This window comes from Cupressus sempervirens, chromosome 5 (assembly GCF_028749045.1).
Source record: "Cupressus sempervirens isolate cs-2001-9-10 chromosome 5, ASM2874904v1, whole genome shotgun sequence".
Classification (NCBI taxonomy): domain Eukaryota; kingdom Viridiplantae; phylum Streptophyta; class Pinopsida; order Cupressales; family Cupressaceae; genus Cupressus; species Cupressus sempervirens.
In genome coordinates this window covers 774,982,676-775,126,854 of record NC_143122.1, presented here as the reverse complement: position 1 = coordinate 775,126,854, position 144,179 = coordinate 774,982,676, and the positions used below count along the sequence as shown (strand labels likewise).

The 144,179-nt window shown below is 34.1% G+C and overlaps 2 pseudogenes; both read left to right on the top strand.

Moving 5' to 3' along the window:
* The first annotated feature begins 45,688 nt into the window (after positions 1–45,688).
* Positions 45,689–95,078, top strand: LOC149558234 (plasma membrane ATPase pseudogene; annotated as a pseudogene).
* Positions 95,079–98,448: 3,370 nt separating this feature from the next.
* On the top strand, positions 98,449–114,149 carry LOC149558233 (plasma membrane ATPase pseudogene; annotated as a pseudogene).
* Positions 114,150–144,179: the final 30,030 nt, after the last annotated feature.

Genomic DNA, 144,179 nt, shown 5'->3' with positions numbered 1-144,179 from the left:
ACTGAAGGGGATAGGATGAGGTTGGGGATAGGGTTTACCTAGCCACCCAAAGCTAACAAAGTAGACAAATCGATCCCACGATGAAAGGTGAGAGAGATTTGGCAGTTGGCAACTTTGTACTGGCCCACACTGCAAGTTTCAACATCACCCGAGATGGCGTTGTAAAAAAAAAATGGAGTGTGATATCCAAAAATTGAGAGAGGTTATTGTAGGTCTCTGCAACATGGTCCTGTAGGAACTAGAATTGCATCCATACCTCGCATGAGCTCCGAGATATGCCCCATCAAAGATCGCATCCCTATGGCATTTAGTGACCCTTGGGGACATTCTGGATTGGCATTCTTGAGAATGTTTGAGCACTGAAGGGGATAGGACAAGGTTGGGGATAGGGTTTACCCAGCCACCCAAAGCTAACAGAGAAGACAGTTCGATGCCACGACGAAAGGTGAGAGAGATTTGGCAGTTGGCAACTTTGTATTGGCCCACACTGCAAGTTTCAACATCACCCGAGATGGCATTGTAAAACAAAAATGGAGTGTGATCTCCAAAAAATGAGAGAGGTTATTGTAGGTCTCCACAACACGGTGCTGTAGGAACTAGAATCACATCCATACCTTGCACGAGCTCCGAGATATGCCTCGTCAAAGATTGCAGCCCTATGGCATTTAGTGACCCTTGGGGACATTCTGGATTGGCGTGCCTAAGAACGTTCAACCATTGAAGGGGATTGGATGAGGTTGGGGATAGGGTTTACCTGACCATGTGGAGCTAATGAAGAAGACAGTTCAATCCCACGAGGAAAGGTGAGAGAGATTTGGTAGTTGGCAGCTTTGTACTAGCCGACATTGCAAGTTTCAGCATCACCCGAGATGGCATCGTAAAATGAAAATGGAGTGTGATCTCCAAAAAGAGTGTTTAAAAATGAAAAAACAGCGGGGGGTCCTTTGTATGGTTTGGGAGTTTGACCATTAAAACTAGAAATTGTCCTAGTAGTAAGTGTTGGTAACAGTTTTGAAATTTGATTGTTGAGTGTTGAGAAACCTCAAGTTTGGGATTTTTCTTGTTGGTTTGAATCTATAATAACCATTTCCATATGAAAAGTTGAGTGGTGAAACCATTTAAGAAGTATTTGCATAGTTTTCCCTAAAATTTGAGTGCATAAAAAGGGGTATGTGATTGCTCCCAAAGTGGATTTAGTGTTTTCTCCAAAAAAGAGTTGCATTTTATGTTTGAAGTCATCTAATATAACCAAAGTGAAGGTTTTTGAACCATTTTGGGGTTCTAGAGATGTTGCAAAGTAAGAGTTCTAGAAAGCCCTAGGGTAAAGGGGCTAGAAAGGAGGGTTTTGTAAAAACCATTGTAAAGTTGATCATGAGACCAAAAAAATAGAAGAATCCTTGCATTTGAGTTGTGTCTTAAGAATTTTTTGGGTCATGGGAGTTCCAAAAGTCAAGGGATTGTGAGTTGCTTTGTAAATGGCCTCAAACTAGGCCTAGTTGGCAGACTGAAATAGCCAGTTTTGAGTGATATTTTACAAAACAAGTGTAGTTGGTTTTGGAGTATATTTTAGAGTGAGGAAAAGGGTATTTTAATCACCCAATAGTTTAGGAATTTCTATGGAAAATTTTGGAGAAAACAACAAATTAGTGACTGGCAAGGGCTAGTTGGAACAAGCCTAGAAGAGGCAAAATTGAGAAAGTGTAAGAGATGAGTTGCTGAGAGTGTGCAAGGAGTTGGAACATGTTAGATGAGATATTTTGAGATGATCCAAGATGTTGAGGCCATGATATGATGCCAAGGACGAGTTTTGGTACTTGTATAGGGTGTTCCAACCAAGCTACGAATGCATAGGATAGACCTTGTAAGGTACTTGCAAATTATGGTTCTAATGCCAACAAAATAGAACTCCAAAAAAACTTGGAAATTTACCTTATCTTTAATGTCAAGGACTAAGTTCAATATAAAGGGCCTACATTCATAGAAGGACAAACAAAATCAAAGGTTGAAGAAGTCACTATCCCATTATAATCTCAGCCAAAAGATGAAAAGGTTATGGATTCAAGAATCAAGAAGAAGACTTGTCATGGCACCTATATGGAGCATCTTATCAAATGGAAGGATCAACCAAAATCTGAAGTAACATGGATAGATGAGAGTGATTTTGGAAAGAAAGGTATTCCTATGAAATTCCTTTAGATTTATCCACCATGAGTTCTTTGTCACATAGTCAATTGGTGTGCATAGATCCTAGGGAAGGGGATAGTTGGGAGATATCCTCTTGGGAATAGGGTCAAGAAGAAACCCTATAGGATCAGAAGAAGTCATTGGTTAGTTTGGGCATAGTGGCCTAAACTAGCAGGGTGGGTCTCCTTACATTACTGTTGGTTAGAGAATTCCAATTTTTATTTGTTCAAGGCTAAGAGACATATAAAAAACTACATTTTCAATTATGATATTAGATTAAGCTTGCTAATGCAAGATTCACAACCAGATTGGTTGTAGGAGGTTGTCACAAACCTTGGGTAACCAAATACTTATGGGGATGAAAATGTTTCCCTTTTAATTCCATCCCCACCACATGTTGACCCCAAGGACGTCATCTAATGCTTTGCAAATAGTGGCAACCATGATGAAATAAATAGTTAACAATTTTTTGATACCCAGGCCCAAAATGACTATGATGGAGATGTTGATTTTATACATCACAATAAGAAAAATATCATCACAATAAGAAAATATGAAAAATATTGTTCTAGCTTTAAAAAAATTGGAGACATCAAAACATAAAATATAGATTCTAAACAAATCAAAACATAAAATCTATGATTTAAACTAAATCTCATCACTTACGCATCATAACAATATGGTCCACCTTAGTCATGTGGATAGTCTTGGGGAAGAGGTTGTAACAATGTATTTGGATCCAGTTGATCACTCTTTCTCTCTCTCCCTCTCTTTGTATTCAATCTAATAAGCCAACTGGATCTGCTCAACATTTTAATGTCTCAAGTATTGTCTTATGGTCTGACTCGCGAACTCTCCAAAGATTCTTATTATGTGGTTTTCCACCATATTTTATCAAGATGACATTTGATATGACAACAAGATTTGAATAATGAAGAATCTTCCTCTCTATTTGCCAATCCTCAAATAACCACAAGTTAGGGTTCTTCATAGAATATCGTCTAAGCCAAGTGCCGGTTACAATCACCGCACCGACATGGTACTCTAAACCTTCACCATCTATAACTAAGTGATCCAATTTTTGTTTGGCTTGAACACAATGACACAAATAATAATATGTCCCTTCTTCATTGTCTTCAGGTGCAATAATAGCAAAAAACATGACCTACAGTGACAAATGTACAAAATGCAGTCATTAATTCAGAAAATACTTGCGTAAAAGTTATAAAGTTACATATTGAAATTACAAAGATATATAAATATATATATTACCAGGTTGCACTAGATCAGACAAGTGGTGAAAGTTAATAGACGATTCTATCTATACCATTTCCAGTGCTTGTGGGGGACGATAGGTATCAATTGGGTCCAAAACCCCTATATCCCATTTGTCCACCCATTCAGTCGACTCATAGTCATCCCAATTTTCCTCTACACATGATGGACAATAGCATGCCATTTTTTTTGTGTGGATACTCCATGAACCTGCATTAGAGCTTCTAAAAGAGTACAACTCACTACATCCTGTTAGTGTGCAACAATCCTGATATGGTGCAATGTTAGTATTATCTATCAACCAAAAAAATCTATGAACCATAGAATCACCTTCCTTACCTATACCCATTGTAGCGCTACACCCCTGGACGATGGATTTTGCATCTGTCAATATTGCTCCATCTTTGTACTTTAGTTCTTCACGAGCTAAGGCTCTTTTGATGCATGCACTTGCACCATCATGCTCTCCCTTTCCATGACCAGCCTCTATGAAATTCCACATGTATTGAATTCTACACAACTTGTGCATCCTGCTCAACCAATAGAACATCCGTGCATTCTTGAATTGAGATGCACAATTGTCTGACCAAATAATGTGCTGATGATATGTGATGCCCCTGTTAACCAAATCTCCATAAAATAGTTGAAAACAACCATGTACGAAATCTATAGAATGTGATCGATCATCACTGATGTAAAAATGGTACTCCCTCAAAATATTCCTATCATCCTTTGTACTTGTAGGTGAATGCATGAATGTTATGTGAACAAATATGGAAACCTGTTGAGAAGTATAATACTTTGCTTGCACCTCATTTTGTGGTTGTAGTGTGTAGTTCTCTACGAAATCTACAACTGAAATAATGGTATCCAATGGAAACGTATCCTTGCACAACTTGAATTGCAAATCCAACCATTGAGCTCTATGGGTATGCCTTGCATACTCATAAATAATGTTTTCATGAAAAATCTTCATGAACTCATACACTGGAATCTTTTCAATGACTAAATCACATCTTTAACCATGTTTCCCATCTTTTAGAGCATATGTCACTATCTTAAATTTTCCATAATCTACTATTTCATTTCCAATTGCATGTGTACTATCCATATGTTGACAAGTTGATAAAAGTTGCAAAGAACCACAAAATAAGCACGTACCATCCAAGCATAATGTCTTGTAAAATTGTTGGCCGTCCCTTATCTGACATAAAATGTTGGATATGAATTCCCTTGAAGATCTTGGTGGCTCATTTATGTCACAATCCTACAAAACAAATTGAGAATGCAAAATTACACATATATGCCTAAAAACATCAAAATGGTTAGAAAATTCAATATGTATCCTACAACAAAAAGTTGTGCATGTGTGATTTATCTTCACATAAAAAGGTTTACCCATCTCAAAATATCTTTGACTTATTTGAATTTGAGGATACATACCAATAAATTTTGCGAAAAATTGTGTCTGAGTTGTGTCCAAAAAATGTTTCGCATGTGGCTTGCGATTTTGGCTACCAATCCTCCTTCTTACAACATCTCTTTGATTAGGGGAAACACGTGTGTTATTTTTTCAAAAATATTTGATCAATGATTTCAAGGCTTCACTAATTTCTTTATCCTTTCACGGTAGTCTACCAGTAAATGTCCATAACTCATTTTTTGTTGGATCTTCCAATCTCTCACGCCTTAGCATGGCTCTCCTTAGAGTACCTCTACCAATTTTTAATGTTTTTCTTGTCTTTCTCATGAGTCGAGCTTTCTTCATTTGTCTACTTACTATTTTCGATGTAAGTACTTGTCTTGCGATATTACTATCTTTGGTGCGTGATTTAGAACCCACTTTGTCATAAGCATTCATTAGATTCTTTACAATTTTTTTTTCATTTGAATCATCCATCGTTCTTAGCCCAAGAATCTTCATGATAGGCCTAAATTTTAAATTCCTCATCATTTCAACAAATAATTTGCATTGACCTGTAATATTTAATTCATCAAAAAATAATCTCCACATACGATTAACTTTTCTTTGACAAGTACACTTGCTAATCTTGTCAGGCATTGATTTCAAAATGTTACTATCAATATCAATCAAATATTTTGGTCTTCTAAAATGAATTCTAGAAAGTGTTATAATCTTTTCAATTCTCTCAACATTTTTAACATCAACATAAGGTTGAGTGTATTGTGTACCTTGAACCAAAGATGATGTGTCTTGGCAATAAGATGCAAAAGATAGAATATCACCTACTTCATGTGTTGATGTTGTGCCTTCAACATGACATGATGGAGTGTGTATATCGTCGGATCTACAAATCGGTGTCTCTTCAACATGAGAGGATGATATGACTTCAACATTGGAAGATGGTGTAGCGAACGATATGACTCCAACATTAGAAGATGGTGTAGCTTCACAATTCAATTGTCTTCTTGAGCATAACAGTCTCATTCATTCTCTTTGTTTTTCCAATTCTTCCTCTTTGTTTCTTGGTACTGGTGGTTCTTGATCCTCTTCAAAAGTCAATTCTTCATTATTGCTTTGCAATTTTCTTTTCTCACATAGTAATTTCATTTTATCTCTTTTAATTGCCAAATCTCTCTCCCTATCTTCATTTGTTTGATTTTTTGGTTTCTTCCTTGGCATGATAACAATTTCTACATGTCAAATTATTCAAACAAATTTGAATTACTTAAAATGTGTAAATTACAAATTATTCAAATACATATAAAAATTATAATTATTTGAATGAATACACAATATATATATAAAATGACTTGTCAAATTTCTAACCATTTCGAAATAACATTTCGTTGAAACATACAAATTTCAATGAATTCACTATATATTAAACATGTCAAATTATAATCAAATTTTTATCTATATATCAACAAACAATATTTAAAATAGATTGCTCTAACCTTTTCTATACAAGGAATATTCAAAAAGTCTTCAAATTGTGTATCCAATGATTGAATTTGGTGTTTGCTAACTTCCAAAAGTGTTTGCCACCTTAAAATAGTGTTTGTTAGCTTGAAATAGTGCTTGCCACCTTGAAAGAGTGTTTGCTGTGTTGAAATCGCAATTTCTGTCGGGATAATAGAGTGCAGAACAGAGCAAAAGTAGAGAATGAATGAAATAGGCCCCAAAGCTGTTTTTTGACCGTTTCTAGGTGATTTCACATAGTGCGTACATGCTATAGCGCGTACGCACTATATGAGAACACATCACTTTCCACCCTCCCTACTCTCTCTCTCTCCCTACTCTCTCTCTTCCTACTCTCTCTCCCCTCTCCCATCCCCTACACACTCTCTCTCCCCCCTCTCCTATCCTTTACTCTCTCTCATGTCCCTCTCCCACCGCCTACTCTATCTATCTCTCTCACCCTCTCTCCTCTCCCATCCCCTACTCTTTAGATCTCTCACACACACTCCCATCCTCCCTCTCCCACTTCTTACTCTCTCTCTCTCTGCCACCTCCTACTCTCTCTCTCACTCTTTCCCATCCTTTCACTCTGTCTCTCCCATCTTGTACTCTCTCTTTTGCACCCCCTACTCTCTCACACACTCTGACACTCTCTCTTATCCCCTACTCTCTCTCTTTCACAGACACACACACACACACACACACACACACACACTCCCATCCCCCCTCTCTCTTCTCTCCAATCCCCTACTCTCTAGATTTTTCACACGCACTCCCATCCCTCTCTCTCCTCCTCTCCCACTCCCTCTCCCAGGTCACCTACTATTTCTCTCTCTCAAGTTCTCTCTCTCCCTCTCTACTCTCTCTCTCCCATCCCCTACTCTTACTCTCTCTCTCTCTCTCCCATTCCCAACTCTCTCTCACACTCTCTCCCATCCCCTACTCTCTCTCACACTCTCTCCCATCCTTTCACTCTATCTCTACCATTCCGTACTCTCTCTCTACCCCCCCTACTCTCTCTCACTCTCTCCCATCCTTTCACTCTATCTCTCCCATCCTTTCACTCTGTCTCTCCCATCTCGTACTCTCTCTCTGCCACCCCCTACTCTCTCTCACACTCTCTCCGATCCCCTACTCTCTCTCTTTCATAGAAACACACTCTCTTATCCCCCCACTCTCTTCTCTCTCATCCCCTACTCTCTACATCTATCACGCACACTCCCATCCCCCCTATCTCTCTCCCTCTCCCTCTCCTATCGCCTACTAGATCTCTCTCTCTCAAGTTCTCTCTCTCCCATCCCATCCCTTACTCTCACTCTCTCTCTCTCCCATCCCCTACTCTCTCTCACACTCCCATCCCCTAATCTGACTCTCTCTCTCCCATCTCGTATGATCTCTCTCTGCCACCACCTACTCTCTCTCACACTCTCACACTCTCTCCCATCCCCTACTCTATCTCTCTTACACACATTCCCATTCCCCCTCTCTCTCTCTCCCTCTCCCACTCCCTCTCCCACTGCCTACTTTCTCTCCCCCATCCCCTACTCTCTCTCTCCCCTCTCCCATCCCCTACTCTCTCTCTTTCATAGACACACACTCCCATCCCCCCCTCTCTCTCTCCTCTCCCATCCCCTACTCTCTAGATTTGTCACACACACTCCCATCCCCCCTCTCTCTCCCTCTCCCACTCCCTCTTGCACCACCTACTATCTCTCTCTCTCTCAACTACTCTCTTTCTCTCTCCCATCCCCTACTCTCACTCTCTCTCTTCCATCCCCTACTCTCTCCCATCCCCTACTCTCTCTCTCTCTCTCTCTCTCTCTCACCCATCCTATACAAGCTCTCTCTACCACCCCCTACTCTCTCTCAAATTCTCACACTCTCTCCCATCCCCTACTCTATCTCTCTTATACACATTCCCATTCCCCCCCCCCTCTCTCTCTCACACACACTCCCTCTCCCATTGCCTACTCTCTCCCATCCCCAACTCTATCTCTCTTACACACTTCCATTCCCCCTCTCTCTCTCTCCCTCCCACTCCCTCTCCCATCGTCTACTCTCTCTCTCTCTCTCTCTCTCTCTCTCTCTCTCTCTCTCTCTCTCTCTCTCCCCCTCCCTCTCTCTCCCATCCCCTACTCTCACTCTCTCTCTTTGTCACCCCTACTCTCTCTCTCACTCTCACACTCTCTCCCATACCCTACTTTCTCTCTTACACACACTTCCATCCCCCCTCTCTCTCCCTCTCCCACTCCCTCTGCCATTGCCTAATCTCTTTCTCTTCCATCCACCCTCTCTCTCCCTCTCCCACTCCCTATGCCATTTCCTACTCCCTTTCTATCCCATACCCTACTCTCTCTATCTCTCTCTCCCCTCTCTCATTCCCTACTCTCTCTCTTTCACACACACCCATCCCCCCTCTCTCCTCTCCCATCCTCTACTTTTTCTCTCACTCACTTTCCCTCTCCCACTGCCTACTCTCACTCTCTCTCTCTCTCTCTCTCTCTCTCTCTCTCTCTCTCTCTCTCTCTCCCTCTCCCTCTCTACTCTCTCTCTGCTACCCCCTACCCTCTCTCACATTTTCACACTCTCTCTCTTTCTTTCTTACACACATTTCCATCCCCCTTCTCTCTCTCCCTCTCCCATTCCCAAACCCATTGCCTACTCTCTCTTCCATCCCCTACTCTCTCTCAAGCTAATCTATCTTCCCCCTCTCCCATTCCCTATTCTCTCTCTTTCACACACATGCACTCCCATCCTCCTCTCTCTCGCTCTTCCTCTCCCACTCCGTCTCCCACCACCTACTCTCTCTCTCCCCCATCCCCTACTCTCAATCTCTCTCTCACACTTCCTCTCTCTCCCATCCCCTACCTTCAATCTCTCTCCCCCATCTCGTACTCTCTCTTTGCCACCTCTACTCTCTCTCTCACACTTCCTCTCTCTTGCATCTTGTACTCTCTTTGCCACCCCTACTCTCTCACATTTCCTCTATCTCCCATCCTATACCCTCTCTTCCACCCCTACTCTTTCTCACTTCCTCTCTCCCCTCTCCCATCCCTTACTTTCTCTCTATCTCTCTCACACACACAAATAGCCATTCCCTTGCCCCACCCCCCCTAGCTCTCTCTTGGTTTTGGTTTTCAATTTAGGTCTCAATAGTGCATACGCACTATAGCGCGTGCGCACTACCTCGAATTCACTAGCATTTTATGCGCTGTTCAAAGCTTTGCATTAAAACCAAGCCTAAGGCTTGGTTTTGCCTTGGAGATCCAACCCAAAGGTTTGGAGTTTATAAATAGGTCTGAGACGTGTTTTCCAGCAAACATACAAAAAAGATTGATTTTTCTTGTGTGTTCCCCTTCAAGATTCCTCGTGGTTGGGTATCGATAAGATCAGGTTACATAACATTATAGGTCTCTGTGTTAGCTATCTAACTATATAATTTATTTTTAATTTGAACTATTTTAAGTCTTTCATCTATAATTTCTTTTGAATGTATGTTCATTTTTTGTCAGAAACCACCATGTACTAATTGGGTTGTAGATTTTAGCTCATTCATCAAATTTTGTAACAACTTAGTTTTTTAGAAACTAGACTCCATTCTACACACTTTGAAAAAAAAGGTTTTGATTTTAGATTAGTTTTCAATCATTTCTAGGGGGAGCACACAGATATTTCACATTTTTGGGATGGGTCTAATTTAAAAATTCATTAAAAAAAAAATACACGTTATAAAATTACCCGAAAAGTCTAGGATAAACTACATAGTGTTAGGTAACTTTTGATTGAAGCGATTAAAGAATTTCAAAAAAAAAGTTAAAATTTTAGAGGGGCCACACTTTGTACTATGTTATTTTTTTTGGAATAAACAGTACCACTTTCTGTGGCCCCCTTTTTTGAGGACCTAAAACTAAACCATTTTGAAAAAAAATTAGTAGTTTATAAACTAGATTCAAAGGACTACGACTTTTGTTTTTGTCATATCTTAAAATTTTAAGCGTAACTATCTTCAAATTCTTGTTGAAGTCCAGAATTTGCTGATTTCAGGAAAAAGGTGTCCACTTATAACCTCCTTTTGGCACCACAACTTGGTGCACTTACCCTATAGTTAACTATATTTAATGACATGCCTTAATTAACTATATTTAATCTAACTATAATTAACTATAATTAACAACATTTAATTAATAAAATATAATGTATGTAATATGTAACATAGTTCATATAACATATACATGTAAGAACATATAAAGAGTATGACCTAAAGAATGCATGTTACAATATTTAATTAGTAAAAGTTAATACATGCAAGAACATAGCGATTATATACAAACATAAAGAATGTATCATATAAGAACATATAAAGATTATATGTACATAAATACATAACAACATTAACAATCATATGTAAGAAAACATAAACAATGTACATATAAATACATACAAATACTAAAGGGGTTTTCTTAAGTAGAGGTCAGGTAAAAGTTGGTACTAAGGGGATGTTCTACTAGGTGGTCTTAAGGAGAGGTCCTAATAGATTGTCTTAAGGGGAGGTCCTAAGAGACCTAGTCTTAAATGAGATATCCATGTCGAATTTAAATAAAAATAACAATACATGTCTAATTTTGTATATCTAAGATAAATGATCCAATGTACAAAAATTTATAAAAAAAATATCCTCTGAATATTAACTATGAAAGTATAAGAGCTATACCGGCATAGCTCAACTAGAGCTCCACAATAAGTACATAGGTAAACTAGAGCTCCACAAACAACGTATTGTTAGGATCCTCTCTACTTTTTATTATCTCTAGAAGTTTTTCATGTTCTTAAATAGGCAATTTCCACTTTTGATTTCCACGATGTCCTTTTCTTTGTACTACTTCAAATTGTAATTTGGTTGCTATAACATGGTTACTGTAGTGTAAAACCTTTTCTCCAGGCTTGTATTCAATAAATTCAATACCACTATCAATTACCCTTGTTTGTAGATAATATGTTCCTTCAATAATAACTGATCCAAATGGATATGACTATTGATCAGCATCTATAGTTCCTTCTAGCAACTTGTGTTTTTCTTTTGTGCATCTTAAAAGATAATAGTCCACATTTTTTAAATTATCTGGTAAGGCTTGAACTGCAAAAATATATCCTACATGTATATAAAAATATAGATAAATATAAATTAATTTTTTAAAAAATATACATGTATATTAATTTATATATATGTATATATGCACACAAACCTACCATAACTAAATCAGAAATGCGCTCATAATTAGCTGAATATACAAGATCATGAATGTTAATGTCAATGTCAACATCTTCAAAAGGAAGCTTTCTAACTATCTCCTTCAAATCTCAATGTGAAACATATCCATTCCCAATATTTTCACATGCACTCACTAGGTTGTCCTTAATGCAGTCATCACAAAAACATGTTTTCTCTCTTACTTTAATTACTGGAGGTTTATGGTTTCATGTAGTCATCACTTGATGTAAACTTCTAATTCCAGGAATTTTTTGACAATTGTAAGGATTAGATCAATCTATATCTGTTACAAATACAAAAAATAATTGTCATATTTCAAAGTAAATATTTAATTAAAAACTCAACTTGATTTGAAAAATACATTAAAAATAAATATAACTTAGTTAACCTTTCACCACCCAAAAGTAACACTTATTGTATTCAGTATCTCGAGTAGAAAAATAAACTTTGCACCATTCAATGATTTGATTTGCACTCTCTATCCTATTCCCTATATGTATATACAATATGCATGTATATATAAAATTTAAAATATATGCTACTAGAGTATTAAACATGCACATTTGAAAAATGCCTATATTTACCTGTAAGTTCATGTTGTCAAAGCACACATTTTATACATGCTTCTGCTCCATCATGCTCCCCTTTTCCGTCTCCACTTTCAAAGAAATTCCATAGAAACCTAACATTGGTTCTAGCATGTTGCATTGCTAACCAATTAAATGCTTTTGCAGATTTGAATTGCCCTGTGAACATGAAACATGATAAGTATCTACAATTATCCATGTACATATATCAAATAGAAATAGACATGTCCAAATAAATATAAGTTAAAATAAAGTTAAATAAATGTGTAACTATTTCATGTATACTAACTTGCACATCTATCAGACCAAATCCAGTGCTTTGAAACATTTATTCTAGGATTTCTGAGATCTTCAGAGAACATTGCAAAACAATGAGCCACATAACTCCTGTCATGAACTCTATCATCACCAATATAGAAATGAACCTCTTTGATGATTATGCATTCATTTTCATCCAATCTTTCTATCTGATCCACCTCAAATTGTGCATGTCTATAGGTGACTTGCACAAATATTGCAACTTGTTCAAAATGATAATATTGTCCTTGGAGCTTTGTATAAGGTGTAAATGTATAATTATTAAAAAAATCTACAATTGAAAGTATACAACCAGCTGGAAAAAAAAAAATTGGAATCACAAAATTGTTTAGCTTGCCATCGTGCACCATGACAATGTTGGATATGTGGAGATATCAATGGACAGAACTTGGTCATGAACTCATCATAATTAAATTCACTCTCCTTCAATACAATTTTTTTGGATTCATCTGCTCTATTTATTTGGTATGTCTCATATTCATATCCCATCCATGAAACTGGTGTGGATTCATTAATATTCTCAACTTGCATAATTTCAAAAAATTCGTGTAAATCTCCACAATCTTCACACTAATTTTTGATGCATTGGATTTTGAATTCATCTGAATCTTCTAATTTATTACATAATATGAACCTCACAAATTGTGTTGTACTACTAAGGATGACCAAATTAAGATCAAGTACTGCCATAACTTTTTTAAATGATTGCAAGTGTAGACCAAATTCAACATGATTTTTACAACAACAAGTTTCATGCATCTTATTTATGTGTACAAAGGAAGGATGTAAACTCTCAAACATTCTCTAACATATTTTGACATTTGAAAATTCTTGTTTGAATCCTTCAAATAATTCACTTTAAGTTATATCTATGAAATGTTTTGGATGTTCAATTTTGGCCCCTATTTCTTGATCTTTAATTTTTATAGTATCATGCCTATTGGAGGAAACACGAGAATGTGTGGTCCAAAATTCAATAAATTGTCTTTTTACTTCTTCAGAAATCCTATCTTTTCAAGGAACTCTACAAATATTCACCTAGTTATTCTCAATGTTATCATCTAGCATATTTCTCCTCTTCATGTATCTCTGGATAGTTCTAGATATATATAGTACATTAGAAATTGCATGTACCTATTTTCTATGTGTCAATTTTCTACTAGATATAGTATTCATCAATGCCGTACGTGCATTACTCAAATCACCTCCTCAAGTTGTGTTGTCAATTTCGTTATAAGCATTTTGCAAGTTTTCAACTATTGTTTTATTAATATTATGGGCATGGCTTTTCCTGTTATCAATACCCAACAACTCTAAAATAGGTCTCATATCTTTCCTCCTAAATAACTTGACAAATAATTGTGCCTATCCAAATATACTTTTATCTTTGAAATATTCATACCACATGTTCTAACAATGCTTTCTGATAGTGTTATCATTTATCATATCTTTAGATGGAATTTGGTTAAAAAGTAGTTCTTCATCCAAATCCATCAAATTTTTTATGCTTTCTAATTTGTCTCTATTAATAGAACTTCCAATTTCTTCCTCTTCATTACTTTCATTTTCTTCATGAATCTCATCCTGTTTAGGAATTTCAGTAGGTTGGTTTTGATTATGTTTTGTATGGCCTTTCATTTTGTCATCTCTTTTTCTATCATATTTCCTTGATCTTTTCCTTTTACTACGCATTGAATATTTCAATCTATAGAAACAAAAATAAATAAATTTAGATTTCACTAAATATCAGCGAATGGTTCAATATATAATACATAAAAATAAAAATAATTAGACGAGAAAAAAAGAACCTTCAAAATATTCGATCCTTTGCAATATTGATTAAATCCACAAAACAGTTGTTGAAAATTGCTTCAAAATTAATTGTCTTTTGAAAATTCTCTTCCAATTTTTGTTGTCCCTATATATTTAATTTTTTTAAAAAGTAAAGACAATTTTTTTTTAAATATCAAACAGTGACATTAACCACTAGCGGTTTAATCTACCAATAGGGGTTTCGATTGAAACAATTTTTGTTGGAACAGTTTTGGCCGAAACACTTCTGGCCGAAATAGTCTATGTGGCATCCTATGTGGCAGCCAAACAAGCAAAAATTAGAACTTTTATAAACATCTCACTTTGAAGGCCAATTTGACCTACTAAATTGAATTTTTTTTTAAAACTAAAAATATACTTTTGTAGTTCTCAGAGTCACGATTATGATCATATAATTTTTTTTAATTTTGATTATGAATAATATGTTATAATTTGAAAATATTACAAGTAGGTATCTTAAGATTCAGGAAGATGTCTATTCAAAAATAAGAAAAAAATAGTAAATCATGTTAAAAAATTAAATATTTTTTATGATGCACTAGAGGAGAGAGTCTTCTTCAAGAATATGTAATTTGTTTTAAAAAATATGTAGATTTGATGGAAAAGGTTTGACGGGAGAAAAAAAAATTTAATTTCTGATAACTTTGACTTTGACCAGTTATAACTTTAAAAATATTAGCCAAATCTCAATTTTTCTTTTTCGGTGCACTAGGTATACATGTTAACTCTAACATATTCCAAAATCAAACCAAAATATGAACATTTGCGTATATTTGTTTGATGGGAAAAAAAACTCTATATTTTTAGTATTTTTAAAAAATTTAAAAATATAATTTAAAAATTCAAAAATAAATAAAATTTTCACTCTATTTTTAAAAAAAAATTATATACATAAACTTCATCTAATTTTACACATTTCATTAGTTTAGATCATCTTCAAATTCTAAGCACAAATGCCACTTTTATTTCGTTAAAGTTGAAGACTTTAAATTCTGATATCACTTCTCCTTTATAAAACGTGACACAAGTTTGTGTTTTTACCCCAGTTTTCCCCATTGTATTTAAGACTAAATGGATTTCTATAGTGTTGAGCCAAATTCATGATGGATCATTTTAGTTAGAAATAGGGCCAGTGAAGATCAGAAAGAAAATTGTTCATAGGGTTACTAGATTCCCAACCCTAGATTGGCCTAAGAACCTGAGAAGTGAGAAAAGGGAGGCCATAGAGAAAAACACTAGTGCCAAATGGAACAATAGGGGAATGACCATTGACACCATCACTAAACCCCTACTTGATTTCACTATTAGAGTTATATCTCATAAATTTTATCAATCAAGCAGATTGAATAATGTGCCATGTATAGCAGTAGATGTTACATACAAACTTGTGAAGAAGGACCACACATATTCTCTAGCAAAGCTTATGCTACAACAAATCAATGAAAATTTGGGAGCTTTTGCATATTTTTCTATGTCATGAAAGAATTTCCTTTATTTGGAAACGTAAATTGGCATCCTAACAAGACAATTGTCACACAAGTCAATGAGTTTACTGAGAAAATGGGAGACAATTTTGATGCTCAGATGACGAGCTACTTTGGGACTTCAAGAAGTCCATGAAACAAAGGATGAGGATACCAGCATCACTAGTTGAGCAGCTTGTAAATGACATTTGTTTCTTGGTTGACATAGATTACACCTACATCCAAGCCATGGTACCTAGAGTAAGATGGCTTAGGCCACTTAGATATGAGCTTGATGTAGACCAAGCTTCAGCTGCAATCACTGCTTTACTTGCAAATGAGATAGACAAGGCTGCAAAACCCTTTGGCACTTATGATATTGTTAAATCTAGGGTGGTAAGAGATCTGAAGATAGCCTCTGTAGTGAAGAGGAAGGACAAAATGATAAGAAAGCTCAAGAAAATATTTGGAGCTGATATAGAAGTAGCAAACATTCCAGGGTATGTGTAGGATCATAGTCAACCAAACTATGCTCTTAAGTGGCAATTAAAAGTAAGAAAATCAGGGTTATGTCAACTTGATGCACAATTTTCTACTTGTTATTAGCTCTATATGAAAAAGTTGAGAGAAAAGAATCTCTACGAAATTGAATTTAGTTTCTAAACTATGTAATATCCCATTTTTTTGGAGGAATTAATCAATTAAAAACTATATATTACAAGGGAGCTTTATAAATTAAATAAAAAAAATCTTCTAGAGGTTGCTAGAAGAAGTGGAGAAAAAATTAAAAAGGGAGGCTGACCTATCAAGGAAAAAAGAATAAATAGGCATTGAGGTCTCATTTCCTATCATCGAGATTTATTATTTCTTTTTGCTGATGTGCGTTATGGAGCCTAGGGTTTCTGCAAGTAGTCACAATTAGCCATTAAGAATGAAAACTCTCAATTGGTATGCAATTTTGAGGGTGTGAAAGATCACCTAAATTATTGCAGCTATGGGAATGATATTTCAGTCCTTTCACTTGTGCTTAATTGCTAATTTGGAGTTTTAGTTGGAGTTGCACTTTCATCATATCATCTTTAGCATTTAGTCTGCACCATTTGATCAATCCAATGGCCTATTGGTATGGGTCATTACAGTGGTATCAGAGTGGTTTCCTACCAACCTGATAGGGTTACCCAGCCACCATTTAATTCAATTTACAAAAGAACCAACATAACTGAGAATATGATTGAGAGACATTCTCAAAGCCCATCCAAAAGTGTGTGAGATGATGAGACTTTACAGCAACACGAGAGGCTTCTACAGTCAATAGAGGCGAGTACATAGGCAATGATGGTTATGATGAAACATTTCATTGGGGAAAATAGGAGGAATAGTCATAATAATGATGAAGATGATAGGAGCATAGTAGGATCACAACATAGGACACGGTCTAGAACAACTAACAGACCCACACGTCCTAAATTTAGAGAAGAAACTCTAGCATGCACACCTAATGCTATGGTAATAGATATTGTAGATGAACTTCAACAAGCGAGGAATGAGTGGGATGCATTCACCAGAATATGTATAGGATGGATGGACATTTGAGAAGTACCTAAACTATAGAGCTGCGAGGTAGAAGCAAGTAGATAAACACAATGAGTTGCAACAGGTCACCAACAAGTTGGTATTACCCACATTTGATGGTAGTGGAAAAATGACTGCTTGTGCTTGGATTCATAAGGTTGATACTTTCCTATCTTTGAAGATGATGATAGAATTTGAAGCACTCAAGTATGCCACTTTACACTTAGATGGGGCAGCAAATGATTGGTGGACACATGGCATGATCACATTGCAACATAATCAGGTAACCACTTATTAGGAGTTTGTGGATAGATTGATAGAAAGGTTTGATAAAAAAAATCCTAAAGTTTATTTTCGAGAGTTAGCCCAATTGAGATAGTCAAGAGGCTTAGAACAATTTATTAATGAATTCCAAAAGCTTGCAATGATGGTGCTTGACATTTCAAAAAGGAAGCTAGTCATTTTATTCACAGAAGGATTAACTAAACCACTCAAGGGGTGGGTAAAGGCCTTTGATCCTCCTACATTATAGGAAGCCATGAAGAAAGCCCATAGTATGGAACTTGCAGCTCCAGTAAACTGGTTTAGTTCAAAGAGTTCTTCATTATTTAGAGATAACAAAGGGGAATTCAGCAAGGGTAAAGAGAAGGTTAGTGACTCAAAAGAAAAGCTAGTTGTACCTTGGGATAAGGAAACACTTAATGACCTACATAGGAAGAAGCTATACTTATTTTGCAAAGGTCCCTATAAGTTTGGTCATGATTGTCCTATGAAGCCTAAGGGGAAGGCTAATCGGGTGATGTGGACTTATTACAAAGGTTCAAATTTAGACATCTCAGAGCACCATGATGAGGATCTTGATGAGGCAAAGGGTGAACAAGAGGTAGATAGTGCTAAGAAAAAAGAGGCTCTAGAGATATATTTATAAGAGGCATGTCTATCTAGTATTCAAAGAGAGGGATCTTTCAGATTTTGGGTAGTCTTGGCAGGACAAAAGATTATTACTCTATTGGATATAGGTGCCACGCATAATTTCATTGATGCATGATTTGTGCAGAGGCATGGACTCATTACTGAGGAGTTCAAGGGATTGAGAGTTAAGGTAGCTGATGGATATACTCTTTGTTGTGATAGGATGGTACGAGATCTACCTTTGCGCCTAAACAACTATGAGTTTAAGGCGGGCTATCATGTGGTCAACATGGGTGACATGGACATAGTACTTGGGATGCAATGGCTACATTCTTTGAAGGAGGTTACCCTGAGATTGGAGGATATGGAGATACAATTCATGGTGGATGACAGGACTCATGTGCTGAAGGCTATCTATAATGGTGATGTCAAGACTATCTCATTTAGGCAGTTCGAGAGATTAGCCAAACATAATAATATAGAGTGGGTGGCAATATGTGCTTTGATGCCTACCTAGGAGGGGTAACATAAGATTGAATATCATCTAGATATCCAAAAATTGAGAATCAAGTATGGGAAGGTATTCAGTGAGATTCCACCAGGTAGACCACCAGACAGATGTATTGAGCACATTATCAAGTTGGAGGAAGGTGCTAAGCCTATCATGATCACACCATACTGGCACCCAAAATGTCTCAAAGATGAGATCGACAGGACCATCAACGAGTTGCTATCAATGGGACACATCAGACCAAGTAAGTCACCCTTTGCATCTTCTATTGTTTCGCTAAAAATGAAGGATGGTACTCTACGAATGTGTATTGATTGCAGGGTGTTGAATAAGAGAACTATAAAGAACAAGTATCCCATCCCACGCATTAATGAGCTGATAGACAAATTGCATGGGGCTTGTTATTTCACAAAAAATGATTTGAGATCAGGCTATCACCAGATCAGAGTTCAAGAGTAGGATATTAAAAAACTACTTTTAGATGTCATTACGGGCATTTCAAGTTTGTAGTCATGCCTTTTGGTTTGACTAATGCACTTGCCACTTTTTAGTCCACTATGAACAAGGTCTTCCACCATCAGTTGAGGAAATTTGTGCTAGTATTCTTTGATCATATTTTGATCTATAGCAGGACATTGTAGGAACATTTAGAGCACTTGGAGATAGTATTAAGCATTTTATAGAGCAAGTCCTTATATGCCAAGGAGTCCAAATGTGATTTGGGGATAAAGAATTGTTGTATCTTGGACACATCATTAGTGTGAAAGGAGTGTGAATGGATCCTAAAAAGATCCATGCTATTTTTGATTGGCCACCACTAGAGAACCTTACACAGTTAAGAGGGTTCCTTTGTCTATGTGGATTCTATAATAGGTTTGTTAGTGGCTACTCATGACATGCAGCACCCATGATAGGTTTGCTGAAGAAAGGGGCATTTGTATGGACTTGGGAGGCACATGAGTGTTTTATGAAGTTCAAGGAAATAATGACTACATCCCTAGTATTAGCATTACTTGATTTCACAAAGCCATTTGAGCTTCAATGTGATGCTTCTGGAGAGGGAGTTGGTGCTATACTCATTCAGGACAAGCATCCTATAGCTTATGAGAGTAGGAAACTCAGAGGGGCTGAGAGATCATTCAAAATATACGATAAGAAGATGTTGGCCATCATGCATGCATTGGCCAAATTTAGATAGTATCTTGTGCGCAACAATTTTTTTATTAAAACTAATCATAATAGTTTGAAGCACTTTTTGGGACAGTGGGACCTGAATGATCATCACAAAAAGTGGGTGAGTAAGTTACAGACATATGATTTTGATATCACATATGTTAAGGGTACATAGAATATTGTTGCAGATGCTTTATCCCATAGGCCACACCTCACTTCTATGATTCAGATATCAGAGGATTGGCGACACTTGATTGTAGCAGACTATGCCAAAGATGTGTGGGCCTCTGCTATAGTGGAGGGTACAACAATTGACACCAGATACACTCTCATAGATGATTTGATCATTTACAAGAAAAGGATTTACTTAGTCCCAAGATCGAAAGTGAAGCAGTTGATTTTGAGAGCATTCCATAATTCACCTACAGCAGGCCATCCTGGGTATTTCAAGACTTATAGGTTAGTACGGGAATGGTTCACTTGGAAGGGACTTAAGGCTGATGGTTTTTAGTATGTATGTGAGTGTCATGTTTTCCAGTAGAACAAACAACAACACACTTATCCAATAGGGCTCCTATAGCCACTTCCTATTCTTAACAAGAAGTGGGAGTGCATCTCTATGGATTTTATCACGGGCTTGCCCAGGGCCCAGGGGCATGATTGTATCTATGTGATGGTGGATAGGCTGACAAAATATGCTCACTTCTTCCCTATCACTACTACATACTCATCAACTCAGGTGGCATAGGTCTTCTTTAGGGAGATTTTTAGATTACATAGTTTGCCTCAGAGCATTGTGAGTGATAGGGACAACTGCTTCATGATTCATTTTTGGCAGGAGATATTTTAGTTGTGTGGCACTGAGCTTACACCTAGTACTAGTTATCACCCACAGACTGATGGTCAAACAAAGATTGTAAACAAATGGGTGGAAGGGTATTTGAGGAATTATGTGGTAGATCAACAACGAGCTTGGGTCAGATGGATATATCTCTATGAGTATTGTTACAATACTACATATCATATGACTATACAAATGACACCCTTCATGGCACTTTACAATTATGAGGCACCTAGTTTCTTAGATTTGTTGTTGGGAGACAGTCGAGTACCCTGTACAGGTGAACTATTACAGGAAAGTAAGGATATAGTTGCTACTCTTAGAGACAACATTGCTAGAGCTCAGAACCAACAAAAATAGTATGTAGACAAGAAGAGGACTGAGCGTAGTTTTGAGGTAAATGATATGGTTTACCTCATGTTACATCCATATAAGCAGTCCACTCTCAAGAAGAGTGGTACAGAGAAACTCAAGCCACACTATTGTCGACCATTCAAGATCATCAAACAAGTTGGTGAGGTGGCTTATGAGTTGGAGCTTCCCACAGATATTATAATGCATAATGTGTTTCATGTATCACGCCTCAAAAAGGCATTGGGTCAAAATATGATGCCTTCTACAGTATTACCTCCCTTGGATGATGAGGGGAAATTGATTTTAGTGCCAGAATCCATTCTAGATAGTAGAGAGAAGTAGCTTTGCAGGAGAGTAATCAGAGAGTATCTAGTTAAGTGGAAAGATTTACCTATTGAAGATGCTACTTGGGAGAGAGAAGTGATTTTGCAGCATCCAGCATTAAGATTGCTTGAGGCCAAGCAATTTTAGGAGGGGTGGAGCTGTAATGTCACATTTTTTTGGGAGGAATTAATCAATTAAAAAATATATATTACAAGGTAACTTTATAAATTAAATTAAAAAAATCTTCTAGAGGTTTCTGGAAGAAGCGGAGAAAAAATTAAAAAGGGAGGCCAACCTATCAAGGAGAAAAGAATAAATAGGCATTGAGGGCTCATTGCCCATCATCGAGACTTATTATTTCTTTTTGCTGATGTGCATTGTGGAGCCTAGGGTTTCTGCAAGTAGTCACAATTGGCCATTGAGAATGAAAACTCTCAATTGGTGTGCAATTTTGAGGGTGTGAAAGATCACCTAAATTATTGTAGCTGTGCAAAGGATATTTTGCTCCTTTCACTTGTGCTTAATTACTAGTTTGGAGTTTCAATTGGAGTTGCACTTTCATCATATGATCTTTAGCATTTAGTCTCCACCATTTGATGAATCCAATGGCCTATTGGTATGGGTAATTACAAACTACTAGGACTTATATCAAAGAAATAAAAATTGATTAGTCAAAATTTTGAATTTTAATGCAATATTACAAAAATTTCATAACAAAAATAAGAAGTAGACATATGTTTGACCACTTTAATCAAAATCAAATGATAATATTTTTTAATAATATTCTAGATATAAGTAGTAGACTCATACTTGGATGTGACACATATTTTTGGGTAATTTTATTCTAAATAAATAAATAATTATTAATATTTGACTTTAGTATTTTTTGAATAAAAAACTCTCGTATCTAACCACCTTAACTAATTTAAAACTTTGCAAAATTTAATTTTTCATATTTTTTCCTTATAGTGGAAGAAACATAAAATGTGATGCATCTTTTGGATTTAAAAAATGTTTTAGCATTTGAAAGTTATAGTTGTTTTTCAAGTAGAATGTCAGTCAACACTTTATACATAACTTCATTAGAAAATTAGTAACAATTACTTACTAAAATTATAATTTGACAAACCTTACATTTATGGAAAGGTAAGAACATTCTTAAGAAACTCTTTTCATTTCATCAAATTTTGGCAAAAAAAAGTCATCAGCTACATGTTTGAAGTAAAAATCACATAAAAACAAGCCAAAAACACATTTTTAGCATGTTTTTAAAGTTGACCATATAAGGTTGGTATCAAAAGATGTAGTAGACCTTATAAATATATTAATTATTTTCATTTAGTATCAAGGTGGGTGGGAAAAAGTCGGAATAGATTTTGAAATGGTTTGAGGCATTTCAAAACAATATATTTTTTAGATTGCCACTTTTTGGCACACCATGATCTGGCACATACCATGTGGCAAAAGAAGAAGTAGATGAAGATGAAGATGAGAGTGAACAAGAAGAAGATGAACCAAGGCAAGGGCCATTGGAATTTTTAGAGGGCCTAGGAGAGAACAAAGAAGAAGTTGTTGAGGAAGAAGAAGCCAAGGAAGCACCCACTAAATCGAAAACCACCAAAAAGAAAGCCAAAACTCAGCCTACATCCTAACCCAAGGCAAAGAAGGGGAAAAAGCCCATTATAGTCAAAACAAAGAAGCCTAATACAAGGGCTACCATGAGGGCTAAAACTCAAAAGGAAAAAGATGAAGCCAAAGAGAAGAAGAAAGCCACAACGTAGATTGGTGAAGAACCAAGGAAGAGAAGGAAAGTTGATGCCTAGCTAGAATCAGATGAAGAAAGAATAGAGTCAGATGACAATAGCTAGTTTAGAGTGGTAAGTCATCCCTCCAAGTCTGCCATTGACAAATTATCTATAAATATTAGAAAAGAAAACTTGAATGGTTTAAAGACTATAGACTTTAATAAGCTCAATAAAGAAGATCAAAATAAAATAGAGGAATCAATGTATGCAATGATGGCTGAATACAAACACACACCTCTAGTGCTAGATAGTACAATGCCCAAGGAGCTATATAAGATAGTTGAAGATAAGTGGCATTTTTGTTTACAAATGGAAAAGGAGATAAGAGAATCAACCCTAGCTAGAATTTTGCTAGACCTAACTAAAGGTATAATAGAAAAGGAAAATAAAAGGCATAATAGAAAATTTTCTCCTATATATAGAGCATTTTGCATCCTCCAAAATAAGATAGAGGATGTTGTAAATAAATCCACAAAATTGTGAAAGTCAATATATAAGAAAATTGATGATGTATTTGACAAGGAATATAAGGCAAAGGCCAGCTCAAAGAGAAAAGAAGCAAAAAAGACAACAAAGAAAGTGGAGGAGAAGAAAAGTGAAGAGGAGAAGAAAGGTGAGGAAGGAAGAGTAGAAGAGGAAGTAAATAAGGAGGAAGAAGAAGAGAATACAATTAAAGGAGAGGAAAAGGCATTAGATAAATAGGAAGAACAAAGTGTGCAAGACACACAAATGCCACCTCCTAGCCCTGCTCATGCCACTATCACACCTATAAAGATCATAAAAATAAGGGATGTTATTGACACTTCATGTCAAAACATCAATCCTTTAACTATAGAGGATCTCTCAAAGATCCTTGATCAATCTACACAAAAAGCTCGCCTATGTACAAACCTAGTGTTGATCAGTGTTGATGAGCTAAACAAGGTAGTAGTAGATCCAAATGAAGTCAAGGTGAAAACACAAAAACCACCTTCAACCTTTGATGCTACTAAACTCCTAGTACTTGCACCATCATTTCCACCAAAAGTAGTAAGTGATGCTCTTCAGATGCTGAGTGTAGCAACAAGGGAAGATATATGACAAAAAGAATAGTCAATAGGTTCACCCCCAGGAATTGTTAGTGATAAAGGGAAATTAAAAGAAAAGAAGGAAGAAACAAGAGATGAGGAGAAAGCTACAATATAAACATTGGTTGAATTACAAAAAACTAGTACTCCCACTTAGAATCTTCAAAAGCTGAGCATTGCTATGATATCAATGCAAGTTCAAACACCAGGATCAAGCTCTAGAAAGGTAGCTAGGATACTTCACTATGGAGATCTTGAACTTGATGAAGAGATCATCATTCCCTCCTATGAATCCAACACCCTCACCATAGAAAAGATAAATGAAATACAAGGTGCACTGGATAGGAGAAAGAGACAAGAAGTATTGAGCAGAGAATACAAGTATATGCAAGCATTGAATGAGATAAAGGACATCTTCATGAATGCCTTCAGCTTGCAATCACCAAATGAAACAAGGCCTATAATAGAGAAACTATCAAATATAGTTGACCAAGTGACTAATGTAGACCATGATACAAATGCAAAATTAATGGAATGGTTAGAAAGGAAATTCTAGGGAAAAGTAAAAAATATCAAATGATATAGTTCATTAGCAGAAGTTGAATTGGCTAAGAAACTAAAAAGAGTAAAAATTGTACTTGGGAACACATTCTCATTATACAACAAACTGTGTGATTTTTCCAACTTCACATAAGAGACTAGCCAAAGAATAATAAGCTTGGAAAGAAATCTCAAGATTTCAAGCATGCAACTTCCAACTAATCTAGCTTAGAGTGAGAAGTATTTTGCACAAATGCTTCACACAAAAAGGGAATTAGTTTTATTAATAGTAGAGGAGGCAAACATAAAGCAAAAATTGATGAAAATTTTTTCCTCTATAACCCCACATTTAGAGGTCCTCCACAAGGAGCAAGCATATGCAAAAACAGTCCTAAATAAAGATCCAAATCTTTCTACCCTAGATGGACTTGTACACCTTGCCGCAGAGACTGCCATCTAGCACAAGTCACTAGACATTGCATTGGAGAATTGGGATGTAGCTTTGAAGATACTCCTAGAGGTAAATAGTATATTTTTTGCTAAGTATGGTATTACTCCTTAGAACCCTTTGACATCAATGTCAAAAAGGGGGAGATATATACATTAGGGGGAAATATGTATATATGGGGAGATATATGAAGATATATGGAGAATACTAAATTTTGATAATTATGATTACATTCTTTCATTCATTTTGAGAATCAAGTGGAAATTCTATAGATAGCCAAAAAAGGGGGAGACAAGAAATAAAAAAAAGGGAGGGGGAGATGCAAAATTTTGACAAGCATGTGGAAAATAGATCTGAAATAGGAAACTCATATAGATTAGATACAATATATAGGTATAGGGAACATGAATAGGACAAATTATAGAGAGAATCAGACACATCAACGCAAAATTTTAGTTTCAAGAATGGACTAGGCACAATCAACTTAGGGGGAGTCATAAGGTATATTGTTGCTGAGCAAGAATAAAGAATGTACTCAATCAGATCAGTTCATTAATGCATAGTTAAGTATTTTTGACACTCATCTCAAAGGGGGGGATTGTTGGTCTTAGAATGGTCTTGACATTTGAGTATCAACAAACTTAACCAATTCCACCATATATGCCAAGTACACGATGTATGCCGAGTGATTTATAGTAGTTGCTGAGTCAGAATCTTAATAGGTGCCAAGTCACAATTCATGGTAAGCAACATAGAGTGTAATAGGTGTCAAGAAATCTAGAAATGTAACATGTGTCAAGAAATACAAGAACATTCATGTGCCAAGCACTAGTAATATAATATGTGCCAAGTAACACAGAATCAACATAATAATTTGTGCCCTTACTAACTAAGATGTAAACCATTTATGGAGCTAACATGGAAAGATTTTGAAGGAGAAAAAGGATAAGAATGAATCTTTTATGTTCCCTATGCGATATGCATGTAGCCAATTAGAAAATTGGAGAAGGGATGCAACCAATAAGAAAAATCCAAGGATTTGAATGGGAATTTTAAGTTCATGATTACATTGCAAACCCTAAGTCCACAATGTCTTTATAAGGAGACTTGGACACCATAATGTTGAGGTTGTTGAAGTTATGAATTTTCCAAGAGATTGTTTCAAAACAAAGAAATCAGTAGGGGTGTCAAGGACTTAGTGAAAGGAGTAGCAATTACATATCTAGTTGATCAAAATAGAATAGGGAGCACATTCAGAGATTAGATTAAGCAAGGATTAGAATAGGAAGAGTAGATCTAGTACCTAAACCCAGCTATTGAAAATTACACTCTATCAAGTAAAATGTTCTAATAGTTTCTTACCATTGCATTAGATGATGAAAATCCTATGTTGTTAAGTTAGCTTAACATCTAGGTGGGAAAACCTTTGGAGAAGGTGATGAAAATCCTATTAATTAGGTGGCTTTAACAACCTATTGTAAATCCTTTAATAGGGTGAAACTTCATGTAATGTGTTTGTAAATCCTCTAACTAGGTCACTATTGACACAGTGTAAAGCCTTTAATAGGGTAGACCATTAGAAGTGGTTGAACATATTGCTGCAGTAATTTTTATGGGTGTCATCCCCACCCTAGTTTTACCTTCTTATTCCTAGAGGGTTTTTGGGTTACCAAATCTCTTGTGCCATGTGTTGATGCATGCTTTCATTTCATGTTTTCTTATATGTTTACATGCATGTACTTTACTTTCAGTTATGTGTTAATGAGAGTTCAAAAGGATAAAAACTAGTTACTTCTGATTCACACCCTCCCCCCCCTCCCTCTCAAAACTACTCTTCCCATTTGAAAATTCCAACATATCAAACAAGATCTATCCATCTAGTAGATTTAATAGTGTACCCTATATAGCTATGGACATTGGATACAAAATTGTCAAGAAAGATCATGCATATGATCTAGAAAAGCTAAAATTACAACAACTAATGGTGAACCTTGGAGCAATTAGGAAAACTAAGAGTGTGCAATGAAAATTTGGCTCTTTATTGATTTGTATATTCTTTTATGTGAAAAGCACATTCCCCTCATTTTGTATTGTGGGATGGAAGACCAATAGATCAATAGATATACAAATTACTAAGTATATTGAGCTAGTAGGAGAGAATTTCAAATCTTTGATGACAAGCTATTTGAAGACTTCAAGAAGTCAATGAAGGAAAGACTAGGAATACCAATATCTTTAGTTGAAAAACATTATAATGATGTATGTTTTCTTGTGGATGCTTATTATACATTTGTACAAGCTACATCACCAAGGGTAAGATGGTTGACACCCTCAAGTTATGAAATAAATGTGGATGAATCCTTTGTAGCTATAACAACTCTACTCACAAAAGAGGTAAATAACACTACAAATTTATTTGTAAATTATCAAGTGGAAAAATACAAAATCAGCATGGAAATGAAAATTGCTTCAGTTATCAAGAAAAAGGATAGGTTGGTGAAGAAATTGAAAACTAAATTTTGAGAGAGTGTCAATGAAGAAGAACATGAAGATGAAGATGGAGAGGAAAAAGAAAGTCAAACAAAGGAACCTCTAGAATTGACATAGGGTATGGGAGAGATCAAGAAGAGGAGGAGACTAAAGATGATGAGGAAAAGAAGTTGAGGAAACATCTACTCTTGCCAAGCCAAAGAAGAGGAACGCCAAGGAATAGCATGTCCCAAGCACTAAGAAAATTACCAAACAAGTCAATGAAATCCCACTGCACCTACAACAAGAGCCAACACCCATGCAACTACACCAAAGGCCAAGGAAAGACTAAAAAAGCAAAGAAAGGAGGCCAAGAGAAAAGGAGACCAAAAAGGAAGTATGTTGCACAACCAAATTCTGAAAAGGAGAAAACAAAGTCAGATGACAACAACCAATTTAAGGCGGTTAGTCCCAACCCTCTTTTAGATCTTGAAAATTTATGTGAAAATGTTAAGAATAATGTATATCTATTAGGATTCAATCATGCTGATTTTGATAAATTGGAAAAATTCAAGACAACACCACTAGAATTTTCCAACTTTGTACCTTAGAGTATATATGACATAGTTGAGCAAAAATGGCATTATTATTTGAATCTAGAAATACAAATTAAGGAGACCATACTAGCCCAAGTTATGCTTGAATTAACTAAGGGAAAAATTTCTAAGGAAGTAAAGAAGTATATAGTTAGGTTCACACCTAACTAAATAAAGAGCCTATAGCATTTTATCAAATATTATTGAAGTTGTTGTCAAAAGGTCAACATAGATATGGAAACTCATTTATGGGTTAACCATAGTAAAGAAAGGAGAACCTAAACCTCTTGAGGCCAAGGATGATGATGAAGGAGATGATGGCAAAGATAATACTGTTGGAGGAGGAACAAAAATGGAAGTAAATGACAAGGCAATAGTTGAGCCTAAGTAGCCAGAAGAATAGAGTGTGCATGACACACAATTGCTGACTGTCAGTTCTCCACATGACACAACTAAGACTATGAAAATAGTAACTATCAAGGATGTTTCTAATAAATCAACTCAAAACATCAATACCATTAATGAAAAATATTTGAACAACATATTAGATTAGTCTACATTGCAAGCCAAACTTTGTGGCAATCCTATTTTGGTAAGTATAGATGAACTACAAAAGTCAGTGACTGATATTGCAAGGGAAAATCTAAATCCATAAGAACCACCTTCCATCACTTCTTTAGACACTAATGTACAACCTTTTGTCCAAATTCTAGAAGCTACATCTACCAAGGTTGATACTATTGAGAAGAAGACATCAGAAGAACAAGCCACCACTATAGGACAACAAAAAATAGGTTAGATAGACTTATTTGCACCTACAACATAAGGACAAGGTGCAAGTCAAGTCCTAGTGGTAGAAGAAGGCAAGCCTAAAGAGAGTGAGCTGACACCTAAGGTGAAGGAACAAGTTTCCATTCAAGCTCTAGTAGCTCTACCAACATCTAGCACTCCTTCAACATAAACTCTTTTGAAGCCAAGCATAAAGCTATTGCATTGCAAATTTTAGTGCCAAGCCCAAGTTCATCAAAGGCTAAAAAGGTAATACAATATTGAGATGTAAGTCTTGATGAAGAAATTATTATACCCAAATATTATTACGATACCATGACATTGGAACAAATAGGCATATTACAGTAGACTCTAGAAAGGAAAAAGCATTAAGAAATGCTTAGGAGAGAAAATAGGCAGAAGCAAACACTACAAGACATTAAGGACATCCTTTTAAATCCATTTAGTCTACCAACTCTTGAAGAGACCAAGTCACTATTGGAATAGCTAATAGGTATAGTTGAAAAGGTCATTAAGGAAGACCTTGATACTAACAACAAATTATTAGAATGCTTAGAAAGGAAGTTCCAAAGAAAAGTGAATGAGAAAATATCTAGTGACATAGCACTCACACAAGTTGCATTGACAACTAAGGTTGAGGATGTGAAGAAGGTACTTGAGAACATATTCTCATTGTACAAAAAATTATCTAATCTAACACTCTTCACTCAAGAGACTAGAAGTCACATTCTGAGTCTAGAGAGCCAAATTTCTACATCAGGTGCAAGACTACCAATGAATCCAGCTCAGAGTGAGAAGCATTTTAGGACATCAAGCTTCAATATAGAGTTAGTTAGTTGTATTGATAGTAGATGAGGCTAACATAAGAGCCAAATTGACTAGCATCCAAGTAACTCTCACCCCACATATGGAAATTTTGCATAAGCATCTAGGCTATGTTGTAACTCTACTAGAGAAATACACCAATCATTCTACTTTAGAAGGTCTAGTTCACGTTGTTGCCAAGCTTGCAATACAAATAAAGTCATTTGATGTTACATGTGATAACTAGGATGCAACCCTCAAGATAATATTGGATATCCATAAATTTTTTTGGACAAACACACAATTAGTGTAAGCCCATTGACATTAGTGTCAAAAAGGGGGAGATTTATCATTGGGGGAGATTTATATTTTTGAGGGAGAGAAAGTAGAAAGAAGGAGAATAAAGGGGGAGATATATTTTTGGAGTGCATCTAAGAAGATTTTGATGAAAGAGTATCAATAAAATAGAGCATGAAGTCAAAGTATCAAAATAGACCCATTTACTCAGTAGGATAACAAAATTTTGGTTATGAAACAAACCTATCAACTCAGGGGGAGTTATCAAATTTTTAGGTATTCATGTCACTGCAAATTTTTGAAGTTTTGTATATAAGCTGAGTTAAGGTATGCGATGCTCAAAAGATTAAGGATGATAATGTATACTCAAGTGTTTTTGACACTTATGTCAAAGGGTGAGATTGTTGATCTCAGATTGTTTTTGATAAGTGAGTGTCAACACACTTAAGTTACTTACTTAGTTCATGCTAAACTAGTGATGCATGTCAATAACACCATATAAATATTAGACCATGCCGATTCACAATGAGTGTCAAGCCACTCATGTGCTGAGTCACTCAAGTGCCAAGTAGATAGACCATGTCGAGTGATTTAGGAGTTGAGTAAATAGTGGACATCGAGCAATATAGGTGCCAAGTCACAACAAAAAGATTAGTGTCTACCAAGCATCAGAGACTTCAGATGCTGAGTAAGATAGTTTTGACCTATTTGTTTGTAATGGAACAAACAACTATGTAAACTATTTTTTAGCCAGCTTAAAAATGAATTATGATATTTTGGAGATACAGATGAATCTCTAGTTAGATTTCCTATACAATTACATACAACCAATCAGAAAATGGGAAGGATTAAGTGGAAAAATGGATGAATCTCAGTCATAGATTCAAACCTAACCCTAACCCACCAAAGTCTTCTAAAGTATGATGAAATCCCAAAACTCTCTATGAGCATTTAAGGTATTGAAGGAGTGAAGAAAGAAGTTTGCATGTGCAAATAGAGCACTCATGGTGACTTAGAAGTTATGAAGTGAAACCACATTATAGAATCAATTAGAGTAGAATAGAGGATAGAGAAAAGGATACAAAAAAGAGATATCTAATTGAGAAGAATCAAGAAGACATTGTTCAAAGGTGATTTTTTATTAGGAAAGAAAGTGCCAACCATAACATCTACACCAAGACATTCTAAGAGGTGATTTTAGTCAAATATCTTAATAAAGTAGTCCTAACAGGTTGTATGAAATCCTTTAACAAGGTTCTTACTCCATTGTAAGTTAAATTCCTCTAATAAGGCACACTTTTAATAGGGTGTTGAAATTATCTAACAAGGTGAGACCTAAGAGTCTTTGTAAGTCTTTAATAGGGTAGACCTCTCATAGGGTAGATCATGTTTTATGGTCAAAAAATTGTAACTTTCATTAGATACACTTTATTTATGTAGTAGTGAAGATTTGTGGGTTTCATCCCCACCCCAAGTTTACCTTCTCACTTGGACAGTTTCTAGGTATCATTTCTAGTGTTATGTGTGTGAATTATTGCATGTTTACATGACTTAGATGTATATGCTTTACATGTTATTTTAGTTTACTCATTGAATGCATGAGATAAATATGTGGTGAAAGTTTTATGGGTCCAATTCTAAACTACTAATTCACACACCACCCCCCCCCCCCCCCCCCCCCCGCCCCCCCTCCCCCCCAAGAAATTTACCTTTACCATTGTATTTCCAACATATTCATTTTCAAATGCATTCTTTAAATCCTCAAAGTTCTCAAATGATTCAATCTATCTGTAAGAAATGTTACCCACATCATCCTACTAGAATCATCAACAAGAATCATGAAATACATTTCTGCATAGAATTCTCTATTTTTTGTAGGATCACTCAAATCTATATGTACTATCTCCGATTTTTCTGATTTAGTAAACTTCTTTCTCAGAAAATAACTTTTCTTCTACTTCACAATAACAAATTCCTTGCACACCATGTTAGAAAGATTTATAGTTTTAGAAAAATTTCTAATAGAAAGTGTACTAATTATCTCCACAATATTACCAAAGTTTATGTGATAAAACCTTTCGTGAAATAACTAACTTTTATAAACTTTAGAAAATAAGCATATCAGCTCAACATGATTAAACTAAAATACATTACCTCTTCTTATTGTGCTAGTACCAATCAGCTTACCATATTATCTTTCATAATACATATCTTCTTTGTGAATTATAGCTAATATCCCTTTTCAACTATCTATATAACACTAAAAAGATTCTTTTATAGCTAGCTAAGAAATAAGTCAAATACTCAAGTAATTAATTACAATATAAGTATGTGCTTGGAATAGTAAACTAGAACCCATGCAAATTGTGATATGAAGTGATGTACACTAATAATTAGGTCCACACATGAGTTAGGAGTGAGCTCCTAGCTATGCAAGATGCCACATAATCAATAAAAGATGTTTCAATCAGAACAACACACTACACAAGATGAAAATAAAAAGAAAATATAACTACAAAGAATGAAACAAAACTCAAAAAATATGGAACATAGAACTTTTCACTCTTAGAAAAGGATAAAAGATAGGTCTTTGACATGATAAAAACTACATAGAACATGAAATCAAGAAACAAATACTACTTTTTGAATAAGAAACTAGTACAAGAAATAAGAAATATTTTTGTCTGATGCAAGATTTCTAAAAACAAAACATTCACTTACATCAAACATCTGAGGTTAATAAAGAACTAATTTATGCATAAAGAATAACTTATATTCTATCCAAAATCATAAAGATCCAACTCATCTGGGGTAATCCACAAATTGATATGTTTTAATTTCCTCTAAACTAGGTATGTCCTGTAGTCTTTTCCTTTATTGTGTTTAATTATTTGGCTACTCAAGATCTTCTCAATGATATATATTTTCTTATTAGGATAATCTAAGTTACCTTTCAAACCGTCATATGTTTCATAATACTCGAAGATATCTAAAATGTTGATTATAGGTGAAATATTTGTGACCTCGGGTAATTCAACTTCAAAAGCATTTTGACTGCAAAATTTCTCAGAATCTTACAAGGACCAAACTTCTCCATATTTAGATTACTATAGCCACCAACTAGAAATATATATTTTTTCAAGTGAATCATTACCTCATCACCAACTTTAAAATATTTATGCATGCTCCTCTTATTTTCTCTCTTTTGTATCCTGGATTACTATGTTCTATGTTCCTTCCAACTTCCTCATCTAAAGCCCTCATGAAATTTGTAAATTTTTGAGCTTCACCACTTCTCTTTGTCTCATAGTTTAAATTTATTAATTTAGTAGTTCCTTTAGGATTCATTCTAGTAAAAATCTCAAAAGGTTTCTTCTTAGTGCTCTTGTTTACATAATTATTCTATGAAAACTCTATTTGTGTCAATATCAAGTCCCAACTACTAGGATTATCTCCAACCAAACATCTCAAAAGGTTACCCAAACTTATGTTCAAAACTTTAGTTTGTGCATTTTTTCTATAGTTTTAGGTAGTGTATCCAATCTTACCACTTCCTTAAAGAATAATCCATCCACATGCACTACATTAGATGTCTTCTGACAAGGCATGAAATGTGCCATCTTTGAAAATCTATCAACTACCACTAAAATAGAATCATTTCCTTTTTGCATTCTAGGAAATCTAAGAACAAAATCCATAATAATATATTCCCAAGGATTATCATGTATAGAAAATGGTGAATAATATAATCCCAAATTTTGACTATTTTCTTTTGTAGTTTGACAAATTCTACAACTTCTTACCATTTTCCACACATCCTAATCACTCTGGGGCCAAAAGTATCTATCTGAAATCAACTTTATTATTTAATCAATACAAAAATATCTAGCAAGTCCACCACTTTATGATTTTCTTTCTCATAGATCATCTAGTTATACATAATTGAATTCCCTTAAACAACATGACTTCTTGAATAAAGTAATCAGCCCACTTATCTCTCACCATTTGTTCCTTAAAATCTTTCCAAGGTTTGGAAAAATTAGGATTAGTTTTGCAGAGATACTTTTAATTGTTAAAAAAGTACCTCAAATCTCATCTCTGTCAGCAAATTCCTTCTTCCACTCAAAGCATCAATAGCCTTGTTCAACTGCCCACTCTTATATTTCAAAGAAAATAAAAACTTCTGCAAAAACTCAACCTACTTCATATGTCTCTGATTCAACTTATCCTAACTTCCCAAATACTAAGAATCTTTATCATTAGTATACAATATAAAATTCATAGGCATTAAATAATGTCTCCATTTTTCAAATATTGAACAATACAATAGAGTTCTTGATCATAAACTACATTTTTTATTTTAGCATCATTTAATTTCTCACTAAAGAAAGCTATAGGTCTTTCTACTTGACTAAAAAAAGCTCCAATATGTTAATCTTAGATTGGTTTTGATATATGAGTGACAATATGTTTATCTCATATTGGTTTTGATATATGAGTGACAATACACTTAAGTTATTTACTAGATAGAACTTAGTTCATGCTGAACAAGTAATATATGCCAAGCATAATTTTTTAGATAGTGTATCTTGAGGGAGATATATAGAATGTGTTGAGCAACTAGTAAGTGCTAAGTCACTCAAGTGCTTAGTAGACAGTTGATGCCGAGTGATTTGAATGTTGAGTAATCAATGGATGCTAAGGCACTCAGAGGTTGAGTTACATCATTGAAAGTAAAATATATGTCAAGCATCAGAGACTTCAAGTGCTAAGTAAAATATTTTTGGACATAGTTAATTTTAATGGCACAAACTTCTATGTAAACCACTTTTGAGCTGACTTAAGGATTGTTTTGTGATTCTAGATGATAAGGATGAATCTATGTTGAGGATACCTATGTAGTACATGAAACCAATAAGTTTAAGGTATGGATTAAGCAAAAAATGGATGAATCAAAATCATTGATTCATATCTAACCCTATGTCACCTAGGTCTTCTTAAGGAAGAAAAAGCCTAAAAGATTGTATGAGAAAAGAGAAAAGTTTGCATGCACAGATAGAGCATTCATGATGGCTAAGGAGTTGTGAATCAAGTTATGAATTGTAGAATCAATTAGATGAGAATAGAGGAAAGAAGTTAGAGGACAGAAGTGATACATCTTATCAGAGAGGATCAAGGATACATCCAAAGAGGTGATCTATTATCTAGCATCAGAGTGCTAACCACAGGATAACTGCTAAGACATTCTGACAGGAAAATTAAGTTAAATATTTTAAAAGAGTAGTCCTAATAGACTATTGAAAATCCTTTAATAGGGTTCTTCCTTCATTTTAAGTTTATGTCCTTTAATTAGGTATACTTATAATAGGGTGTGGAAATCCTTTAACAAGGTAAGATCTAACAATCTTGTAAGCCTTTAATAAGGTAGATCATAGTTCATGATCAAGCATTGTAACCTTCATTAGATAAAATTTACAACTATGATAGCACGAAGATTTGTGAATATAATCCCCACCCCATTTTTACCTTCTCATTGGAGGTTTTCTAGGTAGCAAAATATTTTGTGTCATATATGTATTGAATGTTTGTTTGATTTCATCTTATGAATGAACATACTTGGTTTGGTATTTCAGTTTACATTCAAATTTTAAGATAGATGTGTGGTGAATCCTTTCATGGTTAAATTTTTGGAGGAGTGATTCACCCCCCTGCCCCCTAGAATCTACTTTCCAACTCTATTTCCAATAATTGGAATTAGAGCATTGGTTCTCTAGAAAGGAAATCTTTGCAGCTTTGAGGAAAGATTTTTAAGATGGAAGTCTATAAGTTGGGAATTTTTATTGATAACTAGAAGATTGAAATCCAACTTTTCCTACATAATTTGAATGAAGAAAGAGATGAGTTGAAGCTCTCTTTAAAGAGAAGAAAAGAGATAGACATTGAAGAGAATGGCAGACATTATCAAGAGACTAACATAATTGAATTGTTTGTAGATGGTAACACAATTGAATTTGATGCACTAGTTTAAAATTTGATGGGAAGAATGATGCCCTAACTAAATAGGTCAAAAATATTAGGATAGAAAAAGAAGTCCAATCAATATTGCTCTGTGAGGTAACCAGGTAGAAATATAAAGTTGAGGAAGATAAAGTCATCAATGAAGATGAAAAAAGGATACTAACCAAAAAACTAGAAGAGAAGACATTAGAGGTAAATAGGATTTCTTACTTGCAAATGGAAACAATTAATCAAATGATGATTACTAATCATGAAGTAAATGGAAAGGATATTGAGATCACAACCTTGAAGTTACAGAATGAACAATTGAGAAGTGATCTGAAAAAAGAAAAATAATTTGCTGAAAGCTTTAGTAGACCTAATGAAGCCATCAAGTACTTTGAGAAATTGATGAGATCTCCTAGATCTAATAGTTATACTACTGGATTGAGTTACATCAATACTGAAGAAGGAGAATCATCTAAAAGTGGTGAACAAAGAAACAACAAAGGTAAGAAGTACAAACCTACTTGTTATAATTGTGGAAAGTTAGGTCATGTAAAGAATGTTTGTAGGAGCAACGATACAAATCAACACCCTAAGAAGAAATTCATTTGTAACTATCATAAGTGCAATAATAAAGGACACTAGGCATATGAATGCAAGACAAGGACTATAAACACATAAAGATTTGAATGTTACTACTATAACTATAAGAAGTATGGACATAGAGCATATTTTTGAAGCACTAATACCAAGTGGATCTCCAATAAGCAAAAAAAAAGTACAACACAATAGAAAAAACTAAAATTGGGATTACAATAAAAGGTATAGTTATCACTATTGTTGAAAGTATGGACATGTTGCTGAGAATACATTAGAACACATTTTGAAAGTGACTATAGTAGATGGTTGGGTCTAACTATATGTTTTAGTTATTTGAAAACTAGCCACATTAGCAAAAATTTTCCAACAAGGTCAAAAGAACCTAGTAGTGAATTCAATAAAGGAAAAGGAAAGATTGATTTTGAAGAAGTCAAAATGTATCTATGAACAAGACATGGAAGAAAAAATATCATAAAACATCAAGTTAAGATAGGATCACTATATCTAATGAATTAGGTGATCACACCACCCCAAACTAGGTAATCAAGAGGTATGTGTAGGACGGATATTTCAAAGTTCAATTATACATTAGTTCAAAGGATTCAATTATGAAAATATTATATATGCATGAAGTAATATGAAAAGTATTGGTTAGAACTTAGAAGAAATCTATAACTTTTCATGTTGCTATTGAACATGAAAAGTTTCATTGTTTTTGCCAAGTGAAAATGTAGTTGATGTCGAGCTATTGAAGGTGATAGTTTTAGCTAAGATTGTTCTGGTTTCTAAGCATCATAGAAATTACATGGAAGATAAGTGAGTCAAAATTATTATTGGAGTCGAGCTTACAACTCTATAAGCACTAAGAATTTATTGTAAAGTTTCAAGGGCTATAAGGTCATTTTTGACATATTTGCAATCATTGGAGATTGAAGAGAGCACGAAGAGCATAAGGAGAATTGGAGAAATTGATTCAAGAATTTGAAAATTGGATTCAACTACTACTTGTCACCAAATGTAAGATTTTTCAAGGTATTTATCATGTCTTGAGCTATGTTTTTTGAATTTACACAAATCCTAGATAGTTGTAATGGTGTCTAGCACTTCTTTGATTTTGGTTAAGGAAGGAAAAGAAGTCTTAAATGTTTAGTTCTTTACTAATGAGATTAAACAACATCTTAGGGCAATTCGTGATATGAGACCCATCTACTGTGTTATCTATGATACCACCACAAGTTTGAATGATACAAGATGTAAGGTGTTGCTACACTTGTAACATAGAGTTTATCTAGGAGACATGGAAATCATAGAGTTGTATGGAAAATTATGTGTAGAGGTGTTGAATTAGGAATAAAATTGTAGAGAAAAAAGGGTTAACATGTGCCTAAGATTTTTCTAGCATATTCAAGATAGAGTGGATTAAAATAGTTCTCAGCATAATACATGAGAAATCTATGTGGTTAGAACATGGCCTTATCAAGATCACAAAGAGGATTATCCAAAGAGTAACAGGGTACCCTACCCTAGAAAAATCAAAGACTATTAGGAGTGATGCAAAAGAGAAAATTCAAAAGAATACAAGGAGAGTATGGAACAAGAGAGGGATGACCATAGACACAATCACCAATCCCCTAATTAAATTTTTAATAAGAGTAATTGCATAGAAGTTCTTTCAATCTAGTAGATTGAACAATGCACCATATATAGTTGTAGATTTAGGCTATAAGATAGTAAAGAAGGACCATTCTTATGAACTTCATAAGTTACAACTCTATTAGTTATCAAAAAACTTGGGATCCATAAGAAAGAAAAAACATGCACAATGTGAATTTGCTTCAATGATTGTTTGCATATTTTTCTATGTGTAGAACACTTTTCCCTCATTTGGAAAAGTTTATTGGAAGAAAAATAGGTTTATTTCAATGTAGATTGGAGAATACATAGAGAAACTTGGAGATAATTTTGAGACTATAATGACCAGTTATTTTAAAGACTTTAAGAAGTCAATGAAACAAAGACAGAGAATACTAGTGTCACTAGTAAAGAAACATTTCATTAAGGATTTTTTCTAGTTGATGTTGATTTCACTTATGCTCAATTTGTTGTTCCAAGGGTTAGATGGCTCAGGCCATTTCCTTATGAAATCAATTTGAATGAGGCATTTGTAGCCATCACTACTTTACTACCAGAGGAAGTAGATAAGAAGGTTACTACTTTTGGAAACTATCATGTAGCCAAGTCTAAAATAATAATGGACTTAAAGAAAACTTTTGTGATGAGGATAATGAAGATGATGAAGAAGATACACCTACCCAAGAACCACTTGCTCTCACACAGGGTCAAGTGAGGACCAAGGAGAAGAAGAAGATAATTTGATGAAGGTGTCAAGGGAGAAGAAGCCAATGAAGCACCTATTTCTACAAAAAAGAAAAAGAGAAAAAAAAGAAAACCAACAACAAGAAAACTCAATAAATTTGTGAAACCTTCATAACAAAAGGCTATAGTTCCTATCACTAGGACTAGCACAAGAGCTACAACTAAGAAGACTTAAGAAGTTGAGAAGCCTAAAGGCAAGAGAGCTAGATCAACTACCAAGTAAGATGAACCTAAGCAAAGGAAAAGTAGGAAACATATAGCTCTAGTTGAATTACATTAGGAGAGGATTGAGTTAGATGACAATAGTCAATTTCCAGTGGTAAGCCATAATCCCTCTTCTAATTTGGATAGGTTGTGTGATAATATTAAAAAAAAAAATTATTTATCAGGGTTCACACATGTTGAGTTTCAAAAAATTGGTAAAATAGAAATGAATGAGGTTAAGGAATCTGTATACAAGATGATGGCCACATTCAAGAAAACTCCAATTTAAATTGTGAGCTCTTTACCCAAAGGTCTATATGAAAGAGTTGAGAAAAGATGGAAATTCAATTTAAATGCTAAAAGGAATATTAGGGTCACTATTCTTGCTAGAGTAATGCCAGAGTTGGATGAGTCCACAATGAAAAGGGCCATTAATAAATACAAGGGGAGACTTTCTCCCAAATATAGAGCCTTCAATATATTTTAGAATAAAATTGAGGATGTTTTCAAATAGAAAACCCAACTATGGAAGGTTATTTATTGGTTGTAGACATAACAAGTTATTGAGCAAGTACCTATGGAAGTAGGTGAAGACAAAGTAGAACAAGAAGTATTTGAGATAAAAAAGAATGAATTTGTAAGGGAAGAACATGAGGAAGGCACTAAGAAAGAAAAAAATATAGAGGATATAGCTAAGGAAGAACAACATCAAGATTAGAATGTACCAAAGGTACATATGCCAAGTGTCAGTCCCCCTCATGTGGACAAAGCATATCAAAAAGGAGAAACTATAAAGATCAAGGATGTATCTAAAAAAACTACTCAAAACATCAATCCCTTAATAGAGGATGATATGAAGATATTGATTGATCCCACCAACAAGGAAAACTTATCTGGCCATATTGCATTGGTGAGTGTGGATGAGATTGAGAAGGCAGAATTGGCATCTATAGGGGAGAAAACTCAAGAATTATCCAATATCCCCCCTCAATCTACATAAATAAAATCTATAATGCCTATTGTACTATATCAAAAGGAAGGACATAATTTCACCACATGTGAGCACATTGTTAAAAAATGTTTTAGTACCAATAGTTTCAATAGTTGAGAAAGATGGGACACCGGTCGCAATAGGTGAAACAAAGTTCACAATAAGGGAGAAGGATAGGACAAAACATTCAGTATTGAATACAAAATATGATGAATATATAGCAATACAAACACTAGTTACTCTACCAGATACTGCTACTCCTATTCCTAGTCAAGCACTTCAATGGCCAAGGGTAAAAGCTACACCATTTCATTCATCAAGGCCTAGTCCTAGTAAATCTAAGGTTGATGAGGTCACATCTTATGGTGATATCAACTTAGATGAGGTGATTGTGATTGAACTTCCAAAGTTTGATGTTGCATCAATCACCATAGAGAAAATGAGAATATTGCAGGATGCTCTAGCCAAAAAGAAACACCAAGAACTGCTCAAAAGGGAGCATTGTCAAAAACAAGCACTACATGACATCAAAGATAAATGATGAAGACTTGGATACAAATGTAAAATTATTTGAATGGTCTGAGAAGAAATTTCAAGCCAAGGTAAGAGAAATGATATCTAACTTATCATTGCACTAAATTAGGTTCATTTAGTAACCAAGATTGATGGTCTAAGGAAGGTGTTGAAGAACATTTTCTCTCTTTACATGAAATTGTCTGATGTAACTTTTTTCACACAAGAAGTGGAGTGATACATTGAGCACCTAGAGGGAGATTTGAAGTCAACAGGTAAAATTATACAACAATTTCCTGGTCAAAGTCAGTCTCATTTTAGAAATTTTCTATTAGCACAAGGTCAGTTAGTAGCTTTACAAACTCAAGATGCCAACATTCAAACTACACTAATCAACATGCATTCCATATTGACCTCTCACATGGAGGTGCTATACAAGGATCTAGCCTTTCTTGAAATGGTGATGAAGAAAGATCCCAATATTTCTACTCATGAAGGCCTAGTTAACCTTGTTGCTGAGATAGTGGTTCAAACTAAATCTCAGAAGGTACCATGTGATAATTGGGATGCATTACTAAAGCTTATAATGGAGGTCCATAAATAATTCTCTGAGAAATACACTATTTGTGTACCATCTATAACATAAGTGTCAAAAAGGGGGAGAATGAGTTTTGAAAAAGACAAAAGGGGAGAATGAATAAGTTCTCAGGGATTGATCAAACTAAAGGGGAGTCAATATAGAAAAGTATAGAAATAGAACCAGTACAATGCATATTTACTTAGTAGGAGTATTTAGATTTAGAAAAGCACAATCAACTCAGGGAGAGTCATAAATTTTGAGGTATGACTAATGAGTCAAAAGTTTTCCAAAAATTTATTTAGTTTTGAAATTTTGTATGTAAGCCAAGCACTGAATAGCGATTATCTGAGTTATGCTCATAAGTTAAAGTTATTTATGCATGACCAAGTTTTTTTGCCACTCATTTCAAAGGGGGAGATTGTTAATCTCATATTGGTTTTGACATATGAGTGACAATACACTTAAGTCATTTACTAGATAGAACTTAGTTCATGCCAAACAAGTAATATACATCAAGCATAAGTTGTTAGATAGTGTATCTTGAGCAAGATATATAGTATGTGCTGAGTCACTCAAGTTTTGAGTAGACATTTGATGTCGAGTGATTCAAATGTTGAGTGATCAATGGATGTTGAGTCATTCAGAGGTTGAGTTAGAGAATTGAAAGTATAGTGGATGTTGAGCATCAAAGGCTTCAAGTGCCAAGTAAAATAGTTTTGGACATAGTTGTTTGTAATGGCACAAACATCTATGTAAACCATTTTTTAGCTATCTTAAGGATTGATTTGTGATTCTAGTTGATAAGGATGAATCTATATTGAGTATCCCCATGCAATACATGCAAGCAATCAGTTAAAGGGTTGGATTAAGTGGAAAAATAGATGAATCACAATAATTGATTCATACCTAACCCTAAGTCACCTAGGTCTTCTTAAGGAAGACAAAGCCTAGAACATTGTATGAGAAAAGAGAAAAGTTTGCATGCATAGATAGAACATTCATGATGGATAAGGAGTTATTAATCAAGTTATGAATTATGAAATCAATTAGAGGAGAACAAAGGAAAGAGGTGAGAGGATAGAAGTGATACAACTAATTGGAGAGGATCAATGATACATGCAAAGAGGTGATTTTTTATCTAGTAGTAGACTATTAACCACAAGATCATTTCTAAGACATTCTAACAAGTGAATCAATTAAATTTCTTAACAAAGTAATACTAAAAAGCTATTATAAATTCTTTAAAAGGGTGCTTACTTCATTGTAAGTTTACGTCATTTAATCAAGCACACTTCTAATAGGGTGTTGAAATCCTTTAACAGGGTAAGATCTAATAATCTTGTAAGCCTTTAACAAGGAAGACCTTTCATAGTGTGTATAGTTTATTCATCATTGAATACACTTTATAACTATAGTAGTGAAGATTTGTGGATGTCATCCTCACCCTAGTTTTACCTTATCATTGGAGCATTTATGGGTAAAGAAATATCTTATATCATATATGTGCTTAATTTTTATTTGATTTCATGATTTTATGGTTAAATTTTTGAAGGACTGATTCACCACCCGCCCCCACAGAATATACTTTCCCTATTGTATTTTCAACACAATAACACTTCCACTAGTATCATATTCAAATTGAAATAATTTGTTGGAATCAAGTAGAAAAAGTTTAGGAAATTTTGCAATCCTCTATTTAAATGTTCCAAAGCTATATGTGCTCCATGTGTCCATTTGAAATCCCTTTATCTCCTCTCATAGTTTTAGTGGTAGCATTACAAATAGAACTTGAATTTTTTTATCAACTTCCTATGAAAACCTAAAAATCATGAAATGATCTTACCTCTCCAACATTCTTAGGTGTACACCAATCAAGAATAAGTTTTACCTTCTTAGGATTCATCTTCAAAGAATCACCTAAAATAATAAAACCAATATATATAACCTCCTCCTTCATAAATGAACATTTCTTTAGGTTAATCAGTAATTTCTCATCATTCAATCTTTGCAATACTTTTATCACATTCTCAAGATGATTTTCTTCATCTTACTGAATATCAAAATGGCATTATGATATACTATCAAAAAAATTTCCAAGAGTCTTTTCAAAACCTCATTCATCATTCTCATAAAAATACTAGTTGCATTAGTTAAACCGAAGGGCATAACCAACCACTTATATAAACCTTATTAGTCTTAAAAGAAGTTTTCCATTCATCCCCTTCTCTAATTATGATATGGTGATAGCCACTTTTCAAATGAATCTTAGTAAAATACTTCATTCAACTAAAATTGTTCATTATATCATCCATCCTAGTCAAAGAAAATATATTTTCCACTATTATGGTGTTTATAGCTCTAGAATCAGTACATATTCTTCATTCTTTTTAGGTTCTAACATAGTAGGTATTGTAGAATGAAACCAAATTTTACTAATCAAACCCTTCTCAAGCAATTCTTCTACTTACCTATTTAATTCATCCCTCTTATCTAGAACCCATCTATGTGGTGCTTTATTAGAAAAACTAGCTCTGTGTATTAAATACATGTGTTGACTTATACTTCTCATAGGTGGTAAACCATCAAGTACATTATCATATATTTGTTAGAAACATTTACAATAACTATTGGAGTGAATCTATTACTTTAGGTCCATAAGTAGAATTTTTAAAATTAAACTTAAAACACTCACTAGTCCTATTATCCTACTCTTGCTCAGTCTCTACTATATTGCTATAGAAAATTACTTTCTAAAACATAATATAAATTGCTAAATATAAAATGAAAATTATATAAAGAATTGAACACAAGTTTGATACTAGGATTTTACATGGAAACTATTGGAAATATCAATGGGAAAGTAAGTTCTTGAGAGAGGGAAGTAAATCAACACTTAAAAATTTTAACCTTAAAAAAATTCACCATACATCCATCTCATAACTTTACATGTCAGCTGAAATAAATACCCATACATCACATCCATAGTATAAAGTAAATAAACACATAATACATAAGAATTTGGTTACCTAGAAACCATCCAAGGAGAAGGTAAAACTGAGGTGGGGATGACACAAAAAAATCTTCACTATTGTAATTGTAAAGTGTGTCCTATAATGGCTACAAATTTTTTATCATAAACTATGATCTACCCTATGAGGGGTATGCCCTATTAAAGGCTTACAAGACTATTAGGTCTCACCTTTACTAAATGATTCAAACCTACAATTAAGTAAGCAATCTATTAATAGGTTTACAACATCCTATTAGGACTACTCTATTAAGAGATTTACTTTGTATCACTTTTTAGAATAATTAAGCACTTGATCTTTTGGCTAGCACCTTGTTGTTTAATGTTATATCACCTATTTACTATTTAATCATTGATCCTCTTGATTAGATATCACTCCTTTATCTTTTCACCACTTCACTATGTTCTCCATAAATTGATTCTATGATGTATAACTCTTTCATAGCCATCATAGCCATCATGAATTATATCTATAATCTTAGCATTCATCTCCTTGCATACCCATAAACTCTTTAGGGTTTAACCTCCTTAAATAGGAATTCATGGAGATGGTCTAGGTCATAATCAATCACTATGATTGATCGTTATTTTTGCCTAATGCTTCCCTTAATATAATTCATTGCATTCATTGCATTGGGATTTGTAATATTCTTGGACCCTTATCCCTTAATATCAAAATTTCATGTTTATGTCAACCAAAAATAGTTTACATAGAAGTTTGTGCCATAACAAACATCGATGCCAAAAACTATTCACTTGATACTAATAAGCTTTAATGTTCATGGAGCATGTTTGGGTTTAACTGACTTCATTATTAGTGTGGACAAGTTGAAGAGGTGGGGGGTTGGGATTATGATCGTCTTGAGCTAGTGTTAGTGTAAGAACCCTAATAGGATAGAGAAGTGGCCCAGAGAAGACCTTAAGAGAAGGTAGGTTAGAGAGGAAGATTTATCCTTTACACAAGAGTGGTATCAAAGCCCCAAAATATTGGGCTTTTTTCTAGATGTTTCAAGCTGAAAAATTAGTATGTGAGACAATAATGGTGACTAATGCAGAGTTGGCCAAAGAAGTGGGTGAGGAAAAGGAGAGAAATAGAATCCTTGAAGAGGCCATAGAGGAAATGGAAACAGAGCTAGAAGAAGTTGTTGAGGCAGTTATGAAGAAAAAAGAAGGTGAGAGTAGTGAAAAAGGTAAGGAAATGATTGATGAGGAATACATCATTCTTGAACTAGACCCTCCATTGAATAAGAAACCATACATAAAAGCTAGCAAGGAACTAGGAGGAAAAGCACTAGAAGGAATCCCATTATTAGTGGAAATATGGACACTAATATATTAATGGAATGAATTAAGCAGATGAAAAATCATTTTGACTATGAAGGTGTCACAGAAGCACAAAAAGTAAAGGTTACAAAATCAAGACTAAGAGGTTCAACATTGACATGGTGGAAATACATGCAAGATGAAAGTGTCATAGTGGGTAAAAATCCTATAGCGAAGTGGAATGCTATGGTAACTAAAGTGAAGAAAAATTATTTGTCATAATATTATGAAATAAAATTTTATAGAAAGAGACAAGGTCTAAAGAAAAAGGACTTGGATGTGCTCTCTTAGATAGAGGATTTTTAGAAGCAATACCTAAGGTCCAAGATTCAAGAAGAGGAACCTATTAAGGTAGCAAGGTACTTGGGTGGACTAAAATGGAATATTCAAGAAGATTTACGCCTATGGACCCCTACTAATGTTTATAGGTGTCATAAATTATCTCTTAAGGTGGAAAAAAGGAACATGAAGAAAGGGGACTCTAATTTTAGAGGCAGAGGTAGAAGATGAGACCAAGGAGGACATAGAGGTGGGTACCAAGACAAAATTAGTGATCAAAGAAAACAAGTGAGACTAAATTTTTTGAGTATGGTAGTGAAAATACTCCAGGAGGGGGTTATACAAGAGGAGAGGTACTCAAGGAGATTCTATTAGAGGGATAATTTTAGGTAGAAGTAATTCATACTTTGCAGGTAAGAAATGTTACGCTTGTGGTCAGATGTGTCACCTTGCCTATAGATGCTCTAACAAACCTACTTCTTCAAGAAATGATAAAAGGGTTGCATATGATCAAGAAGACACAATGAGTGCTAAGACATCTAAGATGGAAAATTTTGAATTAGAGAGGGGAGAGAACTCAATGTTCAAAAGAGAATTGATTAGAAAACTAGTTAAGGATGAACCCAAGCATAGGAAATCCTTGTTCGGAATTAGCCACAATATTTTTGGAAAAGTTTGTGAAGTTATTGTGGATTTAGGGTCCATAGATAACATTATATCAGAAGAGGTAGTGAGAAAACTCAAGTTGGAAAGGATACCTCTTGTTAACCCATATAGGGTGACATGGTTGAGAAATGAGCAAGATTTGTTGGTGAATGAACAGACTTGGGTTGAGTTTTTAACTACTGGCTACAAAGATAAACTACTTTGTGGTGTGTTTCCTATGGATGTATCCCATCTACTATTGGAAAGGCCCTAGATATATGATAGGAGTGTTGTTTATAATGGAAAGGAGAATTTCATTTCTTTCAAGAAAGATGGAAGAACTTTCAAGATCCATTCGTTATTGCAGGAATATGAGTCCCAATCTAAGACTCTTGCTATCCTATTGAGTAGTGGGAAGGAGTTCACAAATGACCTTAAAGATGAAGGAAGCAAAGGGTATGTCATTCTTCTCAAGCCCAAGGAGGAGGAGAGGTCTAAAAAATAACCTTTACCATTTGAAATTTAAGAGATGCCTATGAAGAATAAAGATATAGTCAATAGTGGAACTCTTCCAATCTTACCTCCTATAAGAGTAATAAGTCATCAGATTAACTTTGTACCTAGTGCATCATTGCCTAATGAAGAAGTCTATAAGCTTACTCTTGATTAGAACAAAGAGGTGGATGGATAAGTAGAAGAACTCTGAGACCAAGGGTGAATAAAGAAGAGTATTAGCCCTTGTGTAGTACCAATAGTTCTGGCATCCAAGAAGGGTAGAAAGTAGAGGCTTTGAATAGATTCAAGGACAATATATTGGATCACCATTAGGTCTAGGTTTTCCATACCTAGAATTGAAGACTTGATGGATTTTCTTGGAGGGACTTAGTATTTCAAAAAATTAGATCTCAAAATTGGTTATTATCAAATAAGTATAAAGAAAGGTGATGAGTGGAAGAAAACTTTTAAGACCATAGATGGGTTGTATGAGTGGCTTGTGATCCCTTTTGGGCTCACAAATGCTCCTATTACATTCATGAAGATTGTGAATAAAGTATTAAAGACTATACAAGGATATTTGTGGTGGCATATCTAGATGACATACTTGTCTTCATTAAAACAAGAGAGGGGCATCTCAAACATGTGGACATTGTGCTAAAGAAGTTGCATGAAGACAATTTAACAATCAATATGGAAGAATGTGAGGTTTTGAAGTAAGAATTTGCATATTTAGGATTTGTGGTATCCAAGGGATCTTTGAAGATGGATCTAGAAAAAGTTTCAGCTATCCTAAACTAGCCATCAATTGCCACAACAAAAAAGGTAAGACGTTTTCATGGGTTAAGCCAATTTTATAGAAAATTCATTAGAAATTTTAGTTTTGTTTGTTCACCATTTATAGAAACCATCAAATGTGCGATGAAGATCAAGTTTAGGTAGACCTCTAAATTAGGGAAAGCATTTGAAAATTTTAAGGAACAAGTGGCAAAACAACCTATCCTTACACTACCTAGTTTTGACAAACTATTTACCCTAGATTGTGATGCAAGTGGGATAGAGTAGGGGGTGTGTTAAGCCAAGAAGGTAGGTCAATATCCTTCTTTAGTGAGAAATTAAATGAAGCCAAGAAGAAATACTCTTCCCATGAGCTAGAGTTGTATGCTTTGGTCCAGTCTCTAACGAAGTGAGGACATTAACTTCTACCCAAAGAATTTGTGATGTTCACTGACAACAAAGCCTTTAGCTACATCAATATGCAAGAAAATATAAGTTTAATAGACATTTGAAGTAGATTGAATATCTTCAAGCATTGACATTCACAATTAAGCACAAGAAGGGGAAGTTGAAAAAGGTTGTTGGTGTACTAAGAAAGAGGATGTTGAGCATTCAAGAGGTTCAAATACATAGCATTGGCATAGGTATTTTCAAGGACCTCTACAAGGATTATGGAGACTTTGTTGAAGCTTATAATTACGATATGTTCTAATTTTTAGAATCATTTTCACAATACATTTTCTAATTATACCTTGAAAAGTGGGCTATTTTCTCAAACAAAACTACCTATGTGTTCCTAAGGGTTCCATGAGAGAGAACCTTATCCAATAAAAACATAATGGAAGTACAAGTTTTCATTTTGGTGTTACCTAGACCATGGAGCTATTTCAAAGGTTTTACTATTGGCCAAAGTTGTCAAGGGATGTGACAAGATGTGTGGAACAATGTGTAGTGTGCATGAAAGAAAAATGAGTAGATAAAAATGGAGGTTTATACCAACCTTTACTAGTTCCTAATAGACCATGGGACTGTGTTAGTATAGACTTCATTTTAGGGTTACCAAAAACAAAGCAAGGTTGTGATAGCATCTATGTTATGGCAGATAGGTTTAGCAAAATGGGTCATTTTATGCCTTGTAAAACTACTCATGATGCATGCCATATTCCACATTTATTCTTTAAGGATATTTTGAGGATCCATGGACTACCCCAAAGCATTGTGTTAGATAGGGATGCTAAATTTATGAGACATTTTCAAAAAACATTGCAAGGTAGGTTGGGAATTAACCTATCATTTGGTTCACCTTATCACCCTCAAACTAATGGTGAAATTAAGGTGGTTAGTAGGGTGTTGGGTAACTTGCTAAGGTTTGTAATTAAAGAATATGGTTAGATATGGGATATGGTTATTCCTCAAGAAGAGTATACACATAATGATAGTGTGAACAAGACAACAGGTAGGAGCCCATTTGAGGTTGTTTATGGGATGCACAAAGGGATGTGTGTGAGCTCAAAGATTTTGGAGCTATGGAATTATAGGAGTTATCATGCTAAAGAACTCACTCAAACCATGAAAGAGATTCAAGAGAAGATAAAGAGGACTATATAGGAAACTACATGAAAATTGAAGGCTAAGGTGGATGAGAAGAGAAAGGATGTTCATTTTGAAATAGGTGATTATGTCATGCTACATTTTAATAAGTCTAGGTTGTAGAAAGGAGTGACTTCTAAGCTATAGATTAAGAGAGTGGAACCCTACAAAATCATGTCCAAGTATGGGGCTAATACATACAAAGTGGATCTACCTAATGATTTGAGCATCTTAGCGGTCTTCAATGTTGCAAACTTGGTCAAGTTTAAAGGAACATTAACTAAGTTGGACATGAATAGTAAAGATGTTTGTAATGATGATGAACTAGATGTTTTAACCCCCAAGATATAGCTAGAGGCAAAAAAGTTACTAGACTCAAGGGTCAAGAAGACCACTAGACACAAGATGTACATAGAACACCTCATCAAATGGAAACACAAGCTAGAGTTATAAGAAACATGGGTTGCAACTATAGAATTCAATAAATTTGGGATTATTGATGAATCTTGTCCACAGGAGTGACATGATTTACTTTTGTGGGGGAGCATGGTGTAGGAGAACCTAGGTAGGACTATTTTTTCGCCTAGGGTTCCTGGTCAAGTTTTTTCTTGTAGTGGTCTTAGCCAAGCCACTAGTGAAATAAGAGGGCTAGTTAGTCTTAGTATTGTCTCAAAGCTTGGGATTCTTGGTTAGGTCATCAACACCTTTAAATATTCCTAGGTGTAAAAAGTTTCCTTATAGTGTGACAATGTTGCAAATGTTGTCAATAGTGTAGTTTATGCACTCAAAGAGTTAGATTGGGAGCAGAAAGGTTGGAATGGTTAATTCTTGGTCTAGGGAGTCTATTTACTCATTTGGTAGTATTTCATGAATGTTTGGCCAAGTTTGGCTTGAATTTTAAAAAATTTTCAAGTTGCATGACAACTTCACAAATTTACAAAAGTTGTCCTGACAACTTTTAGTGAAACTTGGTTGAATCTTAAAAGTGATGACTAGAAACTATTTTAAATAGTTAGGGAATGTGATGATAAGCTATATAATTCCTCCCTCAAATTTTGAGAATGTTCAATTAACATTTGAAGTTTGATTAATAAGAAAGTATAATTATTGAGCAATTTTATCATAATCAATGCACTTTACATTGTAATTATGAATTAATGGATTCATCTCTGCACTATAGCTTTTGCATGTGTTAATATATTTCATTACTTGATTCTATGTGTAAGAAAGTAGGTTGTTTTGTTCCATTTTATTAAATTTTAAAAATAGTTTTTTTAGCCCTATTGTTGGTCTAAACCAGGCAATTTTTACTCATGGGATCATAGCTCACATTCCCACCATGGCATATGTATGGTTTCTTTAGATTTGTGAGATGACTCCTTATACATTAGGTCCTAGAAATAAAGCCTTCTATTTTTTAAGTGATGCCCTAGGCAAGCCAGTGGAGCATGGTTATTGATCACAATAATTGTAGTAACATTTTGATGGATTGAATGCATTCATTCATGGTGTGCCAAAAAGTGGCAATCTGAAAATTTTGTAGTTCTGAAATATCTCAAACCATTTCAAAATCTATTCCAACTTTTTTCCCACCCACCCTGATGCTAAATGAAAACAATTAATAATTTTATAAGGTCTACTATATTTTTTGATACCAAATCTATATGGTCAACTTTATAAACATCCTAAAAATGTGCTTTTGGCCTATTTCTATGTGATTTTTACTTCAAACATGCAACTGATGACTTTGTTTTTGTCAAAATTTGATGAAATGAAAAGGATTTCTTAAGAATGTTCTTATCTTTCCATAAATGTAAGTTTTGTCAAATTATGAGTTTAGTAAGTAATTGTTACTTATTTTCTAATGGAGTTATGAGTAAAGTGCTGACTGACACACTATTTGAAAAACAACTATAACTTTTAAATGGTACCATATCTTTTAAATCCAAAAGATGCATCACATTCTATGTTTCTTCTACTGGAAGGAAAATAAATAAAAATTGAATTTTACAGAGTTTTCAATTAGTCATGAGGGTTTTTTTATTCCAAAAATACTAAAGTCAAAAATTAATTATTAACTATTTATTTAGAATAAAAATACCCAAAAATATGTGTCATATCTAGGCATGAGTCTACTACTTATATCCATAATATTATTAAAAAATATTATCATTTGATTTTGATTAAGGTGGTTAGACATACGTCTAATTCTTATTTTTGTTTTGAAATTTTTGTAATATTGCATTAAAATTCAAAATTTTGACCAATCAATTTTTATTGTTTTTGAGATAAGTCCAAGTAGTTTAGAAACTAGATTCAATTTGATAGAGATTCTTTTCTCTCAAATTTTTGATATAAAGTTAATAACAAGTGGAAAATTGCACGTCATGTTGACATAACCCTGATTTTCTAATTTTTTATTACCACTTAAGGGCATAGTTTGGTTGTCCATAATCCTACACATATCCCATTGCTTCAATAAAAACATGTGGAGAGGAGGGTATGAGTGTGGAGAAGCCTCATACCAAAGGAGAGCTCATGGTAATAGGTTTTTCTATGTGGTTGATCGAACCCTTGTGAATGCTAAAAAATTTATGCATAAACCTTATTTTTAGGCTTGATTTTAGCATCACACTATACAGAGAGGTTAGGGAAGTGAGACTAGGTAAATTTGGAAGGCCTTCCAAAGGGTATGAGAATATGGAGTTTTTTTCCACTTTGTTAAGAAATTTTTTGAGTTATAAGTCAGAAAGTGTATTTTAAGGCCTAATTGCATGTAGCCCTATTAAGCCTAGTTTGGAGCAAATTCTTGAAATTGATAGGGATTTCTTTGAATTTTAAGTTGATGAGCATTGGAATGGATCTAGTGCCCTAGAAAAAAAACCTTCCTCTTCATTGCTGGTGAATTTTGGTCATGTTTGAGCACTTGGTGTGGATGATCTAAGAATACATTCATGGAGCATGTTTGGGTTGAATTCACTTCATGAGTTGTGTGGACAAGTTGAAGATGTGGAGGATTGGGAGTAGAATCCTTCTGAGCTAGCATTCTAGTGGAAGAACCCTAATAGGTTGGAGAAATTGTCTAGAGAAGACCCTAAGAGAAGTTAGGGTTAGAGAGCAAGATTTTTCCCTTACACCATAATGATTAATAAATGAAGCTAAATTACAAGAAAGAAAAAAGTTGTATTAAATGAGGTTGATGCAAAAGTCTATCTATAAAATATGAACTGAAAAAAAATAGCAATTATGGATTTTGAAAATAATTGACACTTGTTTTGGTATCAAAAATAACTCTAATTTGTAACAAAACAAATAAGGAAATGTTCATGGCTAGCCATGAAACCAAGCATAAATAATGAATGATTGGGTAAAAGCACAAACCTGTGTCACCCTTTTGTAAAGGAAAAGGCTAACAAAAGTATAATTGTTCACCTTCAATGACATAAAATTGGTATTATTATTTAGAATTTGAAAATGAAGTTAACTAATGAAATGTGTAGAAATAGATGAAATTTAGGATTATAATTTTTAATAATTATTTGAAATAAGAATTCATATATTTTCCTAATTTTTATAAATGATATTTTTGTTGTTGAAAAATGCTAAAAATTAGGGGTTTAGTTCCTACCACAAAACTATATGGAAATAAAATTATTTCCATTTGAGCTCAAACTATGTTATGTATAACATATATGTCTAGAACAATCAAATATAAAAATTGACTTTAGACCTATATTTTCTCTTTTATAATGATTAAAATTTTGACTCATTTGAAATTAATAGTTTTCATCTTCCACCACATTTTTGAAAACAAATCTATTTTACCCAAAAGAAAAATTTTACATTCTTGAAGAGGATTGTTTTCTATAGAACATCATATAATTTTTAAATTTTTTAAATATGATTTAATATTTTTTCAGTTCCAAAATTGATTTCTTTTCGAGTGTTAAAATACATGCTTGTAAAATTTTCTAATTACAATATACTATATCTAATTAAAACGCTATAAAATCTATATGAGAATATTCTTGACTTTGACCTCTATAAAATGGTGTTTATATGTTACTACAAACATGTCATAAAAAATGCTTAGAGTTATTGAAATGTCAGTTTTCAAAAATAAATTTATTTCTTTAGTAATTGGATATAAACTAGTATAAACATGCATTTAGTAGGCATTTCCAATTGGAAAAGTGTCAAACCATATATAAATTAGCTAGAATGAATTTATCTTGACCATATGTTTGACCAAAATTGATTTTTGCATAGAAATACTCAAATTATATCATTCTGATAAGTCATCCTAAAAGGTGACATAGCTTTGTACTTTTACCCAATTTGTAGAATGATTTTTCTAGTGTTCAAAATGGAAATGAATAAATGCAGTTATATAGATTTGAAGGTTACTTCAGTTTTAAAAGATTGACAGTGTCATCCATTCTTGACTACATCTACTCATTCCATTTCCATGCATACTACTAATATAGTTAAAAGAAAAAACTTCTAATAATATCCAAAATATTATAAGAATAGAAAACAATAGATATTTCATCTAAAGCCTTTATTCTGATGTAGGCATTTCATAATTACTCATGACTGATGAATGTGATCACTTAGACTCATATAATTATAAGTTATATCCAAACATGTTGGCAAGTATGTGGCCATAGAGAAATAATTCTGAAATAGAATTCTAATTTGGAAATCAAAAATTACTCTTGGAGATGCCCTAAATTAGAAGAACTTAAAACTACAAAACTCCAAAGAGGGAAATATATTTTAATGTATCATAGTCTCAAAATGTTTACACACCTAAACTAATGGAACTACTAAGAAGTGATAATATGTACCTATAGATGCAACATGAACTTGAAGCACATAAGAAGAGGTAGGTATCAATCTATTATGTTATAAGTTAGAAAGCTATTTTATGATCAAATTTCTAAAATAAAATCATAGAACTTAACTCAATAGCATTCCAAGAATTAAAAAAATAATATTAAGAACGGAAATATGGATAGGATTTGTTTTTAACAAAGTAGAGAGGACCTAACAACAATACATTAAAATCTAAATCATAATAGAAAAAATTCAGAGTACATTTAAGCTAGAATGTGAAAACTACAAGAAAGAAAAGAACCCTGCTTGATGGTAACAAAGCTATAAAGTTTGATGTTGTGGATGTTAAAATAACCTACAGATAAGACTTTCCTACACTTGCCACAAGTTGCCACTCTTTACTATCATTTACACCTCTTGCCACCACTCCCTAATTTAATGCATATTTCCTTAAGAAGAAAATTTTAAAAATCATTGGGAAATAATAATTGAGCCAATGAAAAAATAAAAATAAAACAATAAAAAATCACTTAAATAGGAAAATTTAGAAGAACAATAGGTTAAATGGTTGTGACACAATTTCTAAAATCTATATTAATACACAAAATACAATAAAAAACTTAAGTTTCCTGCCCTATGGTAAGGACTAATAATAATAAAAAATGTTTTACTCTAGTTTTCATTACTTTATAAACTATGGTCATTAGCTTTATGTCTTTCATTGTGCTTCCTTCAAATATATTGATAAGTGTCACTAGGATAAATTGATAAGGCTTCTAACATAGCTATGTTGAACTATCGATCATAATGCTACACTCCATTGATATCTAGGCATGTATGAAATATAATTGTTGATATTTTCTAAAGGGAGACTTTGTAAGGTATCTTTACCTAAGGTTAGACATTATATAATTAATTGTTGATAATCTTGTTAAGGTAAGCAATATTAATCATTAAATATCTATAAAAAGTGTCCTTGTTTTCAAAGGGATATTGGTAAATGGCAGTTTTCTATATTATTAGGCTTTAATCCTTTCAATGGATTTCATCTATAGCATTCTTTATATTTTAATCACAAGATGAAGAGCAATTGGGTGTTTATGAGACCTTGGGTGTGTGAACTTGTAAATTTGTTCCTTGAGTATGACCCAATTAAAGAGTCGGATTCACCACTATATACAAGGGAAAGGTCCTCATAAAACCAAAGGGAAAGGTCCTCATACACCTCTGATAAGGTATAAGGAGTACATAGGACCCTCTCTAAATTTTTAGAACTCCAAAAATATGATTCTAGGTACCTAAGGGTGGTTCTCCCTCTAAGTCAAAATTCTTGTAGATAAGATTGTGTTATGGCACCAAATATTTTTCCAAATTGGAGAGAAGAGTCCAATGAAATTGAAAAAGAAAAACATTTTTAAATAATTGAATGATTCCAATCTTAATTTTAATTTTTGTGAGAATTACATCTATGGAAAATAAAACCATGCCCATGTTTACTCAAATTTTTATGTAACTCTTATGGTGTGTTAGATCTTATTGGTTCTATTATTTTTAATTGGAAAGATGTTCATTCCATTGAAAAATCTATCTATTATATTTAAATTATTGATTATATAGAAGAATGACATGGGCATATTTTATAAAGAGGGTATCTGTAGGATCATGATGTGCCAAAAAATGGTGATATGAAAAAGTTGTAGTTTTAAAATATCTAAAAAGTAGTTCAAATTTTTTTCTAGATTTATTCCTAGCCATCGTGATACCGAAGCAAAAAGATAATACATTACCTTATTGGGTACCCAATGTCATACTAGATATCTGATATTTTTGGGTACCCAATATGATATTGATACCTGAAACCTATGTGTAGATAATAAAATCAAAATACTCTAGAATCATTGTCATTATTATTTTTAGTTTTTTAGGGGCCCCATTTTGTATACTAGATCCGCAATAGGGTATCATATCATCCTCCACCTTCATTTTAGCATTGCAATCAAAGGTAAGTTTCATTTTCTAGTTTTATTAATAGCTTTAATTTTTTTCTATTTAAAATTAGGCTTTTTAATAGAATTCTCTAAAACAATTCCCTTTAATTATAAAGTATGAATAGAATTAGTAATTTTTAAAATCTTTTCAATTTAATATGCATTTCTAACCCAAACGGTGTTGATCCATGAAATGATTTTCCTTGAAACCCTCCCTCAAATGTTTCATAGCCCCATCAATATCTTGAACCTCTACCAAATGATTCACTTCCCCTTCAAAACCCTCATTGAATTCAAGATTTGATACAAAATAATATTTCCATACTGAGGGGTTTTCAAGCCACATATAATAATATACTTACATTGGCTCCTAGGTTATCTATGTTATGTTGGAATTAAAAGTGGAAAGAAAGTAAAATTCTTTGGCAGGGGTGTGAATCAAGAGTTTAAACTTGGACTCATAAAAATTTCACCATTCATACATCACATGCATTAATATACTGAAATAACATGTAAAGCATATGCATCAATCATGTAAACATGTAATCAAACACACACATAACACCAAATATGATTACCTAAAAACCCTCCAAGTGAGAAGGTAAAATTAGGGTGGGGATGACACCCATAAATCTTCACTACTATAGCAATAAAGTGTATCTAATGAAGGTTACAATAATTTGACTATGAATCATGATCTGCACTGTGAAAGGCCTACCCTATTAAAGGCTTACAAAGAGTATTAAGTCCCACCTTATTAGAGAATTCCAACACCCTATAAGAAGTGTGCCTAGTTAGAGGACTTCAACTTACAATTAAGTAAGCACCCTATTAAAGGATTTCATACAACTTATTAGGACTAATTTATTAAGAGGTTTAACTGAAATCACCTGTTAAAATGTCTCAGCATAGACCTATGGTTGGCACTTTCTTGCCTAATAACAAATCACCTCTACGTAGTCTCTATTTGATCCTTCATGATATAATGTTTTAATGTTGTATCCTTAACAGATTTTGCAATTCACTCTTACATCTAAGTCACCTTGAATGCTCTACAAATTGTCTTTCTTTCTCTTCCAATTTGATCATTCACCCCTTATAGACTATCCACTCATAAAGAGTTTAGGGTTTCATCCTCCTTAAGAAAACTCTTATGCCTTAGGGTTAGGTATGAATCTATGACTAAGATTCATTCATTTTTCCACTTAAACCTTCCTATTTTTTGATTGGATGCATGTAATTGCATAGGGAATCTGCATATAGATTCCTCCTTATCTCCAAAATATCATAATATGTCCTTAAGTTGGCTCAAAAATAATTTACATAGTTGTTTGTGTCATTTCAAACCAATATGTCCAAACTATGTCACTCGACATATGAAGGCTCTAACTTTTGGCATACATTGTATTTCTACTTCTAACTTAAAACCTGCACTACTCGACATCCACTTTTTACTCGATACTTGAATTCACTTGGAATGGTCTATCTACTTGACACTAGAGTGACTTAGCATACGACTGACTCAACACTCATTGCAACTCGACATGGTCTTAACATTTACATGTTGTGCTTGGAATGTATTACAAATTTGACATGAACTAAGTAAATGGTTTAAGTGTGTTGACACTCACTTGTCAAAACCAATCTAAGATCAACATGTTAAACACCATAGTGGATAATTATTAAACACTTACCAAATAACAAAATGCTTCTCTTCACTAGTGTGAGAAAATGTATTCCCTATTTGATGATGAGTTCAATTATGATGAGGTTGTAGCCCTAATCATAACCAAAGATTATATAGTTAAAAAATTTGTGAACCCAAAAAATTGGTAAGAAAGTGGATCACCCAAAACCCAAATCATCAATTGGCTGGTGCACAAATGAGGCTAGATGAATGCAAAATTTTGGGATTGTTGGTGGATGGTTTTTGAAAAACTACCACACAAAAATTTAGATGTCCCATTTTATTTTATTAAAAAAATATATGCTAAATTTGTGTTATGCCTCAAAGTGAACTACTAGACTATGAGGCCCAACATAGGCATGAGAGGAGGAGTTCCCCGAGATAAACCATTTGTCTAGTGGAAGAAAGTTGGCATGTATATCCCTCCAACCAATGTCTCCCCCCCTCCTCTAGTACAAAATCTTAATATAAACGTAGAGGCTATCTATTAGACTATTAGATCTATCCCTTGACTGAGTAGCCTATTGATCTCCCAGACTAGGTTAGTGTTACCTCCCCATGTTGATAATGATGGCACAAGTTCATTGTCAACAAGAACACCACATGTTTGTATGCCCCATATTTGCATAATGTGCAAGAATTTATGTATGGGTCCTATTGGTGACTATTCTAACTATTAGTTTATATTTGGGGAGAAGAATGTATCACACATGACTATAGAGATTGTAGACCCTAACATAAGAGAAGAGGAGGGGCATGCAAAGCCATGGGATCCTTTTATGTTGGTAAATATTTTGGCATTGTTGATTTAAAACTAATCTTTATAGTAAAATAATTTTAATAGCTACATACTTATACATGTATATGATCTTCATTCATGTTCAACTGATGACTAAGGAGGATCTAAAATAGGTTGATGATGTCACACTCTTAGCTATTTCATTTGTCCATGAGAAATCTATGATATATTATGTTCTGTTCTCATCACTTTTCTATTTGATATTGGAATATACATGGTTCTTCATATTTATTTTCTCTTGCAAGTATCACTTGTTAGTGGGGGGCAGAGTGTGGGGGGTGAACCACAATCCATTCAGAAGGGAAAGGTAATTAGCTATTTTTATTTTATTATTTTGATGTTTTTATGTGTATTCTTTGTCATAGAGTGATATGGATCCATCAGATGATAGAGAAATTGATTTTTGTCTCACCCCTTCTTCAATGAAGGTAAAATTCAGTGTAATTGTAATTGTACAAAATGTCTTATTACTATATTATTTTTCAATAAGGTTTTCAAGTGATTTTGAATGTTTTACTGATATTACTATCACATTTTGGTGCCTAGGGAAAGGGAAAAGAATGAATTATACAAGAGAAATTAGTTTTTGATATGGCAGCCATAATATTATGTGGTGATGACATTACATATACCACTAACCCTATAAGAATGTACAAAAAGAACCTAAAAACATCAATATGCAATTTCTTGCACTTGTGATGGATCCAAATCCAACCAAAGAGAAAGGGGCAACAAAAAATTAATTGTGTCAGAGAGAACATTTTTTGGAAGTAAGCAAAACTGAATATTTATCTAGTACAATAGTTCAATAAATATATATGTTTTATACTAATTTATGGATCATGAACTAAAATATGTATGTGTTCTTATAGAATTTTTTGAGACCTCACCAAGTTGTTGGACATGATGAGAATACTAACATAGTTCCTATAGATATGTAATTTCAATTTTCAACAATCATAAGGGACATCATCAAAATAACCATATACTATGCTTCTCTATTGGAGTCCATTAACAGTCAAAATTGTGTCATTATTTTCTTCATTTGATTATTATTGATAGTTTATAATAAAGGTGAACTATATTACTATTGTCATGTTATTGGAATCTATATTTTAAAAAGACAATACATTGTATATATGATTTTTTTTAGGTCATGAGGAAGTGCATACACCTTGTTCGACACGACTGGCTACCAATTTGATATTGTTGATTGTAGGATTGACAACAAGGATCATGCAAATATCCATGCCTACTATTACTAGAGTTGGTAAATCCTTAGCTTTTTATATATTGTTATGTTTTAAATATGATTTGATTTGTACTTTTTTGGGTTCGTTTGATCATAGTCATTGGTTAACTTTGTGCAGTAATAGGTACACATTATCATGATAGAATAGATATCAGTATTCATGATAATTTCACATCATTTCTTGGATCATCCCATGTTAATTGTACTAGATCATTGGATATGGCATTGTTTTTACTTGAGAAAGATATGATTCCCTTAAAATTGCCTAAGCTTCTAGGTACTTTAAAATTATTATTATTTAGACTATAATTTTAGTTTAATTATTCATAAGACTAGTGATCACATGATGATTTTGAAAGAGATGATATATTTTCTGAAACTCTTTATGATTTAAAATTGAAGCTATATTAGCCCACATTATGTATAAGGTATGCAACTTAATATAATTGTTAGAATATTTTTCCATTCATCCATTTGTTGTAATATATTCTAGGTAGCTTGAGCTAATTTTTTTATCTAACAACTTTATTTTTGTCAAAAGGTTGAATGACTATAATGAATTATTGGTGGGCATGTGCTCAGTTGTTATGCGTACATCACTTGCATGACTCCTAGTCATCTTGATTTCCTTTATCTGCAAGATAGGTCCTGGCTACTAGGTCATGTAATGTATCCATGCACAAACTCCAAGTACAAAAAAAGATGTAATGCAATATCTAATAAAGTGGAGAAAGAAGGGAAAACCTCATGTGAAAAACCCTCCCCAAAAAAGAGAGAAGAAAAATAAATGAAGATGTTTGTATGGATAGAGTAATCAAGACCCCCCTATTATGACATACATCATGCATATACAATAGAAAATTCCTCCGTAAGAAGGAAATAAGGAGAAATGAAATCTCCCCATTAGTGAGTGATCTTGTGCAAGTATGGAAAGTGCTTGAAGATAAAAGATAATTCAATGTCTACAAATTACATTTCTCCCCTTTGGAGGAAGATACACCAATACAGTTGGAAGAAGGCTTCCCATTGTGGACAAGAAGATGGAAGTGGAATCCATATGAAGTATGTTGTCTCTAAAGTTTTAAGATGTGTCACCATGTCCTTGAATAATAAATATGCCACAAACTAATCAACATCAAGACCAATAGTAATTTCTCCATGTATTAATGTGGATCAAACTCGAAAGAAAATGATGTCTCCTCAAAATAAGAAGTGGGAAGAGAAGGAAAGAAGACCCCCCTCAATGTAGAAGGTACACCAAAGATAAATGCTCCCTATCAAAGTTCCACCAAGAAAACTTAGTAATATTTCTCCCTTGAGGAATAAATGGTGCCATAGGTGTACAAAAGAATCATCCTCAATCAGTAGGAAGAACCCTAAAAATGTATGATGTCACAAGAAACTAACTATGAATCTCCAACACATGATTATGATCAACCATGAAATATGACATCTCAAGTGAATTTTGAGATTCATTTAAAGCAATCTCCAATGACTCAAATGCCTTTTATAAAATGAAAGAGACCTCCTGAAAATGTTGTAAGAAGATATCCATAATTATGTCAAAATTGAAAGAAAGATCAAGTGGAGAATCATGAGGGTCGGAGTGTTCCCCTGCAACAACTAAAGAAAGGTCATCTTCAATAAAGAGAAGATGAATGTCATCAATAATATCTCCCAAATCTGTAAGGTAGGAATCCATAACAAAACTAAAAATTTTTTTTGAGTAGTCATCTCATGGAACTAAGTCTGAAAGATAATGAATATCCTATTGTAGTAAATCACCTAAATCAATCATTGTATGAATACAAGTATCATTAAAAAGAACTGTAGATGTAATGATCTCAGCTAGAGAGGAAGGAGCTTCAACTGGAGGTAAAAGATCTTTTAGGAATGGAGGAACATGTGGATCTCAACAAATCTCCCAATTATAGATCCAAATATCATAAGGATCAATTGACTTCATGTCATCAAGTGAATCCATAACCTCCATATCTATATGTAGATAAAGTGCTCGAAAAATAATTTTAATAGTGTTATCATTGTATGAAAGTCCTTTCACATATGACAATACATTATGCTCCCTAAGATAAGTGAAACCTAATTTACTCCATTGCTTATAGTTTTGTACTGGCAAGGTAATTAAATCATCCTCATTCATGATGTACTAATTAATGCACCTCCTAATATATAGTGAATCAAGGAACCCCCCACCGCCCTAAATAGATGATTTTGGCACCTTACATGTAGTGCTAATACAATTGCCACTTTTTCAATTTGGCCAAAGTAGAATTTTGACTATGATGATTAAAATAGAAAAAGTGAAGCAATAATAGACTCAATACAATTAGGATACAAGATCTCTAAATATCTAAATAATTACAAGTATCAAACTAGGCAAAAAATCAATCAAATACTTAAAGTACTATGTCCACTCAATATTACTCCAAATTGAGGCCAAATCTAGAAATTAGACAATAAATCATGTACTTTCAAAAAAAAATAGCACCTCAAAATTTGTCCATATGAGCCCAAATGAAGCTTCAAAAATTGTAAAAATTAAGATTTACAATTTTCAAAAAAATAAAAAACAAAAATCACAAACAACTTGTACCATTGTGCACATAATGAAATTCTACCACAAAATTTGAAAAAAATGTTAGAAAAAAGGATTATGTATGAAGGAGATATTGTTGTTTGAAAATCAGCTCTATAATTATTTTTCCTAATCATCGTTGTCACACCTCCAAAAATCAAATGACTTTAGATTTTTCCTTAGATGTCTGATTGGGATGAAAAAAAGTTGATTTAGGGGGTTTTTGACCTTCTAAATGTGATGCAAACATCTACTTTTCTCTAGTAAGCTCCAATATTGAGCTAAAAAACAACTCCAATGGCTATATAATGAATGCTCCTTTAGCTCTAATACCATGTAGGAATATGGCTTTGATACCCTCTAATAATTTGGTCTAGCTCTTATACCATGTAAGAATATACCTCAAGATTTCATATTAGGTAAGAACTTGCCTAAGGTAAAAATGAAATGCCAATATCTAGAACCTCAAGAGATAGGACAAGAGAGTTAATATATGATCAAATGAGAATAGATTAATCAAGTAATTGGATGAATACATAATAGATGTACCCTGTATATAAAGGAAATCAAGATGACCAGGACTCATGCAAGTGATAATCATAACAACTAAGCACATGTCCACCAAGAGTGGATTATCTTCCATTGTTCATGAGTGTATGTATAATAATGAGATGATTAGAATATAGAGGTGTATCTCATAAAGACAAGTAGTAGACACCATGTTCTTAGATGGAGTTCAAACTACTAAGTGTTCTACATGGTAACTCATATGAATATGCAAACTCCTAGGTGTTTACATGAAAACTAATATGAATATGTATTATCTTAAGTAAACTTAAGTAAACTATAAATAGGAAATACTTATTTACACCAAAAAATACAATATTTTCAATATGACTTCATCAGACAGGGTGGTGTGTTCTTAAGGTAGTTGGGTCTTACAAGGATGCAAGTTTTATGTGTTCTTGTCAAGGCTTTAGATTCATTTTCTCACATCCAACATAAATAATTTTTGTTTTGTGGTTATTATGATTTTATGATTCTTTTTCTGTAACTCCATATTTTTTAATTATGTTTTAATTATGCAATTTTATTATAGAGTATAAATTTAATATCTTGTTGCTTTAACATTGATTGGGTTTATTTTCTTCAATAGTAAGGTGTGCAAACTCATTCAACCAACAAGTCCAAGATGTTCATCTTTAGGATATGGATGGGGCATGGTGGGATGTATTGATGTAGCTACAAATTAAAGGAGGAAATTAGCTGATGGCCTATTTTGAAAATTGGATGATAGAACATGATGAGGGTATCACCATAAAGCAGCTCAAGCTCTTCTCAAGGGAAACCCTCGATTATGATTGTGTCAATTTCTTGAAGCCCAACATGAATGTCTTGGTTAAGCTTCAAGAAATTGGCAGAGTCAGAGTCGAGGGTTTTCCTTGAGTGGAGCCTACACTAGTCTATGGGGATACCCTCATCGTACTTTGTTAACTAATTTTCAAAATAAGTCATCAACTTCATCATTCAATTCCCAATTGCTCCACATCCAACAAAATCCATCCACATATGTGTCCACTTCAACCCCTTCCATAGCATCTCAATTCACCTTTATTGTACAAAAATAACCCAAAGGACTAAATTGTAGGTATAACAATATGCATGATATTTCATTGTAGCCTTCAAGTCAAGTCACAAAACCTACACATGATGAAGGCCATTATGTGCATCACATTGATGGAGTTATTAATCAAATACATGTACTAGTAATAGAAATGTTTTGAATTTAACCCATTTACTTGTTATTTTAGTGGACCACGCTTTGTATTTGCACTCCTTACATCATTGTTAAAAATGTTCCATGTTCACATTGTTCATTGCAATCTACACTTCAGAACTACATTAATACATAGCTCAAGGTAATGGCTCTGTTCATTTATCTACAAAATTTAGTTTTCCTCATTGTTTATACGCAAACTTTATCCATTGCTAATCAAATTTGCACTTTGAGATTAAGATTTTTTTAGAATTTTTGCACCATATCCAATTTTCTAATCCATTTTGACAACAATGCTAGTGGTGATAAAACATCTCTCAAGATGTACTTTTAGAGATTGTATTTTACTATCTAGACCACTTATTTTGAGACTAAGTCACATATATGAATTAATTACCCAACTTCTTATCAAGTATGAGTTCTAAATTCTTGCATGTGTTTAGAGCCATCCTATCAATATGTCCAAGGTGATATAAATCAACATTCTAAGTTGTATAATACATAGGCACCAAATAAACATGTTCTCAAGCTACTCAATAGCATTAATCTAGGTTAATGAAGTTTTCAAAACCTTCATCTTTAGAAAAAATATGTTCACTGAACTGTAATAAGCTTTATAATTAACTACAAACTCATTCAACTACCACTTTATTTTACAAAACCCATCTCAACTCGAATGCCCCCCCTCCTGCTCGCCCCCCCACCCCAACTTTCCAATCACACTTTTGAGTCGACATCCATGTCTCTCATTTTCTTATGAAGAGATTAGGGAAACAATTTTCTCATAGTCCCATGCAATGTCATGGATATTTTGATGGTTATGGTGATGTTCTACCAATGAATCCATCAATAGATAGATGTGATACACTATAGATTTATAGAGTCTCACAAGTCTTAGAAGGACCTTCTCTAATACAATGTTAAAGAAGGATCAAATTTGGTACCCTTCTAATTTTCCTTTCAATATGTATGCATAATGTAGACATTTCTAGTTGAAAAAATTGAATGATGTGACCTTGCAGGTTGTTATGAGTATCTTGACCAACTTGTAAGTATGTTTAATCTCTCCTTTAATATAATTTGAAAGTATGATAGTGGTTGCTACAAATATAAGGTAAGTATATTTTTGATGGAAGAGAAGTAGATCATTGTAATGTAATGGTACTCTATTTCAAATCTATATTAGAAATTTTATTTTCATTTTGAGTCCATGTTTATTAGTGCAACTATGCCTAATATATTCTAGAAAATATTTTAATTTCCTCATTCTACTAAATTTTCTTTATCACTTTTTACAAGTTTCATCAGAGTGTAATTTATAAGGAAAGCAAATAGCAACATCCAAAACCTCTAACTTTACATGTTGAGAAACAATAGTGCCTGTCATAATTTAGTGAAATATCAATTAGAAAAACATATGTGTATGTGTGTGCATGTATATCAGTTCACCATGTGAACTGATATGCATTCACAAACATACACATTGATATGATCCACTCTTTTATAAAACTCTTTGTGATTTCCCTTGAAATAAATCTTATCAAACCAAGGATGAATATTTGATTATCTTTCTCTTAGAATCAGGTTGCAAATTCCTAATTATTTTGATCTTGAATGTATCAAGAAAATGATACTATTTTCTCATCAAATCGAGATGATCTATAAATGGATCAGGACTAATTGTAGTATTGAATGCTTAAACAATAGTCAAATTAGCGGAAGTCTTATTACATTTATACATTAATGAATTTAAGAATCAAAAACTCAAAAAACTTTGATGTGAAATAAACAAAATTGATAGAGAGAAGAAGATAGAAAGTGCAAACAAAGTTTGATTTCGGAGTTCACCACAAACATGACTACGTCTCTGAGTCAACTCTTGTACAACCAATCTGATTAATTCTCTAGAAATCAATTCCAATTATGCACCAAGACCATTTCTTCTAGCACTTAGAAACCATAAGAATTCTCTAAAATATGAAAATGGCTCCAAAATATCTCCTAGAAAAATCTCCCTAATCCTTCAAAACTTCACCACTTGGATCAACTGAAAGACTATCAAGACCTCTCTCCATTTCGTGTTTTTAAAAATAACTTACCCCACTATTTTTATACATAAAATTTGACTAAATTAGGCCAAAACTAATTGTTTTAATAATAGGCCTATTAACAATACATGCTTCGACATTAACCTTTTTTCCATTTAATAATTTTGGCATTACATGAATTTGAGGTTAAAACAATTAACAAAATAACCATATATCCTTATTTTAAGGGTGGCTTGGTTGGTGGTCACATGATAAATATGTTTTAACCCATAAAAATCTTAAGACATGTGTATGGCATAGTAGTAATTACCTATTTTATGGGCTGACTAGTTTGGGGTTCAACTCCTACCGATGCACCCTTTCAAACGGCTTTGGCGGCATTCACAATTTAAATAGAATATTTGACATTTCTACAATGAATACTTTGTGTGGCCCAATGGCCATGCCCTATTTTGGTAAAGGGGTGGTTGGGGGTTCGACCCCCACTGACCCAAGTCTTCAATCCACTTGCCAACATGTAAATGCCACATGTCAAATGATGACATCATGATGTTGTCACCATTTTAAACTTTTGTCTCCAACTTCAAATAAGCATAACTTTCACATATGAAGTTCATTTTTGACAAAACGAATGCCATTAGAAAGCTTGTGACAGGATCTTCATTTTAAAATATATTGTTGACCACTTTCAAGATGGTCTAATTTTGCCCCTTATCTAGCCCTCTAGTCTACTTGTTGACTAGAACATTGACCAAGCGTAACTTCTACATCTAGACTCTGACTTTGTCCATTCAAGTTGTGTTGGAATCTGGACACCAAGATCTTTTTGATGGTGCAAATTTTGGAGAGAATGGGACACTTCAATTTCCACTAAAATTATCCACTGGATCACAAGAGGCTTAATATTTTTACACATTAACATGCCCATTAAACATAGGGCTTGATGGTTAATCACACTTGATCATAATTGGTTCATTTAACTAGTTAACTACATACATTGTGACTCTTTAATGAGAGTCTTCACCAAAGTGTCATGTATGTTCATAGCTAAGCCGTATGATTTCTATATTTATATTGACTGATTGAATAAGGAAAGACATCAAAGTCAAATAAATGTTTTTTTTTCCAGGTGAATGTGGCAAGCCACTAAGTATTCATTTATATTAATATAAGCTAGTTCAAAGGCTCATGAAGGGGAGAACATGGCAAGAAACCCTTCAGTCATTACCCAATATAAAGGATAAATGAAGATGATACATTCGATAGAAATTCTATAGACATATTTATTATCTCTAGAACACCAAAAACCCTTATAATTTGAGTTTACATTATAAGAAACTCTAAGATAACAAAATAACAAATATCACTATTAACAACCCTAGAAAACACTATTACATTATGAATCCATATATGAAATGCCAAATATATTATCAATATCAAATCCCTCACGTCTTAACTATAATATTTTTCTTCATAATAATAAGGGACATCCTCAGCTCTATTTTTTATTCCAAAAATATCATACTTTCACCATAAACACAAGCACCTTCGAACTGCCCTTTTATCCTTACCTGCCCAATCCTTCCTCACTACCTAGACCACTAGCAGATACAACCTGCAATGGTAATTTCCTCCTCTTACCAACCCTATATGTTAACAGACCCTGCACCCTATCATTACTAGTCACCTAAAAAGGTACATCAAAACATAACCTACTACCATCCTGCCTTTTTGCATATCAAAAAAATCTTGATACAAAAATGGATTCCTTTAGTCACGGTTTATATTATTTTCTTAATCCATTGGCATTGGACCCACTCCTTCTGACAAATCTAGTCGCTCCAATGGGTTTTCTATTATCATGATGTTCACATTACTCTCCTTTGAAATGCCTTGAGCCTCACTTACTGCATTAACCTCACCACTCACCGCCATCTCACTATGAAGATGATTTAAGATATCAACTATGGCCCACCCCTTCTCTCTTAGCTTGCCTACCATTTGTTGAGGGATTCCAAAATGGTGATTCCAAATAATTTGATCAATCAATTCAATACTTCCCACTCTCATTGCATCTAACTCCACATTTTTCTCAAATACTCCCCCAACCAGGGTATCACCCACAACTAGGTCATATCTTTGAATGGCTCCTTTGATCTTAGCCTTCAACACTATGCTATGTTGAATTACCTTTTCAATGATTCTGTCAAATTGATCCATATCTTGTAGGAAGTTGAAAATGTTAGATAGGAATATGGATATAACTTGATATGTGAAAATGACCCACCAAACAAAGGGATATAACACTTTCATCCCCATTATACACACAATACTTCTCAGGCAAATTTTATAGTCTATTTTAAAAATCTCATGTAACACTTGCTCCATTAACCACCCTTGCAATGGTATTTCCCAAATTTAAACTTGAAATTAAACTCTAAAATTCCTACTCTCAACCTCCATAATTTTTCATCTCACTAATTCTTTCCCTACACTCTAACTCGACATAACAGTCACCTAAATGTTCCATTTTATTCTTACCACCACAACCTTACATAATACCACCACATATGTGAAACTTATTGTAATTTCACTTCACTTCCATCCAAAAATGACATGGTCCTATATCATAACAAAAGAATTCATTTTGACCACCCTTAAGGTGTTGCAATTGTCCTGCTCCTTTTTCATATCATGCTTCTAGTGCCTCCTTACCACATCATCATTAAATCAAAATTCCACTAACTTCTCAAAACATCATTACTAAATACTATCACCTCTAAACTTCCTAAATACATCATCCACCATAAACTTCTTATGTTTTAAATCTTCTGCATGATGTTAAATTTACATTTGAACCCAACTCTCTAAAATTTCACACTAAAATGTTAATACTCTTCTTGGCATATGATATCACATTAGCACATAATAAAATATTGCTTACCTCATTTCCAATGTAGACCATATGCTTCCAGATACACCTCCCACCTTCAAAATTACTGCTAATCATCACCACACCCTTTCCTTTTCTAACTCTTAAATTTAATAACACATGCTATGTTTATCCTTTTCAATTTTCCAAAATAATTTAGGGTATATCCCCATATAAAACCTTCATATGCTGCCTCTTCTTCCTAAATTTCACAACCCAAATTTGACAATATATTTGCAACATTATTATCTTCTCTTAGGGTGTGAGAAAATAGTTTTACTTCAAATGAATCAATAATATTCCAAGCTTGTTTTAAAATATACCCAAACTCCTAGTTCCCTAATTTTCTATTTAAACATTCATTAGTAAGCATCAAAATAATCTCCCTTGATGTGTATGTGCTCAATGTGAATTTTTCTTATCACCTCTACACCATATAAAAGCACCAATGCCTCTATGCTATTATTTGTACCTATCAGCATCTTATGTGCTAGAATTTCCACCATGTTTCCCAAGTGATCTCTAATACAAGGTCTAGTGCCTGAAGCACTAGGATTACCTCTCAAACATCCATCAAAATTCATCTTTAAAACTCCCACACTCAGAGGAATCCATCTCACTTCCAATCTACTTTCTTTCACTTGGGGGCCCAAGGAAATAAAACTATAACTTGGGGAAGGTAAATAAATATTCTCTCCCTATAGATTGGTAATATAAAAGAAACCAACCTCTCATATACTTGGATTGGAATCTTGTAAATTATAATTCTTCCAATAATATATATAAGTATTTACATAAACAAATTATAACAAGAGTCAACAATTCTATTTTCCATATTTGTCCATACCAGTTTCATAGTTTGATCGTAAGTTTACAAACATACACATGGTATCAAAGCTAGGTTAAGAAGATGCATATTAAATTTGAGAAGATAGATTGCTTACCAGGTTTGATAAATAATACGAAAATGGAGATACAAGTGGATGACTAGTTCAATATGAAAATCAAGGACATCAATGAATATGTTATGTCCTCTATTGATAAGAACATGTTATTATAATTGATAAGAATCCAATGAATTATTGTTTATGTGGTATAAGATTGGATGGCCACAGAAAAATATATGATCAAATGTCGATGCTATGTACTTCAAGAGTCTTTTTGTGTAGAATGAAATTGAAATGGTATTGTTTTGAAGTTCTAGATCTTCCATTTTCAATTATTAACACTGATAAGGGGAAGCATAACAAGATAGGGATGAGTAAAAGATATTAAGAATGCCATTGAATAAATCTTGTTTCTTCAAGGTTAGTTAAATTGATGTTGGATTGTTGGGAATGCATTTACCATTGTCATCTCAAATTCTTCTACATATTGTAACCTTCAATCTCACTAAACAAATTGATATAGCATGACTCATTAATATAATGGGGTCACTGTGTTACAGGATGTGTTATGGAGTTTGTGGTGAAATTCATCACTTGGATTGTCTCCGTTGCGATAGGCTTATCAATGATAAATAATTGTCAAGCATTTGGCATCTTGAGGACAAGTTATTTGGTGCTTGCTACTAATATTAAGACTATTGGTGTAATAAGTATTTACTATTTACACTTTACTTAAGTTTACATAGGTTAATACATATTCATATTAGTTGTCATGTAGAGACGTAGGTGTTTTCATATTCATATGAGTTGTCACATTGACAAAATAGTAGTTTGCATTCCAATTGATCACATGTTGTCTACTACATCTATTTATGAGATACACCTTTGTATTATTATCCTCTCATTGTTGCACATACATTCATGCACAATGGAGGATAATCCACTCTTGGTGGACATGTGCTTAGTTGTTATGCTTATCTCTTATATGACTCCTAAACATATCAGTTGCCTTTATATACAAGGCACTTATATGTTTTATTTATCCAATTATCTGATTAATCCATTCTCATTTGATCATATTTGTCTTCTTGTGCTATCTCTTGAACTTCTAGATCTTGACATTTCATTCTTGCCTTAAGGCATGTTCTTATATGTTATTAGAGCTATACCAAATTCTTACATGGTATCAGAGCTATACCAAATTCTTACTTGGTATTAGAGCTATACCAAATTCTTACATGGTATTATATTCATAGGAGCATCATTGCATAGCTATTGGAGAGATGTTTTTTGCAAGTTAATGTTGGAGCTCGCTGGTGCAAATCAGATGTTGGTATCACATTCAAAAGGTCAAAAAACCCCTAAATTGACTTTTTTTTCATCAAAATCAGACATCTAAGGTGAAATCTATAGTCATTTTATTTTTGGAGGTGTAGCAGCGGTGATTCAAAAAAAACAATGACAAAGGTGATTGTCAAACAGTGATATCTCCGTCATATGGACTCCTTTTTCTAGGCAAATTTTTAAGTCTTGTGGTATAGAATTTCATGATCAACACATTCATGCAGGGTTTTTGTGATATTTGTTCTTGAAGTTTTATGAAAATATCAATTCCAATTTTTATAACCATAGAGGCTTCATTTGGGCTCATATGGTCACATATTCAGGTGCTATTATTTTTGTAAGTGCATAATTTTTTGTCTACTCAGTTTGGAGTAATTTTGAGTAGACATAGTGCTTTCAACATTTGTTCATTTTTGGCCTACTTTGGCACTTGTAATTAATTAGATCCTTAAGAGATCTTGTGTCTTATCTTGTTCAGTCATATACAGTGTCGTATTTGTTGTTGTAACCATCCAAATTAAAAGTTTACTTTGGTCTATTTTGACATGTGATCAAATTGTACATGCACTAAGAATAAAGTACCAAAATCATCCGCTTTGGGGGATTCTCTAATTGAATGATTTGGGGGTTGTCTTATGTGTCTGTGCTTCTCTTTCTCTTGTGTTCTTTTATTTTCATCATGGATTCTCCTAGGTTTCCACTTTTAACTCAACCTAGTTATGCTACATGGAAAATTAAAGCATGAAGTAAAATGATGGAAAAAGGTTTAATTGATTATATTGATGGAACCATGGTTACAACATCTGATCCTGATAAACTAAATGAATGGAATCATAAAAATAAGGTTTCTATTGGTACTTTGAGGAAGTATGTACATGAAGATCTTATCTTCCATATTGATTATTGTAAAATAGTAAAGGAAGCATGGGATAAGTTTTCTATCTTGTATGCAAAAGTAGACAAATCTAGGGGTTTTGAACTTGATAAAAATATCATGTCATTAGATCCTAAGGAGTTTGACACAATTCAAGACTATATCACCAAGGCATATGAGTTAAGGTCAATGGTTAAGGATTATGGAATTACCATAAAGGATGAAAATTTGATCTATAATTTGATGAGAAAACTTCCTCCAAAGTATGCATCATTTTTTTTGAGCTTCAACACTCATAAGTTGACCTTAGGTTCTTCCTACTCCATCCCTTCATTTAATTTCTTCATAGAGATATGAAAAATCAAACTTGATGAGCATGTGGATTCTCAAGTCTTCAAAGTCCAAAGTAATTGTGGCTAGTAAAGGGTTAAAGGAAACTCAAGTGCGGAAATAGCTTCCTTTCAATTAGTATCAAAGCTGCAAGAGCTCCCCTCATCATTAGACCCAACATGGTCTCTCTGTTCAGTCTTCTCAGGGCTAGGAGGCAACTGAACAACATCTTTTTCCTTTTCTTTTTCATCTGGTTGTAGTACAATAGGAGAAGATGTTAGCTCCTTAAAATTCACATTTCTACTATACAACACCTTACTAGTCATAGGATCCCAAAGCTTGTATCCTTTCACACCAGCACTGTACCTGATGAAAATACATTTAACAGCTTTGTTTTCCAACTTAGATCTTTTCTCCATTGGAAAATGTGCATAAGCTTCACAACCAAAAACATGAAGATTTCTAATCAAAGGCTTCTTACTAGACCACACCTCCATGGGTGTCTTACCAACAAGGGCTGATGTAGGAGATCTGTTAACCAGATAACAATTAGTGGCCATAGCTTCGGCCCAAAACCTTTGTTCTAAACTACCTCCACTAAGAATACTCCTAGCCTTCTCCATTAGTGTCCTGGTCATTCTCTCTGCAACTCCATTTTGTTGTGGGGTATACAGAATTGTCTTATGCCTCTTGATACCTTGTTCTTTACAGAATTGTTCAAACTCTGCTGAGCAAAACTCACCACCATTGTCAGTTCTCACACACTTAATCTTCTTACTAGTCTGATTCTCTACAAGGGCTTTAAATTCCTTGAATCGACTAAAGAATTGTGTCTTACTTTTAAGGAAATAAATCCATGTCCTTCTACTGTAGTCATCTATGAAAGATACAAAAAATACAGACTTGGAGATTGAAGGAACTTTTACAGGACCAAATACATCAGAATGAATAAGATCCAAAACATCAGAAGATTTGTGAGAACTAGAGTAAAACTGAACATGATTTTGTTTACCATATACATAGTGTTCACAAAAGTCAAACTCGAGATTGCAATCATTTAACCCCTCAATGATATTTTTATTTTTCAAGGTTCTGAGACCCTTCTCACCAATGTGACCAAATCTCAAATGCCACAACATTCTCTTTTCTGCAGGAAGCTTTCCTTCCAAAGTGTTTGTACCCTTAGGTACACTTGTTGCACTACCATCATAACCACTAACCACAGTCTTATTTACTGCTCATTTAGATGGTGGGGATGAAGTGATAGCTACTCTCTTCTTTGAAACATAAGAACTATTACACTGAGAAATGTGTGCATCAAGCTAAAACAAAGTACCTCTCCTAGTACCCTTAGCAAGCACCAGAGCTCCTCTCATCATCTTACATCCATCTTTAGAAAAAAAAAACTTGCACACCTACATCATTTAGCATACTTATAGATAATAGGTTTCATGCCAAACCTAGAATGTGCATAACTCCATTGATTCCCTTTACTTGTCCATCAGGAAATTTGATAGTGACCCTTCTACGTCCAACTATCTTTAGGTGAGAATCATCACCCAAGTACACCTTTCCACCATTGAACTCTTCATATCTTGAGAACCCGTTTTGATGAGAGGTCATGTGAAAAGATGCACCCGAGTCAACCAACCACACATCATTAGATGCATGGGCTGCCAAAGCTACGATGAATGCATCGCCATCTTCTTGAGTTTTTTTAGAACCAGAATTTGAGGCTTTCTTCTTATTCTTAGGCTCTTTACAGTCTTTATGAAAGTGCCCAGTCTTATCATAGTTCCAACATTTTTCCTTGGGCTTATTGGAAGTCTTTGACTTCCCACGGGATTTGGATCTACCCTTATTGTTAGACTTATTGTCATTTTTCTTTCCTCTTTTCGTGGATCTCCCACGAACAGCAAGGGATTCTTTTTTTGAAACGGAAGCCTTTCTTTTCATCTCCTCTAATAGAAGCAAAGACACCACATCATTCATTTAAAAAGTGACTAATGTGCTTCCAAGAGCCATCACAAGATGGTCCCATGAATCTGGTAAAGAACACAAAAGTGTGTAGCAACGATCCTCCTCCTCCAACTTGACACCAGCTGATGTCAATTGTGTAGCCAGTAGATTAAATGCATTTAAATGATCCGTTAAGGATCCACCTTCCTCCATTCGCAATGAATACAACTTCTTCCTTAGGAACAACTTGTTCATCAAAAATTTGGCCTGATACACGGCCCCAAGTCTCTCCCACAAACTATATGCAGTTTTCTCATCTAGAACATTCAGAAGGACTGCATCAGTTAAACAGAGTCTTATGAGACCCTTAGCTTTATGGTCTTTAATATCCCAATCTACTTGAGCTATAGTTGTTGGCATTGTAGTTCTTGTAGTCGCTTCCCATTGGTCATGATCTTCCAACATGTCTTCCATTTTGAGTTTCCACAACTCGAAATTAGTGCCATTAAATTTCTCGACCTCCATTCTTCCATATGATGAACTTGCCATCTCAATCTGCAAATAAGATTCAGGATGCTCTACACAAGACTCCCACTCAACTTGAGATTAGCTCAAAAAACCCTACCCAACAACTAGGATCAAAAGTTGATCAAGCTCTGATACTAATTGAAAGGAAATTCAGGTGCGGAAACAACTTCCTACACTAATCTCATAAGGAAAGTATGATGCAAATCCTATTAAAATCTTCTACACTTACAATTTCAATATCATGTAAACAACAATATTGCAGCCAACCATGCATACAAAAAATAGACAGAGAAAGGAACACATAACAGAAGGATTTTTCGATGGGGAAAAACCTTTTGGTAAAACAACCCCACCCCTTCAGAACCTACACAATGTATTATCTTCAACACGAGGTTACAATACACTTGCAATGCAAGTTCAACATCAACAATAGAAGACTCCAGTAGCTACTCGTAGTACCAACAATATACCTTTTTCACATTGCATCTCTTTGCAACCCTAAAAATGCTTATAACATGCACTTCACTTTAGGGTTTTTAGGGTTGCAAAGAGATGCGATACGAAAAAGGTGTATTATTGGTACTGCAAGTAGCTACTGGAGTCTTTTGGTGTTGATGTTGAACTTGCATTGCAAGTGTATTATAACCTTGTGTTGAAGATAATACAGTGTGTAGGTTCTGAAGGGGTGGGGTTGTTTTACTGAAAGGTTTTTCCCCACCAGAAAATCCTTGTGTTATGTGTTCCTTTCTCTATCTATTTTCCGTATGCATGGTTGGTTGCAATATTGTTGTTTACATGATATTGAATCTGTAAGTGTAGAAGATTTTAATAGGATTTGCATCATACTTTCCTTATGAGATTAGTTTAGGAAGTTGTTTCCACACCTGAGTTTCCTTTCAAAGGGAATCAAGGGAAAGGGTCTAACAAGAAGGAAAAATCATGGCACCAAAATTTACAAGAGAAAGAACACTCAACCTCCTCACCATAGAATGACTCAAACAATAAGGGAAAACTATCCAAGGAATTTATTACATTTGAATATTGCAAGAAGAATGGACATTAAGAACAACATTGTTACAAGAAGGAAATTCATGAACTCAAGAATCTTCTAAAGAAGAATAAAATTAGTCTACCTTCAAGAATGACTACTTCACCCTCTTCTTCACATTTAGATATTGATAAAGGAAAGGATCACATGGGAAAAGGTCAAGCCTTAATAGCTACTTCAAGTCAAGATTTAGGGAGATGGCTTCTAGATTCAAGGTCTTCTCATCATATGGCATCTTCATAGTCTATGTTTTCATCATTTGATAATTTTGATACTCCACCTATCTTGATGTGAAATCATACTTATATGAATGTTATTGGGAAAGGCACTATTGATAACAGGGAGGAATACTTCAAAGATGTGTTGTGCATACCTCACCTAAGTCATAATCTTCTTTTCATCTATCAGCTCACTCATGGAGATAGAAGAAGGACTATGGAATTTACACCTGATTTAGTTTTTGTTAGAGACTTGTAGACTGGTTGATCATGCATCATAGCTATACTACTTCTCATATTTTGGTGATGATGATGATAGTAATTTTTCAACAAATTTTGATCACATTTCAAGTGATGATTTAGATTTTGAGGAGAACTTTGACTAATTAGACTTGGGTGATCTCACATATGATCAAGTTTTTGAGCCTTCTATTTCTTCTCCTCCTACTAATATTGCATCTACTTTTTCTCCTAATGATTCGTGTATTCACATAGTCAAGGATTCACATGATTCAGTGTAGCAAGACATTTATTGTCTTCTAAACTCAGTTCCATGGGATGACTACTTGATAGACATTTCCAATTTGTTTTTGGAGTCCTAAATTACAGATTTGGGAGACACTATTCATGAAATTAATCTTCTCTTTGGTGAAGATGATCCTTTTTTAGTTGTTGTGAGGGAACACTCTAATATTCATCTTCATTTTCTACTCAATCATTCTTTTTGACATTGACATGATGGTGGATACTTTGACAGAATAGTTGGAGGAGGTCACTTTCTCTTTAGAGAAGACACTTGGGTCTTTGATTAATTTTTTACATTCATCCTTAGTTGATCCTAATTTTTCTTTTTCAGCAATGTGGCATAGTACACATGATTTGGAGGAGGCACTTTTTAGTATTAACATGGGGACACTTGAGCAGTTTTAGAGTACATACAATTTGAGGATTCTTCCTACACATGGGGGAGGATTCTTTGATACACCTTTGGTTTTGCTTCTTCCTAAGGAGAGGAATGTTGTTCTACACTCATGGAGCAACTTCTACATTGAGCTTGGAGCATCTACCATTGGTGTATATTGTACATTGAGGGAAGGCTACTTTTTATATCTTCCTCTTCTTCTCTCTTATGGGGGGGATCTTTTCCTCACATGAGGTCTTTTTCTCTCTCATTTTATTTTATTTTACTTATCTCTCCTTTTGGAGGGGGTTTTTCCCATGTGGTTTTCCCTCTTTCTCTACTTTATGAGAGATTTCATTGCATATCTTTTGCACTTGTAGTTTGTACATGGGTACCTAACATGGCCTAGTAGCTAGGACCCATCTTGCATTATTATCTAGATTTTGTGAGCTTAAGTACATTTCCCCAAGTTCCAATTAATGGGGGTTGTGGGTGTAAATAAGTATTTACTTTTTAAACTTTAATTAATTGTGGTTAGGATAATGCATATTCATATTAGTTATCATGTAAAAACCTAGGATTTTGCATATTCATATGAGTTTTCATGTTGATAACATAGTAGTTTGCACTCCAATTGAGTACATGTTGTGTACTATACATCTCTTTATGAGGTACACCTTTGTATTTGTATCCTCTCATTATTGCACATACATTCATGCGCAATGGAGGATAATCCACTCTTGTTGAACATGTACTTAATTGTTATTCTTATCTCTTGTATGACTCCTAAACATATCAATTTCCTTTATATACAAGGCACTTCTATGTTGTCTTCATCCAATTATCTGATTAATCCATTCTCATGTGATCATATTTGTCTCTATTGTGCTATCTCTTGATCTGTTAGATCTTGGTATTTCATTCTTACCTTAGGTGTATTCTTACATGGTATTAGAGTTATACCAAATTCTTACCTAGTATCAGAGCTATACCAAATTCTTACAAAGAACCTCCATTTTGGTGCTTATTTGTAGAGGTACAAGTGATATTGAAGAGATATGATGGTATCTAGAGATGATTGTCAAATATTCATATAACAATTGTAATAATGTTATAATAATGACACCATCGTGGACATCATTTCATTGAGTCACTATCGAGAGTAACTATCCATAGATGATCCATCAAATAGATTAGTCTCTATATTCATGAGAGAAGTGACCATCTATGAAATATTCATGGTCATTTATTGCATCACATGAAACACACCAATATTTAGTCATATAATAACATTAAAATAATGGAGGATAAGATAGTTGTCAAATAATATTGAGACTTGCAATTGAAAAATACATCATCAAAGGATTGAGGTTTGAGGTTGAAAAAATGAAATAATCTACACAAGCTTGTGGAAGGTATTTATATCATGAGTACATCATGACTGTGTTCCTACTTGTTTAGGAATTTGTATTGGGATAATTTTCTCTACATCACAAAAGGTTCATGTTGGGAGGGAATTCAAATGTTCAATCTACTATTTTCAAAGGGAATGGTTATTCATGGAAAAAAATACATGAAGGATTAAATAATTTAAAGAAGATATTAGTAGTTTTAATTATCTACATAATCTCACAAGCATTCAAAAGAGACCACAATAGTAACAAGTGAGGTGTGAGATTTCTATAAATAGATGGTCATGGTCAAATAGAATCAGATTTCCATTAGCTCTATTAAGATAGAGGTACTACAAATAATATAAAAAACCAACGATAGTATCATATGAAGCTATGAAATTGATATTTGTGGCCATATAGGATGAAAATCAATAGTTGATGAAACTTGATGTGACAACTATATTAGATTTGATGTGGCTTAAAGTTTTGCAAGTTAAAAATGAGATAATAACTACTTTAAAGTGAAATGAAGAAAATGTATACCAATTTCCTTGGTAGATTTGGTTAACAATATAGCTATATGTAAGCAACCATTATGTATTTTTTGACATAAGATTTTGATATAAATGGATTGTAAGATCTATAGATTCTATGTAAGAGGTGATCTATGAGATTGTCCAAGTTGCTCAAAACAAACCAAAAAAGGGCTCAAGAAGATAGATGATTTCATTATATGGTTGCAAGGTGATCATAATGCATTGTTGGTGCTTGGATTATGGTTTGTGCATGACATTGGGAGGAGTACCATAGCCACTCCAAAATTGAAGTACTAGGAAAATACTTCTAAAAAAATATTTCTGAGTTGAATAAAATTGAACTAGGTTACACAAGAAGTATGATCCTTAACTATGACATTGTTGCATATAAAAAGGATTTGGTTCCCTAAAGATTATAGTGGTAAAATTAAACTATGTTGTTGTAACCAGTGATAAGAATGATATTGTTGTCATCAAGTTGAGGCTTGATAATCAATAATAGCTAAGCACTAAGGCCACACAACCTTGAGATCATCATTTCATGCCTTGGTGTGATCAATCTAAGAGGATGGTAATTTCATTACAAAGAGAAATTAGGAAATAATTTGATGGAAGATTAACTTAAAAAGAGATAAGTATTCTTCATGGTTGAATAATTTTAATGATTTTTCATGTTGTTATAATGTCATGCAATAACATTAGGATAGTAAATAGTGTATGCTACTATTATTGTTATTTCCCTTCAAGATAGTTAGCTATATGAACTATTCATAATCTCCATCTAAAATTCCTTTAGGATGAATTAAGAAATATAGGATATTTTTTTCAAGGAAGAAAGGGCTTGATGCTTGTGGTCATGGGATCTATGGCTGAAGACATTTCTTTGAAAAGAAGGAAGACACATTTAGATGGAGTTTGACAAATACATCAAAGGAAACCTTGAATGAATAAGTTAGGAGGTTTATGCACATACTTGGAGATTAAAATGGAATTCATATTATTATGAATTCTTGATGTTTTCAAGTCTAAGGATAAATCCATAATTTATTACATTCACCCATGTTACTATGGAATAGGATGTGTGTATTTGTGTACATAAAAAATCTTTCATAAATAATGTTGTCGAGAGTCACTTGAAATAAGACATATTCCATGATTAGAAATGTGAATAGGGAATGCTCCTATGATAGAGGGGGATATTAGAGGATATGATACATCTTAATCTTCAAGATTCCTAGTCATATTAATTCAGAATGAATAAAACCATGTTGATGGTTTCTCTAGTGATTAGGAGACTATAGCAGACTATGATTCATGCGATGAAGTTCCATGTGTGTAGGTTGAAAGGATTTTATACAAATACCTAAGATGGAACTCTATTCATTTGTAGTGAAGATATGACAACTGATATTTTCTCCAAGCCTTTTGGCAAAGTGAATTTTGTACATTATTAAAGACAAACTTAGATTTATGGATCACAATATTTATTGAGAGGGAGTCTAAACATAAGTGATTACCTCAGATCTAATTTAATGCATAATTCTCTTTGAGAGAGAAGTTTGAGGTGAAATCCTCTTGTTCGTTAATATCTCTTGGACTTATTGATAGATATCACATTGATTTTATATTAGTTATGTATCAATATGCTCTTTATGAGATAATCATGGTGGATATTATGTGATGTAATACCCATGGATATTCCATGACAGCATGAGATAATCATGTTGACCAAATTTAATTTCTTGTTTTTAAAAAAAAAAATCAATATGCATTGGTCAAAATTTTGATCAACATTCAACAATAGTTTTGACCAAACTAATGTCAAATGTATGACATCCTCATCATAACTTATTTTTAATTGGTCAAAATTTTGACCAACATTTGATGATGATTTTGACCAAATAGACATCAAATGTATGACATCTAGCTGGTTAGCTTAATACCTCCATAACAAAGGATTGGACATCCTTTCAAAATGGCTCCATGATTAGACAAAATCATGTGTTTTCCCAAAATAACATACTAACTTCATTTATTTTTTCAATCAAAGAGCATAAGCTTGAGAGGGTGGCTACAAAGTATATGCTCTAATTCCTCTTTAAGTCATTACAACTGAAACAAAAGGCAATGCTGAAGGAGACTTAAGCTAGGAATTGAAATGACATCTTGTCTTAGAGCTTAAAGTAATGTTGCAAATAGTTAACTTATCTATGCACCTATGATATAGGAATAGTTCACTAATTTTGTTATCAATGGGTATAGGAACAACATAATTCTAACTTGAAAATAAACAAACAATGAAATGAAATCTATTTTAACAAAGCAGTTCACTCACCAAGTGGGCCCTCTTGGATGAGTGAATAGAAAAGGAAATCAAGACATATGATGTAGATTTGAACTTTGTATTTTATTCATTCATGGTAAGAGGTTACATCTAATTAAAAATAATATCACATACTATTGTTATGAAAATCAATCTATTCTATCTTTTTCTCTCTCAAAAACTTATTTCAAAGCTATAGTGGACATTATTTAAAGGGAAATTTCAACAACTTCCTAACTCTATGATCACTCCATTAATGAGGATCAAGTATAGCTTCATAAATTTTACAACAAAAATATCATTAACCATGATTAACTCCTACAAGAATATAGTAGGTTGAGGGAGCTATATTTGTTCACTGTCATAATAGAAATCACATAATAATCTTCTCATTGCGAAGATTTAGTAATTTGGTCAGCTTTGACTTAGCACTGAAGTGTTGACTTTTGAATATGCACAAAAAGTACCTACAAAACATTGAATGCATACAACTTCCACATACATATTATTCATTTCATCATCAATGTTATAGAAAATGGTATAATGTTCAAACTATTACTCTTTGAAAATCCTATGGCTATAGGAAGGAATCTACCTGAAACATAGCATGGATGAGGAAACATTTATAAGCATGTAACATTCATTTATTATACCACATAAGTGCATAAATAAAAGAAAATATAGCATATCTGAACTATCTATTCTTCGACTTCATGTCTCATCATATAGATAACATATTCATAAAAACATAAGTTCATTTTCTAAAAACTATAGGTTCATAAATGTTTCTACAAGATAATTGTGTAAAAACAAGATAAAAAGGATCTGAAAATAATGGCCTTTTAGAGGTTCATCATTCCCCCGAATTGATCTATTGTTGGTCCCCAACTATCATGAAGTTCCTGATCCAGACTTGCACTTGCCAATAATTAGTTTTCCTTTCCCTTAGTTCATTCTTCACATAGTTGAAGTAACTATAATTTTCCTTGAACCTTTTCTCATTTCATACTTTAGTTGTCATATCATGATCCTCTACATTATCATTTACTGTGAGTAGTGGCTACATGAGAATGAGGGGTTGATACCTTAATGGCAACCAATGTTTGCACTGCTTTCTCCCCAACCCAAATATACCATGGAATCCTAATTATAGAAAGATTCAAGTTTTGAGGAGACTTGGGTTCTCTTATTTTTAGATCATGTGGCATCCTAATCCATTGTTGCCTTGAAGTAACAATTTTTTGTCTCATCATCTTTAGATTAGTAGTGTTCCTAGTCTATAAAGGCTCATTCTCTAACTGAACACACCTTACAAGATCCTATAGGATTTTCCAGAATAGAAATCCAATCCAGATGTGTCCATCTAGAATGTTGAACTTCTAGTCTCATAAGAAGTGGTGTTGTCATTTCACTCTCCCTATAAGGTGTATCTTGATGTTCTCTACTTATTTCATTCTATATTCATGACATCACTACTCTTAATTGTACATCTCCTACATATAGGAGTGAGCTCCATTCTATGTCTTTAGGTACTTCCAAAACTCATGTGGGGTAGAAATAGAGGGATTAAGACCTTCCATAATTCTAATCAATTTAAAATTTACAAGTTTCTCTTTAAGAAATAATGCATACACTGGAAAAGGTGACATGTGTTCCAATAATTCAAGAATCAATCATGTGATCTATTCAATTCTTCTTTTAAAGACTTCATTCTTCTCTAAATTCTCTTTCAACTTTATTCATTGATAATATGGTTTAGTTTTTCTTTCTCTAGTTTCCACTGAGCTCTCTCCCATAAAAACTTTTGAAACAAATTATTTCTTGTGGACAAATTGGGTGGTGGCAATGGTTCTTGATTAAAGAGGTCTATTCATTCTAATGCCAAGTGGGGAGTTTTGTTGACACTCTGTGGTGTGGAGTATTCTCCTTTGCCTATGGAAATTGTTGCCACCACAATCTCTTCCATGCTAGATTGGGTAGTTTTTGTAGCTAATGTGTTCAACCCACCTTGGTTGAGTTTTTCCATTACTTCATCAAAAACTTCTTGTCTAATTTCTAGGTAGTCTTCCAAAGGAAACTTTGTAGAATTTTCACCATTGACCTACTTATCAGAGCTTCCTTCAAACTCCTTAGATAATTCAATCTCACAAGACTCCTTATCACTACCAATAAGCACATAGTCAACACTATAGTCAAGTTCCAATTGTAGATTTTGGGATTTGTACTCATTCTCAACAACAATGTTTTGTTGCAATTTTTCCTCTAGATAGGACTCCTTTTCACATTAAGAAAACTCAAGGGTAACTGTTCAAATAGAGGTTTTAGGAACCCTACTCTCAGAAAGCCTTATACTTCACCTCATGGATGGTGTTGACAAGTATGGATGATTCTTTCATTTACTCTTGCTTACAGGAATTTCTACCACAGGTGCTTAAAGAGGTTTTTCTTAATCTTCCTCCTCTTTCAAGTGCAAGGTTTCAATAATAGTACTCTCCTCATCTAGTTGTTGTTCTAACCTTTCTACCTCAAGTTCCACAATTTCATCTCTACCTTTCTTAATGGTAGACCTATTATTAGTAGATGATGGGGTCTCAGGGGTACTAGAAACTTCTATATTTTTGCTTCTCCTTTTGCTAGCGATGGAGGGTTCATCTTTGTAAATCCTCTTCTTAGTTAGTCTAGAACTAGAGGGAGAGGCTTCAGGAACACTTTTAGTTTTGGGAACAACTTTATAGAAACTAGTAGATGTTCTTTCTCTACATCTAACACCTTGGCCTCTAGGGCTGACCAACCTAAGCTCTGCATCATTTAACTAGAAAAGCTCTTCCCATGTTGCAATTGATTACTAATTCAACTCCCTTTTTAAAATTAATTTTATTAAGCAATGGTGAGAGACAAATTTATCCTTTCCTAATTGCACTAAAGAAGCTTGCTTCTTAGCAATGTTAAATAGGAAATTTGGAAGGTTCACTTGTCTATAATCATTCCATACGTGAGCCAAAATATTGAAATGTAGGGCATGCAAGTATTTGTAACATCCTTCACACATGAAGTACTGGATGATAAACACTACTAGATGAACAAACTCCATTGGAAAGGATAATCTAGAAGTGCCTTGTTTCTTGTCAATTTTTGATGGAGGGTCCAAGTATAAACTCAATTGTGCCCTAGTTGTCCTTAGGTCAAACTCTTTTTCCCAATCTTTGCCTTCTTGGGGCAACCTAGTGACCTCAGCTACCACCTCTTCTATGAACTCAATTCTTAGGCCCATAACTACTATAATGCCATCCCTTAAGGTGCTCATGAATTGAAGAGCTACCTCCTCATCAAATCCTTTTAAATAAAGACAATAATCCAATCATTCCATTCTTCTAAACATCTCGCAACTAGTTGCATCACCCAAAAGAACCTGGTGATCAACTAGCTCATACCTTTGGAGACCTCCACCCATTGTTGGCTTCAACATAATTTTGGCACAATATTGATGTTTCAAATCTTGGTGATCAAAGTTTACAATATTATGGAACAAGTTATTTCAGAAAAAAAAAAAAAAAAAAATCATAAATACTTAGATAGTTTAATGCACATATCTCATAATATTATTTTTGCATCGAGTTTCATAATTTTTGATCATGTATAGGTCTGTCACCTGAACACATTGCAAATTATCATTAAAAGTTAAGTAACTACATTTAATGTCCTTAATTTTGTAATGATGTAATCACAATCGGACAAGTCATCAACATGTGACATTAAGCATTCGATTACTTCTAGTCATCTCAATTAACTTTTAGAGTTACATGTGATTTAAAATTGATTTGAAAACAAATATTTAAATATTTCCATTCCCCCAGCTATGAAAAGGCATGGGTCCCACTAGGCTAGGATATGCAAAAGTGAATAATTATGAACAATACCAATTCTTAACAAAGCATAAATAAATAAAAATAAAATAAAATGTTATGTTATGTGGTATGTACCTAGCAACTATTGCAGGAAAGATGTTCTCGAAAAAATCATTAGAATTGATAGAGTGATGGGATGGAATGGTAAGATGGGAAAAGAGAGAAGGTGAAGTGGAGTGGGTAGTGAAGAAAGTAACTTCAAGAAGAAAGATTTTATTATGAATTCCTTGAACAGAGTCAAGAAATATTAGGATTCAAGGCAGGAGACCCAAACTCTTTGGCTATAGGAATGGGAATATCATCATTGTGGTAGAATTGTCGCAGGAACTCCTCATGGATAATTGGCTTATTGTAAATCTTCAGGTGATGCCCATTGACAAGTAACTTGAATTGGAGAGGATCGATGGTAGATAATTGAACTGCACCATTTGGAAATAGGACAACAATCTCATACAATCCTAACCAACATGTTTGAAAATTTCTTGGATTATGTTGGTATTTTAAGTGATAAAGGAGTGCCCAAACTCCTACAACAAACATTTTCTATTTGATAAACCTATCATGCCACTATTTCCACTAGTGTTGAATGAGTATAGTGTTGTTCAATGCAGATTTCCTCCATTCATCAAGACCGTTCAAACTCAAGATCCATTCTTGATGTGCAATAATGAGTTCCATACTAAGCTCCAAGGTAGTTATCAATGTTTTATATTCAAATTCTATAGGCATTAGTGTTGACTTACCATAGACAAGCTCAAATAGAGTAAAATGAGTTGTGGATTTCCATGTGGTTCTATAAGCCTAAAGAGCCTTAGGAAGTTGTGAGGCCCAATACTTCCTATGGAGTGTTAATTTCTTTGTGAAGATGGATTCTAGCTCCCTATTATTAACTTCTACTTGACCTTTAGCCTATGGATGATAAGGTGTTGATTTACCATGCCCGATAGTATACTCTTGCATAAGAGAAACTATCAAATTTGTTATAAATTGAGCCCCTTGATCATATGTAAATTCCCTAGTGACTCCAAACCATGTAAAGATGGATTCATACAAGAACTTGGCCATGTTGATATCCCTTGGGTGTTCCATGGATTTAGCCTCTACCCATTTGGTTACATATTTAGTGCAAACTAGAATATAGGATTTTCCTTGTGAAGAAGGTTCAATAGGTCCTACAAAGTCAATCCCCCATTTGTCAAAGGGCGTGATAACTACTTGAGGCTATAGAGGCATTTCATCTAATTCATTGGGTCTTCCCATTCATTCACACTTTTCACATTTCTTTGTACATCTAGTTGCATCCTTGTGCAAACTTGGCCAATAATACCTAGTTGTGAAAATTTTGAAAGCAGTTTGTTTAGATGCAAAGTGACCTCTACAGGGTTCATCATGACATGCCCTTAAGACATTATATGTTTCATCCTCTCTTAGACATTGATGCATGACTTGATCAGGTCAAATATAAACACATAAATCTAGCAATCGATGAATAGTTAAATCTCTTCTCTAGTAGTAACTTCCTTGCTTTGGCAAAGAAGTGAATTAGCATTTTACCTATGGTGAGGTAGTTAGCAATATCTACATATCATGGATTTTGTGCTAACAACAAAAAAAGTGTTCATCTAGAAAATTATCACCAATGGCTATAGGATGATCAGAGGCATGCAACTGAGAGAGAAAGTTGGCTACCACATTGGCTTTGCCAAGTTTATCTACTATGGTGATATCAAATTCTTTCATGAGTAGCAACTAGCAAGCTAATCTTCCTAATATTGCAAGCTTGTTTACCAAATATTTTATAATAGAATGGTTAGTGTGGACAAATATTTCATAGCAAATAAAATATTTCCTAAATTTATTAAGTGCATAGATAACTTTAGTTAATTCCTTTTTAGTGACTGTGCAATTAAACTTTGCACCTTACAAATTCTTACTGATGAAGGGTATGTGCAAGATCATGCTCAACCAAACTATGCTCTTAAATGGCAATAAAAAATTAGAAAATTAGGGTTATGTCAACTTGACATGCATTTTTCTAGTTATTATTAGCATTATATCAAAAAGTTGAGACAAAGAAATCTCTAGGAAATTGAATCTAGTTTCTAAACTACTAGGACTTATCTCAAAAAAATAAAATTTGATTCATCAAAATTTTGAATTTTAATGCAATATTACAAAAATTTCAGAACAAAAATAAGAAGTAGACTTATGTTTGACCACCTTAATTAAAATTAAATGATAATATTTTTCAATAATATTCTAGATATAAGTAGTAGACTCATGCTTGGATGTGACACATATTTTCATGTATTTTTATTCTAAATAAATAATAATAAATTAATTTTTTACTTTAGTATTTTTGGAATTAAAAAACTCTCATGTCTAACCACCTTAACTAATTCAAAACTCTACAAAATTTAATTTTCATTTCTTTTCCTTATAGTGGAGGAAACATAGAATGTGATGCATCTTTTGGATTTAAAAATGTTTTACCATTTGAAAGTTATAATTGTTTTTGAAGTAGTGTGTCAGTCAACACTTTATATGTAACTCCATTAGAAAATAAGTAATAATTACTTACTGAACTCATAATTTGAGAAACCTTACATTTATGGAAAGATAAAAACATTCTTAAGAAATCATTTTTATTTCATCAAAATTTGGCAAAAAAAAATTTGTCAGCTATATGTTTGAATTAAAAATCACATAAAAATAGGCCAAAAACACATTTTTTGGATGTTTTTTAAGTTGACCATATAGGGTTGGTATCAAAAGATATAGTAGACCTTATAAATATATTAATTGTTTTCATTTAGTATCAAGATGGGTGGGGCAAAAGTTGGAAGAGATTTTGAAATGGTTTGAGGCATTTCAAAACTACATATTTTTTAGATCGCCACTTTTTGGCACACCATGATCTTGCACATACCTTGAAGTAAATGGCATACTCAACTGAGTACACTTTTTTTCCTAGCATGACACTAATAGCATATGGTTTGAGGCATCTGTATGAATGTGAAAAGGTAGCCCCCAATTGGGTCCTCTTAGAATAGGTGTTGTACTAAGAAATTCATTAAGCTATAGGAAAGAAGTAGCACAATCAAAGTTCCAAGAAAATTCAAAATCCTTTTTGAGTAGGTCATAGATGGGTGTTGTAAGTTTATTGAAGTTTTTAATGAATCTTCTATAATATCCAGCATGTCCTAAACAACTATGTACATTCTTCTTCTTCTTTGGCATAGGTAAAGTACTAATGACTTCAATATTTGCTAGATCTTCTTGGATACCCTTAGATGAGATGAAATAGCCTAACACTACACCTTCCTCCTTTATCATAAAACATTTTTTACTATTTAAGGAAAGGTTATAGTCTTGACATATTTTTAGTACTATTTCTAAATTTGCCTTTGCTTCCTCAAAAGTAGAACCATAAATAGTAAAATCATCCATGTAGATCTCCATAAAATTAGCAGAGTTATCTAAAAAGATACTAATGACAGCTCATCGAAATATAGTTGGGCCATTGCACAAGCCGAAAGGTAAAATTGAGTAGGCAAATGTGCCCCATGGGCATGTGAAAGTTGTTTTTCTTGACCTTCTGGAGCTATTTGTATCTGATTGTAAAAAATGAAACCACCTAGAAAAGAAAAATACTTTTTGCTAGCTAGGTTATCAAGGACTTGGTTTATAAGTGGTAAGGGGAAATGGTCTTTCTTAGTGGAAGAATTGAGCTCACTATAATCTACATAAACTCATCATTTTCCTCCCTTCTTAGGTACTATAAATAGGGATGAGACCCATGGACTCTCAAAGATGGGGTATATAAAACCAACACTTAGTAGTTTCTGCAATTCATTCTTAACTATATCTTTTAAAATAGGGTTAACTCTCCTTTGAGGCTGTCAAACAGGTTTGAAGTCAGAGATGATTAAATCTTATGATTATAGAGCATAGGATCTAATACTTTCAGGCCCATGTAATCCCAAGAAAATGCTCTTTGATTCTCTTGCACTAACTACAACATAATCTTTTGTTGGGAGAGTGATAAGCATTTTTTAGATTCAATTCTTTGCCTAGACCAACTTCCATCTTAATAATCTTATCTATCATGAATAATTGAGCAATTGGAGAAGAATCCATCTCATGAGGTAATAATGAGTGGATAATTTATGAAGCTTTTGAATGATATGGTGAATTAAAGGATGGTAACATAGTCTCTAAGATACATTCATCTTGAGGACACACTTGAGATTCTATTCCATATTTATTTAGAATAATGGAAAAAATTATTTCATTTTCTTCTCGAGCAACTATAAATGATTCTCTACCTATCATCATCAACTGATGGATGTAATTGATTTCTAGATCATCATCACCCAAATCTAGCCAAATTACTTAGTCATCTAGTAATAATGGTTAAGCAAGGGAGTATAAAGTCAAGTTCTTGGTATGACTACCATTAGATATTTTCATCTTTCCAGATCAGCAAGCTATATAGGTATCTATAGTGGCCAACCATGGTCATCCTAAAATTAAAGGATATCCTCCCACATTAGCCTTTGGGGATAGAACAAAAAAATCAATTGGATACTCCCAAGTGTTTAAGGTGACTATGACATCTTCTATTATCCCATCTAGCTTAATGGTAGAGCTATCAACAAGCTGTAGTATGGTGGGTGTTTCTCTAAGGCCAATGTTATGCATTCAAGATTATACCTCCATTTTCATGACATTTATAGATGCTCCTAGATCAATTAAAGTATTTTGAACTTGGATCCCATGGATAGTAACTATAACTATAGGACTTCAAGGATCAAATTATTTAGGTATGGTTAATTTCTCCAGTATTAAGTCAAACAACTATCTTAACAAATGAATGGTTTTTGGATCTTTCTTCTTGGTTGTTTAATACATGCTTCCTTAATAGCTTTAGTGTAGTCAATGACTTCCTTAATAGCATCCAATAATGTTATTTTTACTATCATTTTCTTTATCTAATTAAGCAAATCAATGACTGCATGGCTCTCTATGGGTTGGCTTTGTTCCATCAACCTATGGGTGAATGGAGATTCTTTGCCTATAGGAGAGGTCTATTGGTTTGACTAATATGTCTACTCATTTGAAGGATCTTCAAATTCATTCATTATAAGGTTTTTGGGTGAAGGAAGAGTGGTGCCTAACCTTAAGTGAATATCATTCAAGGAGGTGACATAGATTTGTTGTTGAGTATGTTCATTAGTATTGTTCAAAATAGGATTAGGATGAACTGGTAGTTGGGACTTCTTGGGAGGAGTATTAGTGGCTATAGGAGGAGGTATTAAAGCTTTCTACTAAGGTGGTGGTAATAGGGTTTGTTGACTAGGTTGGGTATTCTAATTTTAATTTTGTTGCCAACCCTACTGAGTTTACTGCCAACCTTGCTAAGGTTGCTACCAAACTTGTTGAGGTTGTTGTCAATTATTATTTCCACTTAAACTAGTATTCTAAATTTTTTGCCATTGATTGTTATTATTTTTAATTTGAAAAGGATCTTGTGGCATACCTTGTCTTTGAGCATATGGCATTTATTGAGAGATATCAAGCACATCTCCATTTTTTAAAAATGGCTTTGAACTCAATAGGCCTTGGTTTTGTCTCCACATTTTCAACAAACTTACATCTACAGTGTCTTTTCTTTTCCCTACAATGTGGATAGTATTTACTAAACATGCCATCAACTTCATCTTTCTTCCTTTTTTCTTGTATGGTGTCCAACTAAGTGGCTACATCATTAATGATGTCTTTCTTGAAATCTAAGAAAAATTTGGATAATTCCATCTTGGATACTCTTGAAATGCCATTAGACTTATGTGGTAAATCTCTAGGTACCCTACCTTTTGTCACAATGGCTCTAGAATATTTTAGGTATATATTTTGTATATTAGTCCAAGTCTTTTGAGTGATATCTCCTCCTAACATAAGATCTAGAGCTTCAATGCTTCTATCATTCATGCCTCTCATAAAAATATGTTTCTTTGATTCCTCATTCAATTAATATTGTGTATTTCACTATAGGTTGAACATGAATTGAGAAACATAATCTTCAAGGGTTTCATCATCCTTTTGGAACATTTTGAAAATCTCATCTCCTTTTATATCCTGACCCCTGAACTATTCTTTATACTTTGTGAGAAACAAGTTGCACATTACAGGCCAATCTACTATAACTTTGGCACCCAACCCCATGAACCATCTTCTAGCAACTTCCTTTGGGGTAGAAGGAAACAAATTTAGTTTATGGCCATCAATTGTATAGTCATAAATTTTACAAAGTATGTTGAACTCAAATAGAAAGGCTTTAGGCTCTCTAGTGAATAGGCCACAAAACTTGGGAAGTGCAATAACAGGTATGTTCTTCAAATTTTGGTTACCCTAGTGAGGAGGGATAGGAGAAGGAAATGTAGGTTAAGACTGAGGCTGAGCCATTCCTAGAGGCGATACTAGCAATGGTGGTTGATAGATAAAAAGGGAAAGTGGATTATCTTGGTATTTAGATTCATCAAAAAAATCATTCAAATGCAAGGATTCATCAGAGGATGAGAGTATTTGTTCTTGAGTAGCAATGAATGGATTTTCAAAAGGTTGTTCTTCATTCTCACTAAGAGTTTCTTCAAGTTCAAGATTAAAAATGTCTTCTTGAATATTAGAAAGAAGAAATATTCCAAGGAGGTCACTTCTATCAATGTAAAATAATGTAAAATCTAAACTAACATAATGACTTCAGGGTTGAATTAGATTGACACCTTGTTGCCATGGTTCTTGTAACTGCCAAAGTGCAAAAAAGAAAAAGGAAAAAAAGCATCTCTATTTTAAGTCAAAGCAAGCTTGAATGTATCAAACTTCTAGCCTTGAAAGGGAAATTTATTGATTGTATTTTTAATGACTTTTTGATCTTGATGCATCTATCTTGTCTCTAGCTTTGTCCAGTACTTCAAATTTTTCAAATCTGGTTCCTGAGTCTTAAGTTATCAAAGGTTAATGAAGCATCCCCAAACATGTGTTTCATCTCAAAATCTTAACATCTCCATCAAAAAGGTTAAGATAAGTTTCCAAAATACATTTTTTAAAACAAATTATAAACCATTAACCTCATCCAAAAAGGTTAAGGTTTGGGCTCCAAAACACATGTTTCATCTTAAAATCTTAACCTCTCCATCAAAATGGGGTTAAGATAAATTTCCAAAACACATATTCTAAACCATTAACCTTAGCTTCTCATCCAAAAAGGTTAAGATTAGAGGCTCAAAACATATATTTTCCACTAGATCATTAACCTTAACCTCTCGTAAAAAAAGGTTAAGATTGGAGTTCAAAATATGTATTTTAGAGGTGGTTATTAACCTCTTTGTTCAAAAGCTGAAAGATTCAATATGTGTTTCAAATTGATTAAATTATTATTGGCAAGCAATAATAAGGTTGGCACATTTACAAGGTCAAGACTCATTCCTCCAAGATTGGCAAGAAAGATAAATTCAGTTTGAAAGCATCGATTTAGCTATGATCTCCATTGGCATTTCTTCATATAGGATGAGTTGTTGCCTTGGGTACATGTTGTTTTGATGATACCCCCGTGGTGGATGACATAGCCCATGGAAAGAGACATCCCTATTTTGTGAACACGAGCAGATATACTTCATACTCACCACTCCCACACAAGCCAAGATCCATGTTTGTACATAGTGTAAGGGCTCCAAATACTCATAAGGGCTCCAAATACTCAAACAATGTGTAGGTTTCATGCTCAGACTTCTTCAATCTCTAGCCCATAACATTAAGATTTTGAGAGATGGAAAATGGAAAGAGGAAGAAGCTACAATATTAGTATGAAGGAATATGATTAGCATCAAGCTAGGAGAGATTGTTCCTATAGATGCCCACCTACTTGAGGGAGATCCTTTAAAGATTGACTAGTCTGCTCTCACTAGTGAATTTGTTCCTGCTACAAAGTATCTAGGAGGTGAAGTTTACTTTGGTTCTACTTGCAAGAAAGGAGAAATTGAAAATATTGTTATTGCTAATGGAGTTCACAGTTGCCAGTTTAGTTGATTCTACCAATAGTGTTGCACATTTTCAAAAGGGTCTAATAGCCATCAGTAACTTTTGTATATGTTCCATTTCTATAGGAATTGTAATAGAGATTAATGTGATGTTTCCTTTCCAAAAGAAAAATTATTGGAAAGGGGTCAACAACCTTTTCATTTTATTGATTGGTAGTATTCCCATTGTAATGCCCATGGTGTTGTCTATAACCATGGTTATTGGTTCCCATTACCTCTCTTAGTAGGGAGCCATTACTAAGAGAATGACTATCATTGAAGAAATGGTTGGAATGGATGTCCTTTTTAGTGATAAAATTGGAACTCTAACACTAAATAGGTTGTGCATGGAAAAAAACCTCATTGAGGTATTTACAAAGAGAGATAAGAACATGTGGTGTTGCTTGTAGCAATGGCTTTAAAAACTTAAAATCAAGATGCCATCAGTATTCCATTGTTGGAATGTTGTCAGATCCAAAGGAGGCAAGAGTAGGCATCACTAAAGTCCATTTTCTGCTATTCAATTCTACCAATAAAAGAACTATTTTCACTTACATTGATTCGAAAGAAAATTGGCACAAAGAAAATAAAGGAGCACTAGAGAAGATTTTAGAACTTTGCCAGTGCAAGGAGGACATGGAAAAGAATGTGCATTCAATGATTGATAAGTATTCTTAATGCGGGCTTCGATCTCTGGTTGTGGCCAGACAAGAGGTGCCCAAGAGAAAGACAGAGAGTGCTGGAGGACCTTGGGTTTTCATAGGTTTCTTGGCTTTGTTCAAACCTCCTTTTCATGATAGTGGAGAAACCATTTGTAGAGCTCTTAACCTTGGAGTTAATGTAAAGATGATCAGAGGTGACCAGCTAGCTATTGCTAAAGAAACATGATGAAGGCTTGGAATGGGAGCTAATATGTATCCTTCAACTACCTTACTTGGCCAAGACAAGATGATATCTAAAGTATCTCTTCCCATTGATGATTTGGTTGAAATGGCTGATGGATTTGCTAGAGTATTCCCAGAACACAAGTATGAAATAGTGAGGTGGCTTCAACAAAGAAAAGCACAATTGGTAATATAAGCAAGTGATCATCAACATAAAGTTATTATTCAGTGCACTTGTACATGCCTCATACTCTTGATCTCTTCATGAAAAGAGAGATATGCATTCATTAATAAACTGATGTAACTTGAATAAATCATTCAAATATCAAAAGGAGATTGATAAGGACTAATTATTCAATCTTCCTTTTGAGAGATGTAAGATCTAAGTTTTAGATTATACTTGGTTCATTTTGTAGAGGTTAATTAACCCCTCCCAAATTACATATTTTGGAGGTAGTTATTAACTATGAAGTAGTAGTTCTTAACCTCCATGTCTATATAAGGAGTCATTTTTGGCTTTGTTGTGAGACTTTTTGGACTTTAGAAAAAGGGAACACTATGCTAAACATTTGATTTGAAGATGATATTTGGAAAGTGTGTACAAATTTTTTCTTTGTAATTAGAAATTCCTCTTGGGTTCTTGGTGCGAGAAAATAAAGGAATGTGCAATTTGAGTTCTCTTCTTTCAAATCTAAATTGTTAGAAATATGTATTCTCTTTGTAGTGAACATTTTCATGGTATTGTGCAGATGTTTATGAATCTTTGGATCAATATTGTGCTACTGATAATTCTCAAGCGTAGATCTTGATTGTTGTAATTAGTAGTTTAATTTAGTCTAGGAAAGCTTTGAATTTTTCTAGTGCATTCATCATCAATGGCCTTCTATTGATATTTTAAATTTTGATTTCATTTTGATTTGTAAAAATTCAAAAATTATATCTTACGAGGGAGTTGCCCCTCTAAATGCAAAGGAAGGCCACATATCAAGGGCCTATCCAAATGTTGTGAATAGTTTTCCACATACACTCTGTTGAGCCATTTTCAAGTGACAAATCTATTTACCAAAATTTTTTTGGCAACTCTAATAGGGACTGAAACAAGAAAGATTAATTTGTCACCTATGATAAAGTAAGATGGTGTTGCCTCATGAGAATGTGCTTCTAGTTCTACAACCAAACCTTGGTTTCCAAGACACACAAGAAGAAATTATTTCAGATTTGAAAACTCTAGCCTAGAGGTGTAGATGAAGTGCTCAGGAATATAATTAGGTGAATGAAGTTCTAGAAGAAGAAGAATTTGGGGAAATATTTTGAAGAGCTCCTAGTGATCAAAATATTATAGTCATTGAAAGAATAGTTGTTATTCCAAGAAGGAATAGGAAAAATCTTGGTCACATCCAAGGTCAAATAATATTTAGTAATTCGGCTGATGAAAGTACCTTCCCTTGAATGAATTTTGGTGAATCTATTTAGAAAATTAAATATTGGTGACTCTATCTAAGTTTCAAATTCAAAACATGGTTTGGTATAATGGAAAAATGCAAAGTGATAGTGACAATAGCAGTGATGAAGAATAGTTTTCATACTCAAAGAAATAGATTCCTAATGAACCTCTACAAGTATATTTCTTGAAGAATTTCTAGGGCAGTAGGAGGCTAGATCCTAGAATGGTTCATCCTTGCTGCAAAATTTTCAAAATATTGAAGAAGATGATGGAAAATATTATGAGTATCTTTCTCATGATCATAATTCTTTATTTGAAAAAGGTCCAACATATAAAGATAAAGGTCTTTTTGAAAAATGTCTTTCATCTAAATTAGCAATGAAGAATAATGGAAATGTCTCTCATTCACTTGTCTATCAACAAAATCAGATTTTTGTCAATCCTTAGCAAGGTAGCTTCTTGTAGAAACTAGACCTAGAAAAGATCCATCCATTTTTTCTCTAAACCTTGCAAAAGATAGATGAAGAAGATGATAAAGATAATCAATTCCTCTCTCACAAACCAAAGTCATTTTTAGAAAGAAGTTCCACATGTGAATAGAAGAAAGAAATTGATCAGTAAATTAGTTCATTTGAATCAAGGAATGGAGGTAAAAAAGGTGTCCCATTGCCTACACCTATTACTCATCAAAATCATACTTCCATTGATCCTGATCAGGTTAAATTTTTGAAAAGTTTCTATGGAAATGCATAGCTCGATCCTAACAAAATACATTCTTCTATACTGAAAACGTTGCAAGAACTTGAGAAAGAAGACCCATGTAAAAATTATTTTCTTAACAATATAAAATCTCCCAATCAAACTATTAGAAATGATTCGTCTAATTATTCATGCATGAAAGAAGACGAGGATTCCATGTCTAATCAAGCATATGGCTAAGAAATGGAGTGTATAGGAGAAGAAGTGTCTACTAATTCATCAAGTCATCACCATCAAAATTATCAAACCCAAGAGAGAGTATTCAATTATCTCGATCCTAATGTGAAAGAAAAGGAAATATCAAAATCTCAAGGAACTATGCAACATACAATTGAAGATGAGGGAAATGTGGATCAAGGTGAATTTCATACCACTTTTATTCCTACTTGGTGCCTGAATGTTTCAGATGATGACTTCCTATGTGGAGAGGATCTTCCTATTCATGTTTCCATTATCATTCAAGGTGATTAATCTATTGACAACATCAATACTTCAGTTATTATGGCACAATCTAAAACTACTACCATTGATTGAGATAAAAACACCAATAAACCTCTACAAATATCTACTTTCCCTATGGAAATGGAGACATTTACATTTGATGACATTAATGGAATTGTGATTAAAAGATTGGTTGATGAAAAAGTGAAAAATTATCTTCAAGGAGAAGAAGATGAATTATCTAGCCTTCATTCTTTATCATGCATGCCAACTTTCACATTTCATTAAAGATGTCTTGGAGAAGAACCAATGATTCAAAAGGACATAGATATCATTGAACATATTAAAAATGAAACATATTATATGATGAAAAGTTCCTCTAATCCAATGGAAGTTAAATTAAAATCATATGGATCATTCAAAGGACAAATAAATACTCTTTTTGAGTCTTTTCATCAAATAGGAAATCCTATTGCAAAGAACTTCTATGAGAAGAAAAGCCATGATAAAAGAAGTAATGATATATTATAGAATATTATGGAGGAATTTGATGAAAGAAGCTCTTATAATGCATTTACTCCAAGCCTATGCTCAAAATCCTTGGATGATAATTTCCTCTATGGAGAAAGTAGTTACTTTGATCCTTTGTTTTTAGATGAAGGCATTTCTATGGATTTTTCTCAAGTAGGTATTCAAAGACAAGCTTGAATGGCTATCTTTACATTACAAATTATATATAGGAAATCAAATATGAGGTTTAATATCATCTAGTCTTTACCATTATAAAGCCCTTCAAATAGAGAATTTTTATATTAAGGGAAATGAATTTGAAGTTATGGCCTATAATGTTGAAGATAGTATCAATGCAACTTAGAAATACCTAAAGATTCAAAATGATCTTTTGGAAAATGAGGGAGGAGAAATGGATCATGGGAAGATTCAATATAACATGGATGTGTATTCCAACTGGAGTGATTTTACAGAATATTCAACCATGATCATACCAATGGAAAAGCAAGAGTGTCTAGTGTCAGAAATGAATTCAGGACTTCATGATGATCGACAAGTAGAAATTCAAGTAGAGGGATTTCCATGTAGAGGAGAAGATTAGAGATGTATTCAGAAACATGAGAATCTTATACTTCGACTCTTTGAAAATGAAGTTATCAATGCCATACGACAAGAACCAAAGTTGACTTTGAAGTCTAAGACTTTTTATGAAGCCTGGTTATTTGGATATGTTCCTTTATCTAGAGATGTGAGGCATGTTAGGAATCTCAGAGTTAGAATTCAAGGATTGCAATTATATTTGAACCAATGGAAGCTTAAGAGTTGTCACATGTTGGCACACCATGGTATTTATTTTTCCCAACCATTGAATTAGTTTGCATGATTATACCTTGACTCTGTTAGTGTAAATAATTAATTATTCTTTACACTTTGATTAAGTTTACTTAGGTTAATACATTATTTTATTATTTATTAGTTAGACACCTAGGAGTATGTGTACTCATATGAGTTGTGTAGTGCCTACCCTCATTTACATTTTTCTTGATACATTGTTGCTATCATGGTCAAACTCTGTTAGACTAGTTTTGTATTGATAGTTAGTAGCATTGTTTTTAGACTATCAAATATTGTGTTATGGATTCAATTGATACGTGATGAGATTACTTAGACTCTACATTTCATGTATGCATTATGACTATTACATTATTTTTCAGTTATTGATGATGCTTAGTTAGATGGTTTATCATCACATGTGTTTTCTTATTAATACTTATCCCATACTTGCATGTGTATGGTGTGCATGTTTGTTCTCTTATTGTATGGCATTTCTGATGTGGTTAAGGAAGGGACTTGTAGTCACCTACTAGTTAGATCTACATGATGCACCACTTCTTTCCATTTCCTATTTAGCTTAGCATATATATATATATACATGTAGGTACCGGGTATTGACTTCCTTAAATTGCCAGGATGAGCCTACCCTATCACACTATCTCAATGGTGAGAGAGGGAAGATAAATTATCAAGTCCAAATCTTGAATCCTTAAACCATTTGTCCTAGAAAGGTAGGACAAGTATCCAAGATATTTTACATTTCGAATGTGTCGGATGACATAATTCATGATTTTAACCCTTTAGATTGATTTTGTATGGATTGTTCTATGATGAGTTTTCATATTTTATCTTGGAGGTCTATGGTGAATTTTCTATTAATTAAGTCTAAAATTAAAAGATTTAATTATTTAATTATTTTGGGAAAAATTAATATAATATTATGATCTTTAGATATTTTAATTTTAATTAATTAAATCTAAAATAATTTAAAAAAGAATTAAATAAAAGAAATTAAAATTAATAATAATAATAAAATAATAAATAAATAATAATAATAGAAAAGAAAAAAGAATTAAAATAAAAGTTATAAGTCTACTTAGGAGTAAACGCACCTCTTGATTGCAAATATGTTAACAACATAGGAGTTAGTGCACAAATTAAGCACGTGGTGTCTACAACCTTATGACTCATCTAGAAGGTTGGAAAAGACTCATGCTTAGTTGTCAACACCTTCTTGTTGTTTCTAGAGACATTCTAGGTGCTTCCTGGGAGTTCTTTATATTCAGGCACTCCTAGAAGCTTGGGGAGCATGTTTGGAGGACCTAGGAATGTTGGAGAAGGAAGGAGCTTGCTCTGCAATTTCTGAGGAGAAGTGATTTAGCATCAGTGTCCAGGTAGACACTCCCGATTTTTGCATATGTCATTTTCAATTCTTGCACTTCCTATCTTCTTCATGTCTTCTGAATGCTTTCTAAGGATTTTCATGCGTTGAATATCTTGGTTGTATGCATTCTTGTCATGGGTAGTTAAATTTCTATATAAGAAATTTTCATATGCGTAGATCTGAGGAAACTATCGGGCTATGGTTTTCAGATGTGTGTATATATATATGCTACCTATTGAATCGTAGTGGAAATACATTATTAAAAATTTGAATTCGATTGGGAAACATTTTTTGAAAAATTTTGTAAAAAGAAATTATTAATAATTATGGGGAGGGCGGATTACACCCCATCATACCCCTCTATCTCTGCGACATTGATGGAAGTCTATTACGCAACTACCTACATCAGCAGGCTTGCCACAGCAGAGGCCGCATGGCGACTATTACACATATGTGTGCTCAGTTCTGCCCACGATTATTATATCATAGGGTATGTAAAAGTTAAAACATTTTAATTAAAATTTATGTTATATTATGTATTATGAAATTGATATTGAATAATTCAATTTTCATAATAATTATTATTAAATATTATTAAGTTTTAAGTATTAATTAATAAATATATTAATTATTATGTAATAGTAGTTATTATATTATATTAGCTTATTTATTATAAATAAAATTTTATTAATAGAATATTTCTTTTAATATTTTAATAAAACTAATTTAGTCAAATTTAAATAAAAATATATATAAATGTGGATGAATTGTATTGTTCACATTGATATTTCTTCATGTCTTAATGGAACGATGGGGGTCTAATTCAAATAGCATATACTCTTAGAAACATTTTAAAATATAGATTTAATGGGCAATGGGGTGAATACTTTTATCTATCCAACAAATGTATGGGTTAGGTAAAATGTACAAATTTCTCCATTCAATATCTAAATTTGAAAATGAAAACTTAGACCTCCACACTTTATTCAACTATGTAATTTTAGCAAACCAAAACATGTGCTTCCATTGTGTTTTCTCTATGCTTCTTGTTTTGGATTTTTTGGGTTGACTAGATTGTTAACCAGTTATAGGATGTCTACTAGAGGCTCAAGGGTTATGATTGTGATGTCATGATGATGTCTTTTGATCTCGATCCTTCAAACTCAACCATGGTTATGTGATGGTATGCTGATTGATATTGACTTCAGTCTTCTTGTTTAAGATGTGATTTAAGTAACCTTTTTATGAGTTATTGATCAGTTGTTTTGGAATACTTTCCAGAAACTTGATGGAATTAAATTGTTTATTTGATCGTGATGATGTCATGTTGTGACATGTTTTGACTCAACCATTTTGGAGTTTTTGATCAGTATTACTTTGAGATACTTTTTGGTTGCTTGTTAAGAACCAATGATCATTGTGATTATTAGTGATACCTTCAATTGCCACTAGAGAACTATTGTGGTCATGATTATCTATGGATGCTTTTCTTTTGCTCATGGAGGCTTGATGCTCTTATTGTTAGGGTAAACCACGAACAAAAATAAAAACTACATGCAAATATAACCAATAATAGAAAATAATAGATCACACAAAAATGAATATAAGGCACCAAGATTTAACATGGTTCACCCAATCCCTGGGCTACGTCCACCAAATAGCAAGTCCAATATTATTACAATCCAGTGATTACAACCTGATTACAATTTGTAATCCCTTATAGCTCAATACCACCACAGGAAGCAATTTTGCATCATAACATCATTAAAAATACCTAACCCTAAACCCTTTTATACAAGTATTTTATCCATTTTAGGGTTACAACATGTCGGCCATATGTCGACCATAATATGTTAGCTACAATGTTGGCCACAGCCCCTTTTATACTAATTATGAAGTATGTACAAACTTTCTTGATCAATCACCATAATCTAACAATCTCCCACTTGGGGACTGATTAGGCTCCACACTAAACAACAATCTTCCACTTGGAGACTGATCTTGTAGCAATACCACTACCACATGGGGCTCCCACTAGATCAAACCACTCTGGACTCTATTTTTCTTTGATTCATGTTTAGTCTAAAAGACCAACCAAAGCTGAAGAGGAGTTCAGCTTCTCCCTTGTTACAAACTTTGTCAACATATCTGCTAGATTGTCATTTGTATGGATCTTCTCCAACTTTAACTGTCCATCCTCCAAAACTAACTGAATGAAATGGTACCACAACTGTATGTGTTTGGTCCTAAAATGTAGAACTAAATTCTTTGCAAGATGAATGGCACTTTGACTATCTGTGAACAAATAATTATCCTTTTGAGGATGTCCCAATTCTTCCAAGAAGAACTGAAGCCATATCATCTCCTTATCTACCTCTATAGTAGAAACATAATCTACCTTTATATTGGATAGAGCATTAATCTTTTATAACCTAGAAACCCAACTCACGGCTACCCCACCAATAGTAAAGAAATAACCTATAGTACTCCACCTGGTATCAATATCCTCAGCCAAATCTAAGTTAGCATAGCCCTATAAATTAGTAGCAGAGCCCCCAAAGTGTAAAAAAATATTGGATGTTCCTCTCAAATATCTAAGAATCCACTTGACAGCATTCCAATGCTCAAATCTTGGATGACTCATATACCTACTAATGACTCCCACTGCATTTGCAAAATCTAGCCTAGTGCATACCATAGCATACATCAAGCTTCCTACAACTGAAGCATAGGGTACCTTGGACATCTTATCCTCCTCTTCCTGTGTCTAAGGACACATCTTCTTAGTCAATTCCAAATGACTAGGTAAAGGTGTGCTAACAGCTTTAGCATTCTCCATAGAGAAACGTTGCAACACCTTCTCAACATAATCAGCCTAAGATAGCATCAATGTTCTATTCTTCCTATCTCTACAAATCTTCATACCAAGGATTTGTTTTGCTGCCCCCAAATCCTTCATAGAAAATGCATGTGCTAACTAGTGTTTCGGCCCATTAATATGATCCATGTTAGACCCAGCTACAAGCATATCATCAACATATAAACATAAAATAATTTAGCTATCATCATCCAACCTCTTAAAATAAATACAATAATCTGAATGACACCTATTATAGGCATTATCATGCATAAACCTATCAAATTTTAGATACCATTGCTGAGGTGCTTGCTTCAAGCCATATAAACTTTTCTTCAATTTGCACACTAATTTCTCCTTACCTTTGACCTCAAATCCTTGTGGCTGAGCCATATATATTTCTTCATCCAAATCACCATGAAGGAAGGTTGTTTTAACATCCAGTTGCTCTAAATGAAAATCTTCATTAGCCACAAGACTTAAAACAATATGGATAGAAGTCATTTTAACAACAGGAGAAAATATCTCATCAAAATCAATTCCCTTTTTCTGTGCAAATCCTTTTACAACTAACCTGGCCTTAAATCTTTTCTTACCTCCTTCCTCTTCTTTCAACCTATAAACCCACTTATTCTATAAAGCCTTTTTAATTGCAGGCAACTTGCATAGATTCCATGACTTATTCTTCAGCAAAGAGTCCATTTCATCTTTCATGGCAGACTCCGAATGAATCTTAGTATCCACCTGCATAGCTTCATCATAACTTTTAGGTTCACCAGTATCAGTAAGTAAAATAGAATACAAAGAGGGAGAAAATCTTTGTGGAGGTCAAATTTTCCTTGTTGATCGTCTAACATTCACTAGTGTGTGTGGTATTTGTTGTTGTGGTTATTGCACATCATGAGGAATGGCTGGAACATTAGCTTTTGGAGTATCATCTAGCACTACATAATCATCTTCTTTCTTCTCATGTTGCTGCAACAGATCTTTGTACAACACTTTCTTGTTGAATATGACATCCCAACTTCTAACAATTTTATGATTTTCAAAATCCCAAAGTCTATAACCAAATTCATTAATGTCATATCCAACAAACACACATTTCTTTCATTTAGCTTCTAACTTGGTTCTATTTTTAGAGTCTATATGAGAAAAAGCTTCACAACCAAAGGTCTTGAGAAAAGAATAACTCACCTTCTTACTAGTCCATGCCTCCTCTGGAATACCACAACCCAAAGGAGTAGAGGGACCTCTATTAATCAAATATACTATAGTATTGACAGCCTCTACCCACATGTGTAAGGGCAACCCAACATGCAACCTCATGCTCCTTGCGCGCTCCATTATAGTCCTATTCATGCATTCAGGCACTCTATTTTCTTGTGGAGTCCTTGGAACAATTTTTTGTCTACAAAAACCATTAGTGGAGCAATAATCTTCAAATTCATGACTGTAATACTCACCACCATTATCAGATTTGAGACATTTTAATTTCTTACCAGTCTCATTTTCAACGAAGCATTTCCATTTCTTAAAAGTTTGAAATACATTAGATTTATGTCTAAGGAAATAAACCCATACTTTTCTAGTTGCATCATCAATAAATGTAACATAATAATCAGAACCACCAAGGGAAGATACTTGAGCTGGTCCCCATATATCTATAGGCACAAGCTCTAATTTCTCCTTTTTGTTTTCCTTCCCAGTCTTTACAAAACTCACTCTCTTTTGTTTTCCATACACACAACTTTCACAGAAATCCATATTAACACATTTTAGACCTGGAAAAACTTTCTTTGAATGAATTACTTTCATACCTTTCTCACTTATGTGCCCAAGTTTGTTGTGCCATAGTGTTGTATCAGAATCTACAACAGCTATTTGTTCTCCCTGCTCAACTGCAGTAATTGTTCCTTAACATTCATTTTTCTCTGAAACAATCAAAGTAGAAGGACCAATATCACTTGTACAAAGATATAAGGTGCCTACTTTCACACTTTTTGCTACTACAAGAGAACCTTTTGAAACCTTCCAATTTTTATCATTAAAAGTAACTACACAACCCTCATCACCGAGTTGCCCCACTGAAATTAAATTCCTACTTAATCTTGGAACATGTCTTACCTCATGTACCAGCCAATGATTCCCATTCTGCAACTTAATCTTAATTTTTCCCTTTCCAACAATTTGACAGGGTTCATTATCTCCCAAATAAACAAGCCCAAAATCCCCTTGGACATAATCAATGAAATAACCTCTATGAGGTGTAGCATGAAATGAAGCACCAGAATCTAAAACCCATGAATCATCAACACTTTCTAAAGACAGAAGAAAAGCATCCTCTCCGGATTTTTTACTTACCACATTTGCCTCCTTGTCTCCATCTAATTTATCTGCTTCATTTTTCTTTCGATTCTGGCAATCTTTTTTTTTGTGCCCTTGTTTCTCATAGTACCATTAATCATTTGGTCCTCTTGATTGAGACCTCTTCCCCTTTGACTTTCCTCTTGATTTCCCAAAATTTCTAGAGCTACTTGCTCTCTCATTCGTTCTACCCCTGCTTTTTGCATTCAAAGTACTTCCTAATGTAGATCCACCTAAGGATTTCCTACAAGTTTCCTCACTCAAAACAACATCGATCACATCATCATATTTTAGGGTACTAGATCTAGGAATAGAATTACTCACCGCCATTACCAACCCATTCCAGGTTTTAGGCAAACAAAACAAAATCAAGAGAGCCCTAATTTCTTCATCAAAATTGATAGCCATAGAAGATAACTAACTAGTAATAGTATTAAACTTATTTAAATGATCTACAATAGATCCACCTTCTGCCATTTTCATATTAAATAAATGCTTCATGAGAAATACCTTATTTGAAGCAGAGGGCTTTTCATATAGTGTCACTAGGGTTTTCATCAAATCTTCTGTCATATTTTCTTTTGTAATATTAAATGCCACCGATGGTGCCAAGCATAACTAAATGCTTTCAAGTGCCTTTCTATCCAAAAGATCCCATTTAGCTTCTGACAGAGTTCCCTGATTCTTTCCTTTGCCTTCCAATGGCTTCCATAAATCCTTTTGATATAGATAGTCTTCCATTTGCATCTTCCATAACTAGAAATTCTTCCCATTAAACTTATTAAGCCTTAGCTTACCCTCATCTACCATCGCTCCCACTCAACCATGAGACTCCCAGTTAACTGTGAGACTTTCCTGCACAGGATAACTAAAAGACAACCTCACTTTGATACCACTTGTTAGGATAAACCACAGACAGAAATAAAAACTACATGCAAATATAACCAATAATAGAAAATAATAGATCACAAATAAATGAACACAAGGCTCCGAGATTTAACGTGGTTCACCCAATCCCTGGGCTATGTCCACCAAATAGCAAGTCTAATATTATTACAATCCAGTGATTACAACCTAATTACAATTCGTAATCCCTTACAGCTCAATACCGCCACAAAAAGAAATTTTGCATCATAACATCATGAAAAATACCTAACCCTAAACCCTTTTATACAAGTATTTTATTCATTTTAGAGTTACAACATGTCGGCCATAATATGTTGGCTACAACATCGGGCATGGCCAAGTCGTATGGTGAATATCACACATGTCTGCTCAGTACTACCCACGATTATTATATCACAGGGTATGTAAAAGTTAAAACATTTTAATTAAAATTTATGTTATATTATGTATTATGAAATTGATATTGAATAATTCAATTTTCATAATTATTATTATTAAATATTATTAATTTTTAAGTATTAATTAATATATATATTAATTATTATGTAATAGTAGTTATTATATTATATTAGCTTATTTATTATAAATAAAATTTTATTAATAGAATATTCTCTTTTAATATTTTAATAAAACTAATTTAGTCAAATTTAAATAAAGAATATATAAATGTGGATGAATTTATTGTTCACATTGAAATTTCTTTGTGTCTTGATGGAATGGTGGGGGTCTAATTCAAATATCATATACTCTTAGAAACATCTTAAAATATAGATTTAATGGGTAATGGGGTGAATACTTTTATCTATCCAAAAAATATATGGGTTAGGTAAAATGTACAAATTTCTCCATTCAATATCTAAATTTGAAAATGAAAACTAAGACCTCCACACTTTATTCAACTATGTAATTTTAGCAAGCCAAAACATGTGCTTGCATTGTGTTTTCCCTATGCTTCTTGTTTTTCATTTTTGGGTTGACTAGATTGTTGATCAGTTATAGGATGTCTACCAAAGGCTCGGGGGTTATGATTGTGATGTATTTTGATCTCAATCATTTAAACTCAACCGTGGTTATGTGATGGCATGTTGATTGATATTGTCTTTAGTCTTCTTGTTTAATATGTGATTTATTTAACCTTTTTATGTGTTATCAATTAGTGGTTTTGGAATACTTTTCAGTCACTTGATGGAATTGAATTGTTTATCTGATCTTGATGATGTCATGTTGTGACATGTGTTGACTCAACCATTTTGGATTTTTCAATCAATATTACTTTGAGATACTTTTTGGTTGCTTGTTAAGAACCAATGATCATTATGATTATCAGTGATACCTTCAGTTGCCAATAAAGAACTGTTGTGGTCATGATTATCTATGGATATTTTTCTTTTTCTCATGGAGACTTGATGCTCCTATTATGGATTATTCTTTGGTATTTTTCTAGTTGCTTTGTATAGGACTATAGTGATTTGTGAATTATGATTCCATGAGCTTAGGGTAGGTTATCTACTTGTAGTGTTGGGAAGTGGCTTGCAATGGGGGCAGAGGCCCTAAGAGGCTTCCAGGGTAACTCATTGTAAGTTGTTTTAATAAGTGAAAACATGACACCTAATACTAACTTAAATGGACTTAATAAGATAATTGTTTGTTCTCACCCATGCCTCGAGTGCTAGTACAAACTAGGATGGGAGTAGAGAGAAGGCTTGGTTGGACCTTGCATTCTGTAGTATGCCTCATCTATATGAGAGAATACTAGTGGCCACATAGGGATTAGTAGGGGGCCGGGGTCTATTGGGAGACTATCAGGGTAACTCTAGCATGATCCATGCGATGACACTTTCCCACTTGCATAGTAGGTTCCCTATATGTCTTTGTGTGCCTCTAGGATTAGATGTTAGTTTGTGTTGGAACCTTTGAGTTAATATACTTTTAGGATTCTTGGACTTAGAAATTATTTGTGCTATGTGACTTGATAACCTATTTGGGACTTGGGATTATCTCCTTAGAATGGTGGGAGTGGACCATTTAGGTTCCATGCAGTTGGGTGGTAGTGCCTCTTCACTCTTACCATATGATATTCGTATGAGATACCTTGGCTGATACATTCTTTGTTGGCATCTATTTTCATTATGTTCATGGGTTATGTTGGTGGACACATATTGGTGATTTGCATCTATTAGATAATGTTATCTTATGCTTTATCTTGCATGTTAGATTCCTTTCTGCATATGATGTAGTATGATTTAGAAATGACATTCCTACTATGCTAATACTGATGATCTCTTTGGTGATTTGGGATGTTACGCATGGAGGGATGGCTAGGGCCCATGATGGTCTAATGATGCTATTTATAGTTGGGAGGAACTATGCACTTAGTTAATTATGTTTGTGATAAATGGTTATCCTTTATGATGGATGTTTATATCTGTTATGATGATGTATCATGTATGACATCTGATTACATTTACTTTATTGCATCATGGATTAGAATTAGGATGATGATGTACTTTATTTCACAAATTTATATTCTTTTAAGCCTTTCATACCCTGTGGCATGTACAGTGGGTGATCGAGCAATCAAAAATGTAATTTAAGAACGTTGGACTTTTCATTATTATTTTATGTGGATGTAGTATTAGATGGAATCATTAAGAGTTAATTAGATTTGATTCAACATTAAAGGATGCTTGAAGAATGTAACCTATTATGTATGTTTATGTTTACTTTCACTTGAATTTTTGCTATTGCTTTTGCTACAATGTTGTGAATGGTTAACTTTCATGTTTAAAAAGAAAAAAAGGAAAATGCTACCAAACTTAGTGAAACTTTAGGTTAGTTCTTTGGATCCCTTGGTGGGGCATTACAAGTTGTCTTGTTGACAACACAAGAGTTAGCAACTCTATTTCAACACATGGTGTCTAAAAAAACTAGAGTTTGCATATTCAACTGAGTTGTCATGTAGACAATGCAATTGTTCAGACTCTAATTAAGCACATGGTGTCTACAACATCTTTTTATGTGACACACTTATGTAAGTTTATCCTCGCATTATTGCACAAACTCCTATGCTCAATGGAGGATAATCCACTCTTGGTGGACATGTGCTTAGTTGTGAGGCTTATCATTTTGCTAACTCTTAGTCATTGTAGAGGCCTTTATATACTATCACGTCTAGTGCACATGTACATTAATTAATCCTCATATTGTTATTATGATCATACATCATTTGGTCCATATTGTGCTTTTTTCTTGAGCTTCTTGATCTTGGCATCATTTTTCCCAAGGAAAATTCCTAGATGGTATCATAGCTCTACCAAATTATTACATGGTATTAGAGTTGAGGGAGTGTCATTTCATAGCCATTGGAGACAATTTTTTTGCTTCACCTCTCGGAGGAACCCAATTTAGATCCAAAGAATCTAAAACTATTAGGAGCATCTAGAGCCAAAGAAGACCTCACCATTATGTCCAAAGCATCAAATATGTGAATTTTGAGTATAAATTTTCCTACCCTAGGAAATAGTCAAAATTGAGATAACTTTTTTTTTGGAAACCGAAACCTAAAGGCCCAATTTCCAAAATTGGTATGATCTCTTCATATTTATGCAATTGATTTTTAGATCTATAATTAGATATTGGCATATTATTCTAAAAGAGTTTGGTTTTGATCCACCTACACCCATAGTCATTCAATGTTATAATCAAAGTGCCATTGAAATTTCAAAACATCCAGTCCAACATTAGTGGACAAAACACATTGAGGTTCATATGCACTACATTAGAAAACTAATTCATGAGTAGGTCATTACATTGCAGTATTGTCCTATAGAGTAGCAGATAGCTAACATCTTCACCAATCCATTCATAGAGGTCAAGTATCTTCATTTGCAACATCTCTTGGGGGTGTAGGATTTTTCACTAGGGGGGTCACACGACTCTTCTCTTTTGTATTGTATTTTTCTCTCTTTTTGAGGGAGGGTTTTTTCCATGAAGTTTTCCCTCTTTCTCCATTTTTAGAGAGATTATCTTTCATTGTATTATATTTATGGAATTGTATTTGTAACTAGGTACCTAACATGGCCTAGTATCTTGGACACATTATGCATTTTTATCATAGCTTTTGTGAGCTTAAGTGCATTCCCCTAAATTTCACTTAAGGGGAGGTGTTAGTGTAAATAATTAATTATTATTTACACTTTACTTAATTTTACTTAGGTTAATGCATTATTTTATTATTTATTAGGTATAAACCTAGGAGTGTGCATACTCATATGAGTTGTTTAGTTGACAACACAGGAATTAGAAAATCTATTTTAGCACATGGTGTCTACAACACTGGAGTTTGCATAATCAACTAAGATATCATGTAGACAACATATTTTTTTGCACTCTAATTAAACACTCGGTGTCTACAACATCTTTTTATGTGACACGCCTATGTAATCTTATCCTCTCATCATCACACAAACTCCTGTGCTCAATGGAGCATAATCCACTTTTGGTGGACATGTGCTTAGTTGTGAGGTTTATCTTTTTTCTAACTCCTAGACATTCTAGAGGCCTTTATATATAGGATTTTCTAGTGTACATGTACAATAATTCATTCTCATATTGTTATTATGATCATACATCATTTGGTCCATGTTGTTCTTTGTTATTGAGCTTCTTGATCTTGGCATCATTTTTCCCTAAGAAAAATTCTTATAGAATCACTAGAGATAGGGAAACATGCCTTGTACATAGAATAGTTAGGACTCTTTGTTGTGTTGTTTTGTTGTTCCTGGTCTTCTTTTTCAGTTCTCCTATTTTTAGTGTCAATTTCCCCCTTTGCAAAGTGGTTCTTCACATGACTCTATAGCCCAATGGATAAGGCATTGTTCTAGCTATTCTAGGTTTGAGCTTCATCCTTGTTAGTCCTTATCCCTAGTTAGAGCCAGTTGTTTCCATGGCCCTTGTAACTGACAAAGTGTAAAAGAAACATTTAAAAAAAAATCATCTCTATTTTGAGTCAAAGCAAGTTTGAATGTATCAAACTTCCAGCTTTGAAAGGGAAAATTATTGATCATATTTATAATGACTTTCTGATCTTGATGCATCTATTTCTCTTCATCTCAATCCAATACTTCAGATTTTTCTAATCTGGTTCCCAAATCTTAAGTTATCAAAGGTTAATGAAGCATTACAGAACACATGTTTCAACTCAAAATCTTAACCTCTACGTCAAAAAAGTTAAGATAAATTTTTGTAAGAATTTGTTGTAGGGAAAAATTCAGCCAAGACCAAGGAACTCCAACACAAACATGAAATAGACCAGATTATGATCAAAATAACTCTATAGTATTCAATTCAACGTACAAGTACACTAGGAGTGCTTGTATATAAACCCCTCTGAGATTCATCTAGAATGCCCAGGAATTAGCTACATGATAAGTCATACAACTAGACTCATGTCCACCAAATATGGGCTATCCTCCATTAAGAATGGAAGTAAGTGCAATGATCAGAGGATAAGCCTACAATGGTATAGCATGCAAATTTATGTTGTACACACCATGTGCTAAATTAGGAGTTTGAATTAATGTGTTGTCTACATGACAACTCAGTGAATGATCCAAACTCTAGTGTTTTAGACACCATGTGTTGAATTAGAGTTGTGTACTTTCGTATTGTCAACATAACAAATCATAAAAGTATGCAAACTACTAAGTGTCTCACAAAATAAATAATAAAATAATGTACTAACCTAAGTAAACTTAAGCAAAGTGTAAATAGTAAATATATATTTACACCAAAAATTTCCAAAATACATGTTTTTAAACAAATTATTAACCATTAACCTCATCCAAAAAGGTTAAGATTCGAGCCCCAAAATACGTGTTTCATCTTAAAATCTTAACCTCTCCATCAAAAAGGGGTTAAGGTAAATTTTCAAAACATGTATTCTGAACCATTAGCATTTTCCTATCATCCAAATAGGTTAAGGTTAGAGGCTCAAAACATGTATTTTCCACCAGATCATTAACCTTAACCTCTCATAAGAAAAAAGGTTAAGATTTGAGTTCAAAATACATTTTTAGATGTGGTTATTACCCTCTTTGTTCAAAAGCTAAAAGATTTTGTATGTGGTTCAAATTGAGTAAATTATTATTCGTAAGCAATAATAAGGTTGGCATGTTTACAAGGTCAAGAGTCATTCCTCAAAGATTGGAAAGAAAGATAAATTCAATTTGAAAGCATGGTTTTAACTATGATCTCCATTGACATTTTCTTTATATAGAATGATTTGTTTCCTTGGGTACATGTTTTGATAATACCCACATTGTGGATGACATAGCCTATGGAAAGAGACATCCCTATTTTGTGAACAAGAGAAAATATACTCCATACTCACCACTCCCACACAAGCTAAGATCCATGCTTGTACATAGTGGAGGGGCTCCAAATACTCAAAGAATGTGTAGGTTCCATACTCATACTTCTTCAATCTCTAGCCAATGACATTCAAATTTTGAGAGATGAAAAGTGGAAAGAGGAAGAAGCTACAATATTAGTACCAAGGGATATGATTAGCATCAAGCTAGGAGACATTGTTCCTATAGATGCCCATCTACATGAGGGAGATCCTTTAAATATTGACCAGACTACTCTCACTAATGAATCTCTTCCTATTACAAAGTATCTAGGAGGTGAAGTTTACTCTAGTTCTACTTGAAAGCAAGGAGAAATTGAAGTTGTTGTTATTGCTACTGGAGTTCACACTCTCTTTGGAAGAGCTACCCATTTAGTTGCTTCCACCAACAATGTTGGACATTTTCAAAAGGTCCTAGCAGCCATTGGTAACTTATGTATCTATTCCATTTCCATTGGCATTGTAATAGAGATTATTGTAATGTTTCCTCTCCAAAAGAAAAATTACTAGAAAGGGGTCAACAATATTTTTTGTTTTATTGATTGCCAATATTCCTATTACAATGCCCACCATGTCATCTCTAACTGTGGCTATTAGTTCCCATCACCTCTCTCAGTAGGGAGCCATTACTAAGAGAATGACTATCATTGAAGAAATGGTTGGAATGGATGTCCTCTGTAGTGATAAAACTAGCACTCTAACACCAAATACGTTGAGATCATGGAAAAAAAACTCATTGAGCTACTTACAAAGAGAGTAGATAAAGAACTTGTGGTGTTGTTGGCAGCAAGGGCTTCAAGAACTAAAAATCAAGATGCCATCGATGCTAACATGGTTCAAATGTTGTCAGATCCAAAGGAGGAAAGAATAGGGACCACTAAAGTCCATTTTTTGCCATTCAATCCTATTGATAAGAGAATTACTTTCACTCAAATTTATTCAAAAGAAAATTGGCATAGAGCCAGTAAAGGAGCACCAAAGTAGATTTTAGAACTTTGCAAGTGCAAGGAAGACATGAAAAACAATGTCCATTAAATGATTGATAAGTATGTTGAATGAGGGCTTCAATCTCTGGTTGTGGCTAGATAGGAAGTGCTTGAGAGAAAGATAGAAAATGTTGGAGGACCTTGGGTTTTCATAGGTTTGTTGCCTTTGTTTGAACATCCTTGCCATGACAATGGAGAAACCATTTGTAGAGCTTTTAACCTTGGAGTCAATGTAAAGATGATCATAGGTGACCAAATAGCTATTGCTAAAGAAATAGGATGAAGGCTTGGAATGGGGACTAATATGTATCCTTCAACTGCCTTACTTCACCAAGACAAGAGAGTAAAAGTACAAAGTTGTGTCACCTTTTAGGCTCACAAAGTTGTGTTCAAATGATCTGTATAAATTCATTTTAGCTAGTCTATATATGGTCTCACACGTTTCCAATTGGAAATGTCTATTAAATGCATGTTTTATACTAGTTTGTATCCAATTACTAAATAATTTAAATTATTTTAGAAAAATGACATTTTAATAAATATAACTTTTTTTAATGATATTTTTTTAGTAACATATAAATACCATTTTATAGAGCTCAAAGTAAACAATATTCTCATATAAAGTTTATCCTATGTTAATTAAATATAGTGTATTGTAATTAAAATAATCTACAAGCACATATTTTAACACTTGAAAAAATGTCAATTTTGAGAAAGAAAAAAATATTAAATCATATCAAAAAATATATAAATTATATTATGTTCCAGAGGAGAGAGTCCTCTTCTAGAATGTATAAATTTTCTTCCAGCCAGAATAGATATGGTTTGAAAAATGTGGTGGGAGATGAAAACTGTTTATTTTAGGTGAGTTGAAATTTGAATCATTATAAAAGAGAAAATATAGGTCTAAAGTAAATTTTTTATTTTTTATTATTCAAGCTATGTATGTTATCTATAACATAGTCTAAGTTCAAATGGAGATAAGTTTATTTCCATGTAGTTTTTTTGTGGGAACTAAACCCCTAATTTTAAACATTTTTTAGCAACTAAAAAATTATCTATAAAAAATAGGAATATATATATCAATTCTTATTTGAAATAATTATTTAAAATTATGATCCTAAAATTCATCCATTTCTACACATTTCATTAGTTTACTTCATTTTCAAATTCTAAATAACAATACAATTTTTATGTCATTGAAGGTGAATAGTTATACTTTTGTTAGCCTTTTCCTTTACAAAAGGGTGACAAAAGTTTGTGCTTTTACCCAAGATGATATCTAAACCATCTCTTTCGATTGATGATTTGTTGGAGTATTCCCAAAACACAAGTATGAAATAGTGAGGTAGCTTCAACAAAGAAAACCACAGATGATAGATATAAGCAAGAGATCATGAACATAAAGTTATTGTGTGGTGCACTTTTACAAGCCTCATGCTCTTGATCTCATCATGAAAATAGGGATATGTATTCACTAATAAAGTGATGTAACTTGAATAAAGCATTCAAATATCAAAGGAGATTGATAAGGACTGATGATTCAATCTTCCTCTCAAATGATGTAAGGTCCAAGTTTCAGATTGTACTTGGTTAATTTTGTAGAGGTTGATTAACCTCTCCCAAATTATGTATTTTGGAGGTAGTTATTAACCACGAAGGAGTAATTCTTAACCTCCATGTCTATATAAGGAGTCATTTTTGGCTTTGTTGGGGGACTTTTTGGACTTTAGAAAAAGGAAACACTATGCTAAAATTTTGATTAGAAGATGATATTTGCAAAGTGTGTACAAATTATGTCTTTGTAATTAGAAATTCCTCTTAGGTTCTTTGTGCAAGAAAATAAAGGAACGTGCAATTTGAGTTCTCTTGTTTTGAATCTAAACTATTAGAAATATTGATTCTCTTTGCAATGAGCATTTTCATGGTATTGTGCAAATGTTTATGAATCTTTGGATCAATATTGTGTTAGTGATAATTCTCAAGTGTAGATCTTGATTGTTGTAATTAGAAGTTTCATTTTGTTTGATACATTAATCATAAATGGCATTCTATTGATCTTTTAAATTTTTATTTCATTTTTATTTGTAAAACTTCATAAATTATATCATATGAGGGAGCTTCCCCTCTAAACATACAGGAAGGCTAGATATTAAAGGCTTATCCAACTATTGTGAATAGTTTGCCACATAGACTTTGTTGGGCCATTTTCAAGTGACAAATCTATTTACCAACATACCTTCCCCTATAATAACACTAAAAAATGGTGTGTCAGCTTTATACCTTAGTACAAAATGATTGTACATCCTTTTATAGTGACTCCATGATTAGACAGAATCATGTGTTTTCCCAAAATAACATATTGACTTTGTTTATTTTGTCAACTCGAGAGTGTAAGCTTGAGAGGGTGGCTACAAAGTATATGCTCTAATTCCTCTTTAAGTCATTACAACTAAAAAAAAAGGGAATGTTGAAAGAGACTTGAGCTAGGAACTAAAACAACATTATCTTAGAGCTTAAAGTAATGTTGCAAATAGTAAATCTATCTATACACCTATGTTGCAGGAGCAGTTCCCTAGTTCTATTATCAATGACTGTAGGAATGGTTCACTCACCAAGTGAGCCCCCTTGGGTGAGTGAACAAAAAGACAATCAACACAAAATGTGTAGACTTGATCTTTGTATTCTATTCATTCATGGTAAGAGATTACATCTGATTAAAAATAAGATCGCATGTTCTTGTTATGAAAATCAATCTATTCTATCTTTTTCTCTCTCAAAAATTTATTTCAAAGCTATAGTGGACATTATTTAAAGGGAAACATCAAGAACTTTCCTAACTCTATGATTACTCCATCAATAAGGATCAATTACAGATTCATAAAGTTCACAACAGAGTTATCATTAACTGTGATTAACTCCAAGAATATAGCAGGTTGAGGGAGCTATATTTGTGTGTTGCCATATCACAAATCACACAATAATCTAGTCAGCTTTGAGTTAGCTTGAAGTGTTGACTTTTGAATATGCATGGCAAGTACCTACAAAAATTGAATGCATACAACTTCCACATACATATTATTCATTTCATCATCAATGTTAGAGAAAAAGGTATAATGTTCAAACTATCATTTTTTGAAAATCCTATGGGTACAGGAAGAAATCTACCCAAAACATAGCATGGATGAGGAAACATTTATCAGCATGTAATATTCCTACATTATACCATAGAAGTTCATAGATGAAAACAAATATAGCATATCCAAACTATCTATTCTTCAACTTCATGTCTAATCATAAATATAACATATTCATAAAAACATAAGTTCATTTTCTTAAAACCATAGAGTCATAAATGTTTTTGCAAGATAATTGTGTAAAAACAAGATAAAAAGGATCTAAAAATAATGACCTTTTAGAGGCTCATCAATATCCTCATCAAAACTTATTTTGTACTGGTCAAAATTTTGACCAACATTCAATGAGGGTTTTGACCAAATGGTAGTCGAGTGTATGGAATCTTGGTCAAAAATGATTTGTCAAATGCATAGTATGCTTGTAAATAATGGATCTTCAAACAAACAAAATTACTAAGGTTGATGATGGTATTTTTGACGAAGCCTTCATAGAATGTTTGATAGGCCTATTTATATTTCAATGCACATTAGGCCATTTTTTTGGCTTCATTTTTGACCAAATGTGTGTCAAAATTTCAACCAAATTGGTTGGTCATCTAAGACTTGACCAAAATACCCTGACAAGAGTTGTGGCCAAGGTTTTGACCAATGGCTATGGAAATTTTGATCAATTGGCATCAAAAAATGAGGACAATTTTACTAGTGTTTCCACATACCTTAGGACTAGATAGATGGTGAATCTTGTAAGGCCAAAAAATTAAAAGATGGTTCATTATCCACAGAGCTACAAAATAACTTTATTAATTGGTATTTATCAAGGGCTATGGTTTATTTCAATAAGTGGTGTGTTTGTACTAGAAATCCTATGGTAGTACCCAAATGTGAGGGTAGTTATAAGACGAGTGCTATTCAAAATCCCTAACACAATGGATGTCTTCTACCTATAAACTCATTTATGCTCATAAACCAATATTTAGGGAATTATTAATAATATTTTTGTAGTATAAGCCATGATTATAACGCAAAAATATCCCATCCTCATACCACTATAATAATATATTGGGTCACCTACCCACATTCTTATCTTTTTATCTTTTAGATCCAAAATTTATCATCATTAACAAGTTGAATTTGTTCCATCCAATCAACCCAATTTTGCATGCCTCCTTATATAGGTTTCACATTCCCTATATAACATAAGAGAATGTAGTAAGTACTGGGACTCTTGTCAATAATAGATATTTCACATTTTCTAGCCATAAATAGCTTAAGATTTCATCATTAGATGATAGGTCTACATCTAGGTAAGTATAAACACATTAGTAATATGCTTTTTCTATGATTACTATGTATTCTTACTACAAAATCCTTACAAATATAAAACATCATCATCACCTTTTTTATTTTTTCTCATTGCTTATAATCCTTCTACATCACTTAGTTCTAGAACTTGAATTTTCCTAGCTTATTAGATCATTGATCTCATTGCAGTCTTTCTTACTCTATACCAAGGGGCTATAAGAAATTCTATGAATTTCCAATGCAATAAGTGAATGTACACTCAATACTTATTGCATTTATACCAATTACACTATAAAATAAAGTCTTTAATATAGGAATGATCACATAGTTCTAACTAGAAGTTTGAATTTTCTGTCTTATTAGTTCATATCATCACAACTTAGAAAAGAAAGTAGTTCATTGAAATTCTATTCTAATGAGAATTCTTATTTTGTATGCCAACTTATAAATTACTACACTTAACATGGATCCACTATACCTAAGTGTTACAAAATGATGGGGACACAACCCAAGAACAGAATGGATGCAACAGAAAAGGGGAATTGTATTAACTAAAAAATAAGCTAGTACATTCAGTACAGAGAAAATAAACTTCAGAACATGCCCTAAGGGCTTACAATAGCATAGATGTGGAGATAATTTCTCCTTTCAGTACCTCCTCTCAAACTCCACTCCGAACTGCCTTTTACAATGCCAAGAATCTCCTTAACTAGACCCTGGAGGGTTAAGGACTAGGAATACATTCTAGAAGGTGCTAGTAGGCATCCATTGACCAAATAGAAGGCTCCAGAAGCTGCATTAGAAGTCGGCACAAATCTAGAAGAATCTAGAAACGGTAACCGAACTTTCGGGAGGCATAACTTTCGAACCGTAGCTCTAATTGATGAACCGTTTACATTTTCGAAAAGCTCTCGAAGCGCTCTATAGCAAAATGGACCAGATTCACTCGTCCCTCATTTTTTAGCCCTTTTTGAGGTCATTTAATGCCCCTAACCTAACTTTGAAGCATTCTTAGGAGGTCTCCACAACCCAAAAAAATGCAATAACTTTCAAACCGTGGGGCCTTTTGACCTGATTCTTTTTTTGGAATGCTCTAAATTACAATTACATTCATCTAGCCAATTTACACCTCCTAGTTCACCAAAATGATGGCTCAATTACATACTCCTATTTTTTTGGGATTTACATGAACACTGATAGTGGAACTGTGAGAGTTGAAACCTTTATTTGACCCAAATGGGTATCCAAAAATGAAAACACATGAAACAGAAACTAAGTCTAAGTATTTTTTTTTGGTGACACAGGATTGCCCTTATACCTCTGGATGCTCCTACATCAGACACCCAGGGTAGATTGAAAAGTGACCCTGTCACTTTATGAATGGTAGAGGAAATCCCAAATGGGAAACCTCAGCTGCTGAAATCCAAGTTGAGTCCTCGATCGGTCATCCTTTCCATTTGACCAAATACTCTTCATACTACCTATTTCTGGTACTCCTACCCACACGATGATCTAGAATGTCTTCTATCTCCTCCTTCTTAGAAGCAGGAATTGGACATGGCTCTAACACTAGCTCCTCATCTGCATCATCATCATGATACTGCAATGTTGAAAATGGGAGAAATGTGAATACCATCTAGCAGCTCCACTTCATATGCATTTCCTGAGTCATGTTTCTTCAAAATTTTGCAAGGGCCAAATTTTTTCATTTTCAGCTTGTTGTAAGTACCGGCTAGAAATATTTCTTTTCGTAAGTGCACCATGACTTGATCCCCTACTTGGAATTCCTTATGTCTTCTCCTTTGATCAGCCCTAGCTTTATACTCTTCATTCATCTTGGTAATGTGTGCATGAACCTCCTCATGTAGATGCTTCATATGTTCAACAAATTCTTTCACTTCAGCACTTGTCCTCTCCCCTTACTCTATCTTCCTCAATTCTGGTGCAGTCCTTGGGCTATTCCCATATACAATTTGGAATGGTGATTTTCCAGTACTCCTATTTATAGAGTTATTGAAAGAAAACTCTGCTTGTGGTAGAATCAAATCCCATCCCTTGGGCTTATCCCCAACTAAACATCTCAGGAAATTGCCCAGACTTCTATTTACCACTTCTGTTTGGCCGTCAGCCTGCGGGTGATGCGTGGAATTGAAGTTTAGGTCTATTCTCAACTTCTTCCACAATGTCCTCCAGAAATACCCCACAAATTTAGTATCTTTGTCAGAAACTATCTCCTTGGAAGTCCATATAGTCTTACCAGCTCTTTGAAAAACAAGTCTACAATATGGATAGCATCATGAGTTTTGTGGCACGGAATGAAATGTCCCATTTTGGAGAACCTATCAAACACCATGAATACTGAGTCATTACCCCTTTGTGTCCTTGGAAATCCAAGAACAAAATCCATACTTATGTCCTTCCATGGCCTTGATGGAACAGGCAATGGCTGATATAGGCCAGTATTGTGACTAAACCCCTTGGCAACTTGACAAACCTAGCAACTTTGTACAAACTTCTTCACATCTTGTGAAATTTGAGGCCAAAAATAATGTTCTCTAAGAATGGCAATGGTCTTATCTCGACCAAAATGTCCTGCCATCCCTCCACTGTGTTTCTCCTTAATCAGATTTTACCTCATGGAACTCCTTGGAATGCACAATTGACTACCCTTGAACAATATGCCATCCTGAATTAAATAGTCTAACCACTTGGTTCTATCTACAGCAACAGGTTCTTTACAAGCTTTCCATGCTTTAGCAAAATCAGGATCCTCGAGGTACAAATTCTTGAGTTCATCAAACCCAACTACTTCAACTTGCATTATTGTAAGCAACAACTATCTCCTACTTAGTGCATCTACAACCCTATTAGATTTTCCACTTCTATGCTTCAACACAAATGTATAGCTCTGCAAGAACTCTACCCACTTCATATGCCTCTGATTCAATTTACCTTGGCTATTTAGGTACTATAATGCCTGATGATTAGTACACAAAACAAATTCCTTTGGCAATAAATAATGCCTCCATTTCTTTAAGGCCTCAACTATTGCATAGAACTCTTGATCATAAACAGAATACTTCTTCTTTGCATCATTCAATTTTTCACTAAAATATGCAATAGGCTTACCTTCTTTGCTTAATACAGCCCCAATAGCATTGTCACTGGCATCACAATCCACCTAGAAAACCTTTCTAAAATTTGGAAGTGTCAACACAGGTTGTTCTATTACCTTCTTCTTTAGCAATTCAAAACTTCTCGCAGCTGTTGTAGTCCATTTGAACTCTTTTCTATCCCCTCTTATTGTATTAGTTAGGGGTGCACATATGCCACTAAAATTCTTAATAAACTTCCTGTAAAAGTTAACAAGACCATGAATGATCTTACTTTAGTAGCAGACCTTGGAGTAGGCCATTCCAAGATGTCTTTTACCTTCTCTAGATCCATTTTGAGACCTTCGGGTGATATAACAAACCCTAAATAGACTAACTCCCTTTTTGCAAAGATACATTTCTTCAGATTAATTAATAGTTTCTCTTCCCTTAGCCTTTCAAGGACACTACGAATATGCAGTAAATGTTCTTCCAAAGTCTTGCTAAAAATTAAAATATCATCCCAATAGACAATAACAAATTTTCCCAAGAACTTCTTAAGTACCTCATTCATGAGCCGCATGAAGGTGCTTGGGGCATTCGTCAATCCAAAGGGCATGACTAACCACTCATAAAGACCCTCCTTGGTCTTGAAGGCAATTTTCCACTCATCTCCTTCTCGAATCTATATTTGATGAAAGCCACTCTTGAGATCTATCTTTGTGAAGTACTGAGCTCCACTCAAGCAGTCCATAAGATCATCCATCCTTGGCAAAGGAAACTGGTACTTGATGGTTATCCTATTTATAGCTCAAGAATCTATACACATCCTCCACTCTCCATCCTTCTTTGGTGTGAGTACTGTAGGTACTACACATGGACTCAGGCTCTCTTGAATCAAGCCCTTCCTCAATAGCTCCTGAACCTATCTATTTAGATCCTCTATTTTAGTAGGAGTCATCTTATGAGCAGCCTTGTTAGGCAAACTAGCTACTGGAATCAAATCTATCTGATGACTGGTTTTCCTTACTGGTGGCAATCCATCTAGAACATTATCAGAGATAATATCCCAAAATTCCCCTAGTAAATCTAAAACTTCAAGTGGTATTTCACTACTACCTTCTTTATCTTTCCTAGGAATCAAAGCATAGCACATATGTTGATGTTTCATGCCATCTAAAAACATCCTTCTATCAAAAAGACAAATCCTAGCACTGCTACATACCTTTTCACCTTCCTTTTTCATGGGCTTCAATTTGTGGCAAACTCCATCCTTTGTCAGAGAGTATGTGTTTGCATGCCCATCATGTACTGCATGTCTATCAAACTGACATGGTCTTCCCAACAATAGATGGCAAACATCCATTAGAATAACATCATAGAGAACTTCATCATGGTAATTCCCAATTTTGAATTTCACCAAACATTGTTCACTTACCAAGACCTTATGATCATCTTTTACCCAAGCAATCCGATAGGGCTGGGGATGTTTCTCCCTCTTGAGCTTCAGCTTAGAGACCATCTCTTCTGATACCAAGTTATTAGTGCTACCACCATCAATGATCATGTCACAACATTTATCCTCACACTTGCATCTAGTATAGAACAAACTCCTTCATTGTCCTAGTTCAATCTCACCACTTAGTAGGACTCTTTCATTTACCAAGGTCTCTCCTCTTTTTGCATCCTCTGAATGTGATGATTGTGCATCCTCATCCACATGGGCAACCCTAGCTTGGCCCTCAGCTCTTCTATCTATCCTTCCTTGTCGTTAAGGGCATTCAAAGGCATGATGACCTTCATTGCAATGGAAATAGGTACCATGAAAGCCGCCTCTTCCTTGTCCACGTCCTCTACCTCTTCCTCTCTAATTTCCAAATTCTTGATCATGGGAGTAGTTGAAATCCTCATTCCTCTGGTTCTTGCTAGCACCCACATCTTCATTTTTCTTTTGGGTTTCATTGCGGCCCCCAGATGATCTACCACTTCCCCTTCCTCCTTGACTGCGCCCTCTTTGTCTTCCTTCAAACCTTTTATTCAGCTTCTCTTCAACTTGTAGGGAAAATTGGTATGCCTCTTCAACGCTGGTCATTCTTACCAGACTTAATTCCTCCTGGATGCTAGGTCGAAACCCACTGATATAACGAGCAACCTTTTCCTTATTTTCTTCTGCATGCCCTACTCTAATCAAGAGTCAGTAAAATTCCTCTGTATATTCTTGGACTAATCTTCTTGCTTGCTTTAACCCATGCATCTTCTTAAAAAAATCAAGCTCGTAGTCCATAGGAATGAACTGCTTCTTCAATTTGTCCACCATGCGATCCCATCTTGTGATCTTCTCCTTTCCTCTTCTATTTCTTTCCAATTGAACCTCTTGCCACTAGATTTTGGCATGGCCTTTCAGTTTGGCCTTTGCAAACTTAACCCTATCTGGGTCCCTGATATCCTCATACTCAAAGTATTCTTCCAGTTCATTAATCCAATCGATCAACTCATCTAGTTTCAGATTTCCTAAAAATACACCCACTTCAATTGTAGGTCTTTTCCAAAACTTAGTAATGGCCCTAAAAAGCCTTTCCTCTACATGATTCAGAACTTCCCTGTCAAATTCCCCTTCTAGTCCAATTTCATCTTCTTAGTTGTCATCTTCACTTTCATCACCTGTGGCCACAGTTGCTCCTTTATGGAGCTCCTCCTGCAATGCTTGTACCTACCTTTGGAGGGCTCTAACCTCCTCAGGATTAATAGCTTTGGCCCTTTTTCCATGCTCTCTTCATGGAGGCATCTTCTTAACTCAAGCCCACAACCACACAGTCTTGGTGCAAACTACCTCACAGTCGGCGCTTTGTCTACACACTCAGGAAAACCTACTTTGATACCACTTGATGGGGACACAACCCAAGAATAGAATGGACGCAACAGAAAAGGGGAATTGTATTAACTAAAAAATAAGCTAGTACATTCAGTATAGAGAAAATAAACTTCAAAACATGCCCTAAGGGCTTAGAATAGCATAAATGTTGAGATAATTTCTCCTTTTAGTACCTCCTCTTAAACTCCACTCTGAACTGCCTTTTACAATGCCAGGAATCTCCTTAAATAGACCCTGGAGGGTTAAGGACTAGGAATACATTCTAGAAGGTGCTAGTAGGCATCCACTAACCAAATAGAAGGCTCCAGAAGTTGCGTTAGAAGTCGGCGCAAATCTAGAAGACTCTAGAAATGGTAACCGAACTTTCGAGAGGCATAAATTTTGAACCGTAGCTCCGATTGACAAAGCGTTTACATTTTTAAAAAGCTCCTACATCACAAAACTAGAATCTAATACCAAAATGTCATGCACAAAACTTGGGCAAAATCACCAAATTTTTTTAAAGGTTAAGCTTGGTTAACTACATACATATGAATATTATTGTGTTGCAACTATGTTGACTTTAACATAATGGATTTTCAAGGTTTAGAAGTTGGATGTCTAATTTGAACATACTTGTGGTTCAAAGTTTTTGCGTAGTTTATTAGTGTCAATTGTCTAATTTGAGAAAGAAGGAAACCCTGATAAAGTCCATGCTATAATGTGTAAACAATCACCTAAAGTGTTATATTATTAAAGATATTTAGTAAACCCTTTTTATTTATATCTTAATTGAATAAATAATTCACATATTTAATCATCTATTTTTATTACTTGATAAAAACAATAAAAAAATATTATATGTATTATTATGTAGAGCCTAATCAGACTCAGAGGTTAATTTTACCCTACTTGATTTGGCATGGTTTCCCCCTAGACTTTTCTATGGAGGTTTGTGGGTAGCTCCCTCAAGATAGGGTCAAGTGATAGTGCTTTTGCAATACAATATGAGGTTAAGGGGCAATGCCCAGGTGAGGGTTTTTGATGGATGCTCCCCTAAAAGCTCAACTAACTCTATTATTATAAAAGGCATTGGCTACTATTTATCTATTGGATAACTTATTCTATCCCTAATTTGTAAGTGGAAAAAAACTTGTATAAAATGGCTTAGGGTTACGGATGCCATAATGTATGATGAGTTTGTAGCTTCTTAGATCAATATTGAGTTCTTAGGCATTGAGAATTATAACTTGGTTGTAATCAATGGATAATAAGAACATTGGACTAGTTGTTTGATGGATGTAGCATAGGGATTGGGCGAACCACATTATATCTTTGTGTCTTTTGTTTTTCTCTATGAGCTTTATTATTTTCTGATATTGGATATATTTGCATGTAATTGTTATTTTTGTCTTCTTAATCCTCACACTATGGTCATAGAAAAATGGCTCTTCCCCCTATAAGGAAATGTTTGATGCATTCACCAATAATTTAAGTCTACTTTAAATTTGATAAAGCATAATTCAAGAAATCTAAATTATGCACAAAACCTTAGTATATTTTGTTTTGTTAAATTTAATCATAATCACTTCTAAGATAACATAGTTTAAAACTAAATCTAAGACTTTAAAAAGAAAAAAATAAATTTAATCTTATTTATTTTATTAAATTAAAACATAATTAGTTAATCTTATTTATGTTATAAACTTAAAGACCATCTCTCCATTTAAAACTTGAAATCGAAATGTGTTTACTTTCATTTAATTATATAGATAAGAGGTGTTAAAAAATAATATTATTTATACTTTTTTTCTTTCAATTTCATTTTAAATAGAATTACCCTCTTAATTTATCTAGGTGGGAATAGGGAGCAATTCTTCCATGGATGAAATTTTTCCATACTTGAGTAGGAGGAAAATAGGTGATTAAATACTATTGTGTCTCATATATAAAATATCTATTATAATTCTCTTTGCATTCAATTGTGAATATCTTAGCATTAAAATTTAATATTATGAAGAAAATATATTTAATAATATAATATTCAATAGTAAAATCATTTAATAACAACAAAATTAACTTATAATTTTTTTTCATAACCTAAGATTTCCAATTCTAATTTTTTCAATAATCTCTAATATTTAATCTTTCATTTCTTCAATCCAAACAAATATAATGATAATCTACATTATTCATTTTCAAGATTACATTTACTTCAACAAATAGGATGACTATTCTTTCAACACACAAGTGACAATCAAATGCAATATATTTTCTTCTTTATCCACATGACATATATATGAAGGTCACTTCCAATGTTTTCCAAGCATGAGCATTTGACCACAAAGGTTACAAATATATTTAGCATAACCATAGAATGCTACCTCCAAACTTAGGTCTCTATGAGACCACCCTTGACCTTGGAGAACTAAGGCTAAATGGGATACACACAAACAATATTCACATATGCATTCACATAATGTAACAACAATGAGCTTCTTCAAATTTGGCTTCAAAACAAGTCACCTATAAACTCATAGAAGAGGGTGAATGTGTGTCTTTCAAAGAGGATATTCCCATACATATACCATTAGAAAACCATGAAATTTCATGCCTTATCAAGAATATAATAGCAAATTTTTCCTTCACAAAATGCCTCTCCTTATTACCCCTAAATGTAAGAATAAAAAGTATGGCTTCATGGAGCCTATGCTCCATGAAATTTTTCTCTTCTCAAACACACGAGGCTCTCAATTCCAATGTAAAGCCAAAGTAACACCTTCACCCAATGCCCCCTCCCAAGGGTGATTGATTCCTTGTACACCCAAGAACAATAGACAATCTAAAAGACAACAACAAAATAATGCAAAAATCTTCATGCTCATCACATACAAAAAATCAACAACAATCTACATAATAAGAGATGCATACAATCCTACATCTTAATTTTAAAATAACAACATCTATCTACAAAATGCATGGATTTCTCCTTTATGGCAAGAGAACCAACCTTGCACCTATGCAAATGGTAAATTAGTTTTAAGAAGAGTCCCTTTCCTTTTCTTTCTCCTTGGATTTTTTCAACTCCAAAATCCTCTGTCTAAAATTGGAGGGTTGGTAAACATCCACTAACTCTCACAATGCCCACTTAAATGGTCCTCAAAATCTACCCAACCACTAGCAAAAAATGTGAGTTGATTACTAGTATATTGCCTTACCTTGTGTCCCCTCTCATTAAGGAGAGTATAACTAGGAGTGTAGAACAAATAAGTGTGCTTGGCCTTCTCCATTTTTTCCACTTTTGAAAAGTGGTATCTTTGGAGTGTCATAAATATTATTTAGAACTTCCTTTTACCCATAACTCATAGTACCCCTACTTGGTTATTTCATTTTGATTAAAATGGCACCCTTCGGTTACTTTTAAGCCCTTATAGTCCACCTAAAGTTGATATATAGTTAGCATGATGATGGGACCACATTTAAGTCAACCTAAACAAGTGGGTTTACTTGAGTAACCTATTAGGTATATTCTTGCCAACTCTAAATGACATGTCAATGTCACTGTGACAATACAAATGTCAAGTGGCAACATTAGATTACACTTGACAATACAAGTGACATTATCTAAAGCACAAAATAAATTTAATCTAATAACATACATCCTAATTATATTTACAACAAAGCACATCACAATAAGTTTTAATCTCTTTAACAAATTAAATCTTGGCTTTCACATATTTCACATAAGTTTAGTCATGATTCTCTAATTTAGTGCCATGGTTACTTCCATACACACTCCTATATAGTGAATTACTAGAGAAAGTTCTATTTAAAACTAAAAGCATGTGTCTTACATCCTACAAGTTCTTAAAGAGCCACCCCCCCCCCTCCCCCCCCCACATCCTTAATGCCTGCATTTACGGAAACCCCTATGCCTAGCCCAATGAATAATTTCTCCTTCTAGGTCAAAGATAAGGTGGAATATAACATAGATATCACTAAGATAAATTATGATGCACTAGTAGGAAGTTTCAATAAGAATTTGACAAATCTAGATGACAGTATCAATGGACTAAGGAAAGAGGATTTTAGGCTTAGGAATTGTTTGCAGATAACCAACAAGTTTTCCATTAAGGTGATGCATGAGCATTAGGTGACTCTTTGTCTATTGTAGGAGTGGGTTTCTAGAGAAAAGGTGGAAAAGGATGATAATTATTGTTGACACAAAAGTATGCACCCTTGCCTAAGGTATGACCCTCAAACAACCTTGTGTAACATCAAAATGACCTCCAAGTGTGGCACTTGTTCTCTATAGTCAAATCTCTAGAGATGGTTGACTTCCTTACTATCAAGCTACAACTAAACTACATATTTTCAAGAAAAGGGAGAGAAACAATAGAAATTAAAATGTTGAAAGTGAAAAGTTGTTAGAAAGGTTAATCTTTCCTTGGATGTATTAATTGGGATATTCCAAGGGTCCCTAAATGTAGTTTTTCCTCTTGTACACATGTGGAGGACATGTCATTGTTTGTCCTTTATTCCACATGTAAGGTCAACTCTTGTTTATTTCTTTATTTAGTTTATCCTCCTTAAGAGGATTGTGACACTTTGCACACACCTATTATGAATGTGGCATTCATAGAAATGGGAGTTACAAATGCAACTCCTTTCTCATCTCTATATAAGAGATGCTCCTCCTTCTTTCTTCTTCACTCTCATCACTTTGATGTTATTGTATTGAGCTATTTTGCTCCAACACTCTCTCTCTCTCTTCTCTAGGAATTTGCCTTCATTCATAATACTCACAAGGGGTTTTCTTTGCTTTCCCCTTATAAATCCTTGTCTCCATTGTTGAACCATCTTGGTGTATGCTCTTGGATTTTTCTTATCTTATGGTAACATTGTTTCACACTTAACTTACTTGGATTGTTTCTCGTTCCTTGCTCAATATTATCATTTCTTACATGGTATCAGAGCTTGGCTATCTAATCCTTGTTTTAAGTTTTGTTTTGAAGGTTGCCATTCATTGGAGCACACCTTATTTGGAGACGTTATTGAGAGAAGAAGTTTGTGTTGTGGTTTTAGCTCATTTTAACATATCTTGTGTATGCAGGTTTCATATTAATCTTTTTACTAACCCTCTTTGGAAGGCTTGTTGCCAAAGGGTTTTCTTATAAAATTTCAAATTTTTTTTCTTGTTTTGGAAGGCATGCCGCCAAAATAAGAAGTATTACATGGGTTAAGTTTTCAATAAGTATATAATTTTCTTACTCTTTAAAAAAAAAAAATTTACTATATTGTTTTTTTTATTTTCATACTATAATCTATATTGGTGTGTTTCAATTTTTTTGAAATATTTTTATCCATATGCAAACACAAAAACTTAAAATCATTTAAATACCTCAATCACGCATAGCGCGAGTCTTTTTATTTCAAATTTTTGTGGGCGGACGCGCCACCTGCATGCCACCCGCGTGCCTTCTCAAACCCGCGCGCCCTCAGCACCGCCGCGCGCCACCTGCGCCCAGCCCCTGCGCCCACTACCGCGCACGGGAAACTCAAGTCCATTTTTTTTTGCAACTGATTTCAAGCTATTCCACCGCGCAGACCCACTGCTCCCGCCGCCCCCTTCCACCCGTCACTTCGGACCACGGGCCGTTAGCAGTCTGCACGGCCTGGCCTAAACCCTTCAGCGCGGCCTGCGTTCAGGCCACGTATCACCCGCCGCCTACGCAGCCACGCCATCCGCTCCGCTCCCCCCTTATCCTTATCTTCATTTGAACCGCATTCTTTTTTAAAAACTTCGATCTTTCACCGACATTTCCTTTAAAATCTTGTTTAATTTTTTACAAGGAACCTTAAAAAAGATTTATTTTTAAAAAAGTTTATTTAAACAAAAAGAGAATTGTTCATTCATTTTTTTAAAAACAAAAACAAAACAAACTTTTTCATTTTATAATTTTTTTTACTCTAATTTTTTTTTTTTTTTTTTTAAATATATATCATTAATTTTATATATAAAAGACCTCATTTTTTTAATTAATTTGATTTTCAAATCGAGGACTTTTTTTTTAAAAAGAAATTTTTTTTGTAATCATGTCAACCTTAATTCCAGAAATAAAACTTAATTATTCTAATTATCATTCTTGGAAAACTCATATCTCATTTATTTTTCATTTTAAACACCTCTTCAAAATAGCCACTGATCCTTCTCTTGAACCTGGTTCAGCGGCTACCCAAGACGAGAAAGATACTTGGAAATCTAAAAATGAAGAAGCTTTAGGGTTAATTGGTATTTCCATTATTCCAGATTTATATGTGTTAATTGCTCACTATTCTAAAGCTCATGATGCATGGTCCATCTTGCAAACCAAGTATGACAGTGGAGATGAATACCGCAAAATACAGTTGCAAGATCAACTTGAAGATCTCAGGTATGCAGATTTTAAAAGTATGGATGAATTTCTCTTAAAATTTGATTCTCTTAAATTATTGCCTTAGGTGTTCAATTAGAGGACATTCGTTTAATTCATCTTATTCTTAAAAAGTGTCTTCCTCGACAGTTTCAATAGTTTATAACTAATATTCATGCACAGTTTGCTATTCTTACTTTAACTTCTCAGTTAACTTATGTTATTTTTCAAACTTTATTAAGACAGGAAGAAGCTAAGCTAATTCAGTTTGGTACCCTTAAATCAACTGAACATGCATTTGTGTCTAGAAATTCAAATAATAATTTTCATTCCAATAATAATAATAACCACAAACAATATAATACTAATTCAAATAATTCCAACAATAAATTTCATGCGAAATATAATAATAATAACAATCATCATAATAACACTCGTAATATTAATAATCAAAGGAATCATTCCAATTCCAAACCTCATTGTTCTTATTGTGGCAAAGATGGTCATATTGTCAATAATTATTTTAAAAAGCAAAATGATAAAAAACCTATGAATAATAGTAACAATAATCAAAACTCAAATCATAAAAAATGTAACTCTACTGGTTTTAATTCTTGTCATGCTTTTACTTGTAGCTTTAATCTTTGTAGACCTTTAGAATGGATTGTTGACAGTGGTGCATCACAACATGTAACTTCTCATAAACAAATTTTTGATTCTTTACAACCTGATATTGCTAACATTCTTATTCAGTTAGCTAATAATCAGACTTGTAAAGTTGAAGGATTAGGTGATGTTACTATTCCTAATGGTAAATTGCATGATGTATTATATGTACCTGACTTGAAAACTAATCTTCTTTCTGTTTCACAGTTATGTCAGGACTATAAAGTTGAATTCTATAAAGATACATGTTATATTATAGATCCTCAAACTCTAAAAGTGATTGCTCATGCTAAAATGGATAATGAAAATTTGTTTAAATTCCATGAATTTTCTACTTCACGATATTCATTACATACTTCTATTGATTTCAATAAATGGCATGAAAGAATTGGCCATTTAAATTCTGATTATATTACTTTCATGCAAAAGCATAATATGGTTGATGGCTTGCCTCACATTATTCCTTCCAATATTGCCTATATAGGTTGTATGAGTGGTAAGATGCATAGGGAGCCCTTTCCAAGTGGAAAATCATGGCAGGCAACTCATAAGTTGCATCTTGTCCATAGTGACCTTTTGGGCCCCATGGAGAATAACTCCATCCAAGGTTCTCGGTATGCACTTACCTTTGTTGATGATTTTTCTAGACGAACTTGGATCTATTTTTTGCATAGCAAGGATCAAGTTCTTGATATATTTATTGAATTTCAGTTATATGTTGAACGGCAATCTGGTTTTAAACTTAAAATTCTTAGAATTGATAATGGAAAGGAATATGTGAATAATGCTTTTCATTCTTATTTGAAATCATGTGGAATTAAACACGAGCTTACTATTCCTTATACACCACAACAAAATGGTGTGGCGGAAAGAAAGCATCAGACCATTGTTGAAATGGCTAGAAGCATGTTGCATGCTAAGAATTTGCATTATAAATTTTGGGTTGAAGCCATGTTTTGTGCAACTTATATTCTTAATCGGACTCCTACCAAAGCTCTCAAGGTTATCACTCTAGAAGAGGCTTGGTCTGGTAGGAAACCTAATTTACATCATTTACGGATTTTTGGTTCTATTTCTTATGTTCATACTCCTAAATAGAAAAGGCATAAATTAGATGCTAAGTCATCTCCTTATATGTTTGTTGGTTATGATGAAAACACTAAAGGTTATCGTGTTTATGATTCCACTACTAACAAAGTTCAAGTTGCTAGAGATGTTTGCATTGTAGAAAATGGAGTCCATGATTGCTCTACTACACATGATGCAGAATTCAGTGGCACTAAAATTGTGCTGGTGGAGGACCAACCTCCTTCTCTTAACCCTACTCCTCCTCTTAACCCTTCAACTCAAGTACCACCTATTATTTCTGCTCCTACAACTCATGATATTCAAGTAGATACTAATGATGCTTTTATTGCTAATGATTCTTCCTCTAGTGATAATTCCATTACAACTAAATGTAAACCTAAATGGGCTCAAAACTTAATCAATGAAGGTGATGATTACATTTCTAGATTTGGTGGAATTAAACATAGAAGGATTAATTATTGTAATTATGCTTTGATGACTACTATTATGAATTCTAACGATCCTAAGTCTTTTGATCAAGCTAACTCTCAACCTCATTGGCAGAAAGCCATGCAAGAGGAATATGATTCTTTAATTGCTAATCAAACTTGGGACTTAGTCAAATTACCTCATGGAAAGAATATAGTTTCATGTAAATGGTTATACAAAACAAAATTGAATACTAAGAATGAAATTAGTAAATTTAAGGCTAGACTACTTGCTAGAGGTTTTTCACAAATTGAAGGATTAGACTATAATGAAACTTTTGCTCCTGTTGCTAAAATGCCTACTATCAAATTAGTTCTTGCTTTAGCATCTAAAATGAATTGGCCCATTCATATAATGGATGTTAAAAGTGCCTTCTTAAATGGTGATTTACATGAACAAATCTATTTGGCTCAAACTCCTGGATTTGTTAAGAAAGGTAGTGAAAATCTGGTTTGCAAATTGAACAAATCTATTTATGGTCTTAAACAATCACCTAATGAATGGTATTCTAAAATTAATTCTTTCTTTATTTCTCAACGTTTTGCTAGAAGTAAGAATGATCCTAATTTGTATATTAAACATACTAACGACGATATTATCATTGTTATTATTTATGTAGATGATCTAATACTCACTTCTAGTTCAGACGCTTTGATTTCTGATATCAAATTCCAACTTAAACAGAAATTTCAGATGACTAATTTAGGTATCTTACATTACTTCTTAGGTATGCAAATTTTCCAAACTCCTAAAGGTATCTTTCTTTCTCAAAGCAAGTATGCTTATGATCTTTTAGAAAAATTTAAGATGAATGACTCTAACCATGTTTCAATTCCATGTGAATTAGGAACTAAATTAATGACTGATATGAATACTCCTTTTGTTGATGAAACTTTGTATAGACAGTTGGTAGGAAGTTTAAATTATTTAACTCTTACTAGACCTGATATTTCTTATAGTGTTGGTTTAGTTTCTTGATTTATGTATAAACCTCAACAAACTCATTTTAAAGTTGCTAAATGCATCTTAAGGTACATTAAAGGAACTATTAATATGGGATTATTTTATGATGCAAATTCTGAATTTATTTTACATGGCTATACTGATTCTGATCTAGGTGGAGATCCCAATGATGGGAAATCCACTTGTGGTTATTGTTTCTTTGTTGGCCCAGGTGCAATTTCTTGGAAAAGCAAAAAAGAACACTCTATTTCCCTTTGCTCAATTGAAGCTAAATACAAAGGTTGTAACAATGCAGCTAAGGAAGCTTTGTGGATTAGAAGACTTCTTGATGATTTGGGTCTACCTCAACAATCACCTACACCTATACATTATGACAATCAAAGTGCTATTGCCTTGGCAAAGAATCCAGTTTATCATGCACGAACCAAACATATTTAACTTCAACATCACTTCATTCAAGAACAAGTTGAAGACAAGCAAATTATTCTTCTTTATTGCAAAGGAGAAGATCAAGTGGCTGATATTTTAACCAAACCACTTTCTAAAGAGAGATTTCAGTTCCATTGTAAAAATTTGGGTTTACAACCCGTTGATGTAAACTCCCCAAGTAAAGATTAAGGGGGGGTGTTAGAAAGGTTAATCTTTCCTTGGATGTATTAATTGGGATATTCCAAGGGTCCCTAAATGTAGTTTGTCCTCTTGTACACATGTGGAGGACATGTCATTTTTTGTCCTTTATTCCACATGTAAGGTCAACTCTTGTTTATTTCTTTATTTAGTTTATCCTCCTTAAGAGGATTGTGACACTTTGCACACACCTATTATGAATGTGGCATTCATAGAAATGGGAGTTACAAATGCAACTCCTTTCTCATCTCTATATAAGAGATGCTCCTCCTTTTTTCTTCTTTACTCTTATCACTTTGATGTTATTGTATTGAGCTATTTTTCTCCAACACTCTCTCTCTCTCTTCTCTAGGCATTTGCTTTCATTCATAATACTCACAAGTGGTTTTCTTTGCTTTCCCCTTATAAATCCTTGTCTCCATTGTTGAACCATCTTGGTGTATGCTCTTGGATTTTGCTTATCTTATGGTAACATTGTTTCACACTTAACTTACTTGGATTGTTTCTCATTCCTTGCTCAATATTATCATTTCTTACAAAAGTGATACTCTGAGATAGAACATGATTACAATTTCTTCCCATGAATGCACAACACATGAATGAAATACCCAAATACATAGATCTTGACTTTCTTCTACCCTCTTAGAACTCACATGTAGGTTTGGAGTTATCTAAATGTTGAAATGAAAGACATCTTCACAATGCAAAAATCATCAACGGATTAAACACAACAGATAACTCTAAGAAGTAGGAAAGAAACATTCAAAACAAGGAAAGATAAATGCAAAAATAATGAATGGAAAGAAGAGGTAAAACCAAGAATTTTATCAATGGAAGGAAAAATGAACACATTTGTAGAGCATAAATCTATAGCGAAAAATTCAACCAGAGGACAACCTGAAAAAATATATTTACAATTTCCTTTTAAAGAGTTTGGGAATAACTCGAATATTACTTGAAGTTTACACCCTAAGAGAGGTGGAGTTGAGTTGTATAAGAAGCAATAACTAAATATTAGAATGAAATCTGATCTTGAAATGCAATATGTCCATGAAGTGATAGGGAGAAACTTGAATCAATGCACCTAGAAATAAGAGAGATCCAATCAGCAAAAATATAATCATATCATGCATTATAGAGGTATCGAGTGCATTGATGTCATTCAATAAAATCCCAAGATGTTTCTCCACATTGAAGAACTAACCCTAATGGCATGCCATGGAAAAATAAAACTATGATGAAGGATAACAGGACATGTTATTTTCCCACAACATGCAAGGTTGATCGCGGGGGGATCTAATTTTCCCAAAAATTAATGATGCTCATCAAGGAAGGTCATCATTTCAAATAGATGGCACAGAGGTGACAAGAATCTCCACAATAAAAGAATTAATATGTGGTCATAAATCAAGTTTTGTTAGATCCTACAGGTGTCGCATCTTCGCAAAGGGCCAAGGCAGTGATGCAAAAATGCAAGGGTCATTAGATCAAAGGATCTGAGCAAAGAGAGAAGAAAATAGTATGAAAAGTGGGACCCCCCACCACTTGGTACAATTTTGGGCTTTAGAGCCTCAGAAAGACTCCATGGCATAAAGAAGCATCGGAATGGTGACATGTAGTAGCACCTCACACTTTTGTGAGATGATTAGACCATCTCATGAAAAAATGTACATCATTGATGTAATTTCTTGTTTGAAAGATCAAATGGTGATCTTTTAATCTTATATTGAATCTCTATTGTCGATCTATGCATGTGCATATTTGGTTAACTTAAGCACTGAAAATGCCATGTGGCATAATTCTGGGTTTCAAAGCCTTGAAAAAGTATCATAGTATGAGGGAGCACCAGAATGGAGATGTGTGGCAATATCTCATGAAATTTTGGGCCTCGAAGTCTTGCAAAGATACTGGTGTATGAAGAAACATTGGAATGGAAATGTGTGGAAACATATCATATTTCTAGGAAGATAGTAGATAGCATGTCAAAACACGCAGTATGTTCATACACATAATCCTAACCCACAACTCATCAAAAAGAGGAAACTAAGTTCACTCGGTCAATTTGAACAAACTGAGAAATCTCGATCGATGAAGGTACCAAGATAACACAAAATATTAGCTGGAAAACTTATTGGGTTGACACAAACAAGAGTTCATCCCATTGAAGATCTCTTGGATTCATTATTAATGATGGGCTAAATGGGGAGCAAAAATGGCCAACATTCTTGGTGACTCAGAGGGGATGCTTTCCTACTAAGCATAGATCAGTGACCTTAAGAAATCCAATGGTCATGGAGTCACCAAATGAGAACAAGATGCTATTCTACATACAACTTCACAAAGATCTGCCTCTGTAACCAGCAAACTACAAAATTTTCTATATCCAAAAGCAAATAGTTATGCTCATGCACTTATTGGAAATCTGGATAATAGCTACTCTACTATGTATAAGTATTTACAATTATAGAAAATCAAACAAATCTATCTACTTGCTTGTTGAAGTAGCTTCCCTTCCTTACAATTTGATTTCTCCTTTTGTGCATGTGGGCAACTGAGAAGATCAGCAAGCATAACAAACATGTTGTTGCATGGAATATCTTCTTCCCAATGCTAAAATTAATGAATCTTTGCAACATTGGGGTGTTATCTTGTTGAGAAAGGCTTACTTGTGATCTTCACCCTCATGCTCGAAAGTGAGCATGATTAGGGCCAACATCTTGATTTTTTGCAGAGCTAGATACCTAATGGGGTACCCTCTTGATGGAACTTGATCCAAGAAATCAACTTTGACCATGTTGATGTGCTCTGTAATGGTAGTATCCTACTAGTTTGGAAGTGGCTCCATCTCCTTTTGTGAAGAAATGATCTCCACATCTTTATGTTGCTCATGAACCACTTCCTTGGGAACTAGTAGTATGGTGTGGCTCTCTAGTTTTTTTTGTTGCAACTCATGATCATATAAGGGGTAGGCTTCTTGATGTCCATGTATTAGAAAAATATCTCCAGCTCATCCCAAAAGTTCCCTCATCAGAATCCTCTTGCTCTATTGTAGTAAAATGCAAAGGTAGAGGGGCAACCTCATGCATATCAGCATGTTTCTCCTCAAGGATAGAGCGATCCTTGCTCTCTTTTCCATCCTCCATATCATGGAGGACTATTTGTTGCAAGAAATGATTTTCTCCATTCTTAACTTGCAATAGATCCTCATTCTCTAGGAAAGGCTCAAAAGTTTTGATTTGTTCCTCAAGAGAAGGAACAACATTTTCTTCTTCTCCTTCAACAAAGGCAGGAAGCTATTCAAATAAGAGGTTTGGATCCTCTTCCTTTGACTTAATAGCTACCTCTTTGTCCTCCTAAATAGATTGCAACTCCTCCCATGGTAGTTTTTTGGGCTCTACTACATGCTCCCAAAATTCCATGGTTGGACCATCAGGAGCCCATATAATTTGTCCACCCTTAAAGAGTAAAATGATAATGGATATGGAGGGCTCATGGGGCCATCTTTTCTATGCAGAGAGTGGAGAAGTTACAACAACAAACTCTTGTAATGGAGGGGGCTTCTTGAAGCTCGGGATGAAATATTTTGAAGAATGGGTTGCCTTTGTTTCTATGATCTAAAAATTAGGTGATTGGAGCCTCATTTCCTCTACCTTGCAAGATTCTCCTAAAATATCTCCATCTCTCCCTCTCTTTTTCTTCTTGTTGGACATAGGCCTTGTATGCCATCTCCTCATATTGTCTCTCTATCTCTTGTCATCTTGAAACCTCATCAAGTAATTTCTCACAGGCCAGCAATTATTCACTTTTATCATGAGGGCTTGAGTCCATTCTCCTACTCCATTCCATTGTTTGCACTTGGAGTCCAAACAAATCTTCACCCATATTAGTCATCATAGCTTCAATGGTTTTCATTTCATCTTTTGGAGGTATTGGGTTTAATGGGGTAGGAGTAGAAGGGTAGTAAGCATTTTGAGCATATTGGCTATAAATAGCTTGAGGTTGAGATTGGAAATAGCAATATGAGGGATGAGGAAAAGAATTTTCATGATATGGCAAGAGATAGTACCTATTTATATGAAACATGTCCATGGTTAAAGCTTCATAAAAGTTTCAATTTTATTGAAAACTTGGAAATCACAAAAGATCAAAAATGATCTTTACATACCAGCATTGAGTCTACTTGAAACTAGTAAATTTGCACTAGACTCGTCATGGTGTTTGATTGATTGCCTTCAAAGGTAGATAAATTTGAGAAAAATACTCAATTTCTTAATGAATCAAGATCAATTGGATAGAGGATTGGAAAGACTATTGAGTGGAGGATGGCGTCAGGCATCTACAATTTTTTGCTGAGCTAGGAAATTCATGCCCTAGCTCCTCATTGCTGGGACTATGTGTGCACAGGAGGGTAGATGATGCTATTTCATGGGTAGGGGAGTTTTGGGTGTTGTTTTTACTAGTTCATCAGGTGGGAGTGATCATTGTGGGAGAGTTTAACATCATGCAGCTCAATAGGAGAGCCTAGTCGGATCCCATTACTATGGATTAATACGGCTAAGTGTGGGTATGGTGAAGGGTGGGCCCTCTAGGGCATCAGCTGCTAAAGTATTGCATGTCATGGAGAATTTGAACATGGTGGGACAAGAGGCTAGGGTTTTTAAGAATACCCTTTTTTTCTCAGAATACCGATGTTGCAAATTTGTGCCCGCCAAGGGGGATCACAGATCACAAAGATTAATGGTTTCCTTGAACACTACAAAGAGAGACCCAAATTGGTTATCCTCTTTGAAATGATCATCGAGGATGTCGAGTATTACTCCAAACATTTGTTGTATTGCAAGTTTTTGGGATTGAGAGTTTCTCTCCAATTTCCAGAGAATTGGGCTCGGAGAGTTTGAGAACCAGAAGGTGAAATGGAGGTCATGCTACTTGTAAACAATTTTTTCATGATTACATTCATTTTCCTGGCTGATTGTAACAAGGTTTTTTAGGGTGGGCCTTACTTTTATAACCAAACTAGTATTTTTGTCAAACCATGGCATGTAGGATTTAACCCTTTTGAGGAGTTCCCAAATCGGGTTTCGATGTGGGTTTGGCTACCCAAATTTCCAATAGAATGTTACAGAGAGGATTTTCTTCATATGCTTGCATCAATAATAGGAAATCTAGTGAGGCCTTCTACAAAAACTTTGGGAAAGAAAGTAATGAATTTTCCTTGAATTTGTGTGGAGATTGATTTGAGAAAACCATTGCCAGATGAGGTGGAAATGTGTGCAGGCTCATATTCCTAGGTGTAGTAGTTGGACTATGAGACCCTTCCTTTCTAATGTCACCTTTGTCATGAATATGGCCACCTAGTGCGAAGATGTCCAAAGGCCAAGTCAATGGAGCAGCATCCTATGCCTCCTCCTCCAAACACTTCATGTATTGACAAGGGGAAGAAGCTTTCTACAGGCGAGGGCAAGTATGCTAAGGGGTTTATCTAGGTTAAAGCTCAGAATCATAATAGGGGTCAAAAGAGGACTCTAACAGAGAGAAAAGATGAGGATACTTTTAATAGGTTTGAGGTGTTGCATGAATTGGGTCAGTAAGAAGTTAATCCTAGATTAAATAATACAAAACAACTAGTGACAAATTCTAGATTGGAGATTTGTTCTTCCATCCCTCCTTCTGATTCTCATGTGCAATCTATCATGCCTATGGTCATGGAAGGGCAGATAGGGACTCAAATGATTCTACAGCCAAATGTTGATTTGGGTCAGGGAGTGGAGGATGCAGCTCTTCCTACTAGGACTAGAGCTTTAGATACAGATAAGCAAGGTAAACTTGCTTCTCATTTGGGTATTCTCCAAAAGGAGGGTAAGAAGAGTGGTTCAGAGAAAAATGTTAAAATGGGACGTAAGGACTTGGAAAAGATTAAGATGATAGGGGAGACTTTGGTGGAGTCAGGTTCTGTAAAGACCTTGGATTCCCACTTCTCAACTCCTCTTTCTTGGAATGTTAGGGGCTTTAACAGCAGCCCTAGACAAAAAGTTATTTGGGAATTAGTTAGAAATGACCCTTTGAATGTTCTTTCTCTCTAGGAATCTAAAGTTTCTATGGAATGTATGATGGGTATGGCACCTAAACTATGGAGAAGTGGGCAATGTCAATGCATCGGAGCCCAAGGATCTTCAGGGGGTGTAGCATGTCTCTAGAACCCACGAAAGATTCAACCAGTGTCATGGATTTCTTTCAAATCCTCCTTATCCATGGTGGCTTTGTGTATTGAGTTAGGAGAATCTGTCCTTTTCTATAATGTCTATGCTCCTATTGAATTTCAAGGTAAGCTTCTGGTCTAGAAAAATATTCATTTGGTTCATAGTTTATTTCCTTACCTACTGTGGATTATAACTGTGGACTTTAATGCTATTCTTGACTTATCTGAGAAATGGGGAGGTAATGCAAGACTAGAGCCCTCTTCTATTTTTCTCTGGGATAATATGTCAACACTCAATCTTGTTAATATCAAGCCTAGCAATGGACAATTCACCTGGAACAATAGAAGGGTGGGTGACAGATGCATTGTTGAAAGATTAGACCACTTTATGGTTTCCTATTTTTGGGTGGGAGGATTGTGTTCTTCTAGGTCTGAGATATTAGATTGGAGAGGTTCGGATCATTGGCCTAGTAAGCTTGTCATTTCATCGGCCCTTTTGCCTTAGAAGACACTATTCAAGTTTTAGCTCATGTGGCTCAAGGACCCAGATCTTTATTGTTGTGTAGCTGAATGGTGGAAGGATGGTAGGCTTTATTTTAGGATAGCAATGTATACCTTTGCCAAGATCCCACAATATGTTAAGTATCAGCTCAAATGATGGAACTGATAGTGCTTTGGGAACATTTTCCAAGTGAAATATGAGGCTCAAGTGGAATTGAATACTATTACCAGGTTGATTGGGGAGGATGGAGCGTCAAAGAATTTGTTGCAAGAGGAATCCAAGGCTCTAAAAAAAATGGAGGAGTGGGAGCTGAGAGAGGAAATCTTTTGGAAATAGAAAGCTCAAATTGAGTGGATCTAGGAGGGGGACAAGAACACTGCCTTCTTCTTCAATTCAATGAAAGCCAGAAAACATGGTAATTCTATATTGTCTTTGGTTAATAATAGCGGGGAGGTTATTTCCTCTACTTAGGATGTTTTAAATGAAGCTATGCAGTATTTCACTTCTTTATTTAGGGAGGAATCGCAAGGGAACTTGGTCGTTGAGGTGCAAGTCCTATCCTATATCCTGCCTTTAGTCTCTTTAGAAATGAAAGAGTGTCTTATGAGTGTCATATCTTTGGGGGAGTTAGAGAAGGTTGTTTTCCAAATGAAAAAAGGAAAGGCTCCTGGTCTAGATGGTTCCCCGATTGAATTCTTCTAGGAATTTTGGGACATTATAAAATTAAATTTTTTGGCAGTTGTTCAAGAATCCCAAAAGAATAAGCAAATGCTCTGGGCCCTAAACTCTACCTTTCATGCTCTCATCCCCAAGGGGGAGAAGGCTGACCAGCTAATTCAATTTTTCCCTATTTCTCTGTGCAATGTAACTTATAAAATTATTTCTAAGTTGATTGCAAAAAGGCTAAAAAAGTGTCTTGCAGAGCTAATCTTTGAAGAACAAAGTGGCTTTGTAGAGAGTCGCCAGATTCTAGATGGGGTGGTTGTGGCTACTAGGACTATTCATTCCATGGCTAGCTCTAAAGACAAGGCTATGTTTATCAAGTTGGACATGGCCAAGGCTTATGACAGAGTTCGCTAGTCCTTTCTTTAGAAGGTTTGGGGGCCTTTGTTTTGAGGAAAATGAATTCGTTGGGTTATGAGTTCTGTAAATTCAACTTCTTTTTCAATTTTAATCAATGGGGAACATTATAATCTTTTTGGGTCCTCTCGTGGTTTGCAGCAAGGGGACCCTCTTTCTCCCTACCTATTTCTTCTTTTGGTGGAAGGTTTGGGATGGTTAATTAAAAGGAACGTTGATGAGGGCTTCATTCAGGATTGGTAATGGGGAGGGGGTCTTCCTATTCAATCTCACCACCAGTTTGTGGATGATATGGCATTTATGGGTATGGCTACCATTAGGGAGGCTTCTAATATGCATAATGTGTTAGATGTTTATCTAGTCGCTTTAGGACACCTGATCAATGAGGGTAAGTCTTCCATTTTTTTCTTCAACACTCCATGTTTCATTTAGTGAAGAGTTGCTCATATTCTTAGGTTCCAAATTGGAAGCCTCCCACTACTATATGTTTGGATCCCTATCTCAGTTGGTAGATAGTCTAAGGAATCATGGCAGGTTATTTTGGATAAGCTTTAGGACAAAGTGAATCATCGGACTCATCATTGGCTATCTTTTGTTAGCTGGGTCTAGTTGCATCAATCTGTGGTGCAAGCTCTCCCCCTCTATAGGTGTATGATTTAGGTGGCATTGATGAGCTTTGTTAAGGACCTTGATTCCTTACCTAGACAATTTTTGTGGGCTGGAAATTTATCTTCAATGAAGTGGAGTCTTATCAAGTGGGAGGTTGTTTGTAGTCCAAAAAGGTTTGGTGGTCTTGGCCTTCGACAGTCATTGATGTCTAGTATTGCTCTGGCAGCTAAACTATATTGATGATGGTGTGTGGAATAGGACCAACTGTGGACAAGAATTTGTCTCATAATTATTTCTTTAGGATCCCATAGAAGGATATCCCTCAGTACAGCTTGACAGGGAAAGGCTCGATGATCTGGACTACTCTCAAGAAAGGGGCTACGCTCCTAAAGAGAGGCCTTTTCTAGATTAGTAAGAGGGGGTTAGAGGTACTTTTTTGGGATGACTCTTTGGATGGCCATCCTCCCATAGTCATCCAATATCCTCATTTGTGCTTATTTTCCCAAAGGTTGTGTGAAGCTGGATGGACTAAGGTGAGTGACTTTAAGTCCTTTTCCCTTCAGGGACAATTGATTGAAATAAGATGGAAGAACCCAGGGGAGTGGCCTATCCTTGGGTTGGAAGTAGAATGTGGTGAGCTTTATCAGATTCTTTCTGGTTGTGATTGTAGCGCCCTTATGGATAATGATGTTCTAGCCTAGTCCCCTAATCCTAAGGGTGTGTACACTATGTCTTTTGGGTATCAAAAGCTGCTCTCTCAACAATTGGTAGGGGGGGAGGTTCACTAGTGGAAGAAATTTTGGAATATATTCTCTTTTCCAAAGTGTAATTGCTTCATCTAGACTATGGTTTGGAATAGGTGCCTGACTTGGGACAATATTCAGAAGAGGGGCTTTTATGGTCCTTTGAGGTGTGTTCTCTATAGTGGCGAGGAGGAAGATGTACAACATGTATTCTTTCGTTGCTCTTTCACCCTACAATTATGGCATTTATAGTGGAATGTTTGGAAATGCCCATGCATTCATGCCTTCTCTTTGGCAAAGTTTTGGATGAGAATGGGAAGGCCCCCTTCATCAGCTCCCTTCCTGCATGATGTTTGGTATGCTGGTCTTATCTTCCTATTATGGCAAGTTTGGTTGGAAAGGAATTGTAGAACCTTTAGAGGCAAAGAATTAGGGATTAAATAGGTTTGGACTAGAATTATGGGAATTCTCCAAGAAACTGTTGAAGCCAAGAGTGAGACTGTGTTGTCTCTAGAGATAGGAGATGCTAAGATCATTGGGAGGTTTGGCATAGAGGAGATATCTCCAACCTCAACTTGTGTTAGAAGAGGGAGATGTGTGAAGAAAAAAGTTCAAAGGATGGGGAAATGGCTGCCCACTCTAGAGGGTGTTTTGAAAGTTAA